The sequence below is a fragment of the Engystomops pustulosus genome, chromosome 7, assembly GCF_040894005.1.
Source record: "Engystomops pustulosus chromosome 7, aEngPut4.maternal, whole genome shotgun sequence".
Taxonomy (NCBI): domain Eukaryota; kingdom Metazoa; phylum Chordata; class Amphibia; order Anura; family Leptodactylidae; genus Engystomops; species Engystomops pustulosus.
The window spans coordinates 77,288,837-77,409,890 of record NC_092417.1 but is presented as its reverse complement, the minus strand read 5'-3'; the positions used below and the strand labels follow the sequence as shown (position 1 = coordinate 77,409,890).

The 121,054-nt window shown below is 42.7% G+C and overlaps 5 protein-coding genes and 1 long non-coding RNA gene across 17 annotated transcripts; 3 read left to right on the top strand and 3 right to left on the bottom strand.

Annotated features, from left to right (window-relative positions):
• Positions 1–3,512: 3,512 nt before the first annotated feature.
• Positions 3,513–18,045, top strand: SETD6 (SET domain containing 6, protein lysine methyltransferase). Its single transcript, XM_072116949.1, has 9 exons — positions 3,513–3,662; positions 3,886–3,966; positions 4,137–4,281; positions 9,367–9,508; positions 9,610–9,804; positions 11,655–11,781; positions 11,864–12,044; positions 12,113–12,252; positions 12,451–18,045. The coding sequence occupies exons 1-9, from the start codon at positions 3,636–3,638 to the stop codon at positions 12,763–12,765; spliced, it is 1,353 nt and encodes a 450-aa protein (XP_071973050.1). The 5' UTR covers positions 3,513–3,635; the 3' UTR covers positions 12,766–18,045.
• On the bottom strand, positions 12,036–25,671 carry USB1 (U6 snRNA biogenesis phosphodiesterase 1). 3 transcript variants are annotated; one of them, XM_072116952.1, is made up of 8 exons: positions 25,486–25,671; positions 25,113–25,264; positions 24,849–25,032; positions 24,444–24,497; positions 24,109–24,214; positions 22,303–22,353; positions 21,589–21,672; positions 12,036–12,206 (listed from the first exon to the last, which is right to left on the bottom strand). In XM_072116952.1, the coding sequence occupies exons 2-8, from the start codon at positions 25,222–25,224 to the stop codon at positions 12,165–12,167; spliced, it is 633 nt and encodes a 210-aa protein (XP_071973053.1). In that variant the 5' UTR covers positions 25,225–25,264; positions 25,486–25,671; the 3' UTR covers positions 12,036–12,164. The 3 variants fall into 3 exon arrangements, with proteins under 3 accessions (XP_071973053.1, XP_071973051.1, XP_071973052.1); XM_072116950.1 differs by lacking the exon at positions 12,036–12,206 and adding an exon at positions 21,291–21,500; XM_072116951.1 differs by lacking the exons at positions 12,036–12,206; positions 22,303–22,353 and adding an exon at positions 21,291–21,500 and having other exon boundaries at positions 25,486–25,667.
• Positions 25,672–46,298: 20,627 nt separating this feature from the next.
• CNGB1 (cyclic nucleotide gated channel subunit beta 1) lies at positions 46,299–113,961 on the top strand. Of its 9 annotated transcripts, none has more exons than XM_072116938.1 (41): positions 46,299–46,434; positions 57,545–57,657; positions 60,561–60,591; positions 61,789–61,831; positions 61,917–62,031; positions 62,372–62,396; positions 62,483–62,525; positions 63,017–63,140; positions 63,693–63,720; positions 63,977–64,112; positions 64,710–64,803; positions 65,083–65,119; positions 65,196–65,220; positions 65,318–65,332; positions 67,243–67,309; positions 69,277–69,313; positions 76,320–76,400; positions 77,770–79,905; positions 92,228–92,384; positions 93,128–93,160; positions 95,003–95,044; positions 95,196–95,249; positions 98,641–98,731; positions 98,854–98,896; positions 100,553–100,709; positions 100,950–101,015; positions 101,913–102,070; positions 102,147–102,335; positions 102,677–102,885; positions 104,330–104,380; positions 104,465–104,551; positions 104,621–104,685; positions 104,762–104,884; positions 106,962–107,103; positions 107,799–107,958; positions 108,171–108,268; positions 108,365–108,448; positions 108,601–108,719; positions 109,873–110,019; positions 111,922–112,108; positions 113,130–113,961. In XM_072116938.1, the coding sequence occupies exons 2-41, from the start codon at positions 57,553–57,555 to the stop codon at positions 113,334–113,336; spliced, it is 5,811 nt and encodes a 1,936-aa protein (XP_071973039.1). In that variant the 5' UTR covers positions 46,299–46,434; positions 57,545–57,552; the 3' UTR covers positions 113,337–113,961. The 9 variants fall into 9 exon arrangements, with proteins under 9 accessions (XP_071973039.1, XP_071973040.1, XP_071973045.1 ...); XM_072116939.1 differs by lacking the exon at positions 46,299–46,434 and adding an exon at positions 54,464–54,586; XM_072116944.1 differs by lacking the exon at positions 46,299–46,434 and adding an exon at positions 56,958–57,110 and having other exon boundaries at positions 63,696–63,720; positions 63,980–64,112.
• ZNF319 (zinc finger protein 319) lies at positions 46,347–48,142 on the top strand. The gene has a single exon (XM_072116947.1). It carries the CDS (start codon positions 46,347–46,349, stop codon positions 48,015–48,017), a length of 1,671 nt encoding a protein of 556 aa, XP_071973048.1. The 3' UTR covers positions 48,018–48,142.
• On the bottom strand, positions 50,970–55,847 carry SPMIP8 (sperm microtubule inner protein 8). The gene is made up of 7 exons (XM_072116948.1): positions 55,642–55,847; positions 54,756–54,955; positions 54,261–54,322; positions 53,291–53,462; positions 51,764–51,825; positions 51,317–51,381; positions 50,970–51,237 (listed from the first exon to the last, which is right to left on the bottom strand). Exons 2-7 carry the CDS (start codon positions 54,937–54,939, stop codon positions 51,201–51,203), a joined length of 582 nt encoding a protein of 193 aa, XP_071973049.1. The 5' UTR covers positions 54,940–54,955; positions 55,642–55,847; the 3' UTR covers positions 50,970–51,200.
• LOC140070427 (uncharacterized) lies at positions 69,129–80,975 on the bottom strand. 2 transcript variants are annotated; one of them, XR_011848926.1, is made up of 3 exons: positions 80,725–80,975; positions 74,761–74,879; positions 69,129–69,366 (listed from the first exon to the last, which is right to left on the bottom strand). It is a non-coding gene; the product is annotated as an uncharacterized lncRNA (long non-coding RNA). The 2 variants fall into 2 exon arrangements; XR_011848925.1 differs by having other exon boundaries at positions 80,779–80,970.
• Positions 113,962–121,054: the final 7,093 nt, after the last annotated feature.

Below are 121,054 nucleotides of genomic sequence, written 5' to 3'. Positions count from 1 at the left end.
AAAAGGTTAGAGGATTCCTAATGGACATCTACCACCAGATTTCTTGGTGGTAGATTGTCACCAATGCAATACTTGTTATCTTAAGAGTTATGTGGAAGAATAACTAATTTTATCAAAATATGCAAATGAGCCAGAGGCTCTCAGGCCTACAGCAGCTGAGCACCTCCCGACTCCGTCCAATAATAAAATATGGACACTCCATTCATTATAATTGATTTTTCAGGCTTGCCATAAATGCTGCAGATAGCCGGTGACGTCACCCAGCTGTCTGCAAAAAAATCGTGCATGCGCGGGAGTACTACATCTTGCGTAGCCGGTTATTTATTCAGTTAAGAGGATATTCTGAACATGGGAGAAACACTGCCACATACCTCCTAAGGTAACAAGCATTGCACTAGTGACAGTCTACCACCAGTAAATCTGGTGGTAGATATATCCTTTATATCATAACATTTACTTTAACCAAGGGGTCCCCAAACTTTTTACATAGGGGGCTGTTTACTGTCCCTCTCAGACCGTTGGAGGGCCGAACTAAAGTTTAAAAATAAATAGCAATACATGTGACCGCATCTGTAATACACTGCCCCCCCCTCAATTAATTATTTAATATACTGCACCCCCTCGTGAACTATTTTATATATTGGCCGAATTAATCAATTAACTAATATACTGGGACCCCTCTCTATTAATGATTGAATATTCTGCTCTCTGCCCACCCCATTAATTACTAGACTGCCCCTCATAATTAATTATTTCTTATGCTGCCCCCACCATTAATTATTACATATGCTGCCCCCCACCATTCATTATTACATATGCTTCCCCCCACAATTAATTATTACATATGCTTCCCCCCACAATGAATTATTTCATATCCCCCACAATGAATTGTTTTATATGTTGGGCTCCGGGCCAGCACAATGTTTTTACTGCTCTACAATAAATTAAAAAAAAAAATCCTATACTCACCTCTGTCTCCTTCTGGTTCCCGCATCTTGTTTCTTCTTGCTGCGGCCAGACAGGAAGTGCTGCACGTCCGCGTGATGACACCACACGACCGCACAGTGACGGGCAGGAGCTTCCTGTTTGGACAGACGGAGGCACCTGCCCGACTGCCGGAGGCTGCGGCCCCGCCGGTGGCCCCAGTGTGAGCCTAAACATTGGCGCATTCGGATCCGGGCCGGTGGTGCTGCTGCTCCAAGAGCGCCAACGATGACGGGGGCCGGATAGAAATGGTTCACGGGTCGCATGTGGCCCGCGGGCCGTAGTTTGGGGACCCCCTGGTCTGAAGTGTCCTGACGCTCCATCCGGTTCGGGGCACCAGCAGCCAGAATAATAATTATTCCTAATAATTAATCCTTGTTTCCAATTGCTGATTTGAAGTATAGTCCATTATACCCCTAAGCCATTTTAAATAAAGAGTCGGCCCTCTGAATACAGCCCACTATTAATTATGTTGTAAACTACACTTTTGATAACCTCAGATCTACTACCTATACAAACCGGCAAATCTAATATTGCCGTGCACGCGCACTTGAACTAATTCACATAAGGAGCTGACGCTAACATCCGCTATGTAAATATATGTTGTCTTATCCAATGTTTTATGTAGTTATTTTATAGAAATTATGAAGCTACTACTTAAGAAAATGTATGTTACATTATACCAATTTCTACATATTTAATATGAAAGTAATTTTACCATTCATCTCTATATGTGATACTATTGTTATATTGCCACTATGGAGAGGGTGGTGCACCATTGAAACACATAGACTGGAACTTCCTATTAATAATATATCTCAATATGAATATACAAATCTGAACCTTACAGGAAGCGCAGTAGATATCTCCTCTTTTTCTGTCTTTAGCTAATCTTTACATGTACAGTGTTACTTTTAAGTGAGGAGATTACTGCAGCAGCCTCACTTCTGGCAGGTATGTCTCCCCTTTTTGATTTAACAAGCTCATTGTAATGTTTTTGGTGTAAAAACATTTATTACGAAAAAAAAAAAAAACAATCACCAAAACACAGAAAAATAAGCCGTAAGCAACAGAAAAAATCGGAGTGCAGGAAACATAAAACTGAAAAGTCTCTGGCAGGAGGCCGGGTTCCAGGGCCACTGGCTGGATTCACAGAGCCAACGTCAAGTCCAGCAACAGGTAAAGTGAATAATAATGATTTGCCCTGAGCCACCAGTGCCCCAGCCTTTCACCAGCCCCAGGTTAAGCCTACCGTAGCTGAAATAGCCCTTGGGGCGATGTCACACATGGCGTTTTTGGTCCGTTTTTAAACATACGTTTTCAGTCTGTTTTTGGCAGTTTACCATGCATTTGGCTGCTTACAACCTGTTTATCTATTAAGACAATTGGCCTGCCCCCTGTGCACTAACGTCGCATTATGAGTGGACTGCTAGCGGAACGTGTGACCACGGCCTCAGTGTTAGGAGCTAAAACAGCAATAAAACTGAGTAAGGCCGGCGGCACACGTGGCGTTTTGAACCCGTTTTTGGGCCATTTTTTAGCGGTCCGTTAAAAAATGCATGCATTTTTGACCCGTTTTAATCAAGATAATTGGTAAAACTGGTCAAATACGGATGCGTTTTTTAATGGACTGCTTAAAAAAAGGCCAAAAACGGGTTCAAAACACCACGTGTGGCGCCGGCCTAAGGCCGGCGCCACACAGGGCGCTTTGTCTGCGCTTGCAAACGCAAACAAAGTCGCGCCCACCGGGGCGGGCCTCGGCCCGATCGCATCGGCGTTTCTATGGAAACGCCTGCGATCGGGAACGAGCCGCCGGTGTTTCGCGTTAAATTAACGCTAAACACCGGCGGCTCGTTCCCGATCGCAGGCGTTTCCATAGAAACGCCGATGCGATCAAGCCAAGGCCCGCCCCGGTGGGCGCGACTTTGTCTGCGTTTGCAAGCGCAGACAAAGCGCCCTGTGTGGCGCCGGCCTAAGGCTACATTCATACGAACGTATGGGAGACGTATATAAATGTATACGGGATTGAAATGTATTTTCTTTCGTGGGAAAACCCCGCAATCAGTTTAGAAGTGGTTTTAGGTGAGTTTTTTTTTTTTTTTTTTAATTTTGTAGTGTTTTTTAATTTAACGGGTGAAAGACATTTGTGGAAAAAGTTTCCCCTTCAAAATCAAAATCCTTTAAATTACCAAAACTGCACCTAAAACCACCTCTAAACAGCCCCAGGAGCAACAGGGCTAATAATCAGGTCCAGGGCTAGTCACCTGTGTTGGTAATTTCCTGATAAACATATCTTGTAAATAAGACCCAACTTCAGCTTCTTTTTAGACAGTTTTTAACATTAATTACATGACTGAAAAGACAGGTGTACTGTTTCACTGTTCACCTTACATTCGGACCTATAATGTGTAGTCCTGAGGGAAATCACTCTCGGGAGGCAGCTATGCTCAGTCTACAGCGCCCCCTACAGGTGACGACACCGGCGCCTCACTGCTCTCTCAATCAATGTTCCCGCCAGAAAGGTAAGCACCAATTTCTGCTGATGGGGGCGGAGCTGAAATGAACCGTGTCATTCCCTGTGCCGCGCCGGCCGGAAGTATGCTGGGTGACACCGTGACTCCAGACCCGGAAGCACGTGCACAGAGAGGACCATGAGCCCCGAGCAGAAGAGACGAAAGGTGTCTTATTCGTTATAGTGTAGATTATCCTATCACAGTATGCGAATGCTATTACATTGCAGTGTATACTGTACAATTATAACTTTATAGCGGGCTGTGGATCATGACTTCCTGTACCCTACACTGTATTTTGTGACTATAAATATGACATGTCTTATACATTAGAGTGTAGCACTTCTAGTGTGCAAATGATTTGTTTCTTATGTGCCATTTTTCTGTTGAGGTGGTGGAGGATGAGGTGGACACTCCGCTCCCACGATTTCTTCAGTGGTGTCAAAGAGTCTCTATTGAGCTGAACCCAAAGGTGAGAAAGGGTCCGACTATTTTCTCAATGTGTCGGCTGCGGTCACACGTTCCGCTAGTAGCATTTCGTTTGGGCTGAGCCACATGCACTACCGTTGCGTTAGGAAACACAACGCCAGCAGAACATGTGACGGCAGTCTAAGGGTGTCTAAACCTTTGTGTGTTCTCTAGGTGTATGTAAGCACACAAGGCACAGCCTCAGGATATGGGATGGTGACGCGTGAGGATCTTCCTGCAGGAGAAGTCATCTTCTCTGTTCCCCGCTCTGCCATCCTGTCTCAGCACACCACCAGGATTCGGGATCTTTTGGAGAAAGGTACCGACTGTGACAGGTTTCGGGGATAAGCCAATGAGGTTCTACCCACAACATTATACCCATTGCCTTATAGCTGGGACGAAGAACTTAAAATAAAAACCGTATTGAAGTAGTTTCCCAGCATTTCTAGAAAACCCCTGGGGGAATACTGCTAATAAACTGCTGAAGGGCATAGTTTTTGCTTCTAGGAACCGCTGACACTACAGCAGGAGTCAACTACGCACGGTATAATGTAAAGAACTTGCATCTGTTCTGCGTTCAGCCACACTTGCTTTTCATAGTTTCATAGTTTATACGGTTGAAAAAAGACACTTGTCCATCAAGTTCAACCAAGGAAGGGAAGGGATTGGATGAGGAAGGGATTTAGGGGAAACAATCCTATATAGCATAACAATCAATGTTATTTAGCTGTAAAAAGGCATCTAGACCCTTCTTGAAGCTATCCGCTGTCCCTGCTGTGACCAGCGCCTGAGGCAGGCTATTCCACAGATTGACCGTTCTCATAGAAAAAAGCCCTGTCGCCTCCGGTGATTAAACCTTGGTTTCTCCAAACGGAGGCAGTGCCCCCTCGTCTTTTGATTTGATTTAATCTGGAACAACTTACCACCATATTTTTTGTATGGACCATTCATATATTTATATAAATTAATCATGTCCCCTCGTAGTCGTCTCTTTTCCAGACTAAATAAATTTAGTTGTTTTAATCTTTCCTCATAACTAAGACCCTCCATACCCCTTATCAGTTTTGTGGCTCTACGTTGAACCCTCTCCAGCTCCAGGGCATCCTTTTTATGGACCGGTGCCCAGAACTGGACAGCATATTCCAGGTGTGGCCGAACCAGTGCCTTGTATAGTGGTAATATTACATCCCTATCACGAGAGTCCATTCCACTTTTGATACATGACATGATCCTACTAGCTTTAGAGGCAGCTGATTGACATTGCATGCTGTTATTCAATTTATGATCTACTAGTACCCCCAGGTCCTTCTCAACAAGGGACTCTCCCATATTTACTCCCCCAAGGACATATTTTGCCTTTGGATTATTGGCCCCCAGGTGCATAACATTACATTTATCCACATTAAACCTCATTTGCCAAGTGGATGACCAAACATTCAGTTTGTCCAAGTCACCCTGCAGCCTATGAACATCCTCCATAGACTGTATTACACTACACAGTTTGGTGTCATCTGCAAAAATAGACACAGTGCTATTAATTCCTACCTCTATATCATTAATAAATATATTAAATAGTAGTGGGCCAAGCACAGAACCCTGAGGTACACCACTCATAACTGGTGACCATTCCGAGTAGGAATCATTGACCACAACTCTCTGGATACGATCCTTCAGCCAGTTTTCAATCCAATTGCAAATGATTTCTGCCAAACCAATAGCCCTAATTTTACCCATCAGGCGTCTATGAGGGACAGTGTCAAATGCCTTTGCAAAGTCCAAGAACACAATATCCACAGCTGCTCCTCCATCCAGGCATCTGCTCACCTCTTCATAGAAGCAGATCAGGTTAGTTTGACAACTTCTATTCTTAGTAAACCCATGCTGGTTATCACTTATTATTCTATTTGATGTCACATACTCCAGTATGTAGTCTTTTACTAACCCTTCTAGTATTTTCCCCACAATGGAAGTTAAGCTTAGAGGCCTGTAATTGCCTGGCGAAGTTCTAGAGCCCTTTTTATATATTGGCACCACATTTGCCTTGCTCCAGTCACTTGGCACCACACCAGACATTACGGAATCCCTGAAGATTTTAGACAGTGGTACAGCAATAACAGAACTGAGTTCTTTAAGAACTCTGGGGTGTAACCCATCTGGTCCAGGAGCTTTGTACACATTGATTTTATTGAGCTTAGATTGGATAATGCCTACATTCAGCCAGTCTACTATATTACAGGGTGAATGACCCGCACTGGCACCACCCAAGTCAGAAGTTCTCTCTTCTATTGTATAAACGGAGCTAAAAAACCTATTAAGTATCTCCGCCTTCTCTTGGTCTCCAGTCACCGATGCCCCATTTTCAGAATAAAGAGGTCCAACCTGTTGTGACCCATTTTTTTTTGCATTGATATACTTAAAAAATTTCTTGGGATTTGTTTTGCTATCTTTAGCCACCTGTCTTTCATTTTGTATTTTGGCTGATTTGATTTCCTTTTTACAGATTTTGGTAAGTTTTTTTGTAAGTATTGAAAGCCTCAGGTGACCCGTCAGATTTATATTTTTTAAATGCCCTCTTTTTCTCATTAATTGCCCTTTTAACTGTAGCTGTAAGCCACGCGGGGTGTAATCTAGCCCGTCTATACTTGTTGCCTATTGGAATAAATTTAGAAGTATAAAAACCCAGGATAGATTTGAATTTCTCCCATTTAACATTAGTATCACCATGTGACAGTATCTGATCCCAGTCTATATCATGTATTGCAGCCCTGAATTTTTGGAAATTAGCCCTCTTAAAATTCAAAGTTTTCGATTTTCCCACCTGTTTCTGATTTTTAAAGTTTAAGAGGAAAATAATTATATTATGATCGCTGTTCCCAAGGGGTTCCCGGATACTGACATTTTGGACAATCTCCGCATTGTTAGAAATCACAAGGTCCAACAATGCGTCACCTCTTGTGGGATCTTCTACAAGCTGCACCATAAAATTATCCTGAAGAATGTTCATAAAATGTCTCCCCTTCACAGATGAAGACGAGCCCTGACCCCAATTTATATTTGGAAAGTTAAAGTCTCCCATTATCACTACGGTCCCCTCCTGTGCAGCCCGCTCCATCTGTTTATATAGGTGACCCTCTATTTCCTCAGAGATGTTAGGGGGTCTATAAATTACACCAAAAATAATTTTCTCAGAGCTCTCTTGGCTTTGAATTTCAACCCACAAAGTTTCAGCCTCCTCACACTCTGAGACCACTGACTCATTCACAATCGCTTTTAAGTCTCTTCTGACATACAGACATACACCACCTCCCCTCCTATTTGCCCTGTCTTTCCGAAAGAGTGTAAAACCTCGAATATTAACACCCCAATCATGCGATGCATCAAGCCATGTCTCTACTACACCAACAACATCTAACTGTTCCTCTAATATCAGAGCCTCAAGCTCGCCCATTTTGCCTGTAATACTTCTGGCATTTGTGAACATACAATTTAATTTTCCACAGTTATTTATCTGATTTAAATTTTACTGGCACATATATCCTCACCACTGTTCTGCAACTTGTGGATCTCCTTATCCACTGCCTTAGGCCCCCATACACCGCCCACCTCACCACCCACCAACATAACCTGCCCCCTCTCTGACCTGTCTACCCCTTCAGTGTCTTCCTTTCCCTCCTCCCCCGATCCTAGTTTAAATACTCCGCCACCCCTGCTAGGATCTTCTCCCCCAGCACAGCAGCCCCCCTTCCATTTAGGTGCAAGTTATCTGCGGAAAACAGGTTGCACCCCAGTGAAAAGTCAGCCCAATGCTCTAGGAACCCAAATCCCTCTGCTCTACACCAGGATCTGAGCCATGCATTTAACTCCCTGAGCTCCCGCTGTCTGCTCTGTGTAGCGCATGGCACAGGTAGAATTCCGGAGAATACTACCTTGGAGGTCCTTTTCTTAAGCTTTGAACCTAATTCTTTAAAATTATTCTTCAGGCTCCTCCACCTACCATCTATTCTGTCATTGGTACCAACATGGACCACGACAGCTGGGTCATCCCCAGCCCCTCCCAGTAATTTATCCACCCTTTCCACCACATGCCGAACCCTGGCACCAGGGAGACAGCAAACCATTCGGTTGAGGCGGTCTTGGCGACAAATTATTCTATCCGTCTTCCTTATTATAGAGTCCCCTACAACCACTAGCTGCCTTGGCTTACCTGCACTCCCATCCACCCTACTACTAGCTGGTCTGCTCCCCCGGCTGTAAGGGAGAGCAGGATCCGCTAGGGCTGCCATTTCTGACACTGACGTCCTTACATCATTGCACAATTTTGCAATTTTGCTTGGATGTTCAGAGTCAGAGTTGGCCTTCCTTTTCTTTGACCCCTTCCTACCCCCTCTATTTACAGTAACCCAGCTACCCACCTGGCGCTGCTGGCTTTCCTCTCCACCCTCCACTTCTACCCCGCTTATTGCTTGCTCAGTGAGCAGCATACTCCTCTCAAGATTGTCAATTGCTCGCAGCCGTGCAATATCTTCCTCCAGATCTCTAACACGAGCTTCTAGTAGAAAAATATGGGCACATCTGTCACAGCGGTATTCACCCTCGAACTCTTGCTCCAGCAGTGTATACATGCGGCAGAGTGTGCACTGGAGCATACCACCAATCTTGCTAGCCATATCCTAGTAACAAAACAGTGATAAGTATATAAATCAAGAGATATGTAGGTTACTTACAGTTCTGTGGACTTCTCTTTTTCAAACTCTGCTTTTTTCAACTCCACTTAAAATCACTAGCCATTTGAAATCACAAGCCAAAACTGAGCGAGCTCAAAAGTGAGTTGCTAGACCTTAACTTATCAGGTGTGAACACTAATTCCTCCTCCCAATTAGCAGACCAGGCAAAGAAAGGAAAAAAAAATCTATTTAAATTGTGACACTCAGAAAAGTGCCTTGCTATTACCTATATACTCAGTCCACAATCACCCAAACAACAGATTCACTCTTAACACACACAAAACTCCGCTTTTTTCAACTCCACTTAAAATCACTAGCCACTTGAAATCACAAGCCAAAACTGAGCGAGCTCAAAAGTGAGTTGCCTTTATTTCACCTTTCAGCCACTTTACCAGTACAGTACACATCACTGCCACCACTACAGCTGCCAGCTTATGTTGGGTTATATTGTTAAATAGATTTTATTGATCACCCAGGCAGTTGGGTATAACTGTAGCCCCACGGTGGATTCCCAGGTGCTGGTTTGTGCAAAATATCTATTTGGGCCAAACCCCTTCCACTCGCGTTTTGGATCTGTTTGAAGACGCAACATAAACACCACATGGGAATCTGCCTTCAGGAGACAGGTATTACAGAAGCATGTATTTTGTGATAATGATCATCTTCTCCCTCTGGCACAGAACGTGACATTCTGGAAAGCAGATCTGGCTGGGTTCCCCTTCTGATTTCCCTTATGTATGAAGCCACAGATGAGTGTTCTTTGTGGGCCCCATATTTTGCACTATGGCCTGAGCTGACTCCCCCTGACCTGCCCATGTTCTGGTGAGGACTGTTAATTTCTAGTTGTGTCAGCAGCCTGCCACCAGTATCGAAGGGCAATGAATGAGACCTGTTGATTTATTTATTTTTTTTCCCTCATACAGGTCAGAAGATGAGAGGCTGCATCTGCTTAAAGGCACTGGTGTGATCGAGGCAGTAAAGAAAGACCTGAAGAACATGGAGCAGGAATACAATGCTATTGTACTTCCATTCATCAAGAGGCACTCAAAAATATTTTGTTCTGAGAAGCATTCCCTGGATCTGTACAAGAGATTGGTGGCATTCGTCATGGGTTACAGGTGAGAAACAGGTGTCCTGCACCTTTTGCTCCAGCATAGTATACTACTGCAAGTGAGAGGAGCAGGGGTAGTAGCTGAGCAGAGATTTACTGATTGCAAGTAGGAGCATTCAAGCAGAAGTTTACAACCCTTCAAGGGATAGATTAAAAATAATATTGGACCCATAATCTGAGTACACATAAGTGCCCTGTGCTATATGCTGATTTCAGAGTCTTAAAGTGACTGCTGGTGTATCCTGTGTAAAAAGTCTGTGCACCAGTACTTATGTTAAAGGAAACCTACCATTTGATTTGATGCATTATGAAGCAAACATACCTTGAGAATGCTGTAGCTACACTGATGCAGGATCATATCTTGTTGAATCCCTGTGCTGAGTGGTTTTGATGATAAAACATATATATAAAATAATGAAGCTCTGTCGCTTCTATGGTTGGTTCAGCACTTCTCCTAGCAGGTAAGTTAATCACTGCAGGAGAGGATGATGTAAGCCCTGGGTTGTGGCTGAAGGCAGAATAATCAAATGCTGCACTATCCCCCAGCTGCTGTGTATGAGTGATCCAGCACAGGTTGATTAGTCATGTCTTGTCTAACCTCCATTTGTAATTACAAGCTCCCGTGTGTAATGTGTTTGTCAGCCTGGTCCAGCTTTCCCAAGGTCCGAAATATGATTGTTTTTTCAGCAAAACCACTCAGGGATTAACCAAGATATGATCCTGCATCAGTGTAGCTACATCATTTTCAAGGTATGTTTGCTTCACAATGCATCAATTAAAATGGTAGGTTTCCTTTAACTAATAAGCCCAGCATGATTTATAGCAGCAGGTCTGTACAGTATACCCAGTAAACATTTACAAAGTGCCTCATGCTTCTGTTTGTCCCCTTCCTTCAGCTTTTGCATAGGACGAACTGAAGCAAAAACACAAAAGCACACTGATTACAGCTGCAGTTTATAATCCAACTTGGATCTACTTGAGTAACCATACCTAACTCCATCAAGCTGTTTATGTACCAGAGAGTGTAAAAGGGATGTCTGTAGATTGAGTCTGTGATTACTGTCAAATGAGTGGAGCTGCACTGACTGGTGAGGTATGGTGCTGCTTGTGGAAGACTTCCATTGAAGTAATCTCCTCTGCTGTTAAAGCTCCAGGAACTATTCAACATGCAAATACTGTATTCTGAAAACAACTATTAGTTCCAATTACATAATAGTAAGTAAATCAATGTAAAACTATTACATTAAAGGAGTTGGCCAATTTTCAATAAATCTGTTCCATTAGACAGGTCTCTGCATGAATATGAACCTGTCTCTTTGCCTCCTGTGAGAGCTTCAGCCTTTCCCTGTTCTCCACATGCTGCACTTTGCATCTCTACACAACTTCCTGTTTCTCACTCCTTCAGTCCGTCCGTAGTGGCCTCCAGTGTGTTCTTTTTCTCTCGATCCGTTTCACTGACAGACACAGGAAGGTGGGACAGCAGTCAATCTCCTGCTGTAGGTTCCTCATATTTATCAGTGTTCAGACCTGTAAACAAACATCCTATAGAGTGCACATAGTCTGCACACAGCAATAAAGGAAGCATCGGGGATGGTGAATCAATTGGTGAGCACTCTGGGATTATTAAGGAATTAAATGCACATGGGCAATTTATTTTAGATTGGCCAACACCTTTCAATAATATCTTTGCCATACCCACCAAAGTCAGTAATTATGGAAATTCCTGACCACCTAAGGCAGACAGACAAAATGCAAGAAATATATTAGAAAGTTTAGACACAGGCATGTATGAATAATGACATTGATAATCGCCATCGTCCTACCCTCTAAATTAGACCTCTTGGTTGACCTTTTCAGTTTCCAGGAGCCACTGGATGATGAAGACGAGGAAAGTGGGAAGGAAAGCTTTCCACCCATGATGGTTCCAGTGGCTGATTTATTGAATCACGTTGCACACCACAACGCACACTTGGAGTTCACACCGGTGAGTTTCTTGTTTGCATTTTTTTTTAGTTTATCCCCATTGAGGCATTTTATACATTGTTCTGTAATGCCTCTTATACTAGGATTGTCTACGAATGGTGACTACCCGTGCAGTTATGGGAGGAGACGAGCTTTTCAACACTTATGGAGAGATGGGAAACTGGCAGCTTCTGCATATGTACGGATTCTCTGAACCGCACCCAAACAACAGCAATGAGACTGTTGAAATCCCAATGCTGACTCTAAAAGAAGCTGCTCTGCTGGGTATGTGTTTCAGCTCTTTGCTGCCTTCCTGCTGCAGGAACCCCCTCTTATCTTCTCTCTTCTTCCAGGAACAGAATCAGAAGTGAAGTTGTGGGTGCAGGAGCGCTGGGACTGCCTCTGTCACATGGAGGTGGTTGTGGAAGAAGGATCTTTTGTATTCAGCTGTGAAGGAGCATTAACAGAGGATGAACTGAGGACCTGTTTGAAGGTTAACCCCCTTGATCATGTTTGGCTGGGTGTAGCATTAGAGTTGGCTCAATTTTTTTTATGGTCTAAAAAGCAAAAATCACTTTGCCACTTCAACTCTAGAGCCTCCTGAACATTTAGAATGCCTAGTTCTATAGCTTCATATATAAATTGATTGAAATTGAGGATTTTTAGTTCTCACTTTAATTTTTTTTTCCAGCTGCTGTGTATGTCTACAGAAGAGTTTGCAGAGTACAAGGAAAACGAAGGCTGGGAGGAAGATGATGAAGAAGAGGACGACTCACTGAGTAATCAGGAAATCTCTCAGCTGCCACCCACTTGGCGTAGACTTCTCCATTTAACAGCAGAACTTGCACTCAAGGCATACACTAGTGACCTAAGCAGTGATCAGGCTCTTCTAAATGATAAAGATGTGTATACAAAGCTCAGCAGCAGGGAACAATATTCTCTACATGTGCGGTATGGACAAAAGCGGATATTACATCAACTGATGGATCTGACCAGCAGCAGCTGACACTATTTTACGGTTTAAGAGAACACTGATTGAGTAGAACGGACTGCTGTTTGCTACAGGAGACAGTAAAGCTTGTTAAAGTAAAACCTGATGGTTCAAACCAAGGCGACAGAGCTGTTTTGCACTGACTGGCTCCATCACCTTGGTTGGACCCTCTGTCTCTACTTCATTTTGAAAAAAAAGTTGAATTATTCTTACCGTTAATTCCTTTTCCATTAGTCCACCATGACGGCCCTACATGGAGGATGACCCTTGACCCTGCAGGGACAGGAAGCGGAGAGGTTAAAACACCCCCCCCTGCATCCACATACCAGTGGCTTCCAATAACGAACCTTGGCAGTGGATACAACCCATTTATTATATGTTTCATTCACATACAATATAGTCATAAACATTTACAGCAATAATATGACATAGGGTGGGAATATACATGGGCCGTCATGGTGGACTAATGGAAAAGGAATTAACGGTAAGAATAATTCAACTTTTCCCCTAGCGTCCCCCATGACGGCCCTACATGGAGATATAACAAATAACCATTTCCTTTTAGGGGGGGACAACAGCCTGTAAAACCTTTCTACCAAAGGCTAACTCTCTAGCACAATGTAAGTCTAGTCTGTAATGTTTCGCAAAAGTCATGTGGCTGGACCAAGTAGCTGCTCTACAGATCTCCTCTATTGATGCTCCTCTCTTCTCTGCCCAGGATGCTGCCATGGCCCGAGTTGAGTGCGCTTTAACCTTCCCCGGGGTTTCTAATCGTTGAGTTGTATATGCTGCTCTGATTACTGATTGGATCCATCTTGCAATCGATGCTTTGGAGGCTTTTCTGCCCTTATTTCTACCCCCATATTGAAGAAGGATATTGTGATCCTGGCGCCAAGATTCAGTCTGTTTGAGATATTGTAATAGAGCTCTTTTAACATCCAAGGAGTGCCAGGCCATCTCTTTCGGATTTTTGGGTTCCTGGCAGAAAGAAGGCAGGATGATTTCCTGATTCCGATGAAAGTCAGATGAAACCTTGGGAATAAAAGTTTTGTCTAGAGTTAAGGTTACTCTATCACTGGATATTTTTAAATAAGGCTCTCTAATGGAGAGGGCTTGTATTTCTCCCAATCGTCTAGCTGAGGTTATAGCTACTAAAAATGTTACTTTTAGAGTCAGATCTTTTATGCTAGCTGATTCTAGAGGTTCAAACGGTGGCCCGGTTAGGTAGTTTAGAACTAAGGAGAGATCCCAGGTAGGAACTCTTTGTTTGAGTTGTGGCCTCAACCTGGAGGTGGCCCTAATGAATCTCTTAATCCATCTATGATCTGCGAGAGGTATATCAAAAAACGCCCCTAAAGCTGATATCTGTACCTTCAGTGTATTGGTTTTTAGCCCTTTTTCAAATCCTGCTTGTAGAAAATCCAGGACCTGAGAAATATTGGGAGATAATTGATTAGGGGTTGCTGTTCCACAGAAAGCTACAAATTTCTTCCATATTTTGGAATATATAGCAAACGTTATCGGTTTACGACTTGCCTTAAGTGTAGAGATCACACTGTCTGACAAGCCTTTAGACCTTAATAGTCCCCATTCAGGATCCAAGCCGAAAGCTTCAGGTTTTGCGGGTCTGGATGGTATATGGGTCCCTGATGAAGAAGGTCCTTCCGATATGGGAGTAATATTGGGTCTGCTATTGCTAATGCTTTTAGTGTTGCAAACCAATTCTTCTTGGGCCAAAAAGGAACTATCACAATTGCTTTTGCTCTGTCCGTGATAATTTTTTGTATCATCTTGGATATCAACGGCATTGGAGGGAAGGCATACATTAAGGGTGCGACCCACTTGTGACTGAATGCATCTCTCTGACAGATCGAGACATCTCTTTGCAGCGAGAAGAAAAGACCTGTTTTGGTATTTTCCTTGGTAGCGAAGAGGTCTAACACTGGAACTCCCCATCTCTGTGTTATCTGGCCATAAATTTCTTGGTTTAGAGACCATTCGTGATGGTCTATCAACCTCCGACTCAGGAAGTCTGCTATCCCATTCTGACTCCCTTTTAAATGTATAGCTGTTAGGGACAAAATGTTGTTCTCTGCCCAAGTGAAAATTTTTCTTGATAGCTGCAACAGGTCTTGACTCCTGGTGCCCCCTTGATGGCGGAGATAAGCTACCGTCGTCACATTGTCTGAGTAGACTTTGATATGGCAGTCTTTCAGATATTGAGAAGCTCCCTTTAGAGCTTCCCAGACCGCCTTCAACTCTCGATGGTTTGAGGATCGCTTCTGAGTCGTCAAGGACCATTGCCCTTGAAGATACCCTCCTTCCAGATATGCCCCCCATCCTGACAGACTCGCATCCGTCTGAATGACCTTTATTGGCCAAGGAAACCAGTGAACTCCTTTTTTCAGATGATCTTCTTCTGTCCACCACACTAGGGATGACTTTATGGATGGAGGTAGTTGGATCTTTTGATCTAGGTGCGAGGGATCTTTGTCCCAGGATGACAGAATCCAACTCTGAAAGGTCCTTGTATGACTCTGGCACCATTGGACTGCTCCTATGCAGGCGGTCAGATGCCCCAACACTTTCATAGCCTCTCTTATTGTGCAAGACTGACGTTGCAGAAATAACAGCATCTTTTGAATCATAAGGCTCCTTTTTTCCTCTGGTAGGAAGGACATCTGGAGACTGGAATTTAGTTGTATACCCAAGAAGACAGTTACTCTGTTGGGAATAAGATTGGACTTTTCCCAATTGATGATCCATCCCAGTTGTTGCAGGGTTGAAATAGTTAGATCCCTGTGTGAGATCAACTCTTCTTTCGTAGTCCCAATTATTAGCAGGTCGTCCAGATATGGAATGATCTTGACGTTTTTCATTCTCAGATGGGCTATTACTTCTATTAAAATTTTTGAGAAAGTCCTTGGGGCTGATGAGACCCCGAATGGTAAGGCCTTGTATTGGAACCTGAAGATTTCTTCCGTTGGAGAGAGAATCGCAAATCTGAGATACTTTTGGGACTGCGGACAAATGGGTACATGGTAATAGGCATCTTTCAGATCTATTGTACATAGGAATGCCTGATGAGGGATGAGATTGGTAGCTGAACTGATCTTTTCCAGTTTGAATTTCCTGTAGAGGATGAATTTGTTTAGTGATTTTAGGTTGAAAATTAGTCGGAAGGAGCCATTGGGCTTTTTTATCAGAAACAAGGGGCAATAATGTCCGGTCAATGTTGCACTCCTTGGTACTGGTACTACAACACCCATCTCTTGAAGTTTCATGACTTCCTGCCACAGTTGAAGAGAAAGAGATCGATTTTGCAGATTTGTTATTACAAATTTTTTGGGAGGAAGGGCTGTTAACTCCAATTTGTAGCCATTCTCCAACAGATTCAGGATCCAGGGGTTTGATGTTATCTGTGCCCACTGTTGATAGAACCCTAGGAGTCTTCCCCCCACTCTGGCGTCATTGCTTTCTGAACGGCTGAGTTGTGTTGCTGGAGCTGAGGAGAAAACCTCTTCCTTTTCCTCCTTTGGGATAGCTCCATCTCCCTTGCTTGCCTTTTCCTTTATAAGGAAATTTCCTTTCTCTTGGCTCACGAAAGGGTTGTTTCTTTGGAAAAGACTTTGTTTCTGGAAACCCTTTCCTCTTGTCTGCAGCCTTCTCTAGAATAGCATCTAGATCTGGTCCGAAAACATATTCTCCCTGAAACGGAATACCACACAATTTGGATTTGGAACGGAAATCCCCACTCCATTGTCTTAACCATAGCGTACGTCTGGTAGCATTTGAGAGGGCGCCTTCCTTTGCGCTAAACCTTACTCCTTCTGCTGATGCGTCCGCTATAAACGCCGTTGCAGATTGTTTTCTTATAATTAGGAGACAGTTTATTATAACACATATTGCATCTTTTTGAAGACGCTTTTTTCCTCTCCACCTCTTTAGTTTTCTCCTTCTCCTTAGTATCCTGCTAAGAGAGATGGAGATCAGGAATTTACAGAGATCTTTTCGGTAAAGGAGGATAATCCCCCCGTCCCCCCAGATACCCCCGAAACCACTCACAGGAGTTATAGGCGGGGGTTCTGGTAATGTCACATCCATATTCAGGGATTCCATGCCTTAATCTAAACAGAGTATCATGTATTTAGATAATTCCAAACATAACATGTACTACAAGAAGACAAAACCTGACCTTATACAGAGTTTTTGCCGATTAAAGCTGCACCTGCATAACAGAATAAGGCAATTTAGATATTATACAGCAACATTAAGGTCATAGACCTGACAAAGTACCTTGCACCCACTGTTTAGGAGTGTCACGACCGAGTCACCGCTGATGTAATCCTATAGACCTCAGAGCAGCGTGTAGGTCGACCAGCGCTGGCGTCACGAGTAGATTCTGTAGACCTCAGATCAGCGTGCGCCATTTTTAAATTTTTTGGCGCCCTGCGCCGGCTTCAAAGGCCGAAAACGTCACTTCCGGTGAGACGCGGCCCACCGGAAGTTGTCATCAAGCTCCCGACACGTGGCCGGGAGCACCAAGATGGCGCCGCCGGGTGTCTTTGGCTTCCCGGAGCCGCAGGCAGAGCCGGCTGGAGACTTCGTGGGACCAGGAAGAGGAGGCACGGCGCTGATCGCGATCCCAAGTCTCCCAGGATGAAGGTAAGTACCCGCTCCTATTAAAAAAAAAAAAAAAAAAAAAAAAAAACTCCCCCATACAGTCCCACATGGCGGAGACCGGAGGAGTACTCTCCACTCCCTGCCCCTGTAGGGACAGGAAGCCACAGGTATGTGGATGCAGGGGGGGGTGTTTTAACCTCTCCGCTTCCTGTCCCTGCAGGGTCAAGGGTCATCCTCCATGTAGGGCCGTCATGGGGGACGCTAGGGGAAAGATGTTTTATACACTAAGAACTGGTGAGTGCCGCAACCTTTACTTGTACCACTTGAGCTCTCCATTTGGCAACACTGGTAGTGTTAGGCCATGAGCACCTGGCCCTAACTATCTAGTGTCACCCCTTGAGAAAAACTAGCATTGGTCAAACCGCATGTCGAGGCAAAACACAAGGTAATATATTGTCCCCACCTCACCTCTCATTTTACTTAGAGTAACTGTAAAGGGTTTTTTTTTCTCCACAAATCAATAGCTGTTGGGATGTAAAACAACTTTTTCTATTATCTTTGTTACCTATATGGTACATTTTATGATTGCATATGATTTCTTCCACTTATTACATGTTCCCTGCTCCTCCATGTGATGGAAGCTGCCAGGCTAATCACTATATTCATCCTTTATGTGCAGTGTTCAGTGGATTTACTTGTGAGAAACTAAATGGATTTAATGCTAAATTACTTTGATACAGTACACAAGGCATCATGGGATCTGTGGGCAAGCTAACTGGCCTCAGCTTGAGGGTATAGACTGACAATCTCCACCCACTTCACTTCTAGTGAGAAAGATTTTTGTCAAACACTTTCAGATTAGAAAATGCCATAACTTTGGAAAGAAAAGGATGAGCAGTGCAATATGTGCATTGTTCTGTTTGTTTTCAAAGGGGGAAGAATCACATATAATAATTTGGTAAAATCACTATAGCTTTAGACTTGCGCTTTAAAGGAAACCTAGCATTTTGATTTGATGAATTATGAAGCAAACATACCTTGTGAATGCTGTAGCTACAGTGATGCAGGATTATATCTTGTTTAACCCCTGAGCCGAGTAGTTTTGCTTAAAAAAAAAAAACATTTGGCCTTGGGAAAGCTGGGTCAGCATGGTTGCCTTGATCAATATATTAGACACCGCTTATACCGTATATACTCAAGTATAAGCCGAGACCCCTAATTTTACCACCAAAAACTGGGAAAACCTATTGACTCGAGTATAAGCCGAGGGTGGGAAATGCATTGGTCACAGACCCCCCCCCCCAGCATATAGCCAGCTATCCCCCTGTAGTATACAGCCAGCCCAGCTTGCCCCCAGTAGTATACAGCCTGCCCTGAGTAGTATACAGACAGCCCAGCTTGCCCCCAGTAGTATACAGCCAGTCCAGAATTAAAAAAAAAAATAATAATAAACTTATATACTCACCATCCTCCGTTGGCCCCGATGCGCATCGCTGCTCCCCCGATGTCCGCGCAGCTAGTCTTCTGGCTTCCCGGCTCCTCTTCTGTCACATCGTGCTGGGCGCCACCGCCATTGTTCTCTCACGGGTGGCAGGCGCATAGTATGACGCGCCGCTGCTGACGTCATACTAGGCGCTGCCCGAGAGAGAACAATGGCGGCGCCCAGTACGATCTTACAGAAGACGAGCCACGCAAACATCGGGGCCACCGGAGGGTGAAGTATATAAGTTTATTATTTTTTTAAGCCCATTGACTTAAGTATTGACTTGTTTATAAGGCGAGGGGACGTTTTTCAGCACATTTTTTGTGCTGAAAAACGCGGCTTATACACAGGTATATACGGTAATTACAAATGGAGGTTAGTCAAGCATGACTAATCAACCTGAGCTGGATCACTCATACACAGCAGCTGATGGATGGTGCAGCAATTGATTATTGTGTATGGCAGAGAGAAAAGTGAAAATGATTGCATCATCATCTTCTGCAGAAAAAAACTCATAGGCTAGGAAAAGGCGCAGAACCAATTGCTGTTTTATCAGCAAAACCACTCAGCACAGGGATTAACCAATATACACTCACCGGCCACTTTATTAGGTACACCATGCTAGTAACGGGTTGGACCCCCTTTTGCCTTCAGAACTGCCTCAATTCTTCGTGGCATAGATTCAACAAGGTGCTGGAAGCATTCCTCAGAGATTTTGGTCCATATTGACATGATGGCATCACACAGTTGCCGCAGATTTGTCGGCTGCACATCCATGATGCCAATCTCCCGTTCCACCACATCCCAAAGATGCTCATTGGATTGAGATCTGGTGACCGTGGAGGCCATTTGAGTACAGTGACCTCATTGTCATGTTCAAGAAACCAGTCTGAGATGATTCCAGCTTTATGACATGGCGCATTATCCTGCTGAAAGTAGCCATCAGATGTTGGGTACATTGTGGTCATAAAGGGATGGACATGGTCAGCAACAATACTCAGGTAGGCTGTGGCGTTGCAACGATGCTCAATTGGTGCCAAGGGGCCCAAAGAGTGCCAAGAAAATATTCCCCACACCATGACACCACCACCACCAGCCTGAACCGTTGATACAAGGCAGGATGGATCCATGCTTTCATGTTGTTGACGCAAAATTCTGACCCTACCATCCGAATGTTGCAGCAGAAATCGAGACTCATCAGACCAGGCAACGTTTTTCCAATCTTCTGTCCAATTTCGATGAACTTGTGCAAATTGTAGCCTCAGTTTCCTGTTCTTAGCTGAAAGGAGTGGCACCCGGTGTGGTCTTCTGCTGCTGTAGCCCATCTGCCTCAAAGTTCGACATACTGTGCGTTCAGAGATGCTCTTCTGCCTACCTTGGTTGTAACGGGTGGCGATTTGAGTCACTGTTGCCTTTCTATCAGCTGCCGCTCACTGGATGTTTTTTTCTTTTTCGGACCATTCTCTGTAAACCCTAGAGATGGTTGTGCGTGAAAATCCCAGTAGATCAGCAGTTTCTGAAATACTCAGACCAGCCCTTCTGGCACCAACAACCATGCCACGTTCAAAGGCACTCAAATCACCTTTCTTCCCCATACTGATGCTCGGTTTGAACTGCAGGAGATTGTCTTGACCATGTCTACATGCCTAAATGCACTGAGTTGCCGCCATGTGATTGTCGGATTAGAAATTAAGTGTTAACGTGCAGTTGGACAGGTGTACCTAATAAAGTGGCCGGTGAGTGTATGATCCTGCATCAAGTGTAGCTACATCATTCTGAAGGCATATTTACTTCATAATGCATCAAATCAAATGGTAGAGTTCCTTTAACGATGCATTGTTAATAGTTACTGCCATGATCCAGCATTTATCTTCTACTTTATTGCTGAACAGCACGCATATACTATCATTGGCGCCAATTCCATGTGTTGTAATATAAATTGATATTTTCACATGTGCATTTTAATGTATATGGCAATTTGGACATATTACCTGTTGTTTATCTTTTTAATCTCTCCTGATATACATTTTATCAATGTGTTTATTAAGTTCATGTAGTATTTTAAGGTTACCATTATATTCACATACATATGGCCAATAGCGTTTTTCCTGTTTCTCCCTTTTTAGTTGCATGAGCACCGACTTGTTCATTGTTGTCCTGTGGATGCAGAGGATGTTGCATAGGCATAAATAGTGGCAACCAGACATTTTATTCAATTACTATCTTTATGAGATGACATCTGGACAGCAATGATGCCACCTCCGGTGTAATAGCACAGCAGTTGGAGTGATGTTCCCACTGTCTAATATGTTTAGTTGGAGAGCACTTTTCTCATCTCCTGTATAATAGGCTTATGTTTCTAGTCCAATAAATATATTTGTATGCAGCCAGTATCCTACAGCCTGAGGGCACATAGTTAAGACAGGAAAGAATATAAGAAAACTATAGGAAAATTTAATTATAAGATACTATACATACATAAATACAAGCAAACTGCTTTCGGGAAAAGGGGTCAGAAACTCCAGGTGCCCGAATCTGGTCAGTGGAGTGGGATAGTCATGACTTTATTACCACACTTGCAGCGTATTTCATTTGCATAGAAACGGGTAAGAACATCAGAATCTTCAAACTCATCCACAACCTTCTGCAATGGGAAGGAAGAGGTTGTCACAATGAATGCCAATAAACAACCTCTGTATCCGTGACTAAGCTACAGCCAATTGTGCCCTCACCTGTAGTTCCAGTAGACAGGATCCCTGTAAGTTTTTGGTCACTTCACCCAAACACCAGGCCAAGCTGACATGAAATGAGGGATTCTGATAAAAAATAAAATAAATGGGGGAATTTTAGTGATAATCATGAGCGAAAGAAAGTTCTCTCTCTATGAATACTATTGTATGTACCAGAACATAATGAAACCTCTCCTTTTGAAGGTTTTCATATTCGGTGCATATAACCTCAGAAAACATCAATACACAGTATAGTTAACCCCTTCCTGCTCAGCGTCTGATATATATCAGACAGATCCGATGCTCGTTCAGCTCAAGATCTGAGCCAAACTTACATTGGGACACACGGGATGCCGGCTGTAACTGATAGCCAACACCCGCAGTCGGAGTGGGCGCCAATTGTGCTATGGCAAATTTTATTTTCTTAAAAAATTCATCTATTTTCTTTTTTTTTTTTGTAAATAAACGCAAAACTTATCAGTCAAAATTTACCACTAAAATGAAGTACAACATGTGGGGAAAAACAATCTCAGAATCACTTTGATAAGTAACAGTGTTCAAAAGTTATAACCATATAAAGTGATGCAAGTCAGAATCCAAAAAAATGGGGTTGAGCCTTTAGCTACAAAATGGCTGCGTCCTTAAGGGGTTTAAGTTATCCCAGTTTAAGACACAACTTAGGAACGGGCTATTTAAAAATAATAAACGTGTACTTGCCTCCTCCGGGGATGCTGATGTCCCGAACCACGGTCTGTATGATCTGTGCCCCTGTAAGCAGACAAAGAAGCCGTGCACAGTGAGCTTCTGGCCACGCCCAACCGTCCCTATCTCTCAGCATTGTAGAGAGCTGGGAGATGGTGTCAGATGGGAGCTTCCAGCCAGGCAGAAGCTCCCTGTGCACCCCTGTAAACAAAGCAGTGCACAGATCAGACAGATGGCGGTGCGGGACATCAGCAGCGCCGGATGAGGCAAGTACACGTTTATTATTTTTAAATGGCCCGTCCCTAAGTTATGTCTTAAAAACGGATAACCCCTTTAAATATTCTGTTTATTGTTGTTTTGAGGTTACATTTATTGATTTCTTTTTTTTTTTTTTTTTTTTTAAATAGCCCGGCCCAAATATAATTTCTTAAACTCGGATAACCCCTTTAATTTTCCAAAGTAGTGTTAATCTTTCATAAATCATCCAAACGAAGAAAAAAAAAAAAAAAGGAGAGAAGGCCACAGCATCCAATATGATGAAAAAGGTTAAACCTTTATTCACACAGGCATAGAAAAAAGTGCAATGTTTTGATTCACAATGAATCTTTGTCAAGCATAAGTCCTCCAGCACTAACCAAGATCAAGGGTCAGTGGTAATAATGTAGAAAGTGGCATTAAGTGGAAGTCACAATTTACTGCCCATGCCTTGGATATGCAAGGCATGATAAATCTCCCAGCTGAGACTGAAGGGCTTTAGCTTCACAGGCTGTTACATTGAGCAGAACAGTTCTCCCCTCCCCCTGCACTTACTGCTGCTGCTAGATTACACAGACAGAGGGAAAGAGCAGGGGGTTGGAACAAGACATTCTGCCTATTGTATTAGGGTACATTTACATGGCGGTATGCCCACCAGGCAGGTGATCCCTCCATAGAGCATATGTCCATTCCGCCGCCATTGCTGTCTATGGGGACGTATATGAGGCCACATATACATCCGTCTGAATAATGCCTTAGCCTGTGAATCTGCAGCACTTGGAGACCTTCAGGCTCATAAGCCTAATTGTAAAAAGTGATTAAAGAGGAAGTAGGCAGTAGATAACAAATATTAGATTACGGCAGGTTTATCATGGTTGATTTTCTTTAACCTCCTTCCCACCCAGGCCTTTTTTCGATTTTGCGTTTTAACTTTCCACTCCCCGCATTCAAAAAATCTATAACTTTTTTTATTTATACATGTAAAGAGCTGTATGAGGGCTTGTTTTCTGTGTAACAAATTGCACTTCACAGCGATGGTTTGTAATATTCCATGCTATGTACTGGGAAGCGGGAAAATTTTTTAAATGCAGTGACATTGCCATATTCTTGTGGGCTTGGTTTTTACAGCTTTCACTGTGCACCCCAAATGACAGGTGTTCTTTATTTTTTGGGTCGGTACGATCACGGGAATATTAAATTCATATAGGTTGTAATGTGTTTTAATGCATTTTTAAAAAAAAATCTAACTTATGTAATAATGTTCTGCCATTAATAACTTTTTCATACTTCAGTGTATGGAGCTGTGTTATATGTCATTTTTTTGTAAAATTAGTTGTTGTTTTCATTGATACCATTTTGGGGACTGCATGGCATTTAGATCAATTTTTACAAAAAATTATATATGCTGCAAAATGGCAAAAAAGTTGGGTTTTGGACATTTTCTGTTACGGGGTTAAATTACCGGTGGGTGTTTGCTGTAATATGTCAGTAAGGGATTAACAGATTGTATTTGGTGCCAAAAAAAAAAAACCATCAACCTGACCAAATTTGCACAAAGTCTCAGACCTGATAGAAAGTTTCCAGATCAAATTCTTGCAAAGACTTGTCCACTTCTGACACAACCTCCAGTAGCTGCTGATGTCCAGTCACAACTTCTAGTCCTAAGAAAGTCCTGTATAAGGAAATCACAGAACAGCTCAATGGGTGCTCTTATGAACTGGGGATACATATTATGATATGGATTAATCAGTCTGTTTCACACATTCCACATCACTATTGACCCTCCGCTTCAAGGCTGCACCCGACACATCAAAGGCTGATCTCCTTTATACCACAAAACTGAAAATAACCACAGGCCACCTGCTAAACCACCCACCACACATTTTATTGGACCTGCTTACCTTGTCTTTTCTTTGTTCACATAAACCTTTAGCTGGTCAGCGACACATAGGAACCTGCGTAGATAAATGTCATGGGTCACAGCAGAGAAATCCTCAAATACATTGAGAGTGAATGATACCAGAGTTCTGGTATCACAAATTCAAGTGGCTGCTACTTAATTCCAATAAAGAATGGTTAGTGCACGGATCTTTAGTGCCTAGTGAATTATTGCTTGCCTATCTGATACAATGACAAAGCCCAATCATCTAACTGTTATAGGGTGTGTAGCACACCACTTAGACCAGAAAGCCCACCACACTCTCACTGAGCATGAGAACAATTGCCCCATAGGGTTCCTAACATTTCAGGTACAGAGAACATTGTAGAAGCCTAACAACTGTCGCTCTTCCCCATCAGACACTGACCTCCTCACAGAACTAAGTCTGTCTCTAAGCGACTGGACAAATGGATTGATCCAGTGGTGTCGCAGAATTACAGTTTGTGATAGGCTGATGTGGAATTCCTCCATTTTGGTCAGAGTGATGCCATGTTTTCTCGCCACTGACTCCAGCTCTTCCAACATATCCCAGAATTCCTCACAAGGGTGAACTGAAATAAAAAAAAAAAAAAATAGTAAGGACAGCAGACGGACACCAACTGCACCCATAACTCCAGGATCCTGCACGTACATGCTGTATACACATAGGATGCCCAATTTCCTCGTTCATGACCAAAGCTACGCACACGTCCGCCATGCTTAGTGATATCATCATGGTGGGGAACATCCGAGTCTGGGAACATGTTCAGGACAGCTTGGGGTACAGGGAGCAGGCATGGTGGCCTGTGGGCATAAAAGAAGAGTTTTCATCTGTATAATATGAACATGTACACATCATGTAGTACTAGGGTAGTCACACACATATGGTAGTAATACTAACATGTACTACTTTATTGCAATAACTGAATTAAATTAATAAACTATAAACTCATCGACCTAATTATAAAATACTATGAAATACGATTTAAAAAAAAAAAAAGACGTATACACATGACGTCACACACCCGTTCTTCTCCACCGCTTCATCCTCATCCTCAGAGCTGCTATATCCCACCAGCGCCAGCCTGACCCCGCTACCGGAAGCTTCGCTATGCCGGTGCAATCCCCCTGGAAACAAAACAGCTCGTGTAGAGTTCCGCTGAGAGAGTGGCAGTTACGTGCACACGGATTGCATGTATGTGTGCATGTGCTCACCCTGACATCATCGCGTGCCTCTCATAACGACACCCCACTAGGCAACGAGATATGAATCAATGAGTTGGTTATGATTTAGGCTTCTATGGAGCACTTTTTATTATGGTGTATTTAGTTGCTCCGTGATCGGACACGTTCGGCTGTGGTTAAAGATCAGGACCGAGCCACATTTTGGATCTTTCTATTTAAAGGGGACCTACCACCACTTTTCTACCTATAAAGGTAGAACGGGTGGTAGGTGGATGAATGGGACGTAAGGATAGCCCTTTTTGGGCGAATCCTTACGTCCCGGCTATGCTTTTGTAAACTTTAATCAGTTGATATGTTAATTTAATTAAGCGGCTACTGGGGCGTGGAATAGCCGGACATGAGGCTACTAGTCGCGGCTACTCCACGCCCCAGTAGCGTTGTTCCTCCGCCTACCATGTAATCTTCGGCGCCCAGCACCTCGTAGCTGCGCGCCCTCGTCCAAGCACCCGGCGTCTGCACATGCGCAGTAGCGCCGGCCTCGGAGCTACGGCCGCGCACCCGTAGGCCTGCGTTATGCGCAGAACGCAGGATATTCGCACGAGGGCGCGCAGCTACGAGGAGCTGCGCGCCGAAGATTACCCGGTAGGCAGAGGAACAAGGCTACTGGGGCGTGGAGTAGCCGCGACTAGTAGCCTCATGTCCGGCTACTCCACGCCCCAGTAGCCGCTTAATTAAATTAACATATCAACTGATTAAAGTTTACAAAAGCATAGCCGGGACGTAAGGATTAGCCCAAAAAGGGCTATCCTTACGTCCCGTTTATCCACCTACCACCCGTTCTACCTTTATAGGTAGAATCGTGGTGGTAGGTCCCCTTTAACAACATGGTGAGGGCAAGTGCCATGCAGTGTGTAGTGTAATACATTGGAGGATCCTTGCCCATGTCCCATAGTTGTCAGGACAATTCCTGCTTTCCAGGGCCAGCCTTGACAAATTCTAGCATTGCCTGAAGGGGAAATTTATACTCCCAACATCCCCCTGAGGCCACGTTCACAAATTGCTTTTTTACTGCGTTTTAAATGCATTGGAAAGACGCTCCCGTTTCTCAGTGATTAACCCCATAAAGAGGAATTGTCACCTGTAAAAACGGTGCTAGGAGCACTAAAGTAAGCAGCAACTAGCGCCACAACTGTTGTAGCAGTGTTACAGCGTTATCGGAAACCTCCTAGTAAGCAGCTCCTAGTCCCGTTTTTACAGGTGACAGGTTCCATTTTTCCATTTACAGAGTGGAAGGAGGGCTTGTTTTCAGCGTAGCAAATTGCACCTCCTAGTGTCAGTATTTAATATTGCATAGTAAGAACTGGGAAGCAAGAAAAAAAAAATGTATTGAAATTGCACTGTTTTCTTGTGGATCTTATTTTATTCTTTGGATCGGTATGATAACATACAGTGCCATACCACTTGAACTTTTCTACCTTTTGCCACATTTCAGGCTTCAAGCATAAGGGATTGTCCAGGAGTAAAATTTTTTATATGTGGCTTTTCAGTTATATCTGCACCTGTTATTATTCATCCGTCCTGCCGCCCGCTATCCTAAGGCAGTGAAATCATCCTCTTCTGTTGAAGTATCTTCGCTGGATTCCTTGCACAGCCGCACTCACTGGTAACCTCCCGGATGCGCATTGCATAAGTTCTCGCACACGCGAGGCTATCGGGATATCGGGAGGCTATCTTGGTGGTAGGGGTGCATAATTATGGACCGGCAGAGCCTTGAGGCGCTCAGGTGATGTGAGCCTGAGCTCCTCAGGCTAATGAGCATCCATAATAGACAGTTCATTTAGTAAAAAGAAAAAAGTTTTGTTCAACGGCTCACCTTCACCTTTAATTGTGCACAGGAGTGCGTCTGGCCCCCGACGTTTGACACGAATGCTCATGAAAATTGTTTACTCCGGCACCGATAAGACTTTAAAACTTCAATTCTTTATTTGCTCCAAGTTCGGAAGATTGTACAATAAAGTCAAATATTCAAATGTCATCACCAAATAACATGCTGTGGGGTATAGGCCTACGCGTTTCAAGTGCTATACGCACCCTTAGTCATGGCTCAACAAGAAAAGAAGTTTTTGACAATGGATAATGCCGTTACATCCACTTTCTATATGATGCCCAAAGTACACAAATCGTTATTGAACCAACCCGAAAGACCAATAGTGTCTGGTATTGGGGGCATATGTAAAGACCATCAGTATTACACCAGGTACGCTTCTGGTTACGATGGACGCTGAGTTCCTTTACATCAACATCAGCCATGATGTTGGTTTGGGGGCGATAGAATACTTCTTGGACAGACAAACAAACTTTGATAGGGGCATGGATTTGTTCATTTTGGCACATAATTTCTTCGTGTTCAATAGGGTATTTTAAAGTCAGGTTTCCAGGACAGCAATGGGGGCGCTTCGCTCCTTTGTACGCCAACCTATTTTGGGGTTGGTGGGAGGAGGAGCGGGTGCGCCCCACAAGCTCATTTCAGACTCATGTACTGAACTGGTTTCGGTTTATTGCTGATATTGTGGTACTATGGAAAGGGACTGAACAGGAATGTTTACAGTTTGTTGGGGAACTAAATGACAACCCTTATAATATCTTTTTGGTTCCACAGATTTCAGATACAGAGGTTGACTGTTTGGATCTAAAATTGATTGATGATAACGGAATCAATACGACACTTTACAGGAAGAAAACCACAACAAACAGCTTGTTACATTATACAAGCTTTCACCCAATGCATCAAAAAATGCAGAATTCAAGTAGGCCAATTCTTAAGATTAAAACGGAATTGCACGTAAGATTTGGAATTCAAGAAACATGCCTTGTACAGGCAGTCCCCGGGTTACATACAAGATAGGGCCTGTAGGTTTGTTCTTAAGTTGAATTTGTATGTAAGTCAGAACTGTATATTTTATAATTGTAATCCCAGACGGAACTTTTTTGGTCTCTGTGACAATTGGATTTTAAAAATGTTGGGTTGTCATAAGAATCAATATTAACACTAAAGCTTCATTACAGACACATTTGATAACTGTTTTAGCTGTTTATTGTAGCATAGTACTAAAGTACAATAAATTACCAATATCCAGAGGTCCATTTGTAACTAGGGGTCGCATGTAAGTCAAGTGTTCTTAAGTAGGGGACCGCCTGTATTTGACTAGCAGACTTAAAGCTAGGGGATATGCTAAAAAGTTTATCTCCAAGGCCTATATGAGAGCTAAGAACTGTTACCAAAATGACATCCTCAAACCAAAACCATGCCAATCTGAGAAAAAAAAATCAGATTAATCACGACTTAAAACAATCAGTGGTCTACACTACTTCGAAAGAATTGGAGTATTTTGCTGAGTGAACTCAGGCTGACCAACTATATTACAACAAAACCTTCCATGACAGCAAGACAAGCACATAACCTGAAATATCTTCTCTCCAAGAGTCACTTTGTTTGTCCCGCTGTGATGAGAACGAGAGGACACAAACTTAAGGGCTCCTATGTGTGTGGGAATTGTAACAACTGCCAATTTATGCACACAACTGAAACCTTTGTAGGTCCAGTAACAGATGTCAGATATCCCCTCAAATACTACATCAACTGCAAGTCCAAGGATGTCATCTATGCGATAATATACCCTTGTCTGAAGGTTTACATTGGTCAGATCTCACAAGAATTAGATAAATGACCTCAGAAACACATTTCCACCATCTCCACAGCTCAACGAAATTTGACTCAAGAGAAATTGTTGACCTCTGTGGCATCACATTTTCTGCATTCCCATGGAGGTAAATGTAGGGGCATCAGGATTGAGGGGTTGGAACATTTTTTTTCTAACATCCAAGGGAGTAGCACTACTCCTCAGTTTCTGCAAAAGGAATCAAAATGGATTTACAAAATTGGGTACTCAGGGGTATCAACAAGGAGTTGCTATATACAGGGTTTTACAAAAAAATGAAATCAGAATTGCCATATATAATAAAGTTTTTTATTAACTTGTTTTTCTGGGTTTTCCGGCTTTTGCACGCCGTATAGAGATCCTTCTTGTTCAATGATCTGCACTTTGGCACTTTAATCTTATATGTACCAAGACACAAACCAGTATCTTTGAAGATCTACACTTTGGATAAAGCACTCTACTCTTGGTCTAATTAATCTAATATTCCATTGTTGAGGTTCTTTCCCATTTGCATCATAGCTGTATGTGGTGTCTTTTGGATTTCTAGCCACACATGTATCATGTAGTATTTTTATAATAATTATACAATAGGCAGGGATCGTCCTGTCCGATATTTTGCTCTTTGCACTTAGTAAACTCAGGACTTTTAAATTGTGTACATGGAATGATTTATAAACCAATGACATATTTTATTCATAGATTAATCCATGCATTTCTATGTATTGTTACTCGTTAACTATTTGCCAACTGAATCCGAATATTGTATTTATGGTACTCTCTCCCTTTTACTGTATCACTTATTTTGTAGCTTTTCAAAGATTCAGATCACTGCATTAGCGGTGCTCCCTCTTTTGTTCTATTATTGATACTGTACCTTGTCATGCTTACACCCGCGATCCTCGGTACGGATTGCGGGTGCACCCGTGCCTGCTGCTGTGCTCCCCGCTCCCCCTGCCCTCATTTACCTCTCCTGGCTCCGGTCTGTACTCTGGCTCCCAGCGTGTAGGTCGCATGCTTCTTCCCTGCAGTTGCGCGCTCCCGGCACTGGGTGGGGGGGCACGCGCGGACTTCTCCCAGCCTTAAAGGGCCAGCGTCCTCCTTATTGGCTCTGGCATTCCCGGCTCGGCTATATAGCTTGGTGACTCCCAGCATCCCCTGCTGGATCTTCAGGTCATTCTACTAGAGTGAAAGCCTTCCTGAGCGTTTCCAGATGCCTCCGAGATTCCTGAGCGTTTCCAGACGCCTCCGTGTTCCTGTGGTGTTCCAGTATTCCTGTAATCCTGTGGCGGTCCTGCAATCCTGTGGCAGTCCTGCAATCCTGTGGCGGTCCTGTAATCCTGTGGCGGTCCTGTAATCCTCTGGCGGTCCTTCAATCCTATGGCGGTCCTGTAATCCTGTGGCGGTCCTGTAATCCTGTGGCGGTCCGGTATCCTAGTGGTCTTCCGAGGTCCTGCCAGCCGTCCTTCCTAGGCCCTGCCGCTTTGCGGCAGGCTCTGGCGAAGACCAGGAGTACACTTAGACTCTGCTCCCGGGTTGCGTCTGGCATCGTTATCTCCCGCGGTGGTCCAGGGAGTCCACAGACCTTAGTACCAAGGCCTTAGTACCAAGGGACTATTTCCCATAGACTGTGACAGTAAGATCCGGCCATGAACTTCGCCAAGGTCTTGTATCCTACAAAAGCCATGGACTGTGTCAATGATTCTTACCAGCCACTGGGAGACCTTCCCAGCACTATTGCCTAGCAGTCCCAAGAGATTGCTGCGCAGAAAGAACTCCTGGACAAACTTGCTGCCACTTTACGGATGATTGCCTCCCAGCAGCAGGGTCCCGCGACTCCTCCCGTTGCTTCAGTCACCCGCTATGTTTTTCGGCAGTAGAGACTGGACCTGAAAATTTTTTGCTGGACAAATTTGATGGCGACCCCAAATTGTGCAGGAGATTCATTTCCCAGTGCTCGCAGCACCTTGAACTGTTGTCCTCCCAGTACCCCACCGAACGCTCTAAGGTGGCGTTCATCTGCTCTCTGGAGAGGCCCTGGCCTGGGCTACCCCTCTATGGGATAGTGGTGACCCAGACATAGTTTCCCATACCAAGTTCCTAGCAAAAATCCGATCCAGGCTTGAACCATCTCAAGTTCGGCTATCTCGCCTGTCCAGCTTGGTCCCAGTGTCCCCACTGCCTCCCAGAGCTGCTCCAGTGACTCCGCAGCTTCCCAGAGCTGCTCCAGCGGCGCCTCAACCTTAGCGGTCCTGTAACCCTGTGGCGGTCCGGTATCCTAGTGGTCTTCCGAGGTCCTGCCAGCTGTCCTTCCTAGGTCCTGCCAGCCGTCCTTCCTAGGTCCTGTCAGCCGTCTTTCTGAGGTCCTACCAGCCGTACTTCCGAGGTTCTGCCATCCCGATGTCCTGCCTTCCTGAAGTCCTGCCTTCCCATGGTCCTGCCTGCCCCGTGTCCCTACCTTGGCTGCCACCGTGGGCCTAGTTGCACCCGTGGAGCGACCTGGTGGCTCCCCGCCGCAGCAAGTCCATCCCGCTTTCCGGCGGACTCTGGCGAAGACCAGGCGTCCACTTAGACTCCGCTCCCGGGTTGCGGCTGGCAGCATTATCTCCTGTGGTGGTCCAGGGAGTCCACAGACTTTAGTCCCAAGGGACTATTTCCCATAGACTGTGACATACCTGCTTTTACATTTTATCTATGTCTGGTTCTGGGCGCTGCACGTGTGCAGTTTCTCCGATAGTAGGTGGAGGTTTGGGACTTTTGATGACGTTTTTAATGCTATAATTTTGAGGACTGTATGGACTTTTGACCACTTTTTATAGAATTTTTAATATTTTTCAAAATGGCAAAAAAGTGTCATTTTCAACTTTGGGCGCCACTTAACAGATTAAAGGGAACCTACCACCACGAATCTACCTATAAAGGTAGATCGGGTGGTAGGTGGATCAACAGGATGTGAGGATAGCCCTTTCAAGGGCTAATCCTCACGTCCCCGCGCGTCCCCGGTAACTTTTATTATCAGTATATGTAAATTTTGTTATGCGGCTACTGGGGCATGGAGTAGCCGCAGCTTAGGCTACAAGGCGTGGCTACTCCACGCCCCAGTAGCCTCTTTACTCCTCCTACCCACAATCTTCGGCGCGCAGCTACGAGGAGCCTCGTCTGCGCAGAACAGCAGGCCCGCGCACCGATTCCGGCAGTAATAGGAGGGTGTCAGCAGTGTTATACAGCCGTTACCCGCTGTGTATAGAGAGCTCAGCTCGTGAGCTCTCTCCATACACCTTTCGTAGCACAAGGACAATACTGTTCATCCTCGGTCGCGAAGGTGTTAAAGCAAGTAATTTCACAGTAGTTGAAGACAGTTATCTGATCACATGATGAAAGGGTAATAAATGTATTTTGTGCACACAAGAAACCTGTTGCACATAATCTTGAGGTTTCTCCTTTCCCACTAGAAAGGATATATAATATCCTATACTATAGTATGAAAGGGCTAGTAGTATAATGAGGTAAATACACTAGATACTACAAGTGGGAGCTCAAGCAGCCTCAGCACTTCAGTCTAACCATACAAATATAATGGCCCAGAAAACTGGTGCAAACTGCCTAATGTGCAATTTGTGCCAGATAATGCAATACTGTCGCGGTATGTAGTTTTCAGAATGTGCACACAGTAGCACTTATTTATCATGGTGTGCCTTGCTTTATGCTGTTGCGACAGAATTGTGCTGAATCACAGTAATAAATGTGGCACAAACTAGGAACACACACTACGCCACCCCTATATCAGGGGCCAATATTTATCTTTTTATAAATAATTGGATAATTGTTACTATTAGATAAGTAACCCCTTGTATGCCAATAAAATTTTTAGTCCCGAATACATTACTAGGAATCTGATCAATGTTTTTCACTATAAGGCTATTTTGTAAAAAATAAAGTAGAAAAGTTATGTTTTATTTTTGGATAGGTGGGACAATAGGTTTGTTGGAAATGAGAATTCTTGTGTCAGGCTCCAGGGATAGTGGAACCACTGGATCACCGCGGATGATGATGTAAGCCGACACCTGGGACCGGAAGCTAAGTGGCACCCGGTTTTCACCAGAGCCCACCGCAAAGTGGGTTGGGTGAACCAAGGTCACAACGGGAATACAGAACAATAGCATGAGGCATGCAACAAGCTTTTTCTAAAGCTGTGAAGCACAAAGATCCGGCAGGGTATCTAGGGAGCGGGTGGTTTATAAGGGATTCTGCAAAATGCCACGCGCCAATTAAGGGCGCCCTGGCCCTTTAAATCTTCTGAAGCCGGCGCACGCACCCTAGGAGATGAGGACGTGCGTGCACAGCGGATGGACCGGATTTAGGGGCGGGACGGGTATAGTTACTGTCACGGGGCGCCAAAGCACAGAGATGGGCACGGGTGAGAGACATGGATCGCAGGAGCACCTGTGATCCCCCCGTCACAGAACCCCCCCCCCCCCCCCCCCATCCCTTCGCCTCCCCCTCTTCTTGGGCTGGAGAAATCTCTGCATGAGATCATGGTCCAGGATATTGTCCTTGGGCTCCCAAAATCTCTCCTCCGGCCCAAAACCCTTCCAGACAACCAAGAAGAACCGCTTACCTCTCACTCTCTTCATATCTAGGGTCTCGTTTACCTCAAAGATGTCGCTGGAATCAGCCTCAGGAGCAGGAGGAGGTACTTGCCGGGAGAAGCGGTTCAAGATGACAGGCTTGAGTAATGATACATGGAAGGAGTTCGGGATCCACATGGTTGGAGGAAGCCGCAACTTGCAGGCCACTGGATTGATGCGCCTCTGAACCTCAAAGGGACCCAAGAAATGAGGACCCAGTTTGTAGCCAGAGATCTTTAGCTGGACATATCTGGAGGACAACCAGACTTTGTCACCTCAAGAGAAGATAGGAGGAGGTCTGAATTTCTTATCAGCCTGCAACTTGGTTCAGCAGAAGCCTGTAGCTCCCAAATGGACTTCAGATCCTGTACCAATTCCTCAACTGCAGGAATGTCCAAGGACACAGGTAGAGAAAGAAGAGGACGAGGATGCAGTCCATCTGGAGCAGAGCCGACAGATGCTGAATCCAGATAATTATAAGAGAACGCCGCCCAAGGCAACAGAGTGGACCAGTCGTCCTGACGGACAGAAACAAAATGGTGGAGATAGCAGCCCAGAGTCTGGTTAACTCGTTCCACTTGTCCATTAGATTGTGGGTGATAGGCGGAAGAAAAATCCAATTTAACTTAAAGCTGAGGGAGTGCCAGAATTTAAAAACAAACTGAACCCCTCAATCAGAAACGATACGCTGGGGAAGTCCATGGAGCCAGAAGAACAGGCTGGCAAATTCTGGAAAACGATCAGTTACCACCCAGATGACGGTATTGCCACAGGAAGGCGGAAGGTCCGTGATGAAATCCATAGCCACATGAGTCCACAGGCAAGTGGATATTGGCAATGGCTGATGAAGACCGGCAGGTTTTAGACTAGATGGTTTATTTCAGGCACAAGAAGTGCAGGAGCCCACAAAGTCCCCTACATCCTTGACAAGATCTGGCCACCAATAGAAACGGGAAATGAGGGCAACAGAGGGCTGCACCACAGCGTGCCCAGCCACACGTGAGCAATGTCTCCAAGTCAGAATCCTCTTCCGTAGAGCAGGTCAGATGTAGGTCTTGCCAGGAGGTAGTTGACGAAGGTCCACCGGAGCAGCTACAACCAGTCGCTCAGGAGGGATGACATGCCAAGGCGCCAGTTCTTCCCCAATGACATCCGAGGCACAAGAGAGGGCTTCAGCCTCAATGTTCTTTTCAGATGGACCAAAATGGATAAGGAAATTGAAAGGGGAAAAGAAGAGTGACCATTGGGCTTGTCGCCGATTGAGTCGCTGTGCAGTCTGGAGATAGAAGAGATTCTTGTGATCTGTGAAGATGCAGACCGGAAAATGAGCTCCCTCCAGAAGATAGTGCCACTCTTCTAAGGCAAGTTTTATCGCCAATAGTTCCCGATTTCCTATGGAGAGAATCATCTCTGTGGAGGAGAAGGTCTTTGAAAAGAAACCGCAAGTAAGAGTTCGGCCTTTGGGCCCTTTCTGGGTAAGCACTGCACCCGCTTTTACAGATATGGCGTCAACTTCAAGGTGGTAAGGCTTTTCTGTATCTGGCCGTGTGAGAACTGGGGCCGAGGCAAAGGTAGACTTTAATTTAGAGTAGGCCTCTTAAGCCATTTGAGGCCAGAGTTGGGGGTTGGCACCCTTCTTGGTGAGAGCCACAGTGGGGGACAAAAGGGAGAAGTGCAAAATAAACTGCCTGTAGTAATTTGCAAAGCCCAGGAACCTCTGTATTGCTCGTAGTCTAACTGGGCGAGGCCATTGAAGGACCGCAGACAACTTGGAAGGATGCATCTGTAAACCCCGGTCAGAGATGATAGCCGAGGAATGGGAGACTCCTATGATGGAACTGGCACTTCTCAAGTTTGGTGTAAAGACGATTGGCCCTTAAACGGTTAAGAACTTTCCGTATGTGGAATTGGTGGGATTCAAGATCCAGAGAGAACACCAAGATATTGTTGGGATAAACCACGGCATAGGAATATAGCAAGTCCCTAAAGATGTCAGTGGCAAACTACTGGAAGACAGCCTGTGCTGCATCAGGTGTTCACGAGTGTTGAAGGTTGTCTTCCACTCATCACCTTTGCGAATATGGATGAGGTTATAGGCCCCATGTAGGTCCAGTTTGGAGAAGACCTTGGCACCATGTAGGCGGTCAAACAACTTGGTAATCAAAGGCAGAGGATAGCGATTCTTAACATTGACTTTGTTAAAGGAAACCTACCACTTGTAGTGGCAGGTTTCTGATGGAAAGACCGGGCACCAGCTCAGGCTGAGCTGGTGCCGGAGCTTATTTTTGTTAGTGTTTTAAACCGCGGTATCGCGGTTTAAAACACTTTTTAAACTTTATAGCCGGCGCAGGGAGGTATGCGCTCGGCGCTTACCATGCGCGCGGCTCTCCTTCACTTCCTATGTAGCCGCGCGCATGATAAGCGCCGAGCGCGTACCTCCCTGCGCCTGCTATGAAGTTTAAAAAGTGTTTTAAACCGCGGTTTAAAACACTAACAAAAATAAGCTCCGGCACCAGCTCAGCCTGAGCTGGTGCCCAGTATTTCCATCAGAAATCTGCCACTACAAGTGGTAGGTTTCCTTTAAGACCGCAATAGTCAATACATGGAAGGAGTGACTGATCCTTTTTGGTCACAAAGAAGACCCCTGCACCAGCTGGAGAGGAGGTTTTACATATGAACCCCCTCTGCAGGTTCTCTTTGATGTAGTCCAACATTGCTGCATTTTTGGGCACAGAGAGTGGGTACACGCCACACTGAGGAGGAAACGTACCCAGCAGCAGGTCAGGGCAGTCGTAGAGACGATGTGGTGGTAAAGTCTCTGCTTGCTTCTTTGAAAAGACATCGGCAAAGTCTTGATAGGAAGCTGGGAGACTCTCCAGAGACTTGGAGACCATGGAAGAGACCATGACAGGTACTGGATGAGGAACCACCTTACAGTGAGACTGCAATCAGATCCCAATGAAGAATCTCCCCCGTCTTCCAGTTAAGGACAGGTGCGTGGATCTGCAACCACGGTAGGCCTAACAGGAGGGACGAGGTGGAACGAGGCAGCACATAGAAAGACTATCTCTCTTTATGTAGAGCTTCGACTTGCAGAAACATAGGCTCTGTGCGTGGCTGGATCGGAGAGGATTTGACGACTGACCGAGGAGATGACAGGGGGCTTCTCGAGGCGGACCGCAGGGAGGTAATGCTGAACGACGAGAGCAGCATCCACAAAGTTTCCTGCAGAACCTGAGTCCAAGAAGGCAGCAACTTGAAACTGGCTACCTGTGCCAAAGCTGAGCAGCATGGGACAATTTGCTGGCACAATACAGACAGAGGTCCGCCTGACGTTACCTGGAACGCTCTTCGGGAGAAAACCGAGCTCTATCCACCTGCATAGGTTCATCTGCAGCGGTCACGGCAGGAGGCTGAAGTGGCCTTTGGAAGGCAGGGGCTAGGCGATGCAAACGTGTGTGCATATGCTGTATATACTGTCTGTATATGTGTGTATATATGCTGTATGTATATGTAGTATTTGTGATATTTATCAGAGCTTCTATTTTGTACTACATGGCAATACGCTGTATGCATTTTATACTACATGGCGATACACTGTATGCATTTTATACTACATGGCGATATGCTGTATGCATTTTATACTACATGGCGGTATGCTGTATGCATTTTATACTACATGGCGGTATTCTGTATGCATTTTATACTACATGGTGATACGCTGTACGCATTTTATACTACATGGCGATACGCTGTATGCATTTTATACTACATGGCGATATGCTGTATGCATTTTATACTACATGGCAGCATGCTGTATGCATTTTATACTACATGGCGATACGCTGTATGCATTTTATACTACATGGCGATACGCTGTATGCATTTTATACTACATGGGGGTATTCTGTATGCATTTTATACTACATGGCGATACGCTGTATGCATTTTATACTACATGGCGATACGCTGTATGCATTTTATACTACATGACGATATGCTGTATGCATTTTATACTACATGGCAGCACGCTGTATGCATTTTATACTACATGGCGATACGCTGTATGCATTTTATACTACATGGCGATACGCTCTATGCATTTTATACTACATGGCGATACACTGTATGCATTTTATACTACATGGCGATACGCTGTATGCATTTTATACTACATGGCGGTATGCTGTATGCATTTTATACTACATGGCGATACGCTGTATGCATTTTATACTACATGGTGATACGCTGTATGCATTTTATACTACATGGCGATACGCTGTATGCATTTTATACTACATGGCGGTATGCTGTATGCATTTTATACTACATGGCAGCACGCTGTATGCATTTTATACTACATGGCGATACGTTGTATGCATTTTATACTACATGGGGGTATTCTGTATGCATTTTATACTACATGGCGATACGCTGTATGCATTATATACTACATGGCGATACGCTGTATGCATTTTATACTACATGGCGATATGCTGTATGCATTTTATACTACATGGCAGCAAGCTGTATGCATTTTATACTACATGGCGATACGCTGTATGCATTTTATACTACATGGCGATATGCTGTATGCATTTTATACTACATGGCAGCACGCTGTATGCATTTTATACTACATGGCGATACGCTGTATGCATTTTATACTACATGGCGATACGCTCTATGCATTTTATACTACATGGCGATGCACTGTATGCATTTTATACTACATGGCGATACACTGTATGCATTTTATACTACATGGCGATACGCTGTATGCATTTTATACTACATGGCGGTATGCTGTATGCATTTTATACTACATGGCGATACGCTGTATGCATTTTATACTACATGGCGGTATGCTGTATGCATTTTATACTACATGGCGATACGCTGTATGCATTTTATACTACATGGCGATACGCTGTATGCATTTTATACTACATGGCGGTATGCTGTATGCATTTTATACTACATGGCGATACGCTGTATGCATTTCATACTACATGGCAATACGCTGTATGCATTTTATACTACATGGCGATACGCTGTATGCATTTTAGACTACATGGCGATACGCTGTATGCATTTTATACTACATGGCGATACGCTGTATGCATTTTATACTACATGGCGATACGCTGTATGCATTTTATACTACATGGCGATACACTGTATGCATTTTATACTACATGGCGATACGCTGTATGCATTTTATACTACATGGCGGTATGCTGTATGCATTTTATACTACATGGCGATACGCTGTATGCATTTCATACTACATGGCAATACGCTGTATGCATTTTATACTACATGGCGATACGCTGTATGCATTTTATACTACATGGCGATACGCTGTATGCATTTTATACTACATGGCGATACGCTGTATGCATTTTATACTACATGGCGATACACTGTATGCATTTTATACTACATGGCGATACGCTGTATGCATTTTATACTACATGGCGGTATGCTGTATGCATTTTATACTACATGGCGATACGCTGTATGCATTTCATACTACATGGCAATACGCTGCATGCATTTTATACTACATGGCGATACGCTGTATGCATTTTATACTACATGGCGATACGCTGTATGCATTTTATACTACATGGCGATATGCTGTATGCATTTTATACTACATGGCAGCAAGCTGTATGCATTTTATACTACATGGCGATACGCTGTATGCATTTTATACTACATGGCGATATGCTGTATGCATTTTATACTACATGGCAGCACGCTGTATGCATTTTATACTACATGGCGATACGCTGTATGCATTTTATACTACATGGCGATACGCTCTATGCATTTTATACTACATGGCGATGCACTGTATGCATTTTATACTACATGGCGATACACTGTATGCATTTTATACTACATGGCGATACGCTGTATGCATTTTATACTACATGGCGGTATGCTGTATGCATTTTATACTACATGGCGATACGCTGTATGCATTTTATACTACATGGCGGTATGCTGTATGCATTTTATACTACATGGCGATACGCTGTATGCATTTTATACTACATGGCGATACGCTGTATGCATTTTATACTACATGGCGGTATGCTGTATGCATTTTATACTACATGGCGATACGCTGTATGCATTTCATACTACATGGCAATACGCTGTATGCATTTTATACTACATGGCGATACGCTGTATGCATTTTAGACTACATGGCGATACGCTGTATGCATTTTATACTACATGGCGATACGCTGTATGCATTTTATACTACATGGCGATACGCTGTATGCATTTTATACTACATGGCGATACACTGTATGCATTTTATACTACATGGCGATACGCTGTATGCATTTTATACTACATGGCGGTATGCTGTATGCATTTTATACTACATGGCGATACGCTGTATGCATTTCATACTACATGGCAATACGCTGTATGCATTTTATACTACATGGCGATACGCTGTATGCATTTTATACTACATGGCGATACGCTGTATGCATTTTATACTACATGGCGATACGCTGTATGCATTTTATACTACATGGCGATACACTGTATGCATTTTATACTACATGGCGATACGCTGTATGCATTTTATACTACATGGCGGTATGCTGTATGCATTTTATACTACATGGCGATACGCTGTATGCATTTCATACTACATGGCAATACGCTGCATGCATTTTATACTACATGGCGATACGCTGTATGCATTTTATACTACATGGCGATACGCTGTATGCATTTTATACTACATGGCGATACGCTGTATGCATTTTGCTTTGCTTAATTTTTACACCAAACCAATATGATGGATCTGGTCCGGACACTCCCTGATATCTTATATTATAAGCTCCACCCCACCCCATATGACCAAAGCCCCGCCCCCACCGGGCCATGGAAAACTGGTCTAGCTTAAAGCCGGTCCCTGGTGCAAAAAAGGTTGGGGACCTCTGCTTTAGGAGACAGGGACGCGTGCTCATGGCCGATGGGGAAGGGTTAAGTTACTACCGCGGGAAGTCTGCCCACAAAGAGGGGCACGGATGAGCCCGCGACCCAAGACATGGGTCATGGGAGCACTCGTGACCCCCGTGACATCTTTGTGCTTATGTGTTTTCTGCGTAACAAATTGCACGTCATAGTGATGGTATTTAATATTCCATGTACTGGGCAGCGGAAAAAAAATCCAAATGCACTGAAATTGGTGAAAAAATGCATTAGCGCCGTTTTCTTGTGGGCTTGGATTTTACAGATTTCACTGTACGCCCCAAATGACATGTATACTTTATTTTTTGGGTCTGTATGATTACGGGGATACCAAATTTGTATAGGTTTTATAATGTTTTCATATATTTACAATAATTAAAACCTGTACAAAATAAAAAATTTTTTTGCCATCTTCTGGTGCTGATAACTTTTTTATATTTTGGTGTACGGAGCTGTGGGTGGTGTCATTTTTTGCGACTTGATGACGTTTTCAATGCTACCATTTTTAGGACTGTACGACCTTTTGATAACTTTTTATAGAATTTTTTATATTTTTTAAAATGGCAAAAATGTGCCATTTTTGACTTTGGCCGCTATTTTCCATTACAGGGTTAAACACAGTTAAAAAACGTTATTATATTTTGATAGATCAGGCATTTTCGGACGTGGCGATACCTAATGTGTTTATAATTTTTATTGTTTATTTATATTTATATCAGTTCTAGGGAAAGGGGGGGTGATTAGAATTTTTTTTTTATTATGATTTTTTTTTAAACTTTTTAAAATTTTTACTATTTTTCAGACTCCCTAGGGCACTTTAACCCTAGGTTGTCTGATCAATCCTATCAGATACTGCCATTGTAATGAAAGGGTTAAAACGAGACAGCCTCGGGTCTTCAGAAGACCCGAGGCTGTCATGGTGACGAATCGTCGCTCCCTAATGACGTCAGGGGGAGCAACAATCCTCGCCAAAATGGCGGCACCTATGCACCACCATTTTTTTTAAGATGCACGACCCCGAGTGTTACCAGTAAGCCTTTGCTGCAATGTGCAGCAAAGACTTACCGGCTATGGAGAGGGCTCATACCGTGAGCCCTCACCATGCACCTGCATCCGGTATGTAATGTACTATTGTGGCACATGTCGGTAAGGGGTTAAAGATGAGATTCCTATCTTAGCACGGTTCTATAGAACCCAAAAATTGACACTCTCCTTACAGCCCCCAAAAATAACTAATTTCAGACAAAATATGATTCTTCTCTGCTCATTTTCACATTAAAGGACATCAACCATCAGTTTGAGTGTTGGTAGATGTCCAGCATTACATGCTAATTTCTTTATGCACTAATTGGAAATAAGTCAAACTAAAGGTAGATGTCCTTTAATTTAGAGAAGATTTTTTGTTTTAAAGTAAACGGGGGTGATCTTACATAAAGGAGCGAATTCTACAAGTGATGGGAAGTCCGGCTCTTCTTAGCGAGCTGGCTCATTAGGCTCCACTCACTAAGAAGAGCTGGCTCTATTGGCTCCTGAACGGCTCCCTATTAAATATATAATAGGGAGCTGCAGGCCAGTCAGTCACCCCACACCACTTTTAACCTGATTTTATCCGGTAAAAGGGGGTGTGGTGAGCCGTTTAATGGCTGGGTTTAGTGAGCCGGCTCACGTTGTTCACGAAAATGAGCCGGCTGTTAGTGCCATTACTAAATTCTACATTTCATTTTCTATCTGTGGTTGCTGGCAATTTAATGCTGTAAAACCCCTTAAACACACTCTTGTGTTTGATGCCACAGTAAATACATCTGTATTTACATCATTGCAATGTGCTGAAAAAGTAAAATATAAAAATTATCATATGTATTTATATAGCACCATCATATTCCGTAGCGCTTGACAAATCAAGGGGGCATATATAAAGAAAATAAGACATTACATTGTAAAAACATGGTAACATGGAGCAATAGGAGTGAGGGCCCTGCTCCCAAGAGCTTACAGTCTAAGCAACCAGCATCCTCCCTACAGCATCTGTACTAGGTTACTGCACCCCCCAGGTAACAGGTATAACCCCACACCTACCTGGATACTAGCACTATTCACCTTTCACTCTCCTTTCAGATCCCCATAACCCGATATAACAACCCTCTCTTGTCTGTGTCTGTTTTTCTATAGGTCTCTTACTGCTATCTCTATCTGTTCTTCTCATGCATTATTCTCTCTGTATTACGTCTTCCACTGTGTCCCTCTTTCGTTCTATGTATGTGAGGCCCCCTCGGTATTTCTCGGTCTCCTCCCCGGTGTCCGGTCGGGGGCGGTCCTCTTAGCTCCTCCCATGAAATTTTACTACCGGAGCCGCGGCTGTTCGGATTCCCCTGCCTCCTCCCTCGTCCTGCAGGCCCCGCCGGTCACCAGCGGTATACAGGTAACGCGCAGGGGGTCGAGGGAGGCAGCGGCTGCGTACCCTAGTTCAGGAAAGTCCCCGGCTTGTGGCCTAATCGGAATACCTCGAGCAGTTATCTTAACCCCTTTCTCCCCTTCACATCAGCTGTGTGATACATAACGTGTGTCACCCCACAATAATACCCCCTACTGTGTGAAATATGTGTACACCATCCTCTATAGGCAGAAACCTTGCTATATATATATATATATAATATATACACTATAATGCATCCACTATTCTCTTTGTAATTTTTTTTAACTCTTTCACAGGGCTAAGGGGTCGATTTGGATAAGTACATTATTTTGCATTTCATTCTGCATAAATAGATAATATTCATACATAATATACATACATAATAAATATACATAATATACATAAATAATAAATATACATAATTAAATATCTTTTTTATCTATTTTTTATCTATTTTGTTTATCGATATATAAGAGAAAAAATATTAAATGTGCACGCATATTCTAAAAAATTATATTCTATAAACTAATACAATTTAAGACGAGGTACTGTAGGTTTATAATGTATTTATAATTCCTCCTATAGATATACAATTTTCCAGGGCCCTGAGGGACAAGGATTGTTAAAAGCAATTTTACACCTTCACCCAGGTCCAAGCTCCCAATCTCTGGTACTTTTCACGAGACCTCTTTCCTCCTTGGTATGGGGACACATGCCTGAATGCTTTGGAACAACAAACTGCCCGAATGTCTGGTGTTATAGAGGTGGTCACACTTGCTGTTTATCAATAAAACATTGAAATTTGATTTTCATCACTTGGAACTTAAAAACCTTTTAACAATGCGTCACTTTTCAGGTTTTCTGTGTCCACTTTTACAACCCTTTTTGCAAAAGCCTTTTTTTAATTTTTAACATTTTACATGAGGGATTGTTGTCTATGAGACAAATGGTACTTCAAATGGTACAAGTGGCACTATTCAATATTCTGAATGGAGCTGTATTAGGCTCATTTCACGCTATTGTTCCTTCTTTCCTTTCCAAAGTAAAAAATGAAGGTTTAACAGAGTTTGAACATATCACTTAAAAATCCCATTGACATCAATGTAAATTTTATGTCATCCGTTATGCTCTGTTTAGGCAGGAATCCGTTATCCATGCATTTTTTGGACGGACAAAATTACGGATGCTGCAGTATTTTTCCTCCATTTGAAAGAAACCCATGATCATAACGGGTAACATAAAATTTACATTGATGTCAATGGGAGTATTAAATGATATGTTCTACCTCCGTTAAACTTCTAATCTTCACTTTTTTTTTACGGAGGGAAGGAACGGTAGTGGGAATTTAGCCTAAGTTGTAATTTTTTTACCAGCTGATGAAGCCATTTTGAAAACTGTACAACCTTTGGATACGTTTTTATTAAAATGTTTATGTGGAGAAAAAAATATTTTTTTTTAAGTTGCAGGGTTCACTGTATGGAATTTTTAATTTCATTTTGGGATGTGGGGATACCTAATATGATTATAATAGTTTGTTTATTTATTTAAATCAAACCTGTCATCAACAACAGACACGATAAACCTTACTCACCCCCACTCTGCCTTTGTTGAAAAGGGTAGTGTAGACCCCAGCTTAAATTAGCCTCCTCCCTCCACGAAAAAATTTTACCCCAAAATTTTTCTGGCTTCGTCTTTGTTGGCTCCACCCATTGGTGTATGGCCCTGTTGAGCACCGTTTGGCCCCGCCTATGAAATAGTGACAAGATCTGCAGTGAATTGACCATGCAGTGAGAGGGACAACGTTCTGGTATGAAGAGACACTGAGCTGTCAATCAAAAGAAGGACGTGGGGTTCACTGGTATTTCACTTGGCTGCAATTTAGAAATAGTGTCTCAGTGGCAGATAATTTTAGGTGATATGGGGAGGACTTTTAACCCTTTACCAGCAGGTATTACTGGTGTGAGGAGTAAAATTCTGGTAACAGGTCTTCTCTAAAGGGAAGCTGTCAGCAGAAATTTACCTCAGTCTTAAACTCTCCGGCTACTTGACTTTATACAACCAATTTACATCTCACTTAAAAGTCTATTTTCTAAATGATATCACCATGCTGGACCATGGAAGAAACACAATCTGGAAGGTGTTAGTCTGCTTGACAGCATACTGGTAATAGTTTGAAGTGTAAATTTCCAAGGTTTCCTTCCTGTCATGCAAATTAACCCACCCAAAATAAAGGTTTAATTAAAACTGTGATTAACAAGCATTAAAAATCAGTTTGTAAACTTATATGCAGCTCACCTGATCTGAGTCATTCACACTAATTCAATCATGCATATTAATATTTACTTGCTTTACCCTGCCTCCGTGTTCCTGATTGAGAGGCTATGATATTCTGCTGTATGGAGAGCTCTGTTACATCATTGGGCACTTAAAGTTATGTTACCAGGACGATATCGTCAAAGGTCCTGTTACATCTCCAACGTCTAACCCATGTATGTATCTGATCACATGAAATCACAGCAGCCTCCATGGAGGATGGGGAGGAGTAGAAGTCCAGAAGTTAAATAAATGACAGCGTTGAATTTGTTGTATGTATGTTTTATTTAAGTTGCATTTACCTCATTTTAAAAACTTCCAATGTCATTGTTTTTTATTTAATATTATGACCTGAAACCTTGGGTACATTTATATTCATACAAAAACTCATATCATCCTTTTCTGTGTGATCTGCTGCTTGATCTATATCCCCTATAGTAATAAACTGCTCTTTAATAAATTTATATTAGGTTCTTAGCTGCTACTCCTGCTTATACTTGTTCTTTCATTGCATATTTCAGACAGAAGATGCCATGAGGTTGTGTAGAAGACACCCATCTGCCTGATAACTGCTCAGCCATATCTCTTAAGCCTTCACTATTGAACCCCTGGCACCCAGCATGTCCGAAGGCTGGGCTCCTGCACAGGCCCCACCTTCCTCATTGCAGCCATCCCAGCAGCAGGCAGCACAGCATCCCATTGCACTAGGTGAGCATCCCATCGCCAATCCTGCTTCTGCTGACAATCCGTTGGGCTGTGCTGTCTATGGCATTCTAGTACAACCCGATCTTGGGATCCAGCATCCTCCCTTACCTGCTGGTGAGCCTTTGCACAAGTGTGGGTTGTGTGGGCATGACCTGACCCACCTGGCAAACCCACAGGAACATCAGTGTATGCCATCAGCCAGTCAGGACCGCTCCTTCCAATGTACCCAGTGTCTAAAGATTTTTCACCAGGCAACTGACCTCCTTGAGCACCAGTGCACACAGGTGGAGCAGAAGCCTTTTGTCTGTGGAGTTTGTAAAATGGGTTTCTCTCTACTTACCTCTCTGGCTCAACATCATACTGCCCACAATGGCAGCTCCTTAAAATGTTCAATCTGTGAGAAGACGTACAAGTCTCCTGAGGCAGACAGAGCCTGTTTACCCACTGCACCACCTCCTGTACCAGCCACAGCCTCCCTTGATAGACCCTTTATTTGCACATTGTGTCACAAACCATTTAAGCACCTTTCAGAACTGTCCCGCCATGAACGTGTCCACACTGGTGAGAAGCCATACAAGTGCACGTTGTGTGACAAGAGCTTCAGCCAGTCCTCACACTTGGTGCACCACAAACGCACACACAGCTCAGAGCGCCCATACAAGTGCACTGTGTGTGAGAAAAGTTTCAAACATCGTTCCCATCTTCTTCGGCACATGTACGCTCACTCTGGTGAACAGCTGTTCCAATGCCAGACTTGCCAGCTGCGCTTTAAGGAATCTTCTCAGTTACTGCAGCACCCATGTACTCCAGCTGGGGAGCGTCCCTTCCGGTGTGGCGCATGTCAAAAAACTTTCCGACGGCCATCAGACCTCAGGCAACATGAACGGACACACAGTGAGGAACGCCCTTTCCACTGTGATCTTTGTCAAATGAGTTTCAAGCAGCAGTATGCGCTCATGAGGCACCGGCGCACGCACAAAGCTGAGGAACCTGACAATTGCACCTTTTGTGAAAAAGGCATGACTTTTAATCAGCAGGGGGCTGAGAGCATCTTCAAGTGCAATGCTTGCCAGCAGGGCTTCCACCAGTCACAGGACTTGTTAAGGCACAAGTGTGGGCAGAACAGTGCGGAGCGCCCCTTCCAGTGCAGTGTATGCCATAAGACTTACAAACGTGCCTCCGCTCTGCAAAAACACCAGGCCGCCCACTGCTCAGAAAAACCACTGAGATGCACAGCCTGCGAGCGACGCTTCTTCTCCTCCTCAGAGTTTGTGCAGCATCGCTGCGATCCAACTAGGGATAAACCTCTCAAATGCCCAGACTGTGAGAAACGTTTCAAGTACGCTTCAGACCTGCAGAGACATCGAAGGGTGCACACGGGCGAGAAGCCCTACAAGTGCCTGTCCTGTGACAAAAGTTTTAAGCAGAGGGAACATCTGAACAAACATCAGAGTGTCCATAACAGAGAGCAGCATTACAAGTGCTTGTGGTGTGGTGAGCGCTTCCATGAACTGAGTCAGCTTCAGGAACACAGTACACAGCACACGGCAGACGGTGCCTTCCAGGTGGCAGCATGTCTGCCCTGACTCATTACTGTCACAAGTGTATGTCCATACCCACACTAAATCCTATTCCAGCATTTTATACACCTGTCCATATACAAGAGTAATAAAGCAGTGTTTAAAGGGGAAGTGCTCCATTGGAAGCTGAAGTCACATGTCTGTGTTGTGTGTCCACACTTGTTTTACTATAACATGATATTGAGGAGACCTCTAATGTCTATGGAAGAAGACTATGCTAAAAGTGCATGTTATAGGCTATTACACTACCTATACTGACTGCTCCCTCCCTTGAGCTCAGTCTATTCAGTCTTTATATGTTACTGACAATCAATGAGTGTAACTAAGTCTCCTGTACTGCAGGAGCCCCATACTTTGGTGAGTCAAAGATCACTGCCCACAGTAAGTGTACAGTACCCACAGAAAACATAATGGTATATTTGCTTTATCATAAAGAGAGGTATCTCCTGGCTAAACTTTCTGTATATTTTATGGCCCATGGCTTCACATGCTCATATAAACCTATCATCCTGTGGTCATTTCATACCTATAAACTATTTGGTGGATTCTTTGTGTTATTTGGGTTTATCTTTGACTCTTCAAAATTTAAAAGGTGCTGGATTACAATAGGTAGGGCCTGAGGTGAAAGTCATGGGCAAGGGTCATGGTCATACAGTAAGCTCTAAAGGGATCCATTTTCACTTGTCTGATTCAATGCTGCTGTCCTCATCAAAATATAAATTGGGTGTCAATAACACAATAGTTTACTCAAGTTCACAATGTGTGCCAGTCTCGGAGACTGTGGTCAGTAGTTCACTGCCTATGTTTCAGTGGCGCATGATGTCCACTCACACGCCAATACCCACAAAAAAGACTGGGCAGGAATAGGACCTTCAGTGAGTTTTACGGCATGGACAGTCGGCTCACACATGGGGCAGTGGAAACCACAGCTGTGTGTGAGCCTATAGAAATGAATTTGGCCATGTGATATCTGTTGAATCAATGGATACCACACAGACGAAGACTGTGTTATGCCTAGAGAAGAACTTGGAGGAACCTTGGCTTTCTGCCCTTTTAGCAATATGGTTTACATCTAACCTGCTAGGTTTCAAAAGCTTTCATGCTCAATGGGGCACATTTACTTACCCGTGCGCCCGATATCCTGCATGTGTCTCTTCCCCGCTTAGAGTTCACCATCTTTGAAGTGGTGCACGTAAGTCCATTAGTTTGCGACACAATTTTAAAGTCAATTCGCTCAGTCAGAATCAGAAAGATCGCCGATGGCAAGCCGCCCAATTGGTGTCGCATGGAAGCCAGCGCTGCTGTGCTAAAAACCAACCCGTTTGACACAATCCCAGCGCATACACCATTTAAATACCTGTCCAAGCTGTGCAATCTTCAAAAATGCCAAACAGTCTGACGAAACTGTGATGCGGGACCCTTAGTAAATGAGCCCCAGTGTATCCACTAAGCAAACAAATCTTACAGTAATCGCTTTAACTAAAAAGTCTTTGGTGAGAGACAAACAAGGCGATGTGAAACTGGAATAGCCCCTTTAATTGAATTAGTTTTTTTTTTTTATCAGGAGTGGAACTTTCCAAGCCCCTTTTGGTGGCATGATGCAGGGCATATGAAACAAGTTATTATCCCAGAGTACAATGGGTGCTTGTAGCTCCCATATATTATTGGAAAAAATGCAGTTCAGATGTTTTAAAGAACATTTAAAAGCTGATGAACTTGTATGTACAGTTATAATCTTGTGGACTCTGGTATTTTCTCATGTGTCAAGTTTTGTGCATCATAGGTCCTATTGATACACCAAACTCGTTCCATATTTCTGTGATTTGGAGTTTTGTTTGATGGGGTAGAAGGTGTATAGAAACAAAGCTCCCACTATAGGTGGGCATTGCTGGGAAATACACAATCTTTGGTAATAGACAAGACCACTAAACCATCTGGCATCTATTCTGCCATATATACTTGTGTATAAGCCGAGTTTTTCAGCACAAACCTCTTATACACAAGTCAAGAAAAAATAAAAACTTATATACTCACCCTCCGGCGTTCCGATGCTCCACGCGGCTCCCAGATGTCACCACTTTTGGCACGGCTCCTTTCTTCCGCGCGGCTCCTCTTCTTTCTTCTGTCTTCTTTTACAGCCGGCATGTTATCTTCCGGACGGCCAGCACATACTATGACGTCAGCAGCGGCCGCATAATAGTATGTGCCTGCTGGAAGAAGACATGGCTGCATCCATGCAGGCTGTTAAAGAAGCCAGAAAAAAGAAGAGGAGCCACGCGGAAGAAAGAAGACGAGCCACGCCGACATCGGGGAGCCGCACCGAGCATCGGAGGGTGAGTATATAAGTTTATTTTTTTTAAGTGCTGGGGGCGGCTGGCTGTATACTACATGGGGGCAGGCTGTATACTACATGGGGCAGTCTTGCTGTATACTACATGGGGGCTAGCTAGCTGTATACTACATGGGGGCAGGAAGGCTGTATACTACATGGGGGCTGGCAGTATACTACATGGGGGCTGGCTGGCTGTATACTACATGGGGTCAGGCTGGCTGTATACTACATGGGGGCTGGCTGGCTGTATACTACATGGGGGCTGGCTGGCTGTATACTACTGGGGGCTGGCTGGCTGTATATTACTGAGGGCTGGCTGGCTGTATACTACTAGGGGGTAGCTGGCTGTATACTACATGGGGGCAGGCTGGCTATATATTACTGGGAGCTGGCCGGCTATATACTACTGGGGGCTTGCTGGTTATTTACTTTGGGGGGGGGGGCTGTGACCAATGCATTTCCTTCCCTCGGCTTATACTCGAGTCAATAGTTTTTCCCAGTTTTTGGTGGTAAAATTAGGGGTCTCGGCATATACTTGGGTCGGCGGCGTATACTCGAGTATTTACGGCATTCTTTTATTTAACCCACCTTTGTTGTTTCCACCTCTCATTCTTCCAACCTTGTGCTGTAAGATGATAATGACATAATCTTTATTACAGAAGAGGGGTATTATTATTATATTGTATGTTCACATGTTTTGTCTTCCTTATGTCACCCAACATGTGATGCATCTAAACTTCTAGAAGTGTAATCCCGGGGATATCATTGTTACTTAGTGGAATGGTTTGTAGGCAGCAGGATCTTCAGGTCTATGGATGTAAACCAGGTAATGTGGATTTTATAGGTGGTTGAGCTTCTCATCTGTAGGCTGGGCCAAATGTGCGAAAAATGTTCCTGTAGTTAAAGGAGAATTAGAGGTTAAATGGAGGATTGTGGGAACTGGGCAGCAAAGATTGTTAGGGTACAGACTTACATTATCTCCACAGGAACTGGCTTTTGTCCATACTCATCCAAAGATGGGTTATGCTGCAGGCAGAACTGTCAAAGAATAAAGATGCAATTTTAGAATACAAAGCGGTAGAGATAGATATTGAGGCACATTTACCAAGAATGCGGGACACTGCATTAAAAGTGCTCTTCCCATCTATAATGCTCGGTGCAACAGAATCATGAAGAACATGAGCCAGAAATCATGAATCTGTCACTTCCCTGCACTGGCCCAAAAGAGTTCACCACAAAACAGTTCTGTGTGACACATTTGTGGTGCGGACACTTATTAAATACCTGTGCAAGCCGTTTACACCCAAAAGAACATGCAAAGTACGTCAGAAAGCTGGTGCAAAGCCCTTAGTAAATGTGGGCCATTTTTTTGTATTCTAAAACTATTGTAAGTGTAAGCATGACGTCTGCTTTTACTTACCTTCCAGGAGTGAGTTACTTCAGGGGACAGGAACCGCACAGCATAACCACCAAATCCTAAATCTGTGAATAAGGGATGTAGTGTTACAACAAACCATCACAGTACCAGGCAGGACTACTTGTGATGTTCAGTCATGCATCTCAGTAGTGACTCTTGATGTAGAGCTTGTGGGTATCATACATGTGCCATATGGGTACAGACTTCTGGATGTGGATCTAGTGGGTATTATACATGTGTCATGTGGGTACAGACTTCAGGATGTGGATCTTGTCGGTATTATACATGTGCCATGTGGGTACAGACTTCTGGATGTGGATCTTGTCGGTATTATACATGTGTCATGTGGGTACAGACTTCTGGATGTGGATCTTGTCGGTATTATACATGTTCCATGTGGGTACAGATTTCTGGATGTGGATCTTGTCGGTATTATACATGTGCCATGTGGGTACAGACTTCTGGATGTGGATCTTGTCGGTATTATACATGTGCCATGTGGGTACAGACTTCTGGATGTGGATCTAGTGGGTATTATACATGTTCCATATGGGTACAGACTTCTGGATGTGGATCTTGTCGGTATTATACATGTGTCATGTGGGTACAGACTTCTGGATGTGGATCTAGTGGGTATTATATATGTTCCATATGGGTACAGACTTCTGGATGTGGATCTAGTGGGTATTATACATGTGTCATGTGGGTACAGACTTCTGGATGTGGATCTTGTCGGTATTATACATGTGTCATGTGGGTACAGACTTCTGGATGTGGATCTAGTGGGTATTATACATGTGTCATGTGGGTACAGACTTCTGGATGTGGATCTAGTGGGTATTATACATGTGTCATGTGGGTACAGACTTCTGGATGTGGATCTAGTGGATATTATACATGTGCCATATGGGTACAGACTTCTGGATGTGGACCTAGTGGGTATTATACATGTGTCATGTGGGTACAGACTTCTGGATGTGGATCTAGTGGGTATTATACATGTGTCATGTGGGTACAGACTTCTGGATGTGGATCTAGTGGGTATTATACATGTGTCATGTGGGTACAGACTTCTGGATGTGGATCTAGTGGGTATTATACATGTGTCATGTGGGTACAGACTTCAGGATGTGGATCTAGTGGGTATTATACATGTGTCATGTGAGTACAGACTTCAGGATGTGGATCTTGTCGGTATTATACATGTGTCATGTGGGTACAGACTTCAGGATGTGGATCTTGTCGGTATTATACATGTGCCATGTGGGTACAGACTTCAGGATGTGGATCTTGTCGGTATTATACATGTGCCATGTGGGTACAGACTTCTGGATGTGGATCTAGTGGGTATCATACATGTGCCATGTGGGTACAGACTTCTGGATGTGGATCTTGTCGGTATTATACATGTGTCATGTGGGTACAGACTTCTGGATGTGGATCTAGTGGGTATTATACATGTGTCATATGGGTACAGACTTCTGGATGTGGAGTTTGTAGGTTTCATAACATATAATGTGTTAAAGTTACCCATTTTCTTTAATTCCATCAGCTGAAAGTCCCCAGAATTTGTAGGACCTCTTGGGCTGTCTTTGGCTGCTTGCCTACAGGTAACGTCTTCATCTTTAGTCCAACCCCGTTGAATCTCTGTGTTTTGGTGTGTGTCTCGCCGTGTAAGCTGCCTCCCAGTGTTTGTGATCTCCTGAAAGAGACCACATAACAGTAAAGTTCTTCAATTCTTTTTCTGTCAAATTGCTTATTAAAGTGTTCAAATTTTACAAACTTACAAAACAACCCCGACTCTCCCTCCCTCCTCCCCTTGTCCATACAATAGTCATTGGAGCTATACAATTTTTTTTCTTTCTCACAGTTTTTTGGATCTCAGCTTTCTGTACTTCTATAGAAAGCTTCTCTGTTTACTTCCAGTGGTTATAATCTGTCCATGTGATGTGATGGACAGGCAGGTGCACGAGCCGTTATTACCACTGAGAGTAAGCAGAGCCGTGTGATAATAATGTCTCGCGCACCTGCCTGTCTATCACATCACCATGGACAGTATCCACTGGAAGTAAACTTAGAAGCTTTATATAGAAGCACAGCAAGCAGAGACCAAGAAGACAGTGAGGAATTGATACAGAATATAAATTGAAAAATTGTATAACTTCCTTATACAAACAATATCAATCATTGCTGAAAGCGAACAACCCCTTTAATTTTGACAGAGTGCTATCTTTTAATTAAATGGATAGCACATGTTGCCATGTATTTTAATAGGTTTATACTCATGGCCGTTGTTTCCACACCCGAGTGTGTGCCCTATGCCTGAAAATCAAGACACTTTTCTATTTTCTTCATCTTGTGAGCGGACCTCAATGACACGCTGGCCATAAACAACGGCTACTTTCCTTGTTGTTTAAGGCCCAAGGCAGCACACAGTAGTCTCCACATAGCTTTACTTTCCTTAATGTATAAAAGGGTGAACTAACTAAGATGCACTTACTAGTGATGGCAGGAGATGCTTCTCTGAGCCATATGTAGTAAACCTGGTATTCTTGAAGCTTCCTGCTCCAACAAAGATAAGAGGGAAACATTTTATTATGGCAGAGAACTCTCTTTGCACTCTTATAAACCACTCTTTTTATAGGGATATGTTGTCCTATTTGTCCAGGTATTATAAATATAAAGAAGAAGAATGGTTGATGAAGATATACATTCAATAAGGAGATTGATGGCTTCATACCCTCCAAATCTACCAATGAGATCCTGCATGAATGAACTTTTCTCTGATGTTCCTAGCAAAGGCACAAGCTATGACATATCTATAAGGTGAGGTTCTGCCATGCTCTATAAATCAGGTTAGGTATAACACAATCACTTTCACTACAATTGTTCTCCAGGCAGAAGGCCTTTTGGTTTGATAACTTGCTACAAAGAATTAATAAATTATGGAAAGTTATAGTATGTTGGAGGGTGGTGTGAATTATTGGACTCTTACTATGGTCGCAGGGCGTGTTGGTCCTTGAGTGTTCATCACTTAACTTATGCACCATACTATCCATTTCCATCCTGCGTAGGGTAGGCAGCCGAGGGTGGAAAAGGCAGTGTTTTACTCCTGCTAGGGGGTACACAGGAGAGGACTTGTCTGAGGCCCAACTACAATGGTGCTGAGCGAGAGCCATCTGTAGTTGATGAGACCTGTGAGAAAACATGATAGTGTATTTACCATCACTTCTTATGTGTAGAGGACATTGTCATATTACATGTATTACATGTACCGGTAGGTACAGACTTTTTTAGTATTATACAGTACTTTGTGTTTATATTATCATATTTATTTCTTATGTCCATAAACTTTGCAAATGTGATGTTTGTGATGTATCAAACCTGTTCCATGTGAATTTAGTTATCCAGACATTGAGCTTGTTTGTATTATATATGTCCCATATGTCTGTGAAGCTTTTTAGTTTTACTCATGTTCAATTTTTCTGTAGACCTCCTTGATGTGTAGCTTGTTTGTATTATACATGATACCTCTAGATGTGTCTCTTTTAGTATAAAGTTTTCCATGTGTCTTTAGACCTCTATATGTGGAGCTTGTTAGTATCATACATGTTCCATATGTCTGTAGACTTGTAGAATTGGAGCATTTTTGCATAACACATGCTCCATATGTCTGTAGACCTCTAGATGCAAATACTGTTAGCATCATAAACTAACTATAGACTTCTAATATTTGTGTGTGTTAGTATTATACATATAAAACCTGTGTCTATAGACTTCTAAATATGGAGCCTGTTAGTATCCTATGTGATTTACATCTGAATATTTCTTGTATCTACACAACCCTAGGTGGGAATTATAGGTGCATATTATGGACTCACCTCCTGCAGGATCTAGTCTAGATGGTGCTCCTGTGTTTGTATGGTGTTGCTGGGTAGCAGTCTCCAGGGTTATTGTGCCCTGTCCAGGCTGCATTACAAGTCTCTGATCACAGGGTACTGGGCATTTACACAGCACTTTCTACATTATAAGTGACTTGGCATTTCTCTCTGTGACCTGGGGTATCTCTGGGTATAATTTGAAGGCTGTGTTTTGCATAAAAATACATATTTGATATCACCTTAGACGTGGTGACGTGGGACAAAGTTAAAATGTAATTATAATGAATGACACAACTCTTAAAACACAACCAGAGAAGGAAATTCAGTTTTTTTGTCCGGCATTCTGGTAAGTCTGTGATCATTGCCATCTGTTTACAGCTTAGGCATATAGGTGATAGAACTTGCACAGAACTTGATCTCACACTGGTCTCAAACAATTCCAGCACTTCTGGAAGAAGGTACTTGGTTTCTGTCTCTAACCAGACACAGTAGTCCTATGTAATCAGGTATAGTCTCCTCCAGTATCTTTAGGTTCAGGGCTGCACTAAGACGTGATCAGATTGTGGTGCAGCAGCCCTGGTTTTTTATGCAACAGAAATCGGGGGACGGGCCATCGGACAATCCGGCTGATTCAGACTGAGCGCGGGATTTAAGATTCAAATTGTGTTGCAATCAATGCACTTACATGCACCACGAAGAAGTAAGTGAACTCTGGTGGACCTGAGTAGGGAAGCGACACATGCAGGATATCGGGTGCACGGTCTTCGTGAATCGTGGCAGAGTACATTCCGGTCATACAATGCACTTTCAGGGATAGCGACTGGACAGGTAAGTAAATGTGGCCTCAATATTTTAAGCAAGTAAAGCATGTATTAGTTTCTCTGTTTTTTGCAGACTACTCATGGTGGGTAGTATGAACCTGTCTAAGAAACAATGGGGGGAATTTATCAGGACTGGTACACTGTGTGCCATTTTTAATAACATCCACATTGGCACATGTTATGCTGGATTTACAAAGTAGTTCTGACCTCAAAGTCATTCTGAAGCAGCATTCATTCACTGGAATGAAGTCAATGCTAAAATCTTCTCCATATAGATTATAGCCTACGAGGATCTAAGATGAAATCCATATAAAAGCTACTGAACCATGAATACATCCATTTTTTAGAGTTGAGTGGCTTTTATTAATTAAATACAGATCCTAGTTCGGAGGTTAAATTCACATATGCGTGTTAAGGACAGGGGCTGGGTTAAGTGATGATGGGTGATGGGATTAGTTGGGGGTTGCACACGTCAGTCAGTGGTTGGCTATTAGGGACCTTGGCAAATCCATTTATCCTGTGGCAGTGATGGGATCAGACTATACTTTGCTGCCTCAGCAGAAGAGGGATTTAGTCAAGGACGCTCCAGCTTCCTGAGACAGCGGAAGAACTGCGAGCCCCAGGTGCCAGCAGTACAGGAGTTGCCAGGTAAATAATTTGGGGGACATCTTACATATCTAATATAGCATAGTGTGTGTTGAGAGTGTGTTATGCAAGTTTTGTTATGGTGGATGTAAGCACCTAAGAGAAACATTTAATAGTAAGTCAAACATCTTATATCCGAGCAAGATTGATATATTAACAGTGGTTATAATATAATGATAATGAAATGTGCGCAACTTCTGTAACTATACCTATTCTGTATGATATATTTTGCTTAGAAATGTAGAGAGACAATAAACAAACTGTATGGGGATAAACAGTTGCATTACTGATCACTAATATACTCCTATATGGGTTCCATTAATTAGTAGTTAATATGCAGTCTTTATTTATAGACCTTTTCTCTGTGAATCTCGCATTTATATTTTGCATCATAAAAACTATGGTCTTGTCCTGATCATTGAAGTATTCTCCTGCAGGTTAAAGAATGTTCAGCTGGATTGATAAAGTAATTCCGCAACCTCCAGAGACCCCTAAAAAAGTCTCTTCTGATGGGCAAGACACAAGCCCTGCACCCACCTCCCTTTGTGAAGTAAGTATTATGGTGTTGAGTGATTTCCCACTTCAGAATAGTGGCTTTGGTGCCAAGCAGTATACTGTACCATCCCATCTCCGTACAAGAGAAAGAAACTTGTAACAACACACTGTAGAAAGAGATGCTGTGACATGGAGTGCATATATGGTGATCGCTTAGGAGCAGAAATCAGTGTCAGAAGAATGTTATTGCATTACTGTAAAAATAGATTGCATGTTTTCTATTCTGATGTGATAGCACTACAAACAGCAGATTTGTTAGATGCACAAGTCATCTTGTACTAAAAGTGATTTCCCTGATTCTGTGACATGACCCCTGGGCCCACTGAAAACACTTCTGTGTCTTAAGGGTGCTTTACGCGCATCACAACAGCTGATGTAAACTCACCTGCCTGCTGTGGCAATAAAGGGGACAAATATCAAAGGTGAAGGATTGGTGATGCTGTGATCAAAGGCAACAGCAACCCATGCACCAGTTCAGAGAAAACAATTAGAGCAGTTAACAGCCTTCTGAGGGTGCCGTCACACGTACCGTTAGCGCCACAGCCTGTTCGCATATGTGTTTCTATGAAAAACTAGCATGGTAACCAGCCCCCGGTGTCTTGTATTGTTTTTAAACATACAAGGACCTATTGTGATGAAATAGATATTTTAAACTTTACCAAAAATAATGCCCTGAGGGCTACACTACTTTTTATACACTAAAACTTAACTTTTATTATTCACCAATTAAGATCAAATGTTCTCATACCATGAAAGATACTTTAACCCCTTAAGGGGCTCATTTCTCGCTCTCCACCTTCAAAAATCCATAACTTTTTCATTTTTACGTGTGCAGACCTGTGTGAGGGCTTATTTTGTGCGTAACAAATTTTACTTTCCCATAATGTTATTTATTTTAACATGCCATGTACTGCGAAGCTGAAAAAAAAATTCCAAATGTGAAAAAATTGAAAGAAAACTGCACGTGCGTCACGTTCTTGTGGGCTCCAAATAACACCTCAGCTTTATTCTTTTGTTTGGTACGATCGCGGTGATACCAAATTTATACAGGTATTTATTTTTGCGTTTTAATACATTTTCAAAAATTAAACGAATGTGTACAAAAATGAAAAAATTTTTTTGCCATCTTCTGACACTAATAACTTTTTCAAACTTTGAGGTACGGAGCTGGGGGAGGTGTCATTTTTTTTCAAAATGAGTCGTCGTTTTCATCGTTACCATTTTGAGGTCTGTGCGACATTTTGATCACTTTTTAATCCATTTTTTATGTGATGTAAAGGTGTAAAAGTCGCATTTCGGACATTCGGACATTTGGGCGCCATTTCCCGTCTTGGAGGTCACCACCGGCCGTAACCGTTTTTATATTTTGATAGATCGGGCATTGTGGGACGCGGCGATACCTAATATGTTTGTGATTTTTACTGTTTATTATGTTTTATATCAGTTCTATTGAAAGGGGGTTGATTAGAATTTTTAATATTTTATAAATTTTTTTAATTTTTTTAAACTTTTTTTTTTTCACTATTTTTTAGACCATCTAGGGTACATTAATCCTAGATGGTCAGATCGTTCCTACCATATACTGCAATACCTCTGTATTGCAATATATGGAATTTTTGCAGGTCATGAGCCACTGGCTCATTGTAACGAATCTGCAGAAGCCATGTAGCCTCGGATCAAACGAAGACCCAGTGGCTACCATGGCTACCGATCGTGCCGAAACAACGGTTATTAGCGGTGGGGGTTTGCTGCAATTTGCAACAACCCCCACCCTTGTATGAAGAGGACTCAGCCCATGAGCCCTCTTCATACATTCCCTGTACCTCTGCGCTGTAGAGCTACGGCGCAGAGCATTAAGAGAATTGAGGTGAATTATCAAACATCTATGTCGGTGAATTCAATAATTCTATCACCTGGTGGCCACAATGGTATTTCCAATATCTCCAGAGTTGTAGGGCCTCTTATGTAGCAATGAATCCCTCTACTTTTCCAAGAGATAAGTTGTTCCGTAATTAGTTACATACAGTCTCTTTTCCTTTTTCCCCTACAAGCTTAGTGTAAGTTTCACTGTATATTTTTTCTAACTTCTGATAATTCTCACTCTCCCTATAGTTGACTCCATTCATTCAGAGAGTGGGAAGGGAAGGAAGGGATGTCTTAGGAATAAACCCCTAGCGGGGTAATCACGCACACCTCTTTCCTATATCATACCCTATACTGTCTCTCCATATTAGATCACACAAATTAAAAATTACATAGCCCCCTGACATGTTTCGCAGTGGATGCTGGAGGAGACTGGGGGACAAGAGGAGGGGCTGGGGGACAGGGGGAGAGGGAAGCTGCAAGACAGGAGGAGGCTTGAGTAGGCTGGGGGACAGGAGGAGGATGTTGGAGGACAGGAGGAAGAGGCTGGAGGATGCTGGGGGACAGGAGGAGGAGGCTGGAGGACAGGAGGCCACTGGAGGGGGATGAAGAACAGGGGATACAGGAGGTGGATGGAGGATAGAGAACAGGGGATACAGTAGGGGGAAGGAGGACAGGGGGCCACAGAATGAGGAGGATACAGGTTAAGGGGGGAGGGGGTTGGCCAAAAAAAGGGGCATTGTATCATGTGGGGCCATCAAGGTCAATATTAAACTATGCTTGTAGGTGGGAGGATGAGAATGGTGTAGAAAAAGGAGGGGCTTTTGTCCCTCTTTCTCTCGACCAAAAGTTGGGAGGTATGATTAAACAAGATATGTTTTGCATCAGTGTAGCTTCAGCATTCTAAAGGTATGTTTGGTTCATAATGCATAAAAACTAATTGTATATTTCCTTTAAAAGCAAAGTGCAATGAAGCCAAAAAAATATGTCTCCTGGCTGTTGGCTTCACTTATTATGTGCTACTTTATATTTCAGAATGTGACCTGTACACAAAAAGACCCCCCAGGTAAGAAGACCTTCCGTTACTGCCAAGTACATTCGTTAGTTTTGTACCTTCATAACCTTCACCTTCCTGAAGGATGTTTCTCCAGTAATCAAATTAACTATTTTTTTGAAATGATTATTTGTAAGTTGGCCAATAATATGATGGGCCCATTGTTAATCTATAGATGACTGTAGGTAGTTCTATTTATGTAGATGGATTTGGATATACATTTGGCCTGGGATAGTTTTCAGGTTATAAACTGAACCATGGATAGTAATCTGAATATACAGTTGGTCTTGGATGATTACCTAGTTACATAGCTGGCTATGGTTAATTATTTGGTTAATAATTGGCCCCTAATCTTTAAAATGGGTCCTGAATATTGTTATAGTTAAATAGTTAATAGTTAAAGATGACAATAATAATAAATCTTTATTTCTATATCTCCATCATATTCCGCAACACTTTACTGATCATGGGGTATATATACAAATAAAACAAGACACTACAGAGTAAGGCCGTATTCACACTAACGTGTGCGCATATGTCTGGCACGCTGGAGAGGACGAGGTGTGACCCCCTCCCCTCTCCATAGAGATGCATGGCTGTGCACACAGGGAAAGATAGGACATGTTCTATCTTTTCCCCATGTAAGGAGCAGTATGGTGCCACACGTGAGGCAGCATACCGCTCTTTCCGCCTATTGCCATCTATTGGGGACATATGTATGGCTGCAAGCTTCGGCCGTATATATATATCCCCCATATGTTTGTGTGAATTTGACCTAAAAACATATTCATTTGAAACTGTAGAAGTGAGGGCCCTTCTCACAAGAGCTTACAATCTATGGGGGAGATGTATCAGTGCTTCTGTTACATGTGGGGGTGGAGGGGGCGTAGTGGGCGGCAGAGTGGGTCGGCATGGGGCTCACCTTCCAAATATCTTTGAACATTAACCGGTAAATGTTCACAGATTTGTACTCAAAACTACCAGTTTTGTCTGCCAGCCTGCACGGCTGCCGGATATATTATGTGGTCCAAGCCTCATGATGTATCCCGCAGGGGTGGGGCGCATGCATATAATAAATCTCCCCTTTTGAATTTGATTGTTATGTGGTTTTATAGTTAGTCTGGAATAGTAATTTGGATATATTATTGTCACAGACTAGTTTTCTGTTTGTATAGCTGTTCCAGCTTTTCATCTTCTGTATTTTTACAGCCGATTCCAGAGCACAGGAAACCAGTACGATGTCTGATAAGAGGTGATATTTTTTTTGTCTCTTTGACTGAATCTATTGTTTCCAATTTTTAACATGTGTAACTAGGAAACCTAATGTTGTCTTGCAGTTCTGCAGGAGTTCTTGGTTGGCTATCTCAAGGACTGGGAAAAGTTGTCCCTCAGCCAGTAGATAGTCCTGTTTTGGCAAGAGGAAGCAGGGAAGTAGAGACCGTGGTGGAACAGGTAGTAAAAAGGCCAAACCCTGACTAAGGCCAACCTCAGTTGTTATATAAATGTTTTGCATCAGTTATTATTACAAGTATACAGTGGAATAATGAAAATCTTTACCCCTGGTCTATGTGTTTGACTACCATTCCTTGTTCTGGCTAAGAATAACGGATGCTCTCATATGGGCAATCATAATGATAGGTTTGCTGACGTTCTCACTACAGCTGTTGGCATTACCTTCTCCTACTCCTTTTGCTTGTGTGTCATTTGTTTCCTCCTGAAAAGATAGTATTGATGGAGGTACTGAATAAAGTTTCACTTCACTCAAAGTGATATCCCATTTGTTCTTTTACAGAAGCCTAAGGCAGTGAGTGAAACAGGTAAGAAGCGGACATGTTTGCATTGCTGCCTGTGGCACTAATGCAGATTCTACCATTTACAGATCTCTATTTTTTTTCAATCATAGTTGACAAAGTAGCAGAGAATGGCCCTGCGGAGCAGAGTGACAGGTATCGATTCAGAACAACCCCAGTTAAAAATTGCCTTACAGTTTTCTGCCTTAGCTGCTCTTTGGGGGGTAACAGTCTGCTATTTTACTGTTAGAAATCTATGAAACATGGATGACGACCCTGTGGTAACTGTAATGGCGACTATATTGACTCACTTTCCCAAGCTTTTAATAATCAGAAAGAACTAAAAATGACTAAACACAGTGTAGAGACAAGAACTGATATTTACTGGGAGAACCAAAAACATCTCTGTACTTAGGGCCACATTAATGTAGCCGAGAAAGTGGTAAACATTACTATTCTAAATTATCATTAATATTCTAATTTTTTTACTACTCACATGTTAGCCTGGCTGCTGGCCTAACTGGCAGAGTGGCAGTGAAGTAGCCTACCTGCCTAGCTGGCACAGTGGCAGAGGCCGTAGTGCCTACTAGTAATCCGGCTCTGTCTGAAGTCAATGCCATTTACTTTACTGTGGCATTTACCTGCAGCTCCTCCCTGGGTGTCCTGTCCTGGTTGTCACATGGCTTTGAGAAGGTGATCCCCCAGCCAGCATGGACTCCGAAGGCAACAACTGGTGTCACATCCGAGCCTACTGCTGTGAGTGAGGAGCTGGTAAGTTGCTGTGTGTGCTTAAAGAGGACCTGTCATGGCAATTTGGGACACTAAACCACCCTCTGGTCCTTATGGACCAGTGTTTTATAGTCCCATATCACACTTTTCCAAGCCCCTCCGTGGCCGCAATGAAAAAATATCAAACTTTATACTTAACTAGAGATGAGTCTGAAGAGGTGCATTGGATTTTTTTTTTAGTCCTCCCTGCGCCGCCACAGTTCTTAAATGAAGCTGGAGCGCTTCACCGACAGTACGAGCGCAGTGAAGCCGCAATGTAGTACACCGGTTTCACTGCTCAAATACCCAGGCGCACAGAGCACCGGACCGAGGTAAATATAACTTTTTAAAAAATGTTATTCGCGGCCAGAGAGGTATTTCATAAAGGGCGATATGGGCCACTTAACCACCGATCCATAAGGTAATGGTGTACCAAATCATAATAACAGGTCCTCTTTAAGGTTTGACAAAATATTCTCTCTACAAGAAAGAGATCATACCCCATGGGGTAGATATTCTGATTCCTGTACAATACTTTTTATTTTGTCTTCACAGCAGAAGCCTCCAACAGAAAAGGTGGAAGGTAGGTACTCAGTAGCTGCAGCAGGGTGACAACACAGCAAAGAGGCAGACAAAAATAGCTGGAGAGATTATATAGTATTAAGAAGGAGATTTATTTATTTAGGAGTGTTATTGCAAGGTTGATAACAGATGAAATTTCTATGTGATAAGTGGAAGTTATAATGTACACAATGCGAAAGATGGTGTATGAAAATGAAAGTACAAAAGGTGGATATCATAATGCGATTGTGTATTAGCGGTTACACTTTCTTTCAAAGCAGAAGTGATTGTTGCTCCACCATCCCCTATCGCCAGTCCTGTACCACCACCACCACCACCACCTCCTGTCCCAGTTGAGGTACAACCAGTAGTCACCTTAGCAGTGGAGTCTGCAGACAAAAAGCCTGAGTCGAGGTATGTGCATAAAATTGCCTTATTAAAAGCATTGAGTAAAGAAATCCTATATACAGGCGGTCCCCCTACTTAAGAACATCCGACTTACAAAGACCCCTAGTTACAAAAGCACCTCTGGTAATGGGTAATTTACTGTACTTTGCCTTAGGCTACAATGATCAGCTATAACAGTTATCAAATGTGCCTGCAATTAAGCTTTATTGTTAATCCTGGTGCCTATTGCAAGCCAACATTTTGAAATTCCATTGTCACAGAGACCAAAAAAAAATTGGCTGGGGTTACAGTTATAACATATACAGTTCTGACTTACATACAAATTCAACTTAAGAACAAACCTACGGAACCTATCTTGTACATAACCCGGGCACTGCCTGTAATTGGTTTCAGTCCTCAAGTTCTGCATTGTGAGGGCTCAAATGAGAAGACCAAAAATCTCATGATGTAGCACCTTACTGTAGCACTGATCCCTTGCTCCATTGTAGTGATTGTCCTACCGCTGCACCCACCAGGTACAAAGCAGGCTGAACAATTTTCTAATCATCACCCAATTTATTACTAGTGCACAAGTTACTCACAATGAAATACCTTGACTTGCAGTCCTAGCAGTGGGGTCTTAAACTGGCTGATGCAAGGACTGGGAAAAGTGGTGCCACAACCAGAGATGCCAGCTACAGCCCCTAAGAATGCAGAGGTGAGTGAGCTTATCCAACTTATAGTATACAGCACTATTGTGCAGTTTACCAACAGATAATGTGAGAACTAGTACAGAACAAGAAAAGAAGAACTGTGTAGCATCCACAAATTAAGGATATCAGTAGTGAGTACTGAGCAGTATATAAATAGGGATCAGAAGAAGTTATACTGTGCAGTGAGTTTAAGTTTGGAATGGATATAATTAGTTTAATTATAATTTGTATAATTAGTTTATTGTTTTGTTTTTGTTAAATATGATTTTTTTTATTATGGTCAGGTAGAGAAGCCTAAAGAGGTGGAAGTGCCCCCTGAAGGTGAGCACTTAGTACTTGTGGGGCAGTCTTATATTTATGGAGGTATGAGACTGAGGCTCTATGTGTTTTCTTTCAGTGATCAGGAAGGACTCTAAGAGCAGGTGAGTGACCCACTCATGTATCACTAGTGTCTCTTCATTCTTATTATGTGTGTGACATTAAGTTTCTCTTTCTTATTATTCCATGTGGCTGGACCAGTACTGAGAGCACCAGGTATGCCATTTGTTACTCTTCAGTGATTATCAGCCACTCATATTGTGCAGTTTCAGTCTGGAGGGCATGCAACTGAATTCCTTATGTGAACCAACCATTAGGGCCGACCCAACCTGTAACACAAATCAGTAAACTTTAGCAGTTTATGTTAATTATGAAAATGGCAGAGGTTTCTTGCTGGGTGGGAAATTAGATCACAGCTATATATATATATTAACCCATAATATTCATAAAATCACTTGTGTACTTGGGATAGAATAGCAAGAGCCTTGGAAGCCCTGGAAGCTGTATGCCCAGCTGGGCTCCCAATTGGTAAGTTGGCCAGCCAAGCAAACACGATCTTAAATCTTCTACCATTCCACCTGCGTTGACTTGAAATTAACTATAAAATACATAGGGAAAACATTACAAAAAACCATAACAACTCAATAACATTGGGAGGGAGGGACAGCTTAAGTGCCTTGTCAAAGAAGGGGGAGGTAAGTAGGAGTAGCAATATAAACTCCACGTGCTGTAGGACAGAAAGACGTCATAGGTAAGCAACAGGGGAAGGGTGAGAGCACATCCTAAAGGCATAGCTCACCAACCCCATTAGTCCAAGTACCAAAATTTCTAACCTCTTCACATCTAATAATGTAAGACTGGGTGCCTTCCTTAAAGGAAACCTACCATTTCAAATGGTAGGTTTAAGCTGTAAACACCGAGCACCAGCTCAGGGTGAGCTGGTGCCGGTGCTTAGTTTCGTTAGTGTTAAAACCGCGGTATCGCGGTTTTAACACTTTTTAAACTTTATAGCAGAAGCCGCTTCGGCGCCTGCGGCATTTCCTATGTAGGCGCGTGCACGATCGTGCGCACGCAGCGCCGAAGCAGTTTATGCTATAAAGTTTAAAAAGTGTTAAAACCGCGATACCGCGGTTTTAACACTAACGAAACTAAGCACCGGCACCAGCTCACCCTGAGCTGGTGCTCGGTGTTTACAGCTTAAACCTACCATTTGAAATGGTAGGTTTCCTTTAAGCAGATAGGAATAGCCCACACATATGGGACAACAACATTTCTATGGTCATGCGATGCCATACTCTCCTATTACCATGTACTCTCCTCATCATTCAGATGGATAGGTGGATGTTTGATTGGGTACCAATCAGGTGCATAACTAGGAGAGACTGGGCCCTAGAGCAAACTTCGGAATGGCCCCTCCCCTAAATATATATACATTTTTGCGCACTCATACATGTGAGCTACAGTCACACACATTTATATACAATATACATACATGGACAGTTCTCTATTCATGCGCATTTATATACTCTTACACACATACATTTATACATTATTACTTTTATACCTACAGTATATACACATCTTATATACACATAATGTATATATAAATCTTATACACACCCACTGTATATATATATATATATATATATATATTTATATATACCGGTATATCAAATACATACACATAGTTTATACCATAATATTATAACACGTACAATATATAAATACACATTTATGCAGTATAAAAACACCAAATATAGTTGTACAACATAAACATACAGTATATACATGCCATATATACACATATACCAGTACCATATACAGACATACAGTATATTTACACACTTAGAGCATATACACACCCCGTATCCCAGATTTCTGGGCCCCCTGACACTGCTGGCCCCAGTAGTTATGCCTCTGGTACCAGTTAGTGTTTTTAGATACCTGGAAAGAAGGTGTGTTGAGGACATGGTGCAAAGTCATGTGGTGTGATGATGTATCAGGGATGTAAAAAGTACATTGTGAGAAGTTGAGTTGTGACACAATTATGATTTAAGATAATGAGGTTTGATGGTAAATGTGTGAGATTACAAACTATGCTGACATAGCTTACCATTTACTTTCAGGGTTTTAAGCTGGATCACTCAAGGTCTGGAGAAAGTAATTCCACAACCAGTAACAACAGCAAAACAGGTATATACCCATCAGTGTCACATTAAAGAGGACCTGTCACCGTAATAATATATCTAGGAGTAGCTTACTAAAGTAAGCAGATTCATAGGCCTACCCCAGCTGTAGCTGTGTTAAACTGCTAGCTTTATCAGATCTTTCCGATAAAGCTAGCAAACAGTGCAGTACATAGCTCTGCGAACAGCGGAGAGAGCTTACAGCGGTCTGACGTGTTCATGAGGGAACGGTCCGGGGTGCTCCCCTCTCCTCTGCTTCTTACCTGGACCACCCTCCCACACCGTATGCTGGCAGTGACCTGGTTTCACGCGGCAGTCACCGCCTCCTCGCACTGCCCCCTCATAAATACGATGGACTGCTGTTAGCTTGGTCTGACGTTAGTGACAAAGTGCAGTGTTTGCTAGCTTTATCGGATGGTTCCAATAAAGCTAGCAATTTAACGCTGCTACACCTGGACTAAGAAGCCGCCTACTTTAGTACTTTGAATGGTCTTCTTTAAATGGCACCACCAAGAGACTACTGCTGGCAGTATGATACATAACGGGGCACATTTACTAAGAACAAGGCAAACTGCACTAAATGCAGTTTGCCTATGTATAGTACCAGGTGCACCAGATTCAGGATTTCTGGAACACGTTCTTCATAAATTTGGCGCTCCCTGCACTGCCCTGACAGAGAGCACCAACTTTTTTTGGTCACCTTTAATATTGGGCTTGCAACACAATTATGTTGGAGTTTGCATAACAAATCTGGGGCGCAGTCTGCCTGAGCACCGGAGCGCCCCCTAATTCCCTAACTTGTGTTGCATGATGCCTACCATCATAATTGTGGTACAGGCACTTCTTAAATACCTGTGCAAGAAGTTTGCACCTAAAAGAAAGTGCAAAGTCTTCCGGAAAACTGGCGCACAGCCCTTAGTAAATGTGCCCCAATATGCCACATTTATCAAAAGTAGTGACAGGACCCTACTCTACTGCATGTGCCCACTCAGTTTATAGATAGCACCTGTGCGTGCCCACTCAGTATGTAGATAGCCCCAGCACGTGCCCACTCAGTATATAGATAGCTCAACCATGATCCCACTCAGTCCATAGTCAGCCCCAGTCCATAGTCGTCAGCCAGCCGGAGTCCACAGTCAGCCACCCCCAGTTCACAGCACATGCCCCTTTAATGAAATGTCCACCCCAGATGCCTCCCTTTTATGAAATGTTCACCCCAGATTCCCTCTTTACATAAATCCTCCCTCATTAATGTAATGTCATGTCCACAGCAGGGCCCTCTTGACAAAAAAATCTATACTCACCTTCGGCTTTTTCTCCTCAGCCTACGAGTCTGTCTTCTCCTTGCAGCTCCGTCTTCTCCTCTTCAGGCCTTGGCGTATCACTAGTGATGCACCCAGGCCGGTGAAAGGAGAAGATGGTGCCGCGTGGTCGGGGAGAAGAAGCCGATAGGTGTGTATAGATTTTTGGTTTTAGACTGATAGGGCTGGGTTAGTGGGTACTGTACCCCTCGGTCCGCTTTTGATTGGAAAATGGGGGGGGTTTGAACACAGTCCCACTTGACCCCCCATGATGGCGGCCCTGTACAGAACCAAAACACATTTTTCGTGCATGCTCCCAACCAAGTTTTAACCATTTGGCTCCCACTGATAACACTGTTTCCTCTCCATCCCACTTTCCGTGCTACTATCATAGTCTTCACTATCCCTGCTCTTGGATATCCATCTTCCTTTTTCACTTTTTGATATAAAGATATATTCCTATTCTAAAGAAAATTTTCTTTAGAATTTCTGATTTTTATAAACTGAGCAGCGAATGATACCACCTTTCTCCCGCTGCCTCTTTGCCCAGTGGAGCTTCCTGACTTTGTAAATATTGTCTCTCATAACTTACGTACAGACACATTTGGGTCATTTGACTGAACTAGGTTTCCTTTACATTAAATAACAGTACTTACTGTTTCTTCTCCTACAGGACTCTCAGAATCTAACATTGTGTCAGGTGGAAGAAAGTAAGTATCCATGTTCTTCTTGTTGTATTGTGTTTCATCCTTATATCTGGCCCCTAAAATTAAGCAAGTTACATCCACATGTTTGTAGAAACAAAATTTTTTGGTGCATCTTCTTTATGAATGTGGAATTTTAAGCCCAAATAAATATATTATTTATAAAACATAGTTCAACATTTTATTTCCATGGTGTTTTAATTAAACACTGTAAAATGGCTGAAGGTTATCAAACTGCCTAAAAGGGGTTTGCTATCACTTGAGAGACTTTTTTTCCCAAGTCTAAAAATTAAAGGATGCTTAAAACTGTATGCGTAAAGTAGAGACATGGTAAAATTTTGTTAGTCTTACCACCATATTAGTTACTGTCTGAGAAGTAGTGTTTAGTGTCCCAAAAAAACCCTCTACCAAGTTCCCCCGTTATAAAAAAAATTATATTTACCTTGAGATAAATCCGATGAGACACTTTCTACCCATCCTTTGTTCTCTCCACGCCTGCACAGTTCTTCAATGAAGCCAGTACACTACACACATTTAATAGTGCGCACATAGGGCCTAGCTAAAGGACAATTTGGGGCACTGAACCACTGGTCCATAAGGATCTGTGGGTATTTTAGTGTCCCAAATCGCTCTGACACATCCTCTTTAAATTCTGAAAATTTACCACTAGAATGAAGAAATCACTTGGGTAAGTAAAGTAAAAGCTTAAAGGAAATCTACCGTCAGACAGTGGCGTAACTAGGAGAGTCTGGGCCCCACAGCAGATTTCTGCGTGGGGCCCCCTTCTCCTTAAAAAATATATATACATATTTGGCGCCAGTTGGCATATTCGTGATTTTAATTGCAAATTCTTGCTTTGTGCAAGAATTCACAATTATGTCACTGCTTCTATGCCAGAAAATTGGCATAGAAGGTGTGATAAATCTCCCCCATATAGAATTTATGTACATAATATACTTATACATAAAATATATACAAACCCTATATATACACATACATACAGTATAAACACACCATATACACACATACTGCATAAACATACACATAGCAAAGAAATCATGCATATAGTATATACACATCATACATCGTATACAAACACACATATACAGCATATACAGACACACATACAGTATATATACATCATACATCATTTACACAGATACAGACACTCATACAGTATATACACACCATATCACTTACACACACAGATACAGACGCATATACATATCATACATTATTTACACACAGATACATGCAGTATATACACAGCATACATCATTTACACACAGTTACAGACACACATACAGTATATACACATCATACATCATTTACACACAGATACATACAGTATATACACATCATACATCATTTACACACAGATACATACAGTATATACACATCATACATCATTTACACACAGATACATACAGTATATACACATCATACATCATTTACACACAGATACATACAGTATATACACATCATACATCATTTACACACAGATACATACAGTATATACACAGCATACATCATTTACACACAGTTACAGACACACATACAGTATATACACATCATACATCATTTACACACACAGATACAGACACACATACAGTATATACACATCATACATCATTTACACACAGATACAGACAGTATATACACATCATACATCATTTACACACATATACATACAGTATATACACATCATACATAATTTACACACAGATACAGACAGTATATACACATCATACATCATTTACACACAGTTACAGACACACATACAGTATATACACATCATACATCATTTACACACAGTTACAGACACACATACAGTATATACACATCATACATCATTTACACACAGATACAGACACACATACAGTATATACACATCATACATCATTTACACACACAGATACAGACACACATACAGTATATACACATCATACATCATTTACACACAGATACATACAGTATATACACATCATACATCATTTACACACACAGATACAGACACACATACAGTATATACACATCATACATCATTTACACACACAGATACAGACACACATACAGTATATACACATCATACATCATTTACACACAGATACAGACACACATACAGTATATACACATCATACATCATTTACACACACAGATACAGACACACATACAGCATATACACATCATACATCATTTACACACAGATACATACAGTATATACACATCATACATCATTTACACAGATACAGACACACATACAGCATATACACATCATACATCATTTACACACAGATACATACAGTATACACACAGCATACATCATTTACACACAGATACATACAGTATATACACATCATACATCATTTACACACAGATACATACAGTATATACACATCATACATCATTTACACACAGATACATACAGTATAAACACATCATACATCATTTACACACAGATACATACAGTATATACACAGCATACATCATTTACACACAGATACATACAGTATATACACATCATACATCATTAACACACACAGATACAGACACACATACAGTATATACACATCATACATCATTTACACACACAGATACAGATACACATACAGCATATACACATCATACATCATTTACACACAGATACATACAGTATATACACATCATACATCATTTACACACAGATACATACAGTATATACACATCATACATCATTTACACACACATATACAGCATATACATACACACACTCATAAATATACTTACCAGAAGATGTTTCCTCTCTGCAGCCTCCTCCGATGATAGTTTGTGCTGCTCGGGAACTCCATCCTCCTGGAGCCTGGTCTCTCTGCTCCTCACTCCCCGGGAGCCCATAGCTCTCTGCCCGGCCTGTGTTACCCGCTGTCTCCCTGGGGCTGCTGCTTCCTCGAGGTCCCAGAGGCTCAGCAGCCCTGTACCTATACAGTACAGCAGGGCAGGGAGCAGCCCGGGCCTCGCTGCTGCTGTATGAGCACTGGCCGGGAGAACAGTACTCTAAGGAGGAGGAGAGCCGGGTGCAGGAACTCTCGGGGACTTAGAGCGTATGGACCGCCGGACCTGTGCCAATGTATGTGGCAGGGCAGGGACCATCATCCACCTCCAAAGTGAAGTTGTGAAGTCAGGAACGGGAGCGTGGGCCTCTGGACCTCCCAGGCCCTGTAGCAACCGCTACGGCTGCTACGGCTGTAGTTACGCCACTGCCGTCAGATTTTCTACTTATTTACTATTAACACTGCTGGCTAAAAACAAGCAGTGTGGGTAGAGCTATATGATTAGAAGCTCTGCTCCTGTCATTAACCCTTCTCCTACTGCTGGAAATAGTACAACAGCACAACAGGCAATTCGCTGTGCTGCCACAAGACTTCCAGCAGAAGGGGAGAAGTGCTTTGGGGGGCATGTAATAGCCAGAGCCCCCGGAGTCTGGAGAGTCCCCCTACCGAGCCGTTGAGCTTCATTAACTTTATTGAAAATAAACTACTGAGCTCCTAATAATCATATAGAGGCAAATGTATTAAGACTGGCATTTTAGAACGCTTCCTAGTATCTGGGAGCCATGTGTGCAAGGTCTGAACTGGCTGCGATTGTAGCTATAGTACTGATTTTACAGGGGAGATTATAATAATGATGGCAGACTGGAGCGTTTACCACGCCCGCCTCCTTCCTGCCCTGTCAAGCCCAAAGTGGTGTGCAGGTGACAGCCGTAAAAAGTGGTGGAGTTGTCCAGGAGTTGTCCACTTTACAGCAAATAATTGATATTGTTTGTGTAATAAAACGTTTACAATATACTTTCTGTATCAATTCCTCACTGTTTTCTAAATATCTGCTGTTTTCTTTCTGTCAATCTGCAGGAAGCTTCAGGGTGCTGTCACACGTCGCGTTTACTGCATGCGTTTAAAAACGCATTGCTACAGCTGAAGGGATATTTCCCTAATTAAACAGCCGTTAACGCTTGTGTTCACAAAACTCATGCGTTAACATCGCGGTTAACGCATGCGTTAACAATGCGTTAACAACCGCATGCGTTAACCGCGATGTTAACGCATGCGTTAACAATGCGTTAACACTTGCGTTTTGTAAACGCAAGCGTTAACAGCTGTTTAATTAGGGAAATACCCCTTCAGCTGTAGCAATGCGTTTTTAAACGCATGCAGTAAACGCAACGTGTGACCGCACCCTCATCGTTTACTTGATGTCACACAGGTTTATGGCTCGTTAGCATCACACAGCTTTGATTACACTGTGTGATGCTAACGAGGCATGCACCTGTGTGACATCACATGACCATGGTCTGGTGTTTATCTAAGGAAGTAAACGATGAAGCTTCCTGTTGTATGACAGCAAGCAGAGATCTCGTAAACCATGAATAATCGATACAGAAAGCCTATTGGAAATTTTCAAACTTTTCATTACACAAACAATATCAATTATTTGCTGCAATGTGTTTAAAGTGGACAACCCCTTTAATACATGGCAGACAAAGGTCTAACAGGATCTACTCAGCACTGTTAATGGTTAATAAACAGGTAGTCTAACAGTTGGTTATTACCACACAAAGTGACACAGATTTGGAGAATAGGGCTGCTTCCAAATGGTAAGAGTGAACATTTTCCTTTGATTTATCTACATACTTGCTAAATAAGGGTCCAGCCCCTATATCCAGAAAAGAGGATACTTAAAAATTATAGTAATAAAATGTATATTTTACCTTGGCATTATGATAACTGGCAGTCATTGTTGATTTATCCTCCTATGTATGGTCGGGGAAGACCATTTCACTCCATCATTGAATGGATGCACATAGGGTTAGAGACATAGTTCAGTGGCCTCCATGGTGTTTCCTCCTCTGGGTCAGTGTGCCTCGAGGGCAGCACATTCTCTATTAATCGTTTTCTCTTCTCCTTTGTTTCAGAGGGGAGTGGGGTTTAATTACCCCTGAAACAAATGGAAAACAGAAGACTTTGGAGCCGTGTCCTGTCCACGAGCACCGAACTACCTGCTTCGGCTCTCCAGTTATAGTCACACATTAGCAGTCTTCACCATCTAATGTTTCACTGACATCACCAGTGTCCACTCCTGCTGCATGTTGAACATTTGTGGTGAAATATTAATTCATTTACATTCAAATGATGAGTAATTATCATTGCTCCTATTTTAGTCATCTCAGAACCCCTAAAAGTGATTATTGCACACCTTATAGTCATCTCTGAACCCACCTTGTCACCAGTGATTGTCCCCCTTATCACACATCCATTGTCACATCCATTCTAGCAATGAACCCTCTTCCTTGTCACCCTCCCATAGGAATTAATTGCTTTCCTCATGGTAATCCTTGCCCCTTTTATCGCCAACACTACATAGCCATCATGCTAATCACGCTGACACATATGATAATGAGAATGAGAATTTGTGTCTACCTTGCAAACTATGAAATAAAGTTTGTTCATGCTGTGTTATTGTGTTGTTCTGTGAGCACCACAGTCTAAGGTGCAGCTGTTGTAGTACAATGGTAGCATTCCCACTCTGGTCTTGGTGTCTGAGGGGGCAAGACAAGACAATTTTACATTCACCCCCTGGTCCACTGCTATGGACAGGGAGAATAATAAAACCCAAGATGCAGTAAACTTCAGAGAGGCACCTATTGGCAACAATAAGAAAAGTGAATTATATTATGTAACTGCATACCCTGATTCCAGACTCAAAGAATTGTTTTATGGAACTTATTGCAATATAGAACTACTGTAATAATTTCATATACAGATACCTCACTACGCAGAGCTTTGTCATTTACACTATGATAAGGAAACAGTATTTTTGCTCTTTCTATACATTTATATATTGCTAAATATATATTTTGTATATTTTTTTTCTTTTGCTATTTCTTACCATATCCTATTTTTAAAGATCTGCAGGTCTTAGTGGCAGAGGTAGGCAAATACTGGCAGATTAAATAAAATTTACTAGCTTTAGTGTAAATGATAGTAATTCTGGTGCAATGAATTTATAAAGATCCACATGCCTCCTAATACATTCAGCATTAGACTCCAAAAGACGTTTTTCTAAGCAGGGCATATACAGCATCAGTCTTTGTAAATGTGATTCAAAATTAAAACCGTTGAGCCATGTTTTGGCCATTTTGATAATGTATTATATTAAGTGACAGTTAGACATTATGGGGGAGATGTATAATATACATCTCTGATAACAATATACAGATGTATAATATGAAGTAATGTTACCGCACCTGTTATATTTGTAAAACTGTTTTTTGAAAAACTTCAATAAAATTGAATGAAACAGAAGTGTCTGAAGTAAAACTGTACTAGCCCATGGAAGCCAATCAGAACGCAACTTTAATAGTATAAACAGCAGTGGGAAAATAATAGCTGAGCTCGGATTGGTTGCCATAGTAAACTAGAACAGGTATGCTTTTAAATACTTCTGTTAAATCTCTACATAAAAAGTGAAAATGCACCACATTTTTATTCAAAGTGGCTGATGTTTGATGACAATTCTAGAGAAGCTTTTTACATAATTTTGAATGTTGCATAATTTGCCATGCTCCTTTGAGCTGGTCAGAAAATTTGGTTTACAACTACATGCAGACTCTTCTTGCTTATAAGTCAAGAAGCATAGAAAAAAAATGGCAGCACACAAAGCATCGAATACCAGTTAATGGGAAGGGTGACTCAATTTGCTATAACTTGCTGTATATTTCAATATATTTTATTTAGCTGAAAACTCTCTTTATGCAACTAAGATTGCATACTTAAAGATGACTTGCTGATAAAAGGTGGAAATTCTGATAAATTATCAATGACTATAAGGTTTATGGTCTTCATGGAAACAGGATAGAAACAGGGAATAACACCACATCACATTCCTATTTTGTGTGTCCTTCGACAGTGCTTGGTCTTTTAAAGTGCCATTGAAAAAAAAAAACAAAACCAAATCTGTAATTATTATTTTTCTGCAGTCTGTATTCTACCTCAAAATTCTGAGCAAGAACTCATCCCTGTCGAAGAAACTGTGAACAAAGAGCCCATGCCAGAGGATGGTAGGTCATACATTTATTAGTACTTATAACTTCTGATCGCCTGCAGTGAAGCTTCTTTCCTAGCCTTTTGTAAAGAACTGTGCCACACTGGATAACTCATACAGAAATTATAAAAAAGGCAAAGGGTAGGTTCAACCTACATGATATAAACTTATAACAATCTTATTGAGGCACATTTACTTACCCGTCCTGTCGTGATCCCCGCTATGTGTTGTCTGATGAGGATTCGGGTCAGCCGCGATTCACTAAGATTGTGCGTCCAATTTCCTGCATGTGTCGCTTCCCCCGCTGATGTCCGTCGGAGTTCACCCGGTGCATGTGAGTGCTGATCTTGCGACACAATTTGCTTTTTAAATTCTGCGGTTTGTCCCAATCAGTTGGGTTGTCCGACGTCCACGCCCCCCGATTTGTGTCGCATGCAAGCCGATGCGCCACAATCCGATCACGTGCGCCAAAAACCTGGGTCAATTCAGGGCAAAACGGAAAAAAACGCGAAACCTGACGAAAATGCGGCATTCGGACCCTTAGTAAATGTGCCCCAATGTGTTGCACACTTGACTCCTAGGAGCTAAGAACGGCTCAGGACCGGTCCACAAACAGTCCCACAATTAAAACAAAAGAAAGAGAGAAATTACTCTGTCCGGAGCTCCGACAGTCCTGTATAAATTCTTTATGGATCCAACAAAGTATATTGCTTGTCGCATCGATCCTTTTCAATGAGTATTGCACGTCTCCACCGATTTCTGACAAGAATAGGTCACCATTCAGACCAACTCCATCGCGTTTCCTAATCCTCCTTCATTGCCATCTCTCTTTAAGACAATTTCACTAGAAGAAATACGCATATGGATAGTGTACTATATTCTTTGTAGTTTAAAATCTGTGGAGACGTGCAATACTCATTGAAAAGGATGAATGCATCAAGCAATATACTTTGTTGGATCCATAAAGAATTTATAAAGGACTGTCGGAGCTCCGGTCAGAGTAATTTCTCTCTTTCTTTTATGATATAAACTTGTTGGTGTACAATGGTACCAACATGAACCACCAATGCCTGAACATACTACAATGTCTCCAATCCCCTCAACTATAACTAATTAGTTTCCCTAAAATAATTTGGTGCAGTTTTCTTCACCTAATTTCAGGCTTAAGTGTTTTCTAGGCATATATAAGTAACTTTTGGATTCAATGTAAATGCAGTCAGTGTGATACCAGGTGGGATGTAGAGAAAGACGACCAGTTTTTTGTGAGTGTTTTGAGAGTATTTCTGTGACCTAAACATAGGTGACTGATTTGAGCTTGTAGTTGATGCCGATGTGACTGGCTTATGAACAACATGGTAACCTCGTGCCCTGCTCCTCCCTTCCAGGGAGAGTTCTCATCGAGGTCCCGGAAATGCTGAGCAGAGGCTTCAATACAGGAAAGAATGGGGACCAGGATGGAAGGAGCATGGAAATATCCAAAGACCAAGAACAACTCCAAATTGAGAAAAACATAGAACAAAGTATCATTGAGGAGCAAGACACGCATAAAGAAAATGAACAAGAATACAATGAAGACCTCTATCCAGATAATATCACAGAGATTAGGGAACATCCTTCCCAAATTTCCAGAGAAAACATATATGAAAATAGTGACATAAACTGGAAACATTGCATTCAGCATCTAAGCCATGATCAGTCTATAGGATATGAGGAGAAAGTGCAGTCTGTGAGCCAAGATCAGTCTATATTATATGAGAAGGAAGTGCAGCATTTGAGCCATGATAAGGCTAGAGGATATGAAGAGGGAGTGCGGTCTGTGAACCAATATCAGTTTATAGTGTATGAGAATGAGGTGCAGCATATGAGCCATGGTAAGGCTACAGGATATGGGGAGGAAGTGCAATGTGCAAGTCATGATCAGTCAATAAAATGTGACGAAGACGGGCAGTATGTGGACCATAGTCAGTCTACAAGAAGTAAGGAGAAAGTGCAGTGTCCTAGTTATGATCAATACTCTGGAAATGAGGAAGAGCAGTGTTTAAGCCAAAGTCCAGCTACAACATACGATAAAGAAATGCAATGCCTGACTTACAGTCAGTCTACAACATATGAAGAAGAAATACCGTATGTCGTCCATGATGAATCTGCAACATCTAAAGAGGAAGTGCACTGTCAGAGTCTTGATCAGTCTACAAGATATAAGGAGGAACTGCAGAGTTTAGGTCTTAGTCAGTCTACAGGATACGAAAAAGAAGGGCAGTGCTCCAGCCATGACCAACCTGCAGCATACAAAGAAGAATTGCGCCATATGAGCCATGATGAGTCTACAAGAAATTATGAGGAAGTGCGGTGTCTGAGCCATGATCAGTCCAGAGTATGCGAAAAAGATGGTATTTATACCAATGAAGATAATCAAATGATGGAGCTGGAAGAAAGTCCACAAAAGGAGAATTTAACGGCAGAAGAAGAATATGACAAAGCAGATGGAACTCAACCAAGCAGTGATATTAAGAAAGAAGTAGAAAGTCGGTTTCTGATTGATTCTAATGATTTGGCTAAAGAAAAAAGCCAGTGGGCACCCCAGGAACATCAAAATGATGAAGGAATTGAAGACAAAATAATGCCCAATAATGAGGGGGAATTTTTGCAGCAACAAACAAAAGTGGTGGGGACTGAAGACATGGATATGCAGGCAAAGGATACTTTCACTATTCTCAATGCTAACCTGAAGAGCTCACAGACAGTACAAGGAGAAAAAAAAAGTGAAGATATCACTGAGGAAAATGAGAGCTTCCAAGAGGATGCCATTTGTTGTGGCCAAACTTATCACTTACTAAGCCAGATGGATACACCTCAAATGCTGGGTGTAGAGAGCCAACAGCAAAGCTCCCAGTCTGAGGATTATACTGTACCTCATCTCCAAACACATGCGTCAAATGTAAGACACAAAACTTCAGAATTACAACAATGGCAGCCTGAGATTGAATACCAATCCGTGACACACAAAGAAAACAACCTACCAGTAGACGACAGCACAGAAATAGAGAATTGGAGGATGCAAACTGAGGAACGAGAAATGCAAACAGAGTGTCATATCACTGACGACAGGCAGTCATCGTATGAGGAGGACACAACACCTCAAACTGAAGAACGACACACTCAAACTTCACCACCCCTGGAGAAAGAGGTCCAGCATGATGAAATGGACATTTACAGTGACCAGCCCCAGGAGAAGGTCAGTAATGGCCAAAGTGAGGGACTTAACAATGAGAAGACTATACTGAATAAAGACTATATAGTAGCAAAATTGGATGAAGAAGAAGCCCCTGCAGGTAAAGAAATTGTGACAGCAGAGGCCCAACCTGAAGAGAAGACCATGACCGATGGAGAAGTACATGACAATAATTACTGCTGTCTCCCCTGTAATGAGGCCTCATTGAATGATGCACGGCTCATTTCTGAACAATTCCGAAAAGGAGGAGGTATAGACATGGAGGAGTCATTTTCAATTATCTGCTCAGGTGATTAAATAACGTGGCACAGGGTCCTGACTATTCACATTGCCTTCAGTTGCCCATGGCTGATGGATAAGAATAATCTCCAAGGATCAGTATCAGTTTAACAGATTTTTAGGTTTGCTTTCAGAAAAGTCCTGGACACAGGCTATAATCTCTTAACAATCCATGTTTTGGTTTTTGTGCCTAGCAATGTGTCAATTGTAACAAAGAATTGACCCTTAAAGCGAACTTGTCAACCTACTGTAAACCAGCTGTAAATATTTAGTACATTACAAGACTATTACCTCTTAGTCTAAAAGTTTGCCAGCGAGAAGACTGAGAAGGCTCTCCATACCAATGATATTTTTTTACAGTGTTAGTCGGCTGCACATGAACGTGTGTAGCTCATGGAAACAGACCTGTATTTTGGTCACGGCATCATACAGAAGCCTTGCATCATACAGAAATATGATGCAAGGAGTCCCTGTCTGTCAGACAAACTACAGCAACAGTGCTGTAAGAATTGTTTGTGTGCTGCTGGTCCGAAAGAAAAAAATATCAGTTGATCTGCGATGCCAGTTTGTTTGGGATTGGTAATCTTTGGAATTTTTTAATTAAGGTCACTATGACTTTTACATATGATTAGAGGGTAGTAAGATGGAGTCCTCCATATTCTGTATAATACTATATATATCTTTATATACAGTACCTGTCAAATGAACACAGCTGATTTCACATTGTGGATTCATACTTTTAATATCTAAACTAAACCTTTTGTGGGTTGAGTTGATTTTTCCATTGGATTAATTTTTAGGGTAATCATAAAAAAATTATTAATTCTACCTTGCCGGGGAATGGATTAACACCTTAACAACGTGTCACATAATTGTACGTTACATGTCTGTTGAGGATGTATGGAGTGGGTTCAAGGGCTGGCCCCTCTTCATATATAGCACCCGCAGCACTGGTTGTGGGTGTTAGCCCCTTAAGTCTTGCCATTAAATGTGATGGGGCCACTTAAATAACTTTGCTACATGGGGCCACCATCTTTGATCCACCCAGCACCCTGTGACGTCATGGGAAGGTGGTAGCCGGTTGCTATGACAGCCAGGACCCTTGCCAAAGGTTCCATGGCTGTCATAGCAAGATCTGTAAATGAGCCTGATGTTTTACAGATCCAGTGATATTACAATAGGCTATATGTATAAGTGATCAGACCCCTAGGGTTAAAGTACCCTAGGGGGCCTACAAATATAGTAAAAACTAAATTAAAAATGTTTAAAAACACAAACAAATTTTTTAAAAAGTTCAAAGGACACCCCTTTCAATAGACTGCAAATAAAAATAAAGATTGTTAAACGTGTTAGGTATTGCTGCATCCAAAAATTCCTGATCCATCAATATATAACAGCAGTTATTCCTCGGGGTGAACCCCGTAATGGAAAATAGAGCCCAAATGTCTGAACCGCCACTTTTTTGCCATTTAATAGCATATCAAGGTTTTAATAAAAAGTGATCAAAAGTTGTAGCATTGAAAATGCCACAACAGGTTTTAAAGGAAACCTACCACTTGAAGTGGCAGGTTTCAGAAGAAAATACCGAACACCAGCTCATGGTGAGCTGGTGCCGGAGCTTATTTTTGTTAGTGTTTTAAACCGCTGTATTGCGGCTTAAAACACTTTTTAAACTTTATAGGCGGTGCAGGCTAAGTGTTTTAAACCGCAATACAGCGGTTTAAAACACTAACAAAAATAAGCTCCGGCACCAGCTCACCCTGAGCAAGTGCTCGGTATTTCCATCTGAAACCTGCCACTTCAAGTGGTAGGTTTCCTTTAACTTTTTAAAATCTATTAAAAACTAATAAAACGTATATAAATTTGGTTTCCCCTTGATAACCCACAGAATAAAGCAGAGGTGTCAGTTGGCGTGTACAGTGAAAGCTTTAAAAACATCGACCACAAGGGTATGGTGCAAATGTGTTTTCTTGTCTGTTTAACTGAATTTGGAATTTTTTTCCAGCTTGCAATTATACAGCAGAGAATATAATATACCGCCATAGTTTTTCTTACATAGAAAATAAACGCTCAAACAGCTCTGTACATGTAAAAATTAAGCTTCCATCGTTTAAAATAAATCTACCACATGGATGCAGTATTGTACACCAAGCACACTTACACACTGGTGTGTTTCCTCTAAAAAAAAGATCCGCTATTCTGTCACTTCTAATGGTCTCTTTTGGGAGAAACTCTGCTTTTTATAGTATGCAAATATATATGCAAATATATACAAAATACTGTGTCAGGGCTCTGAGTCTGTGGACCCTCTGGACAACCGTGGGAGATGGTACTAGCCGACACCTGGGACCGGAGTCTAAGTGGCACCTGGTCTTCACCAGAGCCCACTGTAAAGCGGGATGGTCTTGCTACAGCGGGCTACCACCGCTGGCTAGTCGCACCTGTGGAACGGCCTGGTAGCAATGCAGGAGACAGTCTGTACCCGGGGTGAGAGCGGGAGAACAGCACTGGAAGGCACACTAGGACTCACGTCAAGAATAGCAGGAGCTGGCACACGGATCAGGAACACAGGAACAGACTGGCACACTGGACAGGAACACTGGATACAAAGGAACGCAGGATACACAGGAACACAGGATACACAGGAATGCTGGATACACAGGAACGCAGAATACACAGGAGGGCTTTCACTTCAGGGAAATGGCTTGAAGATGTGGCGGGGAATGATGGGAGCCGCCGGATTAAATGCATTGCCGGAAGTACCACCGCCTAGTCCGTGTGGGACCGTATATATAAAGAGCGCACAGGCGCGTGCATATATGAGTGTGCGCGCCTGCCTGTTGGCTGGGCCTTGTTGTGTTTTGGCTACTTTGGCTGCTGGGGTGCTTCCTAATTGCTTCCTAAACAACAAGCATGTCCCCCTTCCCTCTTGGCAGTGAGCATGTCCTCCTCCCCCCTTGCCACCGAGCATGTTCCTCCCTAAACAACAAGCATGTCCACAACCTCCCTTTGGCAATTTGTGGCCAAAAATGAAAAAAAAGATGTGCCGCCCCCACTATTTTACAAATCAGCCAGCTACAAAAAAACAGCAGCTGCCATTACTGAGTTAGGATAACTCACTATAAGGCTACATTCACACGGACGTATGAAAACGGCCGTATACGTACCGTTTTTTTTTACGGATTACATACAGCCACATTAATTTCAATGGACAATACATCCAACCATTTATATTGCCGTTTTTGACAAGTGGAGCATACCGTACTGTATACTGGCTGTATAAAAATATAGAGCATGTCCTATTTTCTCCCGTATTTCAGTTCTGTATGCCCTAGAAGTCTATGGGGATGTATAAAATACGGGTTACATACGGCCTGCATACGGATGAAAAATGTCACGTATATACGGGCTCATACGGCCTGTAAATACGGGACTGGAGAAATCATACGGTCGTGTGAATGGGGGTTATTCCAGCCTACAGCCATCCCAGTACCTGACCATCTATAGACGGTCAGGTACTGGTTTGTATCCGGTTCTTCCCGGCGCCCCTGGTGGTGGTGGGTACCGGGGTAATGGTATCGCGGTTAGTGTTTGAATTTTTTTGGCAATTTTAGACTGAGGTCAGCCCTTAGTATTGAGCACCGTCAACTAGACAGCACCACTACTATGGCAAATTAAACATAGTGACATGAAAAAATTCCAAGTCAGTTCTGATTAATTTAGTAGAGCTGATGACATTTGTTATCCAAATGAAGAAAGGCAGAAGCGCTCCTTAACCCCTTCACCACTGCCATACAGATATATACATCCTATTTGTATATGCTCCGTGCCAAAAGGAGGTTTATAAACGTGGCCAACTTCAAATGGCTATATCTCATGAACCCTAACACCTAGAAATCCAATGCTGTCATATTAAACAGGAGAATCTCACCTTTAATATGATCTATGATTATGTATGGATGCTTCATAGAACCAGAGACTCTTCTAAGACTCTCCTGTTTAATATGACACCATTGTGTTTCGATATGTAAGGGTTCAGGAGGTGTATGAAGTGTGTCCCTCTCCAGCCTGTCGGCTGAAGGCAGTATGTAGAAGAAGCTGCAGGAAAGATTTTCCCTTTCACTTTGCAGAAGTACATGCACCCTCTGCATCTGTAAATGAACCTGGGAAAGGGTAATAGAATAATTCTGTTCTTATTTATAACATGTTTTGGTAAAAGTTACTACTTATTGAAAAAAATAGTTTTCGCACAGCCGGAGAGAGCCTTTGGCAACAATTACAATGATACTTGTATCATGCTTCTGGTTTCTTCCTTTCCTGAGATATAGGGCTAATAGATATATGAGGCTATCTGTAATTTCCTCTCAGCTTTTCCTGAAGTGGGCGGGACTTCCTGGCTGTGACATCAACTATTTGCAGTGATGTTAATAGCACCAGGGCCGATTCTAGCATATTTGCTGCCTGAGGCGAATATTAAAATGTTGCCCCCCCCCCCCCCCGGTTCCCTGTTAAGTAAATGCTGAAAACTTTACTATCAAGTAACATCCCCACAGGCAGCTCCCTGACACTGTGTGACTGGCTACAGGTTCTGAGAGTCATTAGTGACATCTAGTACCTTATAGATGACAATCGCTTCCATCAGGAGGACTTCATTCCGGATTCTCCAATCCATAACATATCACTGCTCAGTTCACGGCCGGATATCTTCAGCTCCGTGCAGCATCTCCACCCGGCGTCTGTAAAAATACCACAGTCACTTACAGTATATAGTATATACCCCTTACAACACAACTGACCGCACGCTCCCACATATAAAACATCCCTTCATTATATATATTCTACTGAAATTATAGCATACACAGCTCCAATCAATATACAACACCCCCAATTTATTAATACAGACCCCTAACATTTAGTTTAAATGATGCAAAGTAATCTAATGTATCCTATAACTAATATATCCCACCCTGTTATTATGTTACATGATTTTACATACAGTGCAACCCTGACCAATGTGAATATATAGCACCCCCTAATATACAGCCCCCCCAGCTTAGTAATGTACTGTATCCCATATACAGCCCCAGCTTAGTAATATACCGTACCCCATATACAGCCCCCCAGCCTAGTAATATACTGTATCCCATATACAGCTCCCCAGCTTAGTAACATACTGTATCACATATACAGCCCCAGCTTAGTAATATACTGTATCCCATATACAGCCCCCAGCCTAGTAATATACTGTATCCCATATACAGCTCCCCAGCTTAGTAATATACTGTATCACATATACAGCCCCAGCTTAGTAAGATACTGTATCCCATATACAGCCCTCCCAGCTTATTACTATACTGTATCACATATACAGCCCCCCAGCTTAGTAATATACTGTATCCCATATACAGCCCCCCAGCCTAGTAATATACTGCATCCCATATACAGCTCCCCAGCTTAGTAACATACTGTATCCCATATACAGCCCCAGCTTAGTAATATATTGTATCCCATATACAGCCCCCCAGCTTAGTAATATACTGTACCCCATATACAGCCCCGCAGCTTAGTAATATACTGTATCCCATATACAGCCCCCCAGCTTAGTAATATACTGTATCCCATATACAGCCCCCTCCCAGCTTAGTAATATACTGTACCCCATATACAGCCCCCTCCCAGCTTAGTAATATACTGTACCCCATATACAGCCCCGCAGCTTAGTAATATACTGTACCCCATATACAGCCCCCTCCCAGCTTAGTAATATACTGTACCCCATATACAGCCCCCCAGCTTAGTAATATACTGTATTCCATATACAGCCCCCTTCCAGCTTAGTAATATACTGTACCCCATATACAGCCCCCCAGCTTAGTAATATACTGTATTCCATATACAGCCCCCTCCCAGCTTAGTAATATACTGTACCCCATATACAGCCCCCTCCCAGCTTAGTAATATACTGTACCCCATATACAGCCCCCAGCTTAGTAATATACTGTATTCCATATACAGCCCCCTTCCAGCTTAGTAATATACTGTACCCCATATACAGCCACCCAGCTTAGTAATATACTGTATTCCATATACAGCCCCCTCCCAGCTTAGTAATATACTGTATCCTCATATACAGCCCCCTCCCAACTTAGTATTATACTGTATCCCATATATAGCCAGCTGAAATCTGGACTCATATAAATATATAACCCCCCCAGGAAAAGAATAATCTGGCCTCATACAATATATACAGCCCCCCCAGTATAAAATTATTCTGGCCCCATATAATATATAGAGCACCCCCCACCCCAGTTTAAATGAATCTGGCCCCATATAATATATACAGTACCCCACCCCCCGCCCCAGTTTAAATGAATCTGGCCCCATAAATTATATACAGTACCCCCCCCCCCCAGTGTAAAACAATTCTGGCCCCATAAAATATATACAGTACCCCCCCCCCCCAGTATAAAACAATTCTGGCCCCATAAAATATATACAGTACCCCCCCCCCCAGTATAAAACAATTCTGCCTCCATGTAATGTATACAACCCCCCCCCCCCACAGTATACAATTATGGCCACATATAATGTATACAGTACTCCCCCCCCCCCTCCCACGCCCATGATACCTCCCCACTCCCCCTTATTAGCCACATAAAATAAATGACAGTACAGGAAAAATAATAAAATATATACTTACCTGCAGGCAGGTGCTCCATCGGCGCGCGGCTCCCGTCTTCATGCGGCTCTTCTGTGAGCCGCGGCTGCGCACAGTGACACAGGCGGCGTGACGTCATGACGCCTGTGTCACTGATTAGAACGGAGCTACGCAGCAGCCGGAAAGGCGCTGCGTCACTCCGCATATAAATCGCGCCTGTGTCTTAAAGAGACAGGCGCAATTTATTTAGCTGGTTGGCGATTTGGGCTTTAACGGGTGCCCGAATCGCCCACTTTAGAGCGGCGAATTTTGACGCCCTTTACAGGGATCCGCATTCTGCCGCCTGAGCCGAGATTTTCATCTCGCCTCATGGCAGATGCAGCCCTGAATAGCACTAAGGGCATTCACATGAACGTGCACATACAGATCAGCTAATCAAGACACAGAATCAGTATTACTTCTTGTACAGAGATCTAGTGCAGAGCAAGGCAGGGAAGACAGAGTATTGAAGCTTTGCATCATACAGAAATCTACTACATCACAAAGAAAAGATATATTAAGGGTGTGTTCACACATGGCATTAACACATGCATTTACAAACGCATCAGAATAGCTGAGGCGGGTAGATTTGCCTGATTACACAGCTGCCAGGACCATGGCTGATGTTGCACCAATTTCCAGCTTTTAAAGCCACTCAGGGCCACCCAATACTACACCCTACACAATAATTGACACATCCCTGTAGTTATGAAAAGTAGAAAGAATGAAATGGCCGCAGCAGTAGACTTATCTGCATAAAGTTATGTTTCTTAAATGATAGATTACGTAGAAAGTATGGTTAGAAAGCTTAGCAATAAAAAAGGGGTATAAAATGGGCGAAGGAGTGATAATGTAGGGTGGATTAAAACAACACTTTTATTAAATCATGTTAAAAATAATGTAATGTATAAGTAATGTGTTATCTAAACACTGAATTATGACTATAATACTGTATGCATCAAGTGATTCACTACATTCAGAATGCCACCTTGACACGTGGCGCTTTGATTTATTTTTTAAATGCAATTAAATGGTTTATTAAAGGGGTTATCTGAGACTATACCAAAAAACTATGCTGGGCGGGAGGGGGCTGCTTAAAAAAATTAACATGTACTCACCTCCTTGCGCTCTCCCGGCTGTCCCATGATGCCATCGCTTCAATCCATGCCTCATGTAAACAAATAGGGACATTAAGCTTCCAGCTGGCCGAAGAAGCCGGCCACACCCACCTGTCCCTATTCCCAGAATGCTAAATGCAGCGCGGCTTCCGTGCCCCTGTTTGTTTACATGGGGAATTATTTAAATAATTCACTGCTTAAAATACCCATTTTTAACATAATTTAATAAAAGTGATGTTTAAATCCAGCCTCCAGTGAGAGTGTCTCTTTATTAGAGATAATATTTATTAGACAGTTTCCGATACAATCCTTTTTTTCTATACAATGCTTATTTAGGAGCTTTGGGACTCTTTACTGCCACAGTTATTATGTCTTCAAGATGAACCTACACATAGAAAAATAAAATGAAAAAACATTGGGTGAAACTTTGACTGGTACTATCTTAATATAGTGTATTTATTGAAAAAAACATGTACAATTATGGGCAAAGTTGTCAGGGCAAGTGTCCTAAATCCTTTTCCATAAGTTTATATAATCTATACCTAGAATTAAAGCCGTTGCAACGTGAAATTCTTGCCTATATTGCAACAATTAAGTTGTTGACTCTTTGATACAACCTCCTAGATATTCCATGATCACCTCTGAGTAATATTATTGAAAAGTGAATGAGTACCATAACAACTTCGCCACAAGGTGGCAGTACAGGGTCTGGAGGTGAGGTGTAATGGGTTGGCATCCCTTGTCTTTTATACATGGAATGTTTTATATATATGAGAATAAGGCAGATTTATCAGAAGTGTCTGAGAGAAAAACTGTTCTAGTTGCTCATGGCAACCAATCAGAGTTCAACTTTCATGATCCCATATCAGTTTATACAATCAAGGAGGCTGAGCTCTGAAAAGCTGCCATGAGCAACTAGAACAGTTTTGCTATCAACCAATTCTGATGAATCTGCCGTTTCATACGTTTCTTACGTTTCAGGGTCTGATAAAAGTGTTCATTGTTATGGTCATTGTGAGGTGACTTGACCGTTTATGAAGTGACCAGGGTTACATCCATAATGTTTGCTACAAAATAATAAAGGACTTCACTGCCCCCCACAGGACCCCATCTTCACTAGCTGCCTTATGTGCACCTGACAGGCTGAAGAATAAGTAAGGTTGCTTACTCTGAAATGCATTAGCTAACTGAATGGCACACTGAGACAAGGACTTTTCTACTTTAACACAATCTATTTTGGATTTCATTGGGATATTGGCCTTATCACCATCTTGTGTCCTCCATCTCAATATTAGAGACGCTGATGTTTTGTCAGTGATGGGTCCTGGGTCTTTCTGTTTCCATAGTATAAATTACTTACTCTGGAATAGCTGGATATCCTGTGCTAATATCTAAGTATGTTGTGTTGACACATGATGACACAATGCCACACTGTCCACGACTGCTCTATGGATGCTAGTAATTTACTGAATTTTAGTCCAAGGGTGCAATGATTAACTGTAAGGAGTTAGAGGGAACTAAATATAACTTGGCTGGCGTTAAACTTGCTAAGTATACCTGTTCTGACTTACATAAAATTAACCTTAAAGCATACCTCAGCCTGGCCAAAACTTTATTTAATTTAATTATATAAAGAGCTTGTGTCTGGTGAAGCCCTGGAGACCATATATGGACAGATGCTGATCTGACCTGATGACGTGGTCCCTGCTCTCTCTGCTAAGCCGACACTTCTCTGAAAAGGATTCCCTGCCGGATGTCTGCTCTGGGGAACCCTAGGAGATGCAGTGACCATATATGGACAGATGCTGATCTGAAGCTGATGACGTGGTCTCTGCTCTCTCCGCTAAGCCCGACACTTCTCTGAAAAGGATTCCCTCCCGATGTCTGTAGAAGCCATTCTGTACTGTGAGTTCAGACTTTCAAAGTATTTACTATGCGGACACAGCGCCGGGACACAGCGGGACCTGGGGGGAGAATCCGTGACAATCTCATAGCTGCCCGTGACGCGGGGCAGAGGTACGAAAAACGTGAAAGTCCCGTCAAAATCGGGACGGTTGGGAGCTATGCTTAAAGGGGTATTCCCATCTGGGCATTCACATTTTATTTAATTCATTTGTCATATGTAAACATTTCTACAATTGGATGTTATAAAAAAAATGTTCCCGTGTGAAGATAATTTCTCATAAATGTAGCCGCTGTCCCTTAGAAACAAGATAGCTTCCTCGGATACGACCACCTCACATTTTGGCAGCGGTGGCCAGACATGCGCTATTAAGTCCTGCCTGACCTCCTGGATTCAGCGATCATTACCACAAGACGGCTGTAGGATATGCAGTAACTCACGGACATTTCATAGGGTGGTTCAATAAGTACCCGTGTTTGACGACAGAGAGCGTTCCTGAGGGAAGTTGGTGTTATCATTGTGTCCTGCCATCTATCAAAACAAATTGCAGACTGATTGATTGGTTAGTTTGGATTTGGCAGCCATTTGAGTAAGACGTTTTTCGTGATTTTCGCTAAGATGGAAAAATAGCAGTATTGTTTGGTAATTTGCTTTTTGTTTTTGGATGGGAAAAAATGCGAGGAGATGAAAGCAAGGTTGGATGCTGTTTATGGGGACACTTCGCCATCTATGACCACGAATTTCAACGTGGGCGAACAACCGTTTTTGATGAGGAGCGACCAGGATGCCCGGCAGACGTGGTTACCGAGGAAATCATTCAAAAAGTCCACGACATGATACACGACATCCTCATGGATTTTTTAGAAAAAGGAGGAACGATCACTGGACAATACTACAGTGAGTTATTGAACCGCTTCAACAAGAAATTGAAGGAGACATGGCTGCATTTGGCGAAAAAGAAGGTGCTGTTTCAACACGATAACGCACCAGCACATTCATCAGGAGTTGACGCCGCCAAGCTGCATGAATTGCGTTATGAATTGCTGCCGCACCCCCCGTATTCACCCGATCTGGCTCCCCGTAACTTTTACTTGTTCCCTAACATGAAGAAATGGTTCGCAGGAAAAATTTTTTAGCTCAAATAAGGAAGTCATCGCTGAGACAGAGGAGTATTTTGGAGAGTTTAACATCCAATTGAAGAGAGTTTAAAAATCCTATTTTTTGGAGGGGTTAAAAAAATGGCAGGAACGTTGGGAGAAATTTATCTTTCTAAAAGGGGAAAAATGCTGAAAAATAATTTTTTTTTTTTTAAATGGTGTCTTCACGGGTACTTACTGAACTGCCCTACAAAAACCTTTTGTTTCTTTGTGCAATCCCTACAGCAAAGGTGGCTGTATCCAAGGACACAGTCTTGTTTCTAAGGGACCATATGACTACATTTATGATAAATTATCTGCACAGGTAATTTCTTTTCATAACATCTAATTGAAATTTTTTTTTTATATATATAGCAGATTAATAAAACTAAATTTTAGTCCCCAGACGAGAATACCCTTTTAGGAGCAAACCTATAAAACATATCGGGGCTTATTACTGAGGGTCTCGCGGACCGCACTTTAGTTGGATATTCCGTCATTTTCGGATTTGCGCCGCTGGGACAGGCATTTAGAAGGGAATTTTAGCACATGCGATTGGATTTTGGCCGGCTTTCATGCGACAAATCGGGGGGAAAGGGGGCCTTGGACGATCCGACTGATTCGGACAAACTGCAGGATTTAACTTTAAAAATGTGTTCCATACAATGCACTTACATACACCGGGAAGAAGATGGTGAACTCAGGCGGACCTGAGCGGGGAAGCGACACATTCGGGAAATCGAGCGCACAATCTTATTGGATCGCAGAACAGTGCATTGCCATCGGACAATGCACTTTTGGGAAAGCCTCCGGACCGGGTAAGTAAATGTGCCCCATCATGTATGTAACCCAGGGACTGCCTGTATATATATCTACACACAATGGTTGCCACTATGGAATGGTGTCTATGTTCAGGGGTGAGAGATTCTCCTTATAGAAGCAAACTCTGGCAGAAAATTTGCAACAAAGGATGTAAGTATTATTTTGGTAGATCCAGCAAAAGGCATATGTAGGTTATTGCCATTGTTTGGCTCCACCCACCTTGGTTACAGCTTTAAATATTATAAAAATCTACAAAATTCATGAAATGTTCAATGGTAACAGTCAGTGTCGGACTGGCCCACCAGAGTACCAGAGGATCCTCCGGTGGGCCCTCGCTCAACCCAATGCTGAACCCTAGAGGTCCATCAGAAAACCACAATTTGAAGGCTGGTAGAGTATATTTCCTAGGGGATAATGAAGAGTGGGCCCCCAAATTTATTTTCTCTGGTGGGCCTAAGGAAACCCAGTCCAACACTGGTAACAGTATAAAAACATACTACCGTAGTATAACTAAAATTAAAAATAAAGCTATCTCTCTTTTGTATAATGATAACATTTCACATTGATTGTTGTTGTTTCCTTCTATGCTCCACATATAAAAACACATGTCATAGATAAGTCCACCCTAATTGGGTTCTTGCCATGTTTCTCTCAAGTAGTTGAGCATTCAGAGAACAAGAGCTTGGTCACTGATGAAATAAAGTCCTGCATCCAAGATGAGAATGTGCAAGATGTGAGCATTGAAGAAGTCGGAACACAATCTGACATCCCTGTCTCCCTCTCAAGACCACAAGAAACAGAGGAAGGGAAAGGGTGAGGAATATAATGCAGAATTTTAGACACTTTAGTGGCTTTAGACAGATCATGAAAATCATGGGCAGCTTTAGCAATGGGCTAATTGTGTGGTCCCCTGTACATCCAAGCTGCCCTCCCCTAACCTGAACGTTATTGTGTCAGTGTCCTTTAAATGGAACCTGTTACCACATTTTTCACAAATACAGCTAGTAACAGGTTCCCATAGAGCTCTAGTAACCCTTCTTTTAGCTGAAAATTATTCCCCTCAGATTCCCATACATTCAACTTTATAATTTATTATACCATCTCTGAAATGCAGAATATGTGATAAGACGTGTGTCTTTGGCCTTCTGCAGAAGTGTTCCCACTGACTGGATGGACTTTTACATATAGAAACTTTATAATAAAATAAAAAAATGTTAACTCTAGGAACTCAATGATGAAAAAAGGGACATTGACCTTCAGACCGAAAATAAAGTAGACATTAATGGGATATAAAGTGGATTCTGTATAAAACACCAGCTAACCTCAAGCCAGAGCGGATGACAATAAAAAATGACCACCACAAACTAAGACCTTGTCAGAGTTTAAAGCTGGGAAGCATGGCAAGATATGGTGAAAACTGGTTTTGGTGGAGCTGCCACACAGTGCACTCCAAGCCACAGCATTCCCTGTCAATAACTGACCCCGCACCAAGTCATCGAGTGGTTGATAAAAAAGATCTCTTCTTTCTACACACTAATTCTGTTTTTCTTCCCCAGGGTGGAAAGAGATGTCCTTGAGTCTGAGAATGAGTGAGTAATGGATGATCATAGAGCATAGCTTTATGTCCTGTGTATACTGTATCTGTAAATGTTGTCTTGTCTCCCAGACATAGGGCCAGATTAATCAGATTGCATACAAAAAATTAGCTGCAATTCCTGGCTTATGTCACCTCCACAGAAAGTGGGAGTGGAGGCGTGTGTAGGGTGTATTGCCGACACAAGGCTTTCCTGCCCTATGCCTGTGCACAAGCTATAGCCTCTGCCCATTCAGACGCAGGCTATGGTACAATTAAAAGCCAGGCCGGCACAGTGCAGTATAGCGTGAGCAGATTTTTCAGGAAACCGGAACTCCTCACAAGTCCGACGGGTGTCAGGGTTAAAATAATTTAAAGGGGTATTCCCACACAGACAAGAATATACATAATCATTTATAATATTATAATTATAATATTATTATAACTAAATATATTCAGAATAACAAAATAACACATTCTCTAATTCACTGTCATTAACACAGCATTTCACAGATACACAGATGTCACAGGACAACTCTCTATGTAGTCTCGTGGATACAGGACATCTCTTTATGTAGTCTCCTGGATACAGAACATCTCTTTATGTAGTCTAATGGATACAGAACATCTCTTTATGTAGTCTCATGGATACAGAACATCTCTTTATGTAGTCTCATGGATACAGAACATCTCTTTATGTAGTCTCATGGATACAGGACATCTCTTAATGTAGTCTCATGGATGCAGGACATCTCTTTATGTAGTCTCATGGATACAGAACATCTCTTTATGTAGTCTCATGGATACAGAACATCTCTTTATGTAGTCTCATGGATACAGGACATTTCTTTATGTAGTTTCATGGATACAGAGCATCTCTTGTTGTAGTCTCATGGATACAGGACATCTCTTTATGTAGTCTCATGGATACAGGACATCTCTTTATGTAGTCTCATGGATGCAGGACATCTCTTTATGTAGTCTCATGGATACAGAACATCTCTTTATGTAGTCTCATGGATACAGAACATCTCTTTATGTAGTCTCATGGATACAGGACATCTCTTTATGTAGTCTCATGGATGCAGGACATCTCTTTATGTAGTCTCATGGATACAGAACATCTCTTTATGTAGTCTCATGGATACAGAACATCTCTTTATGTAGTCTCATGGATACAGAACATCTCTTTATGTAGTCTCATGGATACAGGACATCTCTTAATGTAGTCTCATGGATACAGGACATTTCTTTATGTAGTCTCATGGATACAGAACATCTCTTTATGTAGTCTCATGGATACAGGACATTTCTTTATGTAGTTTCATGGATACAGAGCATCTCTTGATGTAGTCTCATGGATACAGGACATCTCTTTATGTAGTCTCATGGATGCAGGACATCTCTTTATGTAGTCTCATGGATACAGAACATCTCTTTATGTAGTCTCATGGATACAGAACATCTCTTTATGTAGTCTCATGGATACAGGACATCTCTTTATGTAGTCTCATGGATACAGGACATCTCTTAATGTAGTCTCATGGATACAGGACATTTCTTTATGTAGTCTCATGGATACAGAACATCTCTTTATGTAGTCTCATGGATACAGGACATTTCTTTATGTAGTTTCATGGATACAGAGCATCTCTTGATGTAGTCTCATGGATACAGGACATCTCTTTATGTAGTCTCATGGATACAGGACATCTCTCTATGTAGTCTCATGGATACAGGACATCTCTTTATGTAGTCTCATGGATACAGAACATCTCTTGATGTAGTCTCATAGATACAGAGGACGGTATACAGTATATAGAAGATGTTTTTTGGTAATCTTCTTCTCTCTCCTCAGGAGACTTTCCTGGATCTTGGAGGAAGATGAAGATGAATCTGAGTAAGAACATTACATTGTACTTTGCAGTATCCCCTTTACTAGTAGTAATGTCGGGTGGGGTAGTATTTATCTGCCCTGCAATCTCCCCAGGGCTTTCTCTTATCCTATACCCTGGGTTATATTGTGTGTGTGACCCACTGTTGTCTTGCAGGCTGCAGATGTCCTGCTATCACAGTGACAGTGATGAGGAGACCCGGGTGATGCAGTAAGTACCTGGAGCCGTCTCCTAGCAACCCTGGCTCTCCCCTGGTTACTCACCGCGCTTGCCTTAGTAACCGTCTTAGGAAGAGCAGCCGCCGGGGCTGAGGGATCGGGTTACACGGACAATCCGATTATACGCGAAGCCCGCCGTGCCCTAAGCAGCCCGGGGCAGTACCGGGGCGGAGGTATGGGGGCGCAGTATTGTCCGGAGGTACCAGTATTGCGGGAGAGCTTTGGGTTCAGCACTGCACGATAGTCCGGGACAGTACCAGCACTGCACGATTGTCCGGGACAGTACCAGCACTGCACGATAGTCCGGGGCAGTACAAGTGCTGTGCGGTGACGCACGATGGCTATGGAGAGCAGGTGTAGTGCGGGGTGCGAGGAGCTGCACACTTCTGCCCCATGTGGTGGGAGGGGAGACAAGTGCAGGGGCAGTACTGTGAGAGAGCTCCCGGTGTAAGTAATGTGGGGTACCTGGAGGGTCGGTACTCTCGGTCAAGATATCGGGACTATGGCCAGCTTTAGAGGTTATTATAGTAAGGGAAGGGACACAGGGGGTCAGTATAGTGAGGGAAGGGACACAGGGGTCGGTATAGTGAGGGAAGGGACCCAAGAGTTAGTATACTGAAGGAAGGGGTGTATGGAGTCATTATAGTGAGGGAAGGGTTGCAGAGTCATTTATGTGAGAGATGGGACACAGGGGTTGGGTTAGTATATTGAGGGTAGGGACACAGGGGGTCAGTTAAGTGAGGGAAGGGACACAGGGGGTCAGTATAGTGAGGCAAGGGACACAGGGGGTCAGTATAGTGAGGGAAGGGACAGGGGTCAGTATAGTGAGGGAAGGGACACATGGGTCAGTATAGTGAGGGAAGGGACAGGGGTCAGTATAGTGAGGTTAGGGACCCAAGAGTCAGTATAGTAAAGGAAGGGGTGTATGGAGTCATTATGGTGAGGGAAGGGTTGCAGAGTCATTTATGTGAGAGATGGGACACAGGGGTTGGGTTAGTATAGTGAGGGTAGGGACACAGGGGGTCAGTTAAGTGAGGGTAGGGACACAGGGAGTCAGTTAAGTGAGGGAAGGGACACAGGGGGTCAGTATAGTGAGGGAAGGGACACAGGGGGTCAGTATAGTGAGGGAAGGGACAGGGGTCAGTATAGTGAGGTTAGGGACCCAGGGCGTCAGTATAGTGAGGGAAGGGACACAGGGGGTCAATATAGTGAGGGAAGGGACACAGGGGGTCAGTATAGTGAGGGAAGGGACCCAAGAGTTAGTATACTGAAGGAAGGGGTGTATGGAGTCATTATAGTGAGGGAAGGGTTGCAGAGTCATTTATGTGAGAGATGGGACACATGGGTTGGGTTAGTATAGTGAGGGAAGGGACACAGGGGGTCAGTATAGTGAGGGTAGGGACACATGGGGTCAGTATAGTGAGGGTAGGGACACATGGGGTCAGTATAGTGAGGGAAGGGACACAGGGGTCAGTATAATGAGGGAAGGGACAGGGGTCAGTATAGTGAGGTTAGGGACCCAAGAGTCAGTATAGTAAAGGAAGGGGTGTATGGAGTCATTATGGTGAGGGAAGGGTTGCAGAGTCATTTATGTGAGAGATGGGACACAGGGGTTGGGTTAGTATAGTGAGGGTAGGGACACAGGGGGTCAGTTAAGTGAGGGTAGGGACACAGGGGGTCAGTATAGTGAGGGAAGGGACACAGGGGTCAGTATAGTGAGGGAAGGGACAGGGGTCAGTATAGTGAGGGTAGGGACACATGGGGTCAGTATAGTGAGGGAAGGGACACAGGGGGTCAGTATAGTGAGGGAAGGGACAGGGGTCAGTATAGTGAGGTTAGGGACCCAAGAGTCAGTATAGTAAAGGAAGGGGTGTATGGAGTCATTATGGTGAGGGAAGGGTTGCAGAGTCATTTATGTGAGAGATGGGACACAGGGGTTGGGTTAGTATAGTGAGGGTAGGGACACAGGGGGTCAGTTAAGTGAGGGTAGGGACACAGGGGGTCAGTATAGTGAGGGAAGGGACACAGGGGTCAGTATAGTGAGGGAAGGGACAGGGGTCAGTATAGTGAGGGTAGGGACACATGGGGTCAGTATAGTGAGGGAAGGTACACATGCTCAGTATTGTGAGGTAAAGGACGCAGGGCCTCAGTATTGTCAGAGAAGGGACGCAGGGGTCTGGATTCTGAGAGAAGGCATGCAAGGTTCTTTATTGTGATGGAAGGGGTGCAGGGGGTCAGTATTGTGGGCAAATTCTTGTAGGGTCAGTGGGAGATATTTACAAGAGTCCAATACTGTGAGGATTTATAGTATATATTGATTCAGTCCTGTGGAAATAAGTATAGCTGGGGAGTATTGTGGAGTAATTTATACTTACTGCGCCAGCATTCGGGTCAGCACAGAGAGGAAAGTACAAGGCATCAAAACCATGGAGAAAGGATACAGGTGGTCAGTTTGTTCATACACAGGTCACTGACCCACATTTGTTAAAGCTTTTGTGCCAGTTTTGTGTCGCAACTGCACTATGCCCAACGCAAAACAAAATTCTACACATAAAGTGGCATTACGCTGCTCATTCAGACTGTTCGCCACATTTATTACTGCGACTCGACAGAATTGTGTCACACTCTCTGGGGCAGATTTACTTACCATTCGTGATCCAGCGGCGCGTTCTGTGCGGTGGATTCGGGTCTTCCGGCGATTCACTAAGCCAGTTCCTCCGATGTCCACCAGATGTCGCTGCTGCGCTGAAGTTCCCCGAGGTTAGCCGGAGTGCACCATCCTATACTTGGTGAAGGTAAGCGCGTGTCCCGCGACACTTTTAAATGCGGCGGTTTCTCCGAATCCCTCGGGTTATCGTTCGGCCACGCCCCCCCGATTTCCGTCGTGTGCATGCCGGCGCCGATGTGCCACAATCCGATTGCGTGCGCCAAAAACCCGGCCAATACAGGGAAAATCGGCGCAAATCGGAAATATTCGTGTAACACGTCAGGAAACCGCGAATCGGACCCTTAGTAAATGACCCCCTCTATGTTAAAAGTGCATTAAAAAAAGTTGGTGCACACTTCCAGAACAATGCAGTGTGTGCCAGACTAATGAAGACTGCGCACCAATTTTGATTGACCTGGTGCACCCTGAACACTCCACAGGCAAACTGTACATAGTGCAGTTTGCACTTCTTTTGATATGTGGCCCACTGTGTTCATTGTTGTGAAGGAGGTTCAGTAGCAAATCCAAAAATATGAGAATAAGTTCAGAAATAGTCAATAGTGAAGTGATACAGTTCACTTATTTGATCTGGAAGGATCCAGTGCTGTATACCACGCACAGAGTATACCAGAGGGCTACATCTTACCAGAATTTCTTGTGTTTCACTTTTTTCCAGTCAGCTAACGGTGCAGGGTCCCCCAGAATGTCTGGACACTGCTGTCCTGCCTCCCACAGCAGATGAAGTGGTGAGCACACAGTACATACAGGTAACACAGGGTCCTGTCGGGAGGGCTGGGGGGACTGCTTTACTTCTGTCACAGCTGTTTTGATGTGAAATCTACCTTCTATGGTGGCTTTGATATTCACCTGGTTTCCATGATTTTTGCAGGCTCTGGAGCAGGCAGTTGATATTTTCTCGGTTGAAGATTTAGGTAATGCAGACATGCCCACAACCCCTTCTGATTTTACCCAGACCCCTAAAGCTTCGAGCTAACTTTTTAAAAATAATTTCTAGTTGCATGCTCCCATGATTCCCTTATTCTGCAGCTTTCTATTATACCCAATTCTATATAAATAGAATGCTATAAATGCAGTGAAGTCTGACACTCACATATGTCATGCATATCTTGGGGTCCTCCATTTGTATGTAAAATAGTAAAGCTACAGGGGAGAGAAGATTTGACACTTCTTTCTCCATGGATCAGGGATGTGACTCTTTTTGTCTGTGGCTGATATGGTACAGTGAGTGTGACACAAGTGTGAGCTGGGCTTCTCCTCTTATGCTTTTTTTCCTACTCATTTAGTTGCAGGTCCAGTGCTTTCCCTGCTCTGTAGCTTCCATCATCATGTCCCAGCACAGTGCTGATGTAGAATTGTCCAGACTGGTGCCTGCTCGGGTTCGTGATGGGCGCCGCTCACAAGCTGCTTTTCCAGAAGCCTTAGACGAGCTTCCTAATGTTCCCCACTACCGAGCCCCTTCTCTTCCTCTCAGCTTCAGAGATGGGGTTGTGAATCCCACCTTCCAGGGGGATGTTGACTCCCCCCACCATGCCAGAGGTAGACACCTTAGTGCTTCATGTGACCCTTATTGTCATAGTGTGTGCTGCACCCTAACCTAGTGTTTCATCATTACCACATGATGGAAAGCCTGCAGAAGGAGGATCTCGGAGTAGTGTTTCTACTATAGACATTTACAGGACCTAAAGCTGTTGTCTCCAACCTGCTTTTGTAGCCCAGTTGTGAAATGTTACGGCATGCTGTGAGATTCTCTTTCAGGACTGCCAGGAACCACAGTGTGTTGAATACTGTACTTCTCCAAAGTTTGGTGATTCATTCTTTTGTGAATATCATCCATGGCCTTGTGCTTTATCAGGGGTGGCAACCTGAGAAACAACACACCTGTGACGTTTATCCTATAATAGAAAAGTATTAATGTTTATATCATACATCCATTTTGTCATCTGCATGATTATTACCAACATTATCATCATCCAAAATCATCCCCCATCATCATTCCAAGTATGATCCCTAATGATTATTCTTATCATTTCTCCAAAGCGTTATGACCAACATCCACCTCCATCATTTTCCCCATTATTTATCCACATGAGTCATCTGAATAATTCACACCAATCATTAAATATCATCATTCATACCTATCCTTCATTTACATATTCATTTTTATTCTCCATAAAATTACATTTTTTCATCTACATTACCATCATTCATGTGCATCATTATTTTATATTTATTATTATTATCTCTGACATCACCATTCATCCACATCATTATAATTTCTTTCATTCTCCTGCATGGTCCTCATATTCTCATCCTCCATCATAGTGCTCATTTTTCTTCTTCATCATCATCATCATCTTTACCCCTTAAATGCTGATCGTTTTCTTCTTCTTATCCACAAGAATGAGCATCCATCTTCTCCTTTGTCTCCAGTTATGTATGTGGGTCTGTCATGTAGAGCATGACGAAATGGTCATATATGTGACATGATTTGTGTAGACCACAGACAACAGATGTGACCATCTCATCTATAGTGTCAGTGAATAATGCTTTGTGTCTGCCTCAACCAGATGTGATGTCCTTTAGTCACCCAGCGGTCAGCATTGAGGATGTGGACTCTGGCAGTATTACAGAAGCTCTGGGACAAGAGGCTTCAGTTAAACCTCCTGTTTCCCCCTACAAACATAGGACTCTTACTGTTCCTGGAACTTCGGTGGTGGCAAAGAGGTAAAGACTCCCCCAATCATGATAGCAGCAGAATTCAGTGAGCATGATTTGTAGTTGTCTTGACCTCTTCCTTGCTAGGCTGGCATGTTATGTACAACCAGGTTCCTGCTTCTCATTAGGTCAGCACACAACCCTTGTATCGCTCCCGTTTCTTTAGTTTGTGATAGTGCTGATTCTCATTTCTGTGCATGGTCAAAAAGCCTACATAAATTTACTCACTCCTGACATTTCTTCATGCAGTCGAAAGAGGACACAGTCTGAGACAGAAAACATGGATGATGCATCAGAAGCTCCAGAGGAAGAAGAGTAAGTATGTCCATAATTAAGTCATCAGCTCAGTTTAAAGGACACCTGCCATCAGGTCTCTGTCACTATTTCTGTCAGCACTACCTGTTGGAGCAGCTCCATCCCAGCCTTTATCTAGTCAATTCATACATTAATCATTGTAAAATCATCTTTTCTTTATTATGTAAATGAGGCTGGACACATGGTCAGAGGCAGTGATGTCACCCCTGTTAACCCTCCCCTCTCCTCCCCCTGCTCATGTCTGTGTGAAATGTTTAGTAAAGCATTGCTAGTGTCTGTGCTTTATCTGCTGACATGCTCTCCCTCCTAATACACATGTGTGACACACAGACATCAGCTGCACTAGTACCTGACATGTTCTGCTATAACATGGCTGCCTGGAGCTGTTGTATCTCGCCTATACACACACAGGCTGCAGGGGGTACCAGCACCAGGTAGCACATGGAGGAGACATTACACCATTATACAGGCTGTTAGTCAAACACTTGGGGTGTGGCTGTGCCTCCCACTCATGAATAAGCTGGACAGCTTGAATATGCTAATGACTCATTGGACCTCTCACAGGTCATTTGCATACAGCTTTGGGACCTCATGTAGAGGGACAATGAAGGGATAGAGGCAATGCTTTCTAATGGCAGTTTATGTAAATATATTTAGATTAGGGGGTTATTTTGCCTGATGGGTTGTCTTTAATTACTCTTTAACTACTTTCAGATTTTTTTGTCGGTCTTCAGGCTCCTCCATGCCATCTCATTTATTCCCTTGGTTGTCTTAATCGGCCTTGTGCCTTTTATTTTTTTTACCAAGCTCGGTCTTCTCATATTAGATAAATGACCAGGTGTTTAATACTCTAGGATGTTGCATGATTGCTGACATTTGTACTGTTTGTGGATGCAGGGTTATTGAGCGCTCCGCATCCGCTGTCAGCCATAGCAGTGCCATCATCACAGAACGGTTGCAGGAGCTGGTACGACTTTTTAAGGACAGGACAGAGCGAGTGAAGGAAAGACTTATAGACCCTGAGATGTCTTCTGATGAGGAGAGTCCATCTTCATGTAAGTTTGTTGTGAAGATGTACTGGGATAGATAATGGGACAGCCACTAACAGTACTATTGTTGCCTTCTTTCTAGCGCCATCTAAAAAACCTGCTGCTCCGCCACCTCCGCCTCCTCCCCCTCCAGAGGTGAAGAAGCCAGAAAGTGAAGGGGCTGCAGTAGAAGAGCATTACTGTGACATGCTTTGTTGCAAGCTTAAGACCCAACCCTGGCGTGACCGCTATCAGAAATACAAGTTCCCATCCAGCATCGATCCATTGACCAGTAAGGAGCTTTGGCAGGGTCTAGGGGTATCTGATGGATTCAGTAGGGCCTTTCATGGTGCATTCTAATGTAACACTAGTAAGTAGTTTGAAGCACAGTGCCTCCCACCATCAGACTCTTATTCATAATATGAATATCTGGAGGTGACAAGCCTATTCTGAAGGGGGTCTTCTAAATGGAATATAAACATTTATGCAAATATTTCTGTGTAATGGAGCTAATGAAATCTCCTGAGCAGGACAAATAGTACTTAAATGTATAGATGGGATCTTTGAAGGTGGTAGGATATACCTACTTCAGAGAGGTTTTTCCACTCCTTATTCCTGTCTCTGTCCACTCAGACCTCATGTACGTCCTGTGGCTTTTCTTTGTTGTCATGGCGTGGAACTGGAACTGCTGGTTGATCCCTGTACGCTGGGCTTTTCCATATCAGACACCATCAAACATCCATTATTGGTTGTTCATGGACTATCTATGTGACCTTATATATCTGCTGGACATCGTTGTGTTCCAGGTCCGCCTCCAGTTTGTTCGAGGTGGTGACATCATAGTAAGTAATAGTTATATTGTATTCTGTATATGTACCTTTGAATCCTTTGTATATGTTATGCATAGATTAAATGTAGAACATTTTGTATATCATCTGTCTATCATCCCTCTATATCCTTTATACTGTCCATTGTCTATACAGCTCTTAAGATTAGTCTAAAGATGTAAAAACTACACTTTTGTGTTCAAATGACCTCTGACTATTTTATTTTCAGGATGCAAGATTACAGAAATAAACAAAAACAAACAAATAAAACCTTAATGCTTCTCTAACTACTATCGAGATATACTATCTCACTAAGTTTAGGCTGCCTACCTGACACTACATACATTACAGCTCAGTCTTTACCTGCTATATAGTAGCGCTCTCACAGGCTCATGGTATCTGCTTCCCAGGCTGAGAGAGGTTCAGACGCACAAACATTCTCAGTCTGTGTATCCTGTACTGTGTAGTGGCCATATTTCATGGACTGAACTCCGTCTGGGGACGGGACTCCAAGCATCCAAGCCCTGATGTTGTCCTGACAGAAAGCAGGGACTCCTTGCATCATATATAACTATTTTGAACAGACAGGCTCTAGCTGGCCCAGACAGACCACCAGTAGCTAAAATGTTTGACCAATTGAAAAGCATAAGCAGCTTCCACAGTTTTGTTGTCCACCATTCATACCCATTGGGGGCAGATCTACAAAACCTTCTGTGCCCTAACTTGCTGTAGACCAAAGCTGAAATCTCTGCCGAACTAGACCTGGTCTAAGCAGGCCTGACCTGGCAGAACATTGTGTCTGGTTATACAAAGTGTCAGGCATTTCTTATTGGGTACTAGGACTGGCATTTAAAATGCTAGTCTTAATAAATTTCCCCAAAGGTGTCACACACACCCCTGACTCTGCCCAAACCTTTTCTAGGTGGTGTCAACAGGAAACCTGTGATTGTAATCCCTTCTCAACTAACCCAGATTTTGTTTGGGATCTGATGCAGGTTGGCAAACTATATAGACACAATGCCCTAAATACAACCTAAAACCAATTTTTTTATTGCAAAATGCCAACATGGCAATTTAAGCAGCTACTTATTGGTAACTTTTGCTCCTTTTCTTGCCAAAACTTTCAACAGTATCGGCATCTGTGGACACCAATTCCATTGAAAGAAGGAGGGAAAACACAGATTCTGATTGGAGCTTCTCTCCAGTTCCTCCAAACGGTTATAATGCCAGGTCTCGAAGCAGGAGCTCCAATGATAAACCGACCCTCTCCACACGTATTACTATTCCTGCTATCCCAGGCAGCCCAGAAAGTGTTGCTTTAAAATTACACTGACCAAACTCTGTGTTGGGGTGACCGCTTATTTTATGACACTTTTGATAAATCTATAAATGCCTAGATGTACCATATCATTATTACCCCTTGAATTATTTTTAGAATCTATTCTTATGTTCTTCCTAGACAGCTAAGAAAGATATGCGTGAAAACTATATCAAGTCTGAGCGGTTTAAGGTAAGTTGTTATTTTCTAAGGATGAGAGTTGCAGTGCCATAGCATTATAAGGAGTGGTGTTAATAATACAATGTACCTTGCCAGATGGATGTCATTTCTCTCCTCCCACTGGATCTTCTCTATTTTAAATTTGGAGTGAAATCTATCCTACGGTTGCCACGTATACTGAAGGTGAGTGAGCATGAGGGTGCCACACCTCATACATTGGACATTGATAACCATCATTGCCTTCTCTTCCAGTATATGGCTTTCTTTGAATTCAACAACCGTCTAGAGGCAATTCTGAGTAAAGCCTACATCTACAGGTCAGTGCCTGACATCTACAGCTCCTCCGTTACAGTCAGTGATGAGAGATTACATCTTCTTATTCTCTATTGACAGAGTCATTCGCACCACTGCCTACCTTTTATATTGTCTGCACATGAACGCATGCCTCTATTACTGGGCATCAGACTTTGAGGGGCTGAGGTCCACCAAATGGGTTTATGATGGAGAGGGCAACAGGTGAGCAAAACAAAGGGGGTTATTTATCATACACCGCCAATTGCCCCACTGAACCTCCGGGCGCTGTGGCATACATCAAGAGGTTCCACGTATGTAAAGTGGCTGCAGCTAGTTCACTGATACGGGGACGGGAACACCTACGCCTGTCCACTTCCCGTTTGGCGGGTAGGTGGTGGAAAGGAGAAAATAATAGTTGGCGCTAGCAATAAGCTTCATTGTATTGTAGTGTTAGATGAATAAGAGCTTGAAAAAGAGGATCGCTTGTTCAAGCCAACCTCTAAGAAAAAGAAAGTAAAAAACACAGTTTTTTTAAATAAAAATAATTAATTAAATAAAGTCAAAGTCCCCTAAACACCAACATTCCCTATACACATCTAATAAAGTACAAAAAAAAACCCACAAATCGCAACATATTTGGTATCACTGCTTCCGTAAGAATCTATACAATAAATCAGAAACATTATTGGACCTGCTCAGTGAACGGCGTAAAAATAAAAAAACAAAAAACATGACAAAATTGTAAATTTATCATAAAATTTCCTTCATAACAATGCTCCAAAGAGTGATCAAAAAAGTTATGCCGCTAAAATGGTACCACTGAAAAGACCTAAACCAGCTCTGTCAACCCAAAAACAGTCAAGTTTTGTCAAAAAACATTTAAAGATGGTTTTTCAAAACAAATGAGATTTTCTCTATATTAGTTTTTCTTTAGTAAAACTTGTAAAAATTATATTAAAACGGCCACCAATATATGCAAAAAAAACTGAACCAGAATTGTTTATTTTCCTATCCTTTATACATTCAAGAGTTAATAAAATCTCATCAGTAAGCTAAAGACACAATAAAATGAAGTACCGTGTATACTTGTGTATCAGCAAGAAAAACCTAACCTCGGCTTATGCACGAGTCAATAAAAAAAAATACTTACATACTCACCTTCCGGCGCCCCCGGCTCCTCTTCTGTTTTCTCTGCGATGCTCTGGTCCCTGCAGCTCCTTTTCTGTCTTCTGTAACTTCTGGCCGCTGATGACATCATAGTATGCGTTACAGCAGAAGACAGAAGAGGAGATGTGGGGATCGGAGCATCGGGGAAAAGACAGAAGAGGAGCCGCACCGAGCATCGGGACCACCCAAATGGGGGATTGCTGGATACTAAAGGAGGCTGGCTGGCTAATAAAGGGGACTGGCAGGCTAGTAAAGGGGGCTGGCTACTAAAGGGGTCTAGCTGGCTACTAAAGGGGGATGACTGTATACTAAAGGGGTCTGGCTGGCTGTATACTACTCGGGGCTTGCTGGCTATATACTGGGAGGTTGTGAACAATGCATTTCCCACCCTCGGCTTATGCTCGAGTCAATAGGTTTTCCCAGTTTTTGGTGGTAAAATTAGGGTTTCGGCTCATACTCAGGTCGGCTTATACTCGAGTATATACGGTAATTGTAAAGTGTATCTAATCTTGCAGAAAATGAGCACTTAGATGTCCAAATTGCCCAAAAAAATAAAAGATTAGCCTTTAAAAAGTGACATGCACATCTGCTCTGAATGGCGCACCTTTCCTTCAATGCCATGGTGTGCCCATACCATACAGCAGTTTACCACCACATAGAAGTTATTTGAACACTGTAGAAAAATTGGGCATAAAACTTTGTGGAGCATTTTGGTATTTTATCCACTGAGAATGTATCATTTAAAAAAAAAAAAAAAAAATCTCAAATTGAGAAAACAATCTCAAAATCAAAATCACTTGGATATGGTAAAGTGTTCCAAAGTTATAACCACTTATAGTGACATGTCAGATTTGAAAAAATAATAATAATTCTTTATGGGCTGTGTCAGGGAAAGGAGAAAAGTGGCTCTGGCGGCAAGGGGTTAATACTGTCTAGCGGTACTATTAGTTGGTCTAGTTTATGTAAGAATGCTGTGCCAAAGACTTTTCCCTTTGAAGGTTTTCCCTGTTTTAGCGCAAATTGAGAATAGTGTTACAAATACTGTTGTTTGCTAAATCTCCGCCTTTTGTGCCTTCTTTAGTACCGATTGCCTGAATACTGTTGAATATTTTCTTCCTATCATGCTCACTAGTTACATTCGCTGCTACTATTGGGCTGTGAAGACCCTCATCACCATCGGAGGCCTTCCTGATCCTCAGACACTTTTCGAGCTTTGGTTCCAGCTGCTGAATTATTTCATGGGTGTGTTTGCCTTTTCTGTAATGATCGGTCAGGTAAGTGGCGATGTACACAGATTCACACAGATTGGATGCAATATTACCACTGTACAAGGCATTGGTTTGGCCTCACCTGGAGCATGCTGTCCAGTTCTGGGTCCAGTCCATAAAAAGGATGCCCTGGAGCTTGAGAAGGCTCAACGAAGATCCACAAAAATGATAAGGGATATCGAGGGTCTCAGTTATGAGGAAAGATTAAAACCCAAGATTTATTTAGTCTGGAAAAGATAAGACTATGAGGGGACATGATTAATTTATATAAATATATGAATGGTCCATACAAAAAATTAGCTGGTAAATTGTTCCGGATTAAATCAAGTCAAAAGAATGAAATTTCTCCATCTGGCGACGGGGCTTTTTTACTATGAGAACTGTCAATCTGTCAAATAGCCTGCCTCAGGCGCTGGTCAAAGCAGGGACAGCAGAGAGCTTCAAGAAGGGTCTAGATGCCTTTTTACACCTAAATAACATTGATGGTTATGTTATGTAGATTTTTTTCTAATGAATCTCTTCCTCATCCATTCCTTTCCCTTCCTTGGTTGAACTTGATGAACATGTGTCAGCCGTATAAACTATGATACTGTGATATATATAAGCCAATACAGTGAGAAATTAAGATGAATGTGCAATACTCTCAACCAGTTCTGCACTTCTTGTATGCCATTTGGGAGCACAATCTTTATGTATTGCAGATGAGGGATGTTGTGGGCGCAGCAACAGCTGGTCAGACATATTACCGCAGCTGTATGGACAGCACCATAAAGTACATGAACTGCTACAAGATACCACGTTCTGTCCAAAACCGTGTGAAGATGTGGTATGAATACACATGGCAGTCCCAAGGCATGCTAGGTAAGAGTTGGCACCTGTCTGTGTTTGGTCTTGCATGAGATATAAATATATGCCAGTCTGAAATGGTACATTCAGGTCACTGAATTGGTACCTGCTGTGGTCATTCCTTAGTGGGGGGGGGGGGGGGGGGGGGTTGTTTGAGACTGTAACGATTGTGGTGTCACTGATGTCACAATCCAGAGTATAACAATGTCTCTAATAAATTCACCTAGATGAATCTGAGCTGATGATCCAGCTTCCTGATAAGATGAGGTTGGATCTTGCCATTGATGTCAATTACAACATTGTCAGTAAAGTGGCTCTCTTCCAGGTAATGACTGCTGTATTTTGTATCCACATCCCCTGCCGATATTTTTCCACTGAAACTTTTCCACTGTTTGATAATGGTATCTATTGTATTTCTCAGGGTTGTGACCGTCAGATGATTTATGACATGTTAAAGAGACTCCGCTCTGTGGTTTACCTTCCGGGAGACTATGTGTGTAAGAAGGTGAGGGTTAAAGAAGGCAGCCCCACAATGTTACATGATTTCATCAGATATTGCAAGTGATCGTAAATCGCATTTCCGGATTCTGGGCTGTTTATGAACATTACATACTGTTATATCTCTACAATAGCACTAAAGAATCATTTCTCCTGCAGGGAGAGATTGGACGTGAAATGTACATCATAAAAGCTGGAGAGGTACAGGTCTTGGGTGGCCCAGATGGACAGACTGTGTTAGTCAGCCTTAAAGCTGGATCTGTCTTTGGCGAAATCAGGTACGCTGTCTCCATACTTGCTTGCAACTGGTGTACATTGGAGTACACTCGGCATGTAAGGAGAAGAGTTGTTTCTTCTTCCATTGAATGGCAGTGAGGGGCTCAGGGGTCAATTTTGCTATTTTGCAATGTTCTTCTTAATGGTTTCCAGCCATACTCTAGGTAAGGAATATACACATTTTCCAGGATTGGTAAAGGAAAACTATTCTTCTAATTTGACCTAATAGAAAACAACTCCCTAAAGATCAAAGCATATTTTCAATACGTAGTGTGACATGACATGAACAATAGCCAAGCCAGTAAATTTCTGCCAGCAGGAAAAGACAACCAACTGAGGGGTCCATTCACATATTTTAGTTGTCATAAGTTTTTTATTCTACAGCGCTGTTTCAGAGACATTTGGGGGAATTTATTAAGACTGGAGTTTTCCCCCTGTCTGCAAAGTGCTCTGCCACTGCTGGAATCAATCTCTGCCAGGTTTGACCAATTTAGATCAGGTCATTTATCCATTGGAGACAAAATTGGTTAAACCTGGCAGAGATTCATCCTGGCAGTAGGAGAGAGCGCTTTCGGATTTACTTAAAGGCCAGCGCAGGGAAATTAACACTGGCATTTAAAACATCCCCCCAAATGCCTCTGTTTACGCCGCTGCCCTAGCAAAGGCATTGGTAATGCTAGATTTTACATGCCTTGTCCACCTGAAAACTGCCAGACAAATGCCTTTCATTGCTCTTTGTCAGTCTAGCTTGGGGACTTATTTGCATATTCCTTACCCAGAATTCTCTGCAAAGCATGTATAACCTTTAAGAGTCCATACACCTGCAAAGGCAATCTCTTTAAGGATAAACAATCCTGTTCCTGACAACCATATTCTAAAAATCTCCTTAACCTCTTCACAAAAAAATGTGTATGGCTGAAGTGAGTTTTTGACAGAATCCCAGGCTTCTGATATTGATGCTATTAGTGAATGGCACAACTTTTAAAACACAAAAAAAGACATTAATTGGAGTATTTTAGAAAAATAGTTAAAGGTTGTTAAAAATTAGTTATTCAATAATCTTTATGTGCCATAAACATGGGGCCATTCAAAAATCGGTCTGATTGCCTGGGCCTGTCTATAAAAAGTGCAGTTTGTCTCTCTTACATTCTTCAGCTTGCTGGCGGTTGGAGGAGGAAACAGGAGAACAGCTAATGTGGTTGCTCATGGATTTACTAACCTTTTCATCCTGGACAAGAAGGACCTGAATGACATTCTCACCCACTATCCTGAGTCTCAGAAGGTCCTTCGAAGGAAAGCAAAGTAGGACACATTCATTTTAATCTGTATCTTTCATTTAAGGGGGTTTTCCCACGAACTAAAGTTCGTGACTGACTTGCTGATCAGTGCTGAGACCCCCACAGATCGCGAAAACTAGGGGTCTGTCGCTCCATCAGACTAATGGAGCACCGAGCACTGGGACCCCCACTGGTCAGCAAGTTAGGGGGGAAAACCCCTTTAACTATTATTATCAAGTTGAATATAGAAAGGCGGTTGAATAAAAATAAACAGTAGGTGGCGCTAATATAACAGTATTCCTGGAATATCTGTAGCTATAAATATTATCTAAATACAATAAAATGTCTAAACTTGCATATATGCTGTGCAATGCTGAGACCCCCAAACGAGGGGACTGTTGCGCACGGCGATCTCCGTCAGCTCCATAGAGATTAATGGACTAGAACAGTCATATGTGGCCGTCTGCCCCAGTAGTCTGATGGAGGGACGAGGAGTAACTTTAGTTTGTGGGAAAACCTCTTTATTTGGATACTGTGGGACAGATTTACTAAGGGCTTTGCGCCAGTTTTCTGTTGCACTTTGCACGTTCTTTTATGTGCAACTGTTTTGTGGCGCAGCTGCACTATGCTTCATGCAACACAAATTTCTGTACAGAAGGGAGCGCTTAGGTGTTCATTCGGACGGTGCGCCAGATTTAACATGCAAAGTCCAACAGAAATGTGTCACTCACCCTATATTAAAGGTGCACAAAAAAAAAAAAAGTGGAGCACTCTGTTGGGAAGTGTAGAGGGCACCAGATTTATGAAGAATGTGCACACTCTGGACTGTACACAGCTTGCATTGTTCTTAGTAAATGTGAAATGTAAATGTTAGTAAGTGTCGCCCATTTATCAAAAACAGTGTAAGCTATGTGCAGTTTGCCTGTGAAGTGTGTAGGGTGTTCCAGATTCAGGAATTGTGGTGCCCGTTCTTCACGAATCTGACGCTCCCCTTACTGCTCCAACAGAGTGCACCAACTTTTTTTTGGTGCACCTCTAACATGGGGCCTGTGACACATTTCTGTCGGACTCTGCATTATAAATGTATTGCACAGTCTGACTGTGTACCAGAACGCCCCATTTTTCTGCTGAAATTTGCGTCGGGTATAGAACACAAATTAGTTGTGTGCGACACATATGTGGCGCGGACAATTCTTAAATACATGTGCAAGCAGTTTGCACTAGAATGAACCTGCAAAGTCTGACATAAAACTGGTGCAGGGGCTTTAATAAATGTGGGCCAGTGTCTTGTGTCTATCTATCTCTCTCTTTCGGCTTCTTTGGTTAAAGAAGGATCCTGGTGTGGTGAGCTACAGCATCTTCCCATAATATCTGTAGTAAAAAGTCAGTATCAAGACAGCATTACTTCAATTGCACTTGCTCAGCATATACTCTGATGCTGCAGCTTCAGAAACACATAGAGCCACATTTATTAATAGTGAGTGCACCGGATTAATGAATTAAATAAAAATTAATCTAGAACACCCTGTGTGAACCCAGAATGCTTAAACTGAGAGCACCAGTTTTTTCTGGTGCACTCAGTTTAATGGAGGTGCACCACAATTATGTTGGAGTCGCCAACATAAATATGGTACACTTTCGAATATGCCGAATATGCACCACAGCGCCCCTTTAGGTGCACAGTATTGTGTCACCGCATGCATAGTGAAGCCACAACAGAATACTAGTGCAAGCAGTCTGCACATGTATTTGAGTGCAATCTACGCCACAATACTGGCGCAGATTGCTGGATAAATGTGGGCCATTGTCGTTTCACCACTCAAAGTAGGTAAGCTGGCATCAGTATTAAAAATGAGAGAAGTGCTACTCGTAGACTTCATCCATTGTAAATACCTGTACCATATCAATTTGTATTTTCTGCCTTTAGGAAAATGCTTAAAAACACCAATAAACCAAAAGATGAGGGTCCACAGCAGAAGGGTTTCCAGCACATTATCCCACCAAGACCAGAGACCCCAAAACTCCTGAAAGCTGCTGTCGCTGCCACAGAGAGGATGGGTTTTAAAGGATTTTCCAGGATAAGACGCCAACTAAAACTTAAAAAATCAGTTGAGGTAAGAAAAGAATTTGGCACAGTAGGAGAGTAGAGCTGAGAAGTTCTGTGGAGATTCGAGAATACATGAGGTTGTAGGGGTGTGTTTTCAAAAGAAACTAGTGAAGGTTTTTTTTTTGGGTGGAACTAAAGACCTATAGGTGAGGGAGGACTGTAGGATACGAGTGGCTGCATGGGAGGAAGGGGTTTCAAAGAAGGAGATGGTCATGGCAGAGAGGTAGCCATACAGTGAAGAAATTGCATGAATTGGTTGTCCTGATTAGGAGCAGTAGGGAACATAAGGCTTTAGAATAGAACAGGTTGAAGAAAAGAGGTGGTTCAAGTGGAAAGGGGACCATAGTGGAGGTCTAGTTACAATGTTAGCAGGATTTTAGTTGAGAGGAGGAATTAAATGGTTGTAGATGTTAGGGTTAAAGATGCAGAGAAGGTCATGGGGGAAAGGTGAATGGAGAAAAAGGTCGTTGTTAAGCAGTATCGCACAAAGGGGCCTTCAGAGGTTTCTTAGGTTTTCCATAGAGATGGCTTTAACCTATTCAGTTGGAATGAGCCAACTTGTTTTGGAGGTCCTTGTGATAGGTAGGTCACTGTAGGTCACCCAAATCTCCTTAGCAGATGTTGATTTTCCATTTTTGGTGCCATAAGCAGAGTTATGTCTAGGCACCCCCTCATTAATACTTCTCTAAATGGCTTCACTGAGTAGAACATCGTCCATAGCTTTAAAATGTATCTACATCCTGCAGAGGACAGTTGAAAGAACATAAGGAAAAGTAAATCTACCCTGCTCCTTATTGAAGTTGTATTTTGGGTTGCTTTCCCTCATGACGGTCCAATACCCCCATAGTAGATTATGAGGAAACATCGCAGCTAAACTCCTCTGAGAGGACGACCAACCATAATTGCTTTAAAAAGTAGTATTCTTAGGTATTCTTGTATGTAAGAACTGAAATCCCCGTCTGAATATGGGGCCTAGCTTTTTAAAGAGGTGGTACTCACTGTCCCTTTTTAACCTCTATTGCATGTAGCCCACAAGAAGCAGCCCTGTCCCTCCTGGATCTCCTGTGCACCGCCGCTCTCCAGTACCTGCCTTTAAGTCTGAGGATGAGGAGCCTACCGAGATTGTTGCAGAGTCTACAGACAACACAGTATTTATAAGGGTTAGCCCATCCCCAGGGGGGGATGAGCAAATCCTTTCTGTGGAGGTAACTGCACCTGAGGATGACAAGAAGTGAGAGGAGGTATGCGAGTCCTGGAAATAGAAGGACAGCGACACACATCAACATGGCTGTGACATGGAAACATCTCATCTACAATAAGTATTGATCACTTGGTAGTCTCAATATTAGGATGTGGATGGTTGCTCATACAAGAATCCTGACATTGATGGATTCAGAGGTGAAGCTCAATGTCGGTGTATATCAGAACAGGCAGGATTAGCATAGCCTGACCTTAGTCCATTTACCTTACATGTTTAGGGTTATGGTTTGTACACAGGAGCAGACTAGTGTCACATAGGTGGAAAATGCAGTCCTCAAGTTTCTAGGACTAAAATTCTCGCATTAGCCCTGCTGTGGGACAAAATAGTGTCATCTTATGCACTTATGATTGTATCTCATAGAGTGGTTATTGCTTCCAGTCAAAGGGTTATAATCTCTGCTTGCCAAGATGGACTGATAGCCAATAGCAGCAAGTATTAGTTGACGGTGGTCCCTCAAGATGTTGTTGCTGATCTGCAGAAAAAAAACACATTGTTGATGTGACCAGAATATCTTCTAATGGCGCTTATACCAGGAATAAGCTTCTCATTGTTAGATGTTAAAATTCTATTTTTTGAAATAAAGTAGCAATGACAGCTTCTCCGTGTTCTATTATTTTCATTGTACCAAAGTGACAGAATATTCACTGGATCTGCACATGACAAGAGAAGGTATAACATAACTATTCTAACTGTGGTAGTGGCTCCACTCCTGTGGCCACAAATGCAAACACTTCTTCTGAAGTCCTGGCCAAGACAACCATTCCTATATTGTCTGCCAGCTTTAAGCTCAACTTAAGGACAGCCTCTTCTACTGCTGTTGCAAGCACTTTTCTTGTAGACAGAACTCTCATCCAACTCCTACAACCTTTTTGCAACAAGTCTTGTGGACACAGCCAGACTCCATCCCTTCTGTGGCCCTAGATAATTAATCCTCCTGCTGTTACAATTACTACTTCTTTGGCCTCAGACAACCAATCAACTGCAGCCACAACTACCCCTTGCAGACACTCAACTGCAGCCACAACTACCCCTTGGAGACACTCAACTGCAGTCCCAACTATCCCTTGGAGAAACTCAACTGCAGCCACAACTACCCTTTGGAGACACTCAACTGCAGCTACAACTACCCCATGGAGGCATTCAACTGCAGCCACAACTACCCCTTGAAGACACTCAACTTCAGCCACTACTTTCCCTTCCCTGGCCACAACCACACAACCTGCAGAGACCATGATTGGATTATAATATAGGTAGATTGGGCGGTGACCCGGGGTCCATGGTCACCCAAACCACCAAGCAAGTTTTATACTCAGAAAGATCTTTTCCCATGAAATCCTTTTACATCTGTTCCTGCTCTCAATACACATGTACAGCAGAAGAGCCATGTGTAGAAAGGACACATCCCCCATTCTTCAAGCTTGATTCTAGTACAATATGTAGGAATTGAATTCCAGACTTGTAGGGGCTATAATAATCATACAGCCCAGGACCCATGGCAGTCTTAATCCACCCGTGACAGAGAGTGTGGTTTGTGTCACAGTTGAAGGCTTGTAGATAGGTCATCTACATTAGGAATCATGGTTTTGTTTATGAGGGCTGTGGGAGACATTTTGACTGCGAAAGCTATAGGGAATGGCAGGGTATGGTAAAGAGATACGTTTGTTTAATGGGTTAAGGCTTGCATTCTCACAATGACCTGTTTATTCAGACTTGGAGGATGCGATTTTGTTGGTAGGATGGGCGGCAATGTGCACCATGTGAGTCATATATATGTGAGTTACCACTAGTAACTAGCGCTGGTAATGTGCTGGATCTAGAGGGACAGTCCTGGTTTTCAGACTCTGTCCCCCCGGTGGGAGGTCTGTGCCATGACAGAGTTGATTAAAGTGATTAAAGTGCAGCTCCCTGCTATAGGTAGCAGAGCTGGCAGGTGATGACAGGGAAAGGTGAGTATCTGTACTATTATTTTATAGTGGGGGCACTATAAGGGAGGAGCTTCTGTGGAGAGGGCACAATAACATGGGCAGCTGCTGGGGAGGGGGCACAATAACAGGGAGAGCTGCTGAGAGAGGCACAATAACAGGAGGAGATGCTGGGGGAACAATAAGAGGAGGAGCTCCCGGGGGAAGAACAATAACAGGAGGATCTGCTGGGGGGAACAATAGCAGGGGGAGCTGTTGGAGGCCACAATTACAGGATGAGCTGCTGGGGGCAAAATAATGGGGAGTTGCTGGGGGCACAACAGGGGGAGCTGCTGGGGGCACAATATGAGGGGGGCCTGCTGTGGGGCACCATAAGAGAGGGTTTTAATATGAGGGGGAGCTGATGGCACAATAACAGAGGGGCTACAGTGTGATAGAGAGCTGGTGGGACACAATGTAAGTGAGGGAAGGAGGACACTAAGGGGAAATTATACTTTGTGGGGGGGGAGTAAGTGATGCTCCTGCCAAGTAGGTGTTGCTTTACTACTTGGCCCACTGGGAACCTTCCCGGTACACAACATTGCTTACAGCATTGATGACAGCTTCAAGCCATCTCCTATATGTTGAAACTAGTTACATGCATTGCTCAGGTGGGATTTGGACCTCTTCCAATACTGTGGGATACAATAGGGATTCAATGAGCTGAAGTTCCTTCAATAGAATTTCTATTCTATTTCGGTCAGGGCCATTTTAGCAGCTCTATTTCCTTTTTATGAAACCATTTGATTGTGTTTGAACTTGTCTTTTTAAATATCCACCCTCATTTTATCCTCATTATATTGATATTTGGCAGCATATATTTTTAATCAAGAAGGTCTGAGTACATTTGTCATTTCATTCTTCCTTCAGTTATATAAAGTCTGCCAGTGACTATGGGGGTTGATATGCAGAGGCTTTTGACCTCCAAACATGGTGTGTATTATATCATACAAAGAGTTACCTTTTGGTCTCATCTGACCAGACTAGATTCTTCAGCTACTTTTGTCTGTTATAAAACGCTTCAGCATTTATTTTTTGCTCAGTAATGGAGACTTGCATGGTGGTTGTTCTTTGTTTGAAATAATTGTACCTACTTCCAAATCTTTCTTTACCTCTGCACAGATGGTCCTTTGCCCTTGGACATTTTTTCTGATAATTCTTTTCACCACATCTGAAATCTTGAATGGAGAAATCGGTCCTGGCCGGTACATGGTGAAATTGTGTATTTATGGCTCCAACAGTACTCACAGGATCCTCTCAGTAGTTTAGAATTTTTTTTCTAACCAATGCCATCAGAATAGTTTGCAGTATTAATTTGCAAAGGTCTTGAGACAGCTCATTGGTTTTACCAAACGTCAGATGTTTCTTGTCTATCACCATGGTAATGAGACACCTTTTTATAGACCATCAGTTAAACCAGCTGATATTATTTTTTAACAAGTGGCAGGTTTGCTTTCTAATTACTGATAGATTTCAGTTGGTGCTATGACTTTCTGTTGCCATTTTGCACCTCTCATGTGTTCAATATTTTTTCCCTATGTCATATCTAATTATTACACATTCAATTAAATTTATGGGCATCTATGCCTTTATTTCTTTGCCAGTGTGGATTGGTGCGAATTGCATGTCAATAACACATTTCATAGTATATTTACTTACCAGAAAATTGGTGATGTGTTTTATACTTATTTCACCCACTCATATCACTCAGAAAGCCATGTCTTTGGTCAGTATACAATGCATAGCCATAAACTGAGACAGCTTCTCAAGATTTTATATGACTCAGGAAATGTCATAAATCTGTGGGTGAGATGAGGAAGCATCACAACTGATATTATCAGGAAACCGCAGACAGAACAAGAAGATTCAAGATCACCACAATCATAATCTTTCTCACACATACATTAGAGTATAACAATTACTACTACTGTGCAGTAATCATATATAGAATAAAAGAATTAGTAATGTGTTGTGCTCATACATGGAGAAAAAAGAGAAGTAGGACTGTCCAGTGTCACTATATATGATACAAATGTGTTACTGCTCTCTATCCATGCATTGCATTCTTTCATAGGTGTTGCAATCTCGCCATTATATGCAGGAACCTGTAGAGCCACATTCTTATTAATAATTATTTGGTTGAGAAAGGAAAAACAGGAATGGTATTAGACAATTTTATCTACATCAAGTTATGTGAAAGAATATAATTCAAAAACTGTCACAATTAATGGTTCCTAAACAAAGAGAATTCACAGAACAAATTATTTAAAAAATCTGGGTAAAATGTTTGTGCTTTGGACTGACACCTGTCACGGATGCTACTGCGGCCTATGTCTCAGGTCGCAGGCTCACCCATGCCTCTCTCTGCGGCCTAGCGCCCCGGGGTTCCTACACATCCGTCCTTGCTCCTGTTTCTGGTCCGGCAGGCATGCGCACACGTGTCCTCCCCTCCTAGGGCGAGCGTGTGCAGGCTTCGGAAGATTTAAATTGTCAGCGCACCGTTAATTGGTGCTGGCCATTCCCAGAATTCCTTATAATCCAGCCTCTCCCTGCACACCCCGCTGAATCTTTGTCCCTTTCGGCCTTTGAGAAAGCTTTGTTCCTGATCCACTGTGCCCTTGTTCTGAATTCCCGTTGTGACCCTGGTTCCGCAGCTGTCTGCCTTGACCTATTGCTTCGTCCCGGACTCCGATCCCGTGATGCCCGTCCTGACCTCCTGCCTGTCCCCGACTACGATTCTGCTCAACGTTTATGTGCCACTGTGGACAAAGTCAACCTGTGGTACGACGTGGTGGTACCACGCCGCAGCAAGTCCAACCCGCTTTGCGGCAGGCTCTGATGAAAACTGGGTACCACTTAGACTCCGGTCCCTGGTGTCAACTTACGTCATTGTCCGTGGTGGTCCAGTGGGTCCACTACCCCTGGAGCCTGACAACACCAGATATTTAATTCTCCCTGATGTGATACACACCACCACAGAATCACAAAGAACCACAAGGTCAAAAAGTCACTAATATCTGATCACAGGATGTTCCAAAAAACCACCATTGTGGACATCTGGAAGTACAAAAAGACCATACCAGCACACACATCAGTGTCCATATCCTGAGTGACTTATGTATGGGCATGTGTGTAGATTACCCCCACAGTTATGTATAGCTCTATTATGTAATAGCTCGTAACAATTCTCACTCAGAAATTGTATGGCTGGAGACAGAAAGTGGTAACCCAGGGAGTTACCCAAGTTCTTCACTATTAAGACCTACCCCGAAAATAAGCCTTAGAATGATTTGCCAGCCTTTATGAAGTAGGGTTGAAAAATAAGCAATAGATAGAAACATTATTCTTCTGAAACTATTGGGGCTTATTTACTAAGGGTCAGCGGAACGCACTTTTGTCGGATCTTGGAAATTGTTGGGATTTGCACTGCTGTGACAGGTATTTAACTGCGGATTGTGTCGCACGTGATTGGATTTTGGCGCAGCGGCACCGGCTTTCATGCAACAGAAATGGGAGGGGGGGCAGGCCATCGGATGATCCGACTGATTCGGACTGAGCGCGGAATTTAATATTCAAATAGTGTCACAACCAAAACACTTACATGCACCAGGAACAAGATGGTGAACTCCGGTGGACCTGAGCCGGGAAACGACACATGCAGGATATCGGGCGCACGCTAGTAGCGAATTGCGGCACAATCCATTTTCGTCGGACATTCCAGATGGGGGATCGCGACCTGGACAGGTAAGTAAATGTACCCCATTGTATATAAACAAGAGCACAAAGGATGCAGTAAATCGCCAAAAAGGTATCCTTTATACAAAAGTTAATAAGCTTTATTAGTCAATATACTAAAAACTACAACACACAAAAGAGGTATAAAAACATTTAAACAAGTGCAGAACACAGCTGCACTCACAAAATGGGACAAAGAAAGGTGCATAGCAGAGTCTCAAAACAACCCCTATATAATGTCCAATTTTAATTAAAGGACAGTTAACTGTTGGAGAAGCTCACAAGGATTCCATCCCAATCTTTATCTAGTCAATTTATACATTAATCATTCTAAATTTATATTTTCTTCATTATGTAAATGAGGCTGGGCACATGGAGAGATAAAGTGACATCAACCCTGTTTCGCCTCCTCTCTTCTCCCCCTGCTCATGTCTTTGTGTAATTAATAGTAAAGCATTGCTAGTGTCTGTGCTTTACCTGCTGACATGTTGTGTTCTGCTATACACACGTGATGGACACTAACTAACATCAGCTACACAACACATTTACATAAAGTGTCGGTGTCTGCATTGGCTTTGTTACGGACCTGCTCTCGGAAAGAAGAAACACATTTAATATTGTGGAGCTGTGCACATACATTTCTGGCGCGTAGACCATTTTCTGTCCCTGGGACCAAAATCTGTCCAGAGAACCAGAAATGTGTCCAACAGTCGGAGAACAGGCAACAGTAGCACTAGCACGGTTTTGTGTCCCTGCTAGACCAAATTTCTTTTGGTCAACTTTCTGCCAGTTTACAAATGCTTAAAAATGGCTGTGACACATATTAATTGTGTCTGAGTTTCCACGCCGTCAATGCCATGCACCTTTTTAGAGAAGAGTCGGAGCAGGCAGAAAAAGTAATTTTTTCTGGCACTGCCGGGGATTAAATAGGTCGGAGAGCAGAACATGCGGTGAGAGCGCCACAAAACTGGCAGAAACGCCATAGTAAGTGTTCCCCACTGACTTTAGCTACACAAGTACCTGCTATGGCCTCCCACACACATGGCTGCAATTTGTAGCAGTTATATCTCATACACACAAGCTGTAGGGGGTGTGGCCACCAGGACCAGGAAGCACCAGGAGTGTCATATCAGTATACAGACTCTCAGTCATGTGTTCATACACAAACAGGCTGCAGGGGTGTTGCTTCCAGCACCAGGAAGTACATAGAGGAGCCAGCACCAGGAGTGTCACATCATTATACAGGCTGAGAGTCATGTGTATAGGATTATCTCATACACACACAGGCTGCACGGGGCGTGGTGGCCAGAACTGGGGAGCACATAGAGGAGCCAGCACCAGGAGTGTCACATCATTATACAGGCTGTCAGTCAAGCACTGGTGGGATGGGGTTGTGCCACGTACTCTGAATAAGCTGAACAGCTGAATATGCTAATTATTCATTGGACCTCTCTCAGGTCATTTGCATACAACTTTAGGACCTGATTGTTTACGTTTACAGACATGTAGAGGGACAATGAAGGGAAAGGGGCAATGCTTTCTAATAGTTCATGAAAATATATTAAGTTTTGGGGTTCATTTGCCTGACAGGTTCTCTTTAAATATAATAGTAGTAGCATAGAATAAATCTTTTCTACAAAAAAAAAAAAAATCATATCCCCATATTCTGAGGGGATATTTTTCATACTTCAATGTATGGTCAGATGTCGTAAAGTGTCATTATTTGAGGGATGAGATCATGTTATCATTGCTATCATTTTCCAAAAAAGTTGCCGGTTTGGATGTTATTTTATGTTACTGCGTTGACTGCCATGAATGGTGATTTTACTGCTGGTCTGTAACAGATACAACTGAATGTCAGGCTCGGGAGTCTTGGAGAAAACTGTCACCACAATCAATTTCCTCCAAAACCTGGCCTTTATTAATCCAATTAAAAGTCACAACGTCCCATTGGATCTGCACCATGTGAAAACATCTATTTGAATGTAGGATCTCC

Excerpts from the sequence above, each read along its gene's own strand:
- CNGB1 (XM_072116938.1), top strand. The coding sequence starts at position 57,553 with ATGTTCAGCTGGATTGATAAAGTAATTCCGCAACCTCCAGAGACCCCT. Across the intron at positions 61,832-61,916 it reads AGTACGATGTCTGATAAGAG|TTCTGCAGGAGTTCTTGGTT; the intron begins GTGATATTTTTT and ends GTTGTCTTGCAG. Across the intron at positions 62,397-62,482 it reads TAAGGCAGTGAGTGAAACAG|TTGACAAAGTAGCAGAGAAT; the intron begins GTAAGAAGCGGA and ends TTTCAATCATAG.
- ZNF319 (XM_072116947.1), top strand. The coding sequence starts at position 46,347 with ATGTCCGAAGGCTGGGCTCCTGCACAGGCCCCACCTTCCTCATTGCAG.
- SETD6 (XM_072116949.1), top strand. The coding sequence starts at position 3,636 with ATGAGCCCCGAGCAGAAGAGACGAAAG. Across the intron at positions 3,967-4,136 it reads CTATTGAGCTGAACCCAAAG|GTGTATGTAAGCACACAAGG; the intron begins GTGAGAAAGGGT and ends TGTGTTCTCTAG. Across the intron at positions 4,282-9,366 it reads TCGGGATCTTTTGGAGAAAG|AACGTGACATTCTGGAAAGC; the intron begins GTACCGACTGTG and ends CCTCTGGCACAG.
- USB1 (XM_072116950.1), bottom strand. The coding sequence starts at position 25,224 with ATGTTCCCAGACTCGGATGTTCCCCACCATGATGATATCACTAAGCAT. Across the intron at positions 25,033-25,112 it reads ATCCTATGTGTATACAGCAT|TTCACCCTTGTGAGGAATTC; the intron begins GTACGTGCAGGA and ends TTTTTATTTCAG. Across the intron at positions 21,673-22,302 it reads CATCAGCATCCCCGGAGGAG|AATCCCTCATTTCATGTCAG; the intron begins GCAAGTACACGT and ends ATTTTTTATCAG.
- SPMIP8 (XM_072116948.1), bottom strand. The coding sequence starts at position 54,939 with ATGGCTCTCGCTCAGCACCATTGTAGTTGGGCCTCAGACAAGTCCTCT. Across the intron at positions 51,826-53,290 it reads GATGGAATTAAAGAAAATGG|ATTTAGGATTTGGTGGTTAT; the intron begins GTAACTTTAACA and ends CCTTATTCACAG. Across the intron at positions 51,238-51,316 it reads CCAGTTCCTGTGGAGATAAT|GAACATTTTTCGCACATTTG; the intron begins GTAAGTCTGTAC and ends CTTTAACTACAG.